General features: G+C 42.7%; 3 protein-coding genes and 1 long non-coding RNA gene across 7 annotated transcripts in view; 2 read left to right on the top strand and 2 right to left on the bottom strand.

The window, feature by feature from the left end:
• Nucleotides 1-8,828, top strand: part of acoxl (acyl-CoA oxidase-like) — a 25,857-nt gene extending 17,029 nt beyond the window's left edge. The window contains exons 18-19 of the mRNA XM_012829842.3: nucleotides 3,188-3,289; nucleotides 7,570-8,828. Coding sequence (XP_012685296.1) covers nucleotides 3,188-3,289; nucleotides 7,570-7,746 — 279 coding nt within the window. The 3' untranslated portion in view covers nucleotides 7,747-8,828. The remainder of the gene's footprint in view (nucleotides 1-3,187; nucleotides 3,290-7,569) is intronic.
• Nucleotides 8,829-10,495: 1,667 nt separating this feature from the next.
• Nucleotides 10,496-22,441, top strand: bcl2l11 (BCL2 like 11). The gene is made up of 4 exons (XM_031579118.2): nucleotides 10,496-10,780; nucleotides 12,668-13,011; nucleotides 14,573-14,706; nucleotides 19,838-22,441. The coding sequence occupies exons 1-4, from the start codon at nucleotides 10,764-10,766 to the stop codon at nucleotides 19,967-19,969; spliced, it is 627 nt and encodes a 208-aa protein (XP_031434978.1). The 5' UTR covers nucleotides 10,496-10,763; the 3' UTR covers nucleotides 19,970-22,441.
• Nucleotides 22,442-32,356: 9,915 nt separating this feature from the next.
• Nucleotides 32,357-66,008, bottom strand: LOC116223090. The gene is made up of 2 exons (XR_004164913.2): nucleotides 64,751-66,008; nucleotides 32,357-37,360 (listed from the first exon to the last, which is right to left on the bottom strand). It is a non-coding gene; the product is annotated as an uncharacterized LOC116223090 (long non-coding RNA).
• Nucleotides 66,009-66,858: 850 nt separating this feature from the next.
• Nucleotides 66,859-109,928, bottom strand: anapc1 (anaphase promoting complex subunit 1). Of its 4 annotated transcripts, none has more exons than XM_031578835.1 (48): nucleotides 109,856-109,928; nucleotides 108,905-109,141; nucleotides 108,631-108,792; nucleotides 108,467-108,509; nucleotides 108,250-108,350; nucleotides 106,612-106,694; nucleotides 106,070-106,143; nucleotides 105,415-105,560; nucleotides 104,912-105,123; nucleotides 104,361-104,570; nucleotides 103,792-103,887; nucleotides 102,835-102,925; nucleotides 101,745-101,810; nucleotides 101,450-101,587; nucleotides 100,517-100,663; nucleotides 99,919-99,979; nucleotides 97,346-97,533; nucleotides 96,935-97,009; nucleotides 94,730-94,995; nucleotides 93,622-93,713; nucleotides 92,102-92,250; nucleotides 90,411-90,489; nucleotides 89,971-90,013; nucleotides 89,507-89,580; nucleotides 89,184-89,362; nucleotides 88,462-88,691; nucleotides 86,943-87,061; nucleotides 85,505-85,776; nucleotides 82,374-82,608; nucleotides 81,044-81,135; nucleotides 79,601-79,735; nucleotides 78,980-79,062; nucleotides 78,470-78,548; nucleotides 78,181-78,255; nucleotides 77,977-78,047; nucleotides 77,505-77,595; nucleotides 77,296-77,349; nucleotides 76,735-76,928; nucleotides 74,825-74,911; nucleotides 74,462-74,579; nucleotides 73,554-73,631; nucleotides 70,861-70,928; nucleotides 70,224-70,347; nucleotides 69,822-69,914; nucleotides 69,248-69,334; nucleotides 68,483-68,690; nucleotides 67,620-67,754; nucleotides 66,859-67,142 (listed from the first exon to the last, which is right to left on the bottom strand). In XM_031578835.1, exons 2-48 carry the CDS (start codon nucleotides 109,115-109,117, stop codon nucleotides 67,021-67,023), a joined length of 5,838 nt encoding a protein of 1,945 aa, XP_031434695.1. In that variant the 5' UTR covers nucleotides 109,118-109,141; nucleotides 109,856-109,928; the 3' UTR covers nucleotides 66,859-67,020. The 4 variants fall into 4 exon arrangements, with proteins under 4 accessions (XP_031434695.1, XP_031434693.1, XP_031434697.1 ...); XM_031578833.1 differs by having other exon boundaries at nucleotides 109,715-109,904; XM_031578837.1 differs by having other exon boundaries at nucleotides 69,248-69,331; nucleotides 109,715-109,904.
• Nucleotides 109,929-112,500: the final 2,572 nt, after the last annotated feature.

Below are 112,500 nucleotides of genomic sequence, written 5' to 3'. Positions count from 1 at the left end.
CACACCCATCAGTACCCCCTGTCCGCTCAGTGCAGCTGGAGGGGGAGGTAGGCCGCTTGGTGGTGGTGGGGGTGTGAGGCGGAGAGATAAGCACATGCGTGTGGTGTTGCAGAGAGGACGCTCCCCCTGTATCTTAGCAGCATGCCTGCTACAGGGCGGGACATCCACTGTTGCCTTTTTGAGAAGAGGTGGGAGACACCTACATTGCTGTTGTAGTGGTTGTTGACATCCTGTGTTGGTCGATTGTTTTTTTTGGCACAAGTCTCTGATGTGTGCAGTCTATTGCTATGACCCTTGGCTTTTTGGAACGGCTGCTCCAAGTAATCAACCAAGGAGCAGTATGGGGCTTTATCTAGCCCCTGTCATCATAATCTTTCCATTCTCTCACTTTCCTCCTACTCGCACATTCACTCACATACACACACATACACACACACACACACATACACACACACACATACACATACACATTCACACACACACACACACATGCACAAGCAGATTAGGGCCTCCTAAGCAGAGTCTGATAGATGAACAGCAAGATATTATGATCCCAGGGCTATCTTAAAAATCAAGATAATCACAAGCTTGGTTGTGCCAGGATATCCCCACTCTTGGAATGCCTCTTGTCCAGTCAGAAAATGAATACATTGTTCGACTGTTGCATAATGCAGTCATAGCACTGAATGAAACATCCAACCACAGGTTAAATGTTACTGTTACAGCTGCTGAGAGTTCCCCCTAGTTCAGCCTTGTTCTGGTTGGCTGGTTCACAGTCACCTTCCTGTAGCCTCCTGACTCTGAGGGTGAGGAAGAGCTGTGGGACAGGGAGGAGCGTCACATGCTCTCCTGTCATCTGAGAGTCAGTGGAGAAGTAACACCTCACTGCAGCTGGGCTCGGCGGAGCGGAACTGGGACCGGACCCGTCACGGTGACTGCAGAGCAGATCGCACACCTGTGGGGCCAGCCCGGGCCCCGGGAGAGCAGCCGCCCACACTGGGGCTCACGTGAAGCCGCCCAGGAACACGAGTCGTCACGAGATGAAGTGGATCCCTCACCAAATCATGTGACTGACCCTGAGGCTCGAGCACTGTGTGGTTTCAAGGGGTCTGACTTTTTTTTCTTTTTTTTTATTTGTTCTTGTTTTGTTCTGTTTTCGTTGTTTCTGTTTCTGATGCTCACCTGTCTCTGCCTCACGCAGGGGGATTTAGGAAGTCAGAGAAAAACGTGACTTTAATTCAGCAATATAAAGTTCACATGGTGAAAAAAACAGCATGCTATAAAAGCTGTAAACGTATTGTCTCCTTGTATCGTTCAGACCTGTTAATATATATCTCTATTTATACATCCTTATCCACAGTCTGTGCGATTCTCCTTGTGCTTAGTGGGCTGCTCAGTGCATTTGATTGTGGCTCTCCCCTTCCCACCCTGAATCTTCCAGCATTTTCAGCGCTCAGCTGTGTTAAATCAGGGCAGTGGAATAAATTCTCGTCAAATGTACCGTTAGCCTCTAAAGCCCTGGCCTCAGAATGAAGCGTGTCGTCCCTCTTTGGGCCGTCCCTCCTCGGTGTGACCCACTGAATGGTTAACCAGAGCTACACGCAGCTCTGGCTATTTTTCGCTGCAGACTCATTTAATGTCTGTCAACGAGGTTGCCAGGCCATGGTCATTATCTTTGGATTCAGCGCCCAGTCCAGTCCAGCCGCCAGTGAAACTGGCCCGTGTCCACGTTAATGTGTGTCTCTCACAATCTGAGTCGTAGCATTTAACAGCCTGATGCACCCAGTCCTCAGTGAGTTCAGTTACCTCTGTGCTTTTATCTGGCAGTGGCCGTTTCCCTTTTGCGTGCGATGGTTGGTAGTTTCAGTACGTGTTGTGCAGAGGTATGTGTTACTCAATCACTTCTAGGCTTCCTTCCACAGCAGGTTGACAGGAGCATACCGAAGGGCGTCAGCCTTCAAAGACCATTCTGGGATGCCACCCAGGTGATAAGGGACTTAATAGTGCGGTGATAATTCTTTGCTAAGCTTTACTCTCTTCCCCAGATTCCCTCGTTTGCATACAAGGAAGAGGGCGAGAGAGTGAACAGGTTGAAAAGAAAGTTTGGCTTTCTGTGTGGCAGGCTTGGCTGTGGCCAAACCTCTAAATACCAAGAACCGTGTCGGACACATGCACACAAATACATACACACACAGAAGCTTACACACTCACATGCACACACTGACATAAGACATGCGCACACACACACACACACACACACACACACACACACACACACACACACACACACACACACAGACACACACATAGACACAAATATTTGAATAAACATAGAATATACATTAATTTGCACAGATCAATACTCATACTCACTCATATATAACCACACATGCACACACCGACATAAGACACACACACACAAATATAAACACAAAGATATTAATAGACATAGAATACACATGAACATGCCCTCATTAATACACATTCATAACCAATACACACACACACACACACACATGCATACATGTACAAACTTTATGCTTAAACATAGACATTAATAAACACAGAACAGACATGGACACATGCACATGAATACATGAGTACTCACTAATACATATATATATACACATATACATGCACACATGTGTGTTCGCACACACACATACACACTTATTTTCCATTTGCTAATTGGCTGCAGCTCAGGATACAAGCACAACTCAAGGGTCGTGTAAGCCGAGCTGATGGCTGTCCGTGATGGGTAGTTTGGTCAAGCGGAGAGTTCAGAGGTCACGTTGTCTCTTTCAGTTGAGCCTCGTGTCCACACTGCAGAGCTGAAGACACAGCAGCCCCTCTGTCTTTTTCCTGTCCAGCTCTTTGATGTGCGCTGGTGGTTGTACTTTCTCACCCTCACCTTGAACGAGTCGAGATATTAGCTCGCTTGCCACTTGTTGTTTTTTCCACTGCCTTTCTTTTTGCTTAAAGCACATCCTGCAAGGCTCGATGTTTTTACCCCCACCGAGTGTCAAAAACCACATTTAAGGTCCTGAACACAAACACACGCTTTGTACTTTTTCCAGGAAATGCCAGGAGTGGAAAAAATGTGTGTGTGTTTTTTTATTTATAGCTTAATTATTTTGCCCTTCTTTGTGTAAGCTGTTCTGTTTGTCTGTTATTTGTGTCCCTCCAGTTCTGCCTCTTGCATGGCACTAGTTTGGTGTACCAGGAGAGAGCTTGGTACCTGGAGCATAAGTACCTGACTCCAAGCACTAGCCGACAGATTCGCACCCAGGTAAGTTTAACAGTATGCTTTTACACAAGAGAGAGTGTCTGTTAAGATCACCAGTGTTGTCTCTGCACATTTTCCTCCCAGATTGGTATGACTTGATGATACTCTCAGAGTTGGGTCATTAGTCACATGTTCATAATGCATTAACTAGGTATGAGCCTCTTTATGTAAATATCACATAACCACATATGCATAGACCATAACCACTGACTGATTTGACCCAGAACTTCACAGGAATGCTGATTTAAGCAGGCTTGACTCATAGCAATAGTTCTGTCGACAAACGAGAACTGAAAACAGGTGCTGTGAGCAGAGATGTACTGACCACTGACTACCTGTTTTTTTATTTATTTCTTCTCTTTCTTCTTCTCTTTTTTGCAAAGTGCCTCTCAGCTGACCCTGCTGTTGTGACGCTTGTCTCTTGTAATGATTCACCATGGGTATTTACTAGCTGTGAGGGAATGCCAGCTGCAGCTGTAGTATTGATCAGGGAATCCAATCCCCCCTCCCTCCATATTTCTCTGGGTTTTAACAGTTGTTCACAGTTGGCTGCGATCAAATAGCTGGTTGTCCCACGAGAGCTGTCCTCTCACCTTTTAGCATTCTGGAGCAGGGCCGAGAGGACAATGGAGCTGGCTCTGGCACTGTCCAATCACAGGCCACTGAAGTGACTTGTTTGCTCTAGGCCATAAACCAACATGGCCTCTCACTGTCCAAACAGCACCCCGTGCAGGTTTCACTTTTACACCACAACCTGTTTTGGGAAAATTCCTAAATGGAATAACCAAATGCCCAAATTGGATTCCATGCCATTCAATTCTATTCCATGCCTGTGGTTGAGTCGAGTCGGGTAACTCGGGTAACTGCCCTAAACACAGGCTTGTGTAGAGGTGGAAAGTGATGAGGCAGAAACACAGAGATGTGTTGTTGTGATGTAACATACAGGCCTGTTGCACCAGGGCAGAGAAAGAGTGGATGAAAATGCATCAGGCGAGATAAGGGCAGCCATCTTTGCTTATCACCGCCTCATGTCGTGCTATGAAACAAACCATGCAAACGAGCCGGCCCACCGGCCTCATTATCCCGGCTGTGCGATAGTCCGTCATGCTTACACTGCGTGATCGTCCCCAGAGATAGGCCCCACTGGCACACATGCACTCATTCTCTTCTGTCCACTGATAGTGGTCACAGTCAGACGTACTGAAGGCTATCAGGCAGCGTAAACAATCTGTGGTGCCATTATCAAGGGTTATCAGTGTATGAATTTAATTGAACTGAAAGGTTTTAGGTGCTGGGTTTGATTGTGATGGGATTAAATGTAATGGTCATAACTCTTATGCGAATATATTTACATTGTAAAATGAAGCAATTGAAAAAATTTAAGATTTTTTTTTTTTATAATTTTTGATAAGGGGAGGGAAAAAAGGAGCTTGGTCTCCTGAAAATGATTACCTTCTCTGAGAGTCATTGGTGTTCTCCCTTTGGAATTATGACATTTTCTGTCGTCACATCAGACATGGCTGTGGTACAGCACACACACACAGAAAGAGAGAGAGGGAGAAGAGTGTGTGTGTGTGTGTGTGTGTGTGTGTGTGTGTGTGTGTGTGTGTGTGTGTGTGTGTGTGTGTGTGTGTGTGTGTGTGTGTGTGTGTGTGTGTGTGTGTGTGTGTGTGTGTGTGTGTGTGTGTGTAATTTACTCATGCCTAATCCCCAGGGAGCCCAGTCATATGGTGGACAAAGGGAGGTCCTCCGTGGTGACACGCTGGTGTGACTTTTCTCAGCGTGTCTCGAAACCTTCAGAATGCCAGTGTCATTAGGCGGCGAGCTCTCTTATTACGCCAGTCAATAATGAGCCGCGGGGGGGCTGTCACAGCTGGCTGCATGGGAAACAGATCTTGGTGTACAGAGCTGAGTCAAACACACACACACACACACACACACACAGACACACACACGTTAACATATACCTTCACACATATGGATGCTCAGTCACTTGGGGACAAGTCGACAAGTAAGGGCATACATACATACACATACTATATACACGAACATACACTTATCTATATTTTGTACATCTTATAGACACACAGCAAACACTAGTGGGGATCTCCAGATAAGGGAGTTATTCCAACACCCCAGCTTTGCTTTTTCTTTATCTCATCATTGCTGTTTTTGTTTGTTCAAAAGTGGCACTCCTTGTCTTTACACAACAGTCTTAGGACCGAGGTCCTTTCATCTCAGGAAAGGGAAAAAGAGGGAACCCAGCAACCAGCGCAGTGGCTGCCACACCTGAGGCCATTTTACAGGACAGAGGACTATTGAGGCAGACATGTCCAAACATATTTTAGCCCTTTATGTTTCTGAGATAAGCAAGGTTACACAAATAGAGCAACCATGAGTGTTCTTTTGTCAAGGTAAGGCTATAAATGTCAGAAAATGAGCTGAGCAGAGCCCAAGTGCTAATTTACTGCGATCCTCCCACCTTTTATCTCTATAGTTAGTGTAAATACCCAGTCGTTGAGTAGCCTCATTCCAAGAAGGCTGTGGGCTGTAGGCTGTAGACATCTCGGTTAGTTATTAAGGGAAATCAATATGAAACATGACGGGTTTTCTTTTTTTTTTTTTTTTTTTTAAAGCAGATAACATGGTGAGATCAGCCTGTATCACATAATGATTTTTAACACTTTAGAAATACAGACTAGTTGTTTTCAAGATTTAAAACCGTTTTAAACTTGGAACTGAGCAAAATTATTTGGTTGGATGCCTTGCAACCCATTTATATTTTCACGCTCCTGTTGGCATCTCATTTTATCGTAATTTTTATACATTTGAGCTGTTTTAAAATATCCAGTGTGCTTCATGTGAGCAGACTTAAGTTTTAAGATTAAGTGTGTTTGGTTCTGTATCATAACTACCCAGATCATGTGTTTGTGTTTCCATTCACTTCTGGGGATTTTGTCACTGCACTAATTTAATAGTCATGAGATTCTGATTAATCAGTGGGACATTTGTTGTATTTTTCTCCACATCCTCAAGACTGGCCACTAGAGGGCAGAGTAGTAAGGTTTTTAAGTGTAGCTGGATGGGAAGAATAAACTTTATTTGGGTTAGGTACATTAGGGGGTAGGGTAGGGTAGGATTGAAACTGATAATGAAGAAATGCAAAGTGACTTATAGTACTATACTTATAGTGTGGTAGATGCTACATTTCAAGCCCTATGCATGTCCCCTGGGTATTAAACCCATGACGTCAGTATTGCTAGGAACGTGATCTACAAGTTGGTCCACAGAGGCAAAAGGGTGTGATTATACATTTGAACACTGTTGCAGAAACGACACTGCCATTGCTCCATAGTTCTGGAGCTTTTTAACGATATCTCTCCTTTATGTCCCATCAAAGCAGTGAGAGAGCCGGTACTTTATAGTAACAGTCACTGTCTTTCAGGAACTATATGACTTCTGTCAATTCTTAAGGCCTTATAGGCCTTACTGTAACACTAATCTCTAGAGACAGTTTCCATGGAAAATCTGTATTGGGTGTCAGCAGTCTAGGTTGTTGTGGACTTTTCCCCAGTGTGTATTTGACGGCCTCTTACGTATGTCCTGCACCCTCACTGTTGGAAGTTTCCTGGGTCTTTGACAGTTCTGTTTTCCTCCACTCCATGTTAAACAGTGGAGTTACTAATTGCTGTGACTCATATGAAGTCACTTCACATGTAGGGCGGAGGGCATGTACCACAGCAGTTCCTCTATCTGGATCATTTACAAGCCGTGTCCTTGGCCAGCTGAGAAACTACATTAAAATGGACCCAAAAAGACAAGTGTTGAATCAGCAAATGGCGGTCACATATTCTCTTCACAATGAGAATACGTCACTGTTTTTAAGGAAATAACAGTTTGGTTAAACAAAACAATGTTTGGATATGAGGAGGTCTGATTTCATCAAAGATTATTTTGACAATGTTGCATACCCTCCTGTTTGCTTTTGAATGCATAAAAACATGTAATGAATACATTCATAATGAATTGGTGAATACATTTACATCAGTTACTCAATCATCTGTGCAAAAAAATGTCAGGTCAAGTTCACCTCATCAATGAAATGCTCATCGACTCAAACAGTTCTTTCATGAACGTCCCAATACTGTTCTTTTATTTGTTTGTTCTGTCATTCTTCACAACTGTCTCTTATCATTAAAACCTGCTTTGCTGTAAGGTCCTATTGTGTGACAAGATATTATGACACAGCACTCACATCTCCTGTCATTCCCTGTGTCATATAGCTGCTGGAGCTCTGTAAGTCGGTCAAGGATGCGGCCTTGAAGGTGGTCTCCGACTTCAACATCCCGGCTTGCTGCATTCAAGCTCCTATTGCTGGAGTGGCCAACCCAAGGGCCGAATGGGCTTTCTACTCCCAACCTCAGATCCCGTCAGCACAGGGGACACTATCTAAGCTCTGAGCCCTGTCAGGCTTTCAAAACAAGGGAAACCTAACCACTGATGTATGACTGTCCAAAGGAACTCGTCCACATATGTGGAGTTTTAACACCTCTCAAGATAGACTTTGTATTGTGCCACCATTACTTGTGAAACATTAGCTTATGGAGCTAATCATGAATGAAGTCGAGATTCATTTCATTTTTTAAATTTTCGTTTTGTGTTTGTTTTGCTGCATATGCCTTATGTAGTGTCTTCATCGCTATGGGATACACAGGGATGCCAATGAAGTGCTAAAACATGATCCATATAGCCTACTTCTACAGGCTGTCAGATGCTTTGTTCTGTGTGAAATGGCTTCTTTGACTTGAAAGGACAGTTTAGACCCTCGCCATTGCACACTTCTTGTAAGACTTTTAAACTGTTTTCCCTGATAACTGCTAAGACTCTGCTTTTAGTCATATTTCCAGATTGAGCCAGTTAGTGGTTCATTTTATATCAACATTCAACTAATTTAACCTGGGTCATAGCACATGAGTAAAGGGTCTTTAACCACAGGAAATGGTGAAGTAAATGGTTGCTAAATGTTTATGGTTTGGACAGCAATCGAGGGTCTTGTCATATCACAGGTATGGGTGAGAGACAATATGTCTGCTGCAGTATCCCATTCACAGCTTCAACCATAGCTCTTTAAAAGTATTTGGAGTACTTCTGTTTGAACAGCTTGAAGTGTAGTTTCAGTTGTAAAAGGTGCAGGGAAGAATATCATTCCAAATGTTTTGTATATGCGATGATGTGTCTTCTACACCCTATTTTCATAAAGTCTGTAACTGACGGTGGCCTGTCTGGATGTTCCTTGTTTGTTTCTTTTCTTGTCTCCAGTCAGCGTGACAGAGAATCACTGACTTTTTTCCATTATGTTATTATATTGTAATAATGAATTTCCCTGAATTATTTCTGAAAATATTTACATAAGTTTTCATGATCCAAATGTTATTCTTACATTTGCCATTGTCTGCCAGGGCATGCAATGTATTTTAGGTTTGTAAAGTTAACAAACTTTTTACTGGTCATAATTAAGATCAATAAATACAACCCATCATGACCGGTTTATGTTGTAGATCAGTTGTTGCACAAATCACTGGCCAACATGTGCTTTTAGAAATCCTATGAAAATATGTGGGCGAAGGTGTGAAACATAATTCAAACAAGTGAGCAATAGATTTTAAAATGTGTGAACGAGAATTGCAGATGGATCTTACTGCTAATGTTAGTAGTCAAGGCCCAAAAGTGTTAACAACTTGAAAGGGCGATGACACTATCTGTAAGAACTGAGTTCATACTGAAATGACTGACTGCTCTAGACGTCTATAAAAAAACAGAAAACACATACACCTCAGCCTGGACCTCATTTTCAAACTGATTGAAAATGAAATAAATAAACAACTTATAGCACTAGACACTAGACTAGAAAGATCTGTAAAAACATGGGAATCACACATTTCATACTAAAACAACATAATGCCCTTCAACATGCAAGGTAAGTCATACATAAAACATAGTTTTCTGTTATTGTCAACACACTGTTATACTACATAAAAATTAACATACATGAATTTTACAGACTTCTTCCTTATGGGTTGAGAACAAGTCTGTCAATATTTGAATTCCTTCACCTGACCATATCCTAAAACCGAAATGGTTGTGAAAAGAACCATGGGATATTGTTCTGACATCCATGAGATGTTCTGAAAGCTCATGGACCTTCAACAGCAAACTTCGTGGGGACATATTCCCAAGTGTCGTGTCTGATTTGTAGGTTTGTAATAGAGAAAACACTCATCTTTTCTGATCTAAATAAAACTCTTAGTTCTTGGTTTGTTGGTTCGTCAAAAATGTCAGGCGGAGCGTGGAGCAAAAAAGGTTTATTTTGTCAGTGCAATACCAACAGCATAAACCTGAGCAGGTTGCGAGATAGTACTGGCATTACAGAGTCTTCCATTCTCTTTTATACATCTGAAGAGACCCTCTTGCCGCTATAAATCACTTATGGCCCTCCCCGTGGGATATATGTGGGCTGGAGTATTGAGGGCCCGGAAATGGTTGGTGTCATCACTGCCCCCACACTCCTCCCCCCCTATGGCTGAGCCACCAGCATCAAATGTACTCACCCCTGGTTTGGAACTGTGCCCAGTTCAGGACAAGAAAGTGCGGGGGGGGGATATAGGCCAGCATATAGAGCGTTCTCACAGCCTTCTGTGTAGTTACTCCCCACACATTGTGCCTAGACTTGACATGTATTTAAACATAGAATGCACATAATGTAATTCATATCAATAGTGTAATTCCTTTTGTAGTAGTATAGTAGTTTTGATAGCTTGTTATCATGAATATCCTAGTGGTCATACTGATTGTTAATGTTCTAACCACACTGGTTATTATACTGATGGTTAGTAGTCTACACATTGGTTATTGAGTTTTTCATTCACATATTTTACACCACACTAGCCACAACCTGAAGAAGCTGTAACAACTAATGAAGATCACCCACCTGCAACGATTCTTCAATGCTTTGCTTTGCGCAATGAAATTGCCTGACGGTTACTTTTTGCCCTGTAAAAAGTTACTTTCATACATAACTGCATTCACTTATTAATTTGAGTTATTGTCATGTAGTTTTCAGGATGATGCAGCCCAACAGTACACTCCACCCAGAATGTAGGCGGGACATAAAGTGGTAGACGCCTCAAGACACAGGGACGGGCACGCTCAGCAGAGCAGAAGCGGTGAATCTATCGTGTGGACTACTCCGGCAGCACAACAATAGACTTGTGATACGATGTACTTAAGATGATTTGTTTCACAGAGAACGTAGAATAAGAACATTTCTTTCGTTTTTGAACAGCGCTTAGAACTTTTTGGAGATAGCGCTTGTAGAGTTTTTGCCTCTCACACTTTTCGGTCAGACGGAGTTAAAACGGCGGAAAAAAACGTTGTCTTGTCCATTTCACAGCTGTCATGATCCCTTAAAACTTTTGCCATGGCACATTTGCATAGGTAAGTGCATAAAACTTTAAGCTTTCTCGATTTGTTTGCACTTAAAAACAATGTCAGCCTAGACTATAACGTTGCTTACCGAAATGCCGATACGCACTCTGAAGATATCCCAATAATATTCACCGGTAGGCTACTTTTCCCACCCTGTGATTCTAACAGAAATCGTACTGGTCGCATAAGGCATTTTGCACAGAACATACATAGGCTGTAGCCTACACTTGGTAAACAAGCACACCAAGATGAATTCAGTGACCAGTGGAAACCTCATGAATCTGTGGAATACTGAAATAAACTGTAAACTGTTTCGTGTGGCGCACAAGCAGACTACACACATAAACGTTTCATTTTAAATCATATTTAAATGCGTTTCGGTCTCCGTGATGTTACTCCTGCTCCATCGCTCTGCCGTCGCAGTAGACGACAACTGCTGAGAGAGCGCAGTTACGGCAGTGGTCTCGGCAATATTAGTCACCAAGTGGGCTTATTTCGGAAACTCAGTTTGAACTGACATATCTAAACGAGCGCTAATATATATTTGAAAGGCAAGTCGGTAGACTCCAATCTCTAGAATAGAGATGTCAACATATGCAAAGTGTCGAATAGGATAAGCTACTATAGTATCGTTTTCGGCAAGCAACTCGCACCCGCGTGCGTAAATGTGAAGCCCAGCTTTACCAATTTGCAAGAAGAGTTGGTGGTGATGGTGTTTGATTGTGTCAGTTGCTGGCATATCAGTAGCGTAAGATTTAGCGGCAAAAAAACACAAATCGTCCCTCGCGCGCACGGCTTGGAGAGACTATAACTATTTCCCTTTATTCCTTTTGGTGTTATCTTTTTTCTTATTATGTAGTCTACAGTCTGTCACTGCAGGGGGCAGCACGGTGTCCTTAGACGAGCTAGAGGGAATTTCTTTGGAAACATTTCGTTTGGCTTTCGCGCTGCCACTCACCGAATTGGCGATCCAATCACATCAGACACCTTTCTCTGTGGCTCTATGAATATTCTGACGCAGCTGTGAAGTTTTTCATAACAAAGCGGCGTTAACACACGAGCCTCTGAAACCAATATTGTCACAGCCCGCACCCTACTCTTGCTTTTAAAATGACTCCTTGGCTACCTCACGTTACGATCGGCTATCCGCTTCCTGCAGTTTAAGCAGCACGTATTTGAGAGAGTAAGTAGTCTATCTGACATTTCAGTTACAGCTTTATGCATTCATCTTACAAAGTAGGTCGGCCCATATACGTAGGTCTTGAAGGCTTAAACAACGTACGAGTGATATTTGCCTTCCTCGCGCGTCCAAATTTCTTTGCGTAATTTGTTTTGAATATAATTTCCAGTATTGCGTATGGCATAGCTGTCACTTTCCATGGACGAGGCGTATAGACAGCTATAACTAAGGTATTTAGTTGAGAGGAGTGGAAAGGAACAACAATGTTTCACGTCGAAGGGAGAATTAGGAAGTAAACTTGGTTTAAAGTTGAGTTTATTTGTGACGCAGTTTACAAGGCTACGACTCAGCTATTCAGTTTTTTTTTTTTAACAAGCTGCAATCAGCTCTGCTGAACAATGAGAGCCGGGGAACGGACTTCGTAAATGCGCTAAGGAAAGAACTTAGAGTAACTCACTTGGACCTCTACATCAATATCACATGGATATCTTGTGTTTGAACGCGTTAACTGCTCAGTTTATGACTCGCAAAAAATCAAATAAATCAGAGATCTGTGTGGATCTCCACTTTTGAAATCGTATCGATTATCAGGTTTGATTCAGACGTCCATGAGATGGTTTAGTCTGTTTGATGATTAATGGGAACAGGAATGTAAAAATCAAAAGCCAGGCGCATTTAAAGTAAAATGCGTAATATACACTTTATGTATCCTGCAGACGACAGAACCCGTCAAATGGCCCAACCGCCGTAGTTGAGCCAGAGGGCAGCGGAGAGACTCATCCGGTTGACGAAGCTGACTCCAAACCCCGGCATTTTGACAATCCCCAGCTGAGCAGAGGGGAGCAGACCCGATCTGGATTAACCATGTCACATACTCCCAATGATTACCGAACGGTGTCCAGCTCTTCCAGTGGATATGTTTCGTCTGATTCTGTGCCAAGCTCTCCACTAACACCGTTCAGTAGGCCTAACAGATCGACACAAACGCCAAGTCCTTCTAGTCAAGTCATTACCCATGCTTTGCAGCGCTTGTCTCAAACTCAACATGGTCGGAGTCATGGTAAGCACCCGCTGACTGATGGTTGTCTTGCAGGTGTAACTGTACTGTGCCTCGTCAAGTCCACTAACTCACATTTGAGTATCTGGTATCTCCCATGAGATGAGCTGGTGTGAACAGTTTAGTTAAGTGTCAGTTAGTTGCACTTCATTTCTTCGTCTCCTTCTCACGCGTTTTCTCTAAGCACTTTGCATGCGCGCTGCGTGACTATATGCTTCCCCTTACTGTTTATTATCCTGCGCATTAAACGCATTTGTTGTGCATGCAAAGTCTTGTGAAGCTACTCACCCTCAGTTCAACACAGACTGGGTTCATCTGGATGTCACGCCTGAATCATCACACAGTATCATGCTAAAGTGTGTCACTAATATTTTTCAACGCCTACTTTTATCTCATAAAATTACTGTATATTACTGTAAAGGACAATACGTCGCGATATGTTGAAACTTTCACAAGCGTCTAGAAAACACGTGTGTCTCTTACGTTGGCATGTGCAGATGTTGTCTATTTGTGTGTGGGTGGGAGGTGGGGGGTTAAAACATTTTAACCATTCTAGACCGATTCCTCCAAGACCAACATGAGAGTGTAGCAGCGCTCGATGGGCGTGGTAGAGGGGACCGATTTGTTGTTTAATTTATGCAGTCTGTTGCATGGGGCCCTTAAGCAGGGGGTCTCAGTGGAAGCTACCACTGCAGTCAAAATAGAGGGCTGTGGCTTTTGTGTGCCCTAGACAGAGTTCCAGCTCTGGCCATTTTCCTAAGGAGAGCCAAAGAGATAGGAGGGAGAGATCTCCCTGCTATCTCCTCCACAAATCTCCTGCTATAGTGTTTCCCGTGCATCATGCCACAAAGGCTTTTCTTAATGGAAAAAAAACAACAATAACTTATCTGATCTCAGCCAGGTTGGTTGGTTGCCCAACTGAGGTTGTGTGTATTCGGGAGTGTTTCAGATTTCAGAACACACAAGACATACACATACATTTTAAATCCTTTAAAAAAGAGATTAGTTGCTGCATTAGATAGCTTCATGTATTACTAGTGTTGTGCAACAATCAGCAATATATTGTTGTTGTAAGAAGAAGAAAAGTACAAAATTGTAAGAGTCATTCCGTCAGTTGTTTTTTTTAAGTCTGTGACAAATAAGTTAGTCATATACATTTGTAGTAATTGCAGTATTATAAAGATTTATTACATAATGTGGTTGGCACAAACTAATAATAATTTGTGAATTGCCTTAGTGTTTGAGTAATAATGAGAATGAAATTGGTAATATACTATTCTAGAGTCCAGGAGGCAATCTGCCTTGTGGTCGTATTATGATTTGGTATGAGAAAGAGCAGAACACATTGAGTCATTGCAAGAGATAAGCACAAGTTCAGCCAGACTGGCTTTTTGCTATTAGCTAAAAACCAAAATGTGTTCACTGAATGATTCAAATTCCGTCCCACACTCTGAATGCTCTCTAGTTAATGTAGCAGGAATGTGGACTTTCATATCCAATTCAGTGTGATGATATTTATTGTGCCTGTGTGTTTGTCTGCCCTCCATCCTCCCTCTCTCCTCAGAGCCATGGTCTGTTCCCCTACCCCCCAATAGTGCACACCCGGAAGCAACACCTGGGGGGGACATGCAACCAGAGGAGTGGATGGCTCGAGAGCTGCGGCGCATCGGCGATGAATTCAATCACCTGTATTTTCAAGTGAGTAACGTGTGAGAGACACGAGCAATGAGTGTCGACATCCAGGCAGGGAAACCAGAGGATTAAATCAAGACAGTGGTGATGAAATCTTTCACTGTATGGAGCAACATTTGCTTATGACCAAGGGAATATCTTTTTCCCCCCCCTTTTTTTTTTGAAAGAAACTGTCACAAATATATGCAGTTTTCAGCTAGGTGCTATCGCGTCTTTGATGTGCAGGTTATTATTTACATGTTTGCCTCATTATGCGGGCACAAGAGGAGAAGATGTCAGCTTCTTACTTGCTAGTTGCAAAACTGTTTGCGTATTTTCTATGATGGAAAGTTACTTAACACTGTAATGGATGTATGCGCTGTTAAAACAGGAGGAAAGATTTTTTTTCTTGGATTATTTTTTGTCAGTTTCCTTATGTTGCATCACTTTATTTACAGTCAGGATTAAAGACTACTCCCTATCAACATACTAAAGATAGGTAGCCCTGTGTACTATGGCATGCACTCTTCTGTGCACCAGAGTTTTCCTTTTGCATTCCCTGTTGCTTGCGCCACTGCCTGACAGTGGCATCATGGTTAATTATGCTACCATTACCATTCAGAAGGCAGCTGGCTTGTCATTGCTCCAGTTAAGCATAAGGCTGTCTTCAGATCAGGTAGTGTAGGAGTTGTCACCGACCCCACCCACCCCCCACTGCACCAAACAGAAATGTGGTCTGCATGGTCTGGTTCAACCCTTTGTGTTGCATGGTGTGCAGTTAGCTCGTAGTGTTCTAGGAGGAATGACATGAAAATGAACCATGGACATAGGAATGGAGTTTTGGAGTTTGGACCATCAAATGCCAATAAGGACTCTCAGTAGACCTTCCTCAAATGCCTTCAGTCTGAAGTCATATACTGTTGTTTATCTTTGGTATACTCACATCAACACACACAAACATACACACACTCACACTCACACTCACACACACACACACACACACACACACACACACACACACACACACACACACACACACACACACAAAAGTATTTCTTAGTAAGAGTTGTGCACCACCAGTGAGCTGCCTCTGTCCAGCAGTTTCCCCTCTGTTGTCCACATGTGACTGTGGCGAGGCCCTGTAGTCATGCCCAGGGGCAGTGCCACACAGCTGGGGGAGACTCTCTCACAGACTCCCTTCAGCTATTCACTCCAACTCAGACCAGAGGGTTGCAGTTCGTCAAAGACTGAAATAAAGAGGTGACAGACAGACAGAGAGAGAGAGAGAGAGAGAGAGAGAGAGAGAGAGAGAGAGACTGAGGAAGACTAAACTGGATAGGCAGTGGGATAGCATGAGTGAGATGCAGGACAGAAGGGAGGGGATGGGTGGAATGGAGTGTGTGTGGGCTGTCAGCCTGTGAGCACCACAGGAAGCGAGTCACCAAAGAGAGCCTACATACACACACGCACACAAGGCCCAGTGTCCGTTTCCTCTATTCTGTGTCACTGCTAACAAGCACTACCACACATGGGGAGGCAGGGTAAGGGGGCAGCCAGGACGTCAGAGTAGATGTTTGGAGGTTGGGGGGGGGGGGGGGGTAGCGCCCGGCCTGCGACAGACGTCTGCCAGGCTACGTGACCGTGACTGGCTTCATGGCGGCTTCATTATGTTTACCCTGTGGTTAGACTGGGCTTTAATTATCCAACTGGCCCGCCTCTCCAGCGCCATGGAGACACACTCTGGCCCCAGCAGACCTGCTCTTTGTCATTATCTCCAAGGGTCAGCCTGCACACAGGTTCCAAAGGGCGCTTCTGCTGCTGTAGCTACTGCTACCACTGCTACTGCTACCACTGCTACTGCTTCTGCTACTGCTACCACTGCTACTGCTACTGCTACTGCTACTGCTACCACTGCTACTGCTACTGCGACCACTACTGCTACTGCTACCACTGTTACGGCTACCACTACTGCTGCTACCACTGCTACTACTACTGCTACCACTACTTCTTCACTGTAAACACTGCGGCTGCCTCTCTTGGCAGAAACAGTTCCTCAGGATGCCCTGCTCCACTTCTTTTCCGGCAAGTTCCAAGGGGCTTTGCTGTCACCGCTGCTGATACTACCACTGCTGCTTCTTTTTAGCGGGAAGAAGCGCTCAGGATTCCCTGCTATATTTCTTTTTGGCTTTTTAGTATAGTAACATCGTTCACTGCTCACTCGAAATTGTGTTTAGTTTATGCACTCTGGGCCTTCTGTGACGCTCGCAGGTGCACAATGGATTTGAACATGGGCGGCTGGCATACTTGGCTTCCAATTTTACCAGCGTGGATTTGTGTGTGTATTATTCATCCCTTCCCTTCCCTTCCCTTCCTCCTCCTCCTCCCCCCCCCCGTTTCACTTGTGACTGTATCAGAGGAAATTCCCTCTGTGGGCTCTGGTAGCGGGAATTAGTGGACAGCACCTCGTGAGATGCTAATGCAGAGCAGATGTGTGGCTTCATGGAGAGAGGTTCTTATTCTAAAGGAGCCAATGTCTCCACTTTGTCATTGAGGTGAGCCCATAATGCACCAGCATACAAACACGACTGCCACCTCACTGTTTACCACTAATGCTAATAAGGAACCTGTAATATAATGCAAAAGGAGACTTGCCATCAATTGCTCCAAGGAGACAGAAATACACTGCAGCATTTAGGTCACTACTCTCATTAACCCTAGATCACAGTAATAGTACTCTCTGAACATATCCAGTTGAATCATTTTTATGGGCTTTTGTTTGTTTATATCACAGATTTATGTCTAATATTAGCCGTTAAGGTCAAGATTTCAATACCGTGCAGTACAGGCAATAATTACGTCCTCCTTCCTGACATATTGAAGATTTAAGATTGTGCAGGTAGCACTCAGCAGCCTCATTTCCATCTGTGTCAGTTGACTCATGGTCTCCCTGAGTACCTGCCAGTGCACATGAATCCCCCTTATAGGCCCATCACTTGTGATTTGTGTTACTACTACAGTACTTAATAGAACACATTATTCCACCCGGTTTAAAAGATGACAGAGAAACAACTGAAATTCCCACAAGAAACGATCTGTGTATGTTGGGAGGTATGCTAGTGTGAGTGTTACCTTGCACACCCAAGCCATGACTGTGTGTGTGTGTGTGTTTGAGAGTCTGTGTGTGTATGTTTTCATGAGTGAACCTAGCCTCACAGCTGCCTAACTCTTTTAGGTAAAGTGAGAGCATAAGCTCACGGGTTGTATTGCTTTAGTCTTCCTTCTTTGGCAACTCCACACAGACATCTGCAAACATATTAGCGAGTTAGTGAAATTGCATGTCATCTATGCCAAATTGTGGGCTGCTCTCCCAGTTTGCGAGGATTGTTTTTCAGCGCCCTGGCCTTGTAAGTTGTGGCTTTCTGTTTGTCTTGCATGTGGTCTTGCAGATTTTCACTGTTCTCACACACACACACACACACACACACTCACAGGCAGAGTAAATGTTCCATTGAGATGACTCAGGCACTATCTGACGTCCTGGTGTAACACCTTAGAAGACAGACATTCAGAAGGGGGAAAAAGAGAAGTATTTGACTAATTTCTCAATGCATTGTAGATAATACTGCGGTAGCCTTTGCGTATGCGAACACAGATGGCAGTAAGCCCAGGATTGGTACAGGTCACGAACACAAAAGAGCTCCAGCTACTCAGGAACTACATGGGCTAAAACTAATCGCATTTGATTAAAGGGATCATTTCCCCCTGTCTTTTTCCTCTTTTTTCTCTATCGAAACATCTCATATTGTAAGAGCACTGTGTTAAAGGGCATGTTGGTGTGCATCAACCACGTACAGTAGCTCTCATCTTAGTTTGAATTCCAACTAATATCATCACTCATGTTCTCATTAGCAACGTGGGGCTGCCATCCCGTGTCACTCTCACTGGAGTGGTCAAGCTCTTCCTGTAAAAATCCTACTTCCTGCTCACCTGTTTCCTCCGACTGGCTAGCAACACAATTGCCTGCTTCGATGGGGCGCGTTGTGATTTTTGGCACGGACTTTCACCATTCATACCGAGAGTTGTTGCCCTTCCCTCTAAATTTGTTTAGAGAAAAGTGTCCAGCTCGTCCAAGGGCTAATTCGTGCCATGTGCTCCCCAGATTGACATCCTTATTATTTTGCTCGAGACCACTTACAAATCCTCACACCTGCCAACATGCTGTCTTCATCGGTTTTGGAGAGGTGGAAGTAGCGAGGGGCAGGCAACCTGCTATTTTTGTTGACTCATTTTGTTCTTTATTGTGTTTCTTTTTGTCTATCTCCTAAGTAGAGCCAGCTTAAGCCTGGCAGTCAGAGATTGTAATCAAGTGGTGGGGGAGGGGGTGGTTAACTCTCCCCAGGAGTGCACTGTGTTGTGTTTTCTCTCTCTCTTTCTCTCTCTCTCTTGCTCTCTTGCTCTCTCTCTCTATCTCTCTCTCCCTCCCTACTCTTTTTATTTCCTGAAGGGGGAAGTGGGTTTTGGAGTGGGTTTCCTCGCGCACCACTTGGCAAGAGCCCCCACAGGGGAAATGCCCTGCGCTTATCGCAGTTGCTGTTGTTGTGCCAAAGCAGCGAATGCATCGACGCGGACGCAGTGCGGCGAGCCAAAACAGACACCTGCTCCAGTCTCGCGGGCTGCCAAGTCTGTCGAGGCCCCAGCTCTTAAGTCACCACCACCTTATTTGCCCACCTCCTCCCAGACCACGCTGACCTATACAAGGCTAACTCCCCCACATAAAAAGAGGGAATTCATAAAAGACTAATTCCTTTCACGTAGCTTTTTGCGAGACAATACACAGTCCATTTCACTGGATCTATCCTTTGTGTCCTCAGTGAAAAACTTTACTCACTAAAGACTTACAAATGTTATAATTCCTTGCGGGATCTAGTTTGTGTGCAGGGTTTACGTTTGGGCCCATTGAAGCACTTAGTGAAAGTTATCTTGTCAGAAATTTAGCATGAGTAATTTCAAGCCCAGCAGGGATTTGCTTTCTCCACTCCCTACTTTCACACGAGTACAGCTGCCTCTGTAAAAATGTTTAAAAAATGAACCCTTATGTTAGCCTGTGGCTTATGTTTATCTCATCATTAATCCAACCCCTCTGTGTTTCCTCCACTAGGCTCCTGCAGGTGGGAACGGCCAGGCAGTCCTTGTACGTCTGCGGCAGCAGCTCCCCAACAGCCCCGGCCTAATGCTCTTCCTGGGCCTGCTGATTGGACGACTGTTTCAGTATATCAGGAGGAGGAGATGACTGATTGGACAGATGGAAAACCCAGCAGACCTGTAGCCCCTGAACTTAATGTACATGATGTAAATACGACCTGCATGCTTTCGAGCAGTTGCAGTTGCAGTTGCAGTTGCAGTTGCAGTTGCAGTCTCTCCGTTGGTTACCCCATGCTGGTGGAACTCCAGTGCAATGGGACTTGCTGTTTGGTTCTGGTGTGATGGCAACTTCACCAGATCAGAGATTGAAGATTGGAATGTTGGCAAGGGGAGCAATTTTTTTTGTTTGTTTGTTTGTTTGTTCCAGTAAATCTGCAGCACGTGGATATTTTTCATCTTATTTTTTGAAATAATGAGTTTCCTGCATGATATTGGAAAGCTGAGCCAAACATGCTGTGGATTGCCTGGACTGAGCAAGCAGCCCTCTGTCCGAGCAGAGCATGGCGGAAACAAACATTCCTCTTTTTTGGTCCTCTTCTTTGGTTTCTTCCTCTGTCTTTTTTTGTTTGACTTTTGCGTCTATTTATTTCACCTTTTTTGTATTTAATTTGTACATTTGTGTATAGATATCATTTCTGTTGTTGACGTGGTCATTAGGCAGCGTAGCAGAATCTCTGATGTTCCTGCAAAAGCAGCGCTGTCTCTCCAGTATGGTCTCCTTGGTCTAAAATTTGGCACTTCCATTTTTGTGTGTTGATATTGCAGAATTATATTAAGTCTTTTCATGTTTTTAAAACCCCTTATTACTCAATTTTACAGTTGATAGCTATGTTGAATAATGTCCAGATTTTAGAGTGAAAACCTTTATGATTTGTGAAGAAAAAAAAAGAAAAAGTGACATCTGATTGGCTGAGAAAAATATGAACTGATACTGGTGTTACACTTTCCAACATCAATCATCTCACTGTTGTAACCTTTGGCAGGCCCATCCTTCAGATGCGTGCCAATTTGCCAGCACAACATAACTGTTGGCGTGGGTATGTCCACCACTGAAGTGTCAGGTCATTTAAAGATCATCTAACACCAGACTCCGCCACAGGGGAGAGCAGCTTCATCAATGAAAACCACTGAATGAACTGGATCCAGGGTAACAGGGTTTCAAAAGTTTTACACAGGGTTTTACACAGGCTCTATCACAACACTGAGGTACATGCATATCCAATGTAAGGGCTATAACCACCTGACCTGTCTGCTTGAGGTTTTTGCTTAAAGGTGCAGTTTGCAATTCTAAACCAATATACTTTTTGTCAAAATCAGCAAATTGCTCACGGTCCCCTAGCTGTCTGTTCAGTGTTTGCGCTCAAAAAAAACTCCAGTGTTCCTACACAGTCCTGGCTCTGTAAATGGGAAACAAACACAGTGGCTCGACCAAGCCATAAACATTCCCAGCCCCAAAAAATGAACAACCTTTTGCAAAACCGAATCGCAGACTGCATCTTTAAGTACTTTTTTGTGTAGTCATGATTAATAAGTATGTGTGTTAATGGAGGAAGGCAATAGAGTACTGGAGGGCATTGTGCTTACTACTTTGTGTGTGTGTGCCATCCTTTGGAGGCTTCATCCAATTTATATAGTTCAATCGAGCAGTCATGCTTCCCATAATGCAATCTGTCCTTTTAAACAGTAAGCTTTTGTCAGCAGTTGGTCTAAGGCAAAGCACACTTTTGTGTTTTGTTGGACAGTAAAAATCTTGGAGCTAAAATGAATAGTACTAGAGAATTTAAAGCAGAAAAGTAATCGCTTACAGAGTCGAGCTCTGTGAGCAAGAAGCCAAGAGTAACAGATAGACGTTGTTATCTGATTATGACTCCTTTTTATCTTCTCCTGGTCACACCCAGGGGCGAGGGTGAGAAAGTAACAACAGCCGACACAACCTCATTTTTACACCTCTTTGAAAACAACCAAAAAACTGCGTATTTCTCAGTGCCAAAAGACTACCGCTGAGCCTTTTGTACCTTTCTTATGGTGAGTCAGTGAATGAGACCAAAGATCCTCTTTTGTACTGTAACTAAGCAAGACTTAACGTTGTGAAAGAGAACCTGTAAGCAGATTTTTTTGACACACGAGTGAATTTGAGATCTTGTTTGTGTCATTTGTAACTCCTATGCATTGCGTGTTCATAACGGTATGTTATTTCCCCTTACAGTTGGCAAGTTACGCCAGCTGCTCCAGTATTTTACCTGTAATTTTATTTCGTTAGCATTGTTGTACACACCATAACTGTGTAGCCTTTTATTTCAGAACAACTATTCTCGCATTGAACATTAGCGGCAGTGGGAGGCCATCTTTTAGACAGACTCTATATGACAGCATGTTCAGGACGTTTGCACTGAGGGCCTGGAGAAGCTGACCTAAGACCACCTCATGGGACCCAGTTCATATGTAGCAAAAATGTTTTCAGTTTTTTTTTTTAAACGTATTTTGTATTTTGCACTGAAATTTTGCTATGCTTTCATAATAAATGTGCAATACTGCTGTAAATAAACATGGCTGTCAGCTACTCTCTTCTTAAACATGAATGGAAAAGTCAGACTGTAATTTTACCCACAGAACTACAAGGTCACTTTAAGCTGAAATTAGCTTTTTGCGAAATATATGAATGGTCATTGTTAGAGAATTAGTAATTATTAGATAATTTTTAAAATAACAATAATGACACTGACAGAGTGATACAGTGACTCCTTGTAGATTGCAGTTGCAGATTTTCGTCTCATGTCTGAGTCCCAAGGATATTTAATAAATGGGAATCATCTTTAAACACGTAGAATGATGATTTAGGGGAGATGCTTTATACTTTTCACTAATCCATACCATGTTATCAACGTTCTTCGTAAAGACAAATGGAAAGCTGTCAGTTTATCAAAGCCAGACCCCAAGCTTACTTAACAGAATTCCAAGTCCTTCCCAAAACTCACTTTTTGACAGACATAGATAGAAGGGAAGGGAATATTACAAAAAAAAACACACCCACTTTTAAATGCAAAAAATAATACAATGTGTCAAATATAACCAAGCAAAGTGGAGATCTTGCATGGGTCTTGTGAAGGAGATGCCAAACGTATTCTATAGTAAATATACTGTATGCATGCAAAGTAGAGACCTTGTATGGGTCTTGTGCAGAACATGGGTTCTCTCCCGCTCTCAGTGCTGGCATTTGAATATCTGTTCACTCTCTCTTCCTCCTAATGGCCAGGCGATCTGGGTGCATCTGCAGGACACGGAAAGTACGGTACCTTCCACAACTTGGCACAAACATGCTTACATAATTACATACCCTCACTTAAACCACTCACAGCTACGCGCCTGTCCCAGTGACTTCATCATCTGAGAGTAAACATTTTAACTCTTTACAGGGTCACACTCTGACAGACTGACACAGTGGCTCTTTGTGGATGCCATTTGTTACAAAAGTTGCTAATTCACAAACACTTTCGTAATTATATATCTACACTTGAACCACACACAACTTTGGGCTTGCCCCAGTGACATTTGAACTCTTAACTCGTAGACGACACAGTGACTCCTTGTAGATTGCAGTTGTTACAAATTGTGCTAAGTCATGGAGCATGCCTGTGCGTCATCATAGTCATGAACAAACATAGATGTATGTGTAGTCACTTGTTATCCCTTCTATCCCATTGTCAGTAATATGGCTGCAATGCTGTTACTTAGCATGACCACTTAAAGCAACAGGCTGAATCTTGTCCCGTAGAAGTTAAACTTTGGCCAAATATCCCTCTGCTAAAGTATATGGCGTACAGGTACTAAATAGTAGTTGCATTCAATTTGAAATAATGACTTTTATTTGGATTGTACATACAGTATATTTAGACACTGACCCGCATTTTTTGGTTTTAGGTGGAGTGTATGAGTCTCAAGGATCTTTGAACAAAAGGGATTCATCTCAAAATGCTGAACGATGATTGGTAATGTGAGATGCCTCATGCTTATCACTAGTCCATACCTCTGGGTGTTATTCAGGCGCCTGGCAGTGCAAGTCAGTCTACACCTGACTTCTAGTCGCTTTGCTGACCAAGGAAGAAAAGAAAACCACAGCACACGGTATTTGTGCTGTACGGCTCTGCGTTATGACTTCTCACTTGCAGCTGTGTGGCGATGATACATGAGCTCGATTGACACCAGTCCTCACAAGCTCACAGAAGGGCCTAATAAACTTTAATTTCACATGACAGCTCATGTTACCAGATGGCATTTATCCAGTATTAGGAGATGTGCGCTTGTCACCATTTTCAATGCTGAGCTGTCAGAGACTCTTTGTACGACTGAGTCAATTGAGCCTGTTCGTGATAAATCCCTTTGTCCAGATCAACTAAATTACTTATTAGTGTTTTTTTTAAGATTTATTTTTGGGGTTTTTGGCCTTTAATCGATAGTCTTAGTGAAGAGTGGGACAGGAAATGAGAGGGAGAAGAGGAGGGGAGTGGACAGGAGAAATGACATCAGGCCGGAATCGAACCCCTTATTAGTGTTTTTGACAGGTACTGGGATTATCTGTATTGTTAATCTAAACAACTGCAGGATCACTTGATTGTTCCCTACTGCTAGCCGGCGTCTCTGTCTACATCAACCATCGTGGCTCAGACCTCTGCAGGGTCTGGGGCAATATGCTCAGGATACTGTGGTTAAAGACCCCAGACAAATGTCTTCCTCTATTGAGCTCATTCAAAAAAGCACGTCTCCATACAGTACCTTGCATCTGGTGTTTATCTCTCCGTGTGTCAGCATTTAAAAAATGGTGTTTCCTTCCGTTTCTCTTTTTACCATGGCCCATGCCCCCTTGTGATTTTTTTTGACGACGCTCCACTGATCCACCTGCTGTTGTTGTTATTGCCCCAGGGTTACATTTACGTGAAACCCTCAGTCAGAGATGCAGTGAAACATGGCGTGTGAGGGGCAGGATCTCTGGGGAGGAACTGTACGTGAGAGAGCATGTGTGAATGAGGAGAGGAGAGGTACGTGTGGTTGGGTGGGGAGGAAGGTGTGTCTGTCAACTGAGGACAGGAGCTGCTTCTCCCCAGGGCTGCTGTGGTGACATTCACTCACAGGAGAAAAGCTAGGTTAGGCTGAGAAGTTGTATGTGTGTGTGTGTGTGTGTGTGTGTGTGTGTGTGTGTGTGTGTGTGTGTGTGTGTGTGTGTGTGTGTGTGTGTGTGTGTGTGTGTGTGTGTGTGTGTGTGTGTGTGTGTGTATGTGTGTATTTTGGGGAGGTGAGGGGCGCTGGTGCTGTATATACCTCTCCCACCCCCGCAGCGTTGTTGTCTTAACTGTGTGTCACATGTGTCCCACATTCACACACGCTAGTGTCTGTGTCTGTGTGTGTGCGTGAGGGGGGGGGGGGGGCGGGCAGGGGCCGTGCAGCTCTGGAAACACTGAGGTGAAATGCGCTGCTTCTCAGCCTTTCATCTGACGGCACGTTTGAAGTGGGGCTCTGGAGCAGTTTCCATAGCAAGCACACAGAGAGCAGTGGCATAATGTTTGCTCATGTGTGTGAGAGCGAATCGGGGCACAGGGGGGGGGGGGGGGGGGGAGGAGGAGGAAGAAGAGGAAGAGAGAGAAGGAGGTTTCAACAGAAGTAGAGCAGAACCCAGGTTGTGAAAACACAACCAGCCATTCCAGCAACCATCACCTTGGCAAGAAAGCACTCTGATTCTGATCACCAGATGGGCAGTTGGACACGCACGCTCTTATAAAATTTCCATTTCCATGTCAGCTAACGCGAGTCAGCCAAACCTGGCAGAGCACAACTGCGTCTATTGTTGAGCACACTTGTATTTATTTAGCATCATTTTTTATTTAGCGCCGCTATTTATTGATCTGTCAACATTAACAATGAACATTATCTCAGCTAAAAACAAACACAAACCCCCCCGAGGCCTAATGTGTCAGTGGAGTTCTGCTAGATATCAACTTCCACATTATGAGCATTCAAATTACACCCAAGAAATGTGCCAATATTTTCTTGATTTTTTAAATTGCCTTTTGTGTGTATGACTCTGGTTACTGACATGATGATGGTAATTTAGTTGCTCCATAGCTCCATTTCAGCTGACTAATGAAGAAAGCAGACTGCTTGTGTTGGAGAGAGCGCTGAACTCTGTCTCCAGTCAGCTCCCTGGAGACATCAGTTGAAGTATATCCTCATAAGTCTTTTTTTTTTCATGTTTATTTTGTGTGAATAATTGCTGGCAGGCATAGATTTGTCCAAATACATTCGACGATTGAAAAGCCAACACACGTTCAAGCAGTGGTTTTATAGGGATCTCAGGTGGGCCAGAGAACCATGACCAGTCTGATGCTAAACCCCTAGCCGGTCATAAACCACAGGAACACGACCAGTGAGTTCAAAAACAGAGTACTCCAGCCGTCACTTGATGGCTCGATGGTGACATGTGACTATCTGGCTCTCAGTGCAGTTAAAATTGTGCTTCAATTGCTCCTAAAGGGAAACTTGCACTTTCCCTCTCAACCATGAGATCAACACAGTCTAAAAAGATGTTCATACTTGTCACGTGGTCTTCATTTCCTGTTTTTAATTAGTCCGCCATTTCCATTGTAGGGTGTGAATGCATGAGATAAACCTCTGCTCTCCATTTTGAATGACAGCTCCAGCCAAGCCCTCAGAGCATTGCCCAGGATGCGAGCATCTCTTTCTCTCTGTCTGTACCGCACCTTACGACGATTGCATCACATTTGCATCAGCTCTGTGAGGGCTAGGTTTTTTGATGCATGAAACTCTGCTCCATGCATCCGATTAGACTTTAGGGGGATGCTGTGGCAGTCCTGTGTGCTACCGCAGCATGAAAGGAGCTTGAGGAGGATAGTGTGACAGGTAAACTACAAAGAATACCCCCAGTATGAAGATGTGTGATGGTTTACAAAAAGAAAATCCACTGCTAAAGTGAAAAAAAGTTCAGTAAATTATGGCTGGCATGACAACATAGAAGTTTTAAGCCTCTTCTGAATGACAAAAAAAATTTAAAAGTAAAATCACAAGACTCCAAAATAGAATTTAATCTTAATTTTATTTGACCAACACTCCAAATATAGCTGCGAGTTTCACTGTGCTGAGGGCCCCTTTACTGTAATTACACTGTTCCGTGTCCTCGTTTACTATTACCCACAGTTGTGCTCCTGGTTTGGCAAATAAAGCAGGTTGTGATTCAGTGCTGCAAAACACAGTGGCCATACACACACACACACACACACACACACACACACACACACACACACACACACACACACAAACCTTCTTCATGAGTATTTTTCAGGGGTTAGAGTGGCACTTGGCAGAGGTGCACAGAGCAAATCACCAACTCGCCAACTTCTCGTTCCCAAGGCAACCTGGCAACGTGACGCTCGTCAGTCATCAGTGATGGATGGTTCTTCCAAAGGAGCTGTAGCTGAAGGTGCAGGACACGACTGCTCTCTAGGTAACAAGGTAAGTCCCATTAGAAAAACAGAAAAAAAATAACTGTCCTTTAACATAACATAACTGCTTTGAATTGTTCCACTACCCACACACTGGTGTGTGATCCCACAGCTGTAGAGCTGGAGCGCATAGTGTGGAGCAGTGCAGCCTGTAATGTGGCCAAAGAGTCCTGGATCTGACGTGATGTTGCCCTGTGCGAAGTCACTGGAACAGCAGTTGTTTGTTTGAACAGTGGTTTCATACTCAGCCCACGAATTCCCAGGGAAATGTCCACAAACCCCAAATGATTCATGAGGTAAAAAGGAGAATGAGGATTAGAGTTTTTTCCTCACCTCTCCTCATCCTGTATTTAATTACTAACAGGACAACACTAATACTGCTGGCTTAGTTGTTCAGATCGTAAATATAAATATATGCAACTAATTCGGTATTACACTGTAAACTATATTATAACTACAGAGAGAGAAGGAGAGAGAGAGAGAGAGAGAGAGAGGGAGAGAAAGAGAAAGAGATGGTTTCTTTGTTTCTTGTTTCCTGTCTTTAAGCAACCATCACAAGCAAGGCTCAAGTAGATTGTCACAGGCATGGCTCAAGGATGAAAACAACTGTTATCAACAACATGGCTAACCTCAGATGACATGACAAACTCAAACATCAGAGAGGCTCACCGGTGGCTGTGCAGGAAGAGAAACCATACCCTACTGGTAATCCTGACCAATAACAAACAAACCCTTCCAGCCGTCTGGTTTATTGCCTTTCTTTTTTCCTCTCCTTCTCCTTCTCCTTCTCCTTCTCCTTCGGCTCACAGCTGTTTCCAGGAAGGGTGCAGGGGCTGCAGGCCCATTCGGGGCAGAGCCTGAGACGCGCCAAAGAGGACAACCACATCAGCTGGTCCTCACGCTCATGGAAAATGTGTGTCACAGTCCCTCGGCTCGTGCAGAGCAAATACTGCCCATATCTCAGCCATCGCTCATCGTGGGGTGGCCAGCGTGTCAGGGGGTATGGTGGCTGTTGCTTATTGAGCCCTTCACGCTGTTTGGAAGTGACCTCACACACACACACACACACACACACACACACACACACACACACACACACACACACACACACACACAGACACACACACACACAGCCAAAAGGTCTGACTTGTATTTAAGACCAGGAAAAGTGTAAACATCAATGACAAAACAGTCAGAAAAACAATATTAAAGAGGATTTAAGCAGATTTTGTTTAATGTATATTTATATTCAAATCTACATTATTATTATTACAAATATATAATCATTTAGATTTAAATATAAATATAAATTAAACAAAATATATTTTATAAATACAAACATATATATATATTTATACAAATAAAATGCATAATTTGTATTTAAAATATATTAGTCACAAAATGTGTGATGTTGGCTGCTTAACATACAGTGTTGCCGCATGTCATGGTAAATAGTGCAGTATCTTAATATTAGGAAGCACCCAGAGTTCAGCTGTATGAGAGAAACCTGTTGGATTAGAGTGCAGGGCCATAAAGCTGTCACTCAGACTGCTCTGAGGAACAGAGTTCACCTGGCTGCCTGGGTGGGGCCTGAGGGCCCACTGTACCTGCAACCCTGCCTCCAACAAGTCCAGCTCCATTCACCTGAGCCAGGGCCCCAGTCCTGCCCCCTGGGGCTCAGTCACAGGACACAAGGTACTTTCCTGCTCTCTTAGTCTCTTAGTCATCCGGCAGAACGGCCCACAGCGTCAGCCCACGGCACCATCTACCATCTCCCTATGAAAAAAAGCCTCCCCCACCAGGAAGCCGGAGGAGCACTGTGCCTGGGGGCTGAGGGCAGGAACTTTAGGGGCTAACCACCACCACCAACAACACAGCGCTTGTGTCTGAGGTGTCTCACGTGGCCTTACTTTAAGACATAAAGACTATATGTCATATGTGGTAATGTCCCTGTCTGCTGACGTTACACAACAAATCACGAGCGCTCTTGTGTCTTTCCTGTGTCTCCTGTGAGTGGTTAGTCACTGGTCCTGCCATTCCTCAAGGGGTGGGGCTAAGGCTGGGGGGCGGGGGGGGGGGGGGTTGAGCTATTTTTGGAGCAGGTATATCTCTAGGTCTAGTTTGGGAGATGGTTTGGACTTTTACCTCCCAACCCCCAACCCCCCAACCCCCAACACACACACACACACACCTCTGTCCTCACTGAGTCTCAGTGTGTTTGAGTGCTCTGTTATCTTTAGTCAGGAGCACAATTGCTCTCCTCTCAGTAGGCCGATGAGTCAGTGTCCCTCCCAAGCCGGTTTATAGAGGTGATGGGCTGGGCTATTTTTTGAGCAGGTATAAAAACTGGCCAGGTGAGCCGCTGAGTCCCACAGACTCAGGCAGAGTCAGCCTCATGTCTCAATGACATCCTGTATGATTCAGTTAGGCTACTTGTCTCATGTCCAATTTTAGTAATATTAAAACACATGTTACAGTAAGCCTCGATTTCTTTTGAAAGGAAAGCTGTTCTTCTCCTTTTTAGAAGAACTTTCTCAGTTGCCATGAAAAGGGAAGAGGTCTCAGAGTGTGAGGTGTTCAATCATCAAACACAACAGGAAGTGCTATAACCCACTCTGAGCGGTAAGTCTTGTGAAGGATCACAGAATCAGCTCAGCAACTTGCTCCATGGTGAAACAAACAACAAAAACGTAACATCAGATCAGTTCATGGTGTGTTCATTTCATTGTTGCGGAAACGGCTCTGACTTTTGGCGAGTCCAGCGGCGGATACATGATCAAAGGGAAGTCTGCTTCCTTCTGCCTTCTCCATGAACAGGACTGCCTGTGCGCTACCCATGAGTCATCAGAATCAGTTACCAAAGGGCCGGTTTCACTGGGGCCACCATCTTTCAACACTGTCATATTTGCTTCTGCTTTTAAGCTCAGCCGGTAATTAACCCCTCTTCCTCCACTCATCTGGCGCCCCACAGAGTAGCATCAACAAGACTGTACTTCACTAAATAACTTTCTTTTGCTTAATATCTGTGGCTCCAGCTTAAACCAGTGTAGATGTTTCAGCTCACTGTACTCTTTTAACTCAGGGTTGGACTGATAGACCAATTCCTGATGTTTAAAGGCCTATTCCTATTGCTGCTATGGTTATTTGCCATTGGGAGCATTCCATGTGCACGTGTGATATCCATGGCATTTCTTACCAGCAATGAATTACAATCAGAAACCAAAACATGTTTTGTAGTCAACGCGAAAGCGTTGAACGCGTGCCGGTCCATTGCTAATCACAGCACAGGGGAGAGGAGCCTTGCAGGGAACTTGAACTCCCAGACCGGACGATATCTGATCTGAGCGTGCCAGAGCCTAGGCGCGGGAGAGCAGCCTGGCAAAACACCAGCGCCCCTGAACAAAAGGCTCCACTCAGCACTCTCCCGTCCGTTCTCATCTGCCTGCCGGCACCGGTGAGGGCAGCCCCTCAGCCTTTATGCCTGGAACGCGACTGAACCGCGACGCCACACAGACAGCCGCCTCGGCTCTTATCAGCACGCCTCATGCCCGAGACACGGGCTTCCCCAGGAATATTTGCAGAGGCTCAATAATTACCATTGTATTGTTTTTACTCTTTTACAAACTACTATTTTTTTGTTTTTAAAAACTATGACTTATCAAACTTGAAAACTACAAAGAAAATGGTACATGGTGTATCATGTATATATGCCGCATGTATGCTAATAGGTTTTATCCTGATATTTTATCCTGACATGAATTCATGTGCTTGCTTCTGATTCTCTCTTCCGCCTCCCCTATTCTCTTTTTTATCTCTCTACCCGGCCGACCCTAGGCAGATGGTTCCTTCCTTATGAGCTGGGTTCTGCTCAATGTTTCCTCCTATTAAAAGAGAGTTTTGCCTTGCAATCGTCGCCTTAGTGCTTGCTCTTGGGGATTCAGGCTCTGGGCTCTGTAAAGCACCTTGAGACAATTTCAATTGTTATTGATGCTACATAAATCAAATCAAATTTTTGTTTTTATTATTATTTGAGAGATAACGCCGCCACCACGCGTCACGGCACGGGACAGCACAGGGTAAAGGTGTACATGCCATCCGGCATGCAGTGTTTGTGCTGACTGTCTAACAGCCCTCGGTTTCTAATGGCACCATAATGACGGGTCATAAATGAGGCAGAGGTCATGGGTCATGTTCACTGGAATGGTGCTATACTCAGCAGGTGACCATCCGTAAGGAAAGGTGGGAGTTGCTCAGACACTCAAACAGCTCCAGAGGATGAGACTGAGTGGGGGGTTATCAGAGGGATGGGGGACATGCATGCAGATCAGCTGCCATCTTAATAAACCCAGGACACATTTACTCAGCCCTGGAGACAGAGGGAGAAATGTGAAACAGGGAGCCATGTGTGGGCTCATGCTAAAAGTCCTTTGATGAAGTGGGCCTGTGAATCATTGTAGCATGGATGAGGAAAAACATACAAAACGTCTGTTTTCTCGGAAAAGCTCTGCTTGCCGGCCATTGATGTGGGCAAAGCAACGTGCTCTTTCTTCCATCTCTCATTTAGACAGCAAGGTAAACACAATTGAGTGCATCGTGATGAAAAGTGATGTGGCGTCATCTGTGCCCTTCCAAGGTCAGTGAAGTACAGTTATCCCAGAGATGCCTGTGACCTCGAGAGGTCCCCAGATGGCCAACTGCAAACGTGTCTGCCCTGTGGAGCCAGCATCCTTTTCAGTTGTGAATTACACCTCTGACCCCATTTTATTGTTGGGCTTTTCCGTTTTTATAATGCCTTGGGTTTGTTATACTTAAAAGTATGAGTATTTATTTTTGCCTAATAGTTTAACATCAGTCTTAATCAATGTCATTTAAAAGTATTAAAACAACTTGGATACCTAAAATATTTGTAAGATATTCATTGCATACCCCAAAGATGGGAAAATGCAGTGCTAATGATTCTTTTTTTACAGGAGTAATTTCATTTGAGTCATTTTTTACTTCATATTGGACAGCTTGTAGGCATCATTGGGCAAGCCTTTCTAAAGCGGGTTCATCTCAATTTTGCCAACAAGAATATGTGGTAGAAAATATGTGAATGAAAACTCAATAACCACTGTGTAGACTTCTAACTATCAGTATAATAACCAGTGTGGGTAGAACATTTTTTTTTTTTTATATATATATATTTATTGAATGAAGGGTACATTGGGGTTGTACAGAATAAGATTACAAAGGTATCCTTCATATTTTCTGTGATTTTACAACAACATAAACAACAAAAGCCAACAATCCCCAACCTCCCTTCAGCCCCCCACCCACCCACCACCCTCAGGAAAATAAATAAATACGTGTGGGTAGAACATTAACGATCCATATAACCACTAGGATATTCATAATAACAAGCTATCAAAACTACTATACTACTACAAAATGAGTTACACTATTGATATGGATTACATTATGTGCATTCTATGTTTAAATACGTGCCAAATCTAGGCATAGTGTGTAGGGAGTAACTACACAGAAGGCTGTGAGAACCCTCTATACGCCGGCCTGAAGGCCTGGTAACCCCTGGTAACCCCCGTCCCCCCTTTTCTTATACTGAACTGGGCACAGTTCCAAACCAGGGGTGATTCAGAGTGTGTTTGATGCAGGTGGCTAAGGCTCAGACATAAGGGGGAGGGTAGGGGAGGGGAGGGGAGGCAGTGAACTGACCAAAAGATGACACCAAGCATTTCCAGGCCCTCAATACTCCAGCTACATATATCCCACGGGGAGGGCCATAAGTGATTTATAGTGACAAGAGGGTCTCTTCAGATGTCTAAAAGAGAATGGAAGACTCTGTAACGCCAGTATAGTCTCGCGACTTGCTCAGGTTTATGCCGTTGGTATTGCAATGGCAAAATAAACCTTTTTTGCTCCACACTCTGCATGACTCCTGAAGTTTTTGAAGAACCAAAGAACCATAAAATTAGAGTTTTATTCAGATCAGAAAAGATGAGTGTTTTCCAAATCACAAACCTACAAATCAGACACGACAAATACCATGATCAACTGTGTCAATAGCATGATCAAGTGTTTTCTGTGCAGGGTAGTTAAGGTAAGAAAAACTTCCATTTCCATAAATTTGATTATAGACACATTTGATAGTTGATAAAGTTCTATGTTTCTTTTTTCCTCCTTGTGCTCCAATAATCAAGAGGGGCAGGTGTAGCCCAGTTTGCAGGGGGCATGTCCACAGATGTGGTTTAAAAAAGTTAATAAAACAGCAAATTGTCACATCACACACAGTTGGGAGAGTAAAGTGTGAGTATGATGTGAGTGTGAGAAAACAAGTGTGTATGTTGAAGAGTAGTCAGCAAAGCAACCTGCAGCCGAGTCAGGCATTGCCCCAAGCAGCTGGCACAGATTGCATGACCATGTTTACACTGCAATGTCCAAAGAGCAGAGAGAGAGGGATAGAGGGAGAGAGAGGGAGAGGGAGAGGGAGAGGGAGAGAGAGATAGAGAGAGTGCGAGGGAGAGGGAGAGAGAGAGAGAGAGCGAGGGAGAGAGAGAGAGGGAGAGCGAGAGAGAGGGAGAGCTGCTATGAGACATGTCTGGGCGTGTCCCAGTCTGATCGCCGGAGGCACTGTGAGCGCTAGCCCAGACACTGCTCAGACACACTCTCTCCCTCCCTCTCTGGATGTGTGTGCTCTCTCTCTCGCGCGCGCGCGCTCTCGCTCTCTCTCTCCCTTTTCTCTTTGTGTGCCCCTCTCTTTCTCTGTCTCTTTCTCTCTTTCACTGCTGCAAAGAATGCCAGTACGGACAAGAAAAAGCAAAAAGGCAGGCGACAGTCTCAGAATAATGACCCACCTCAGACCAATAAAATGAAGAGGGCTGTGGAAAATAATTGGGAGCAGTTGCAGTTTTCATGGGGGGAAGAATAAATGTCCTTTTGTCAGGTACATGTTAAGACTGAAAGATATATTTCTCAGAATGTGCCCATTTTTATTTTGGTCACCCTTTAAAGGAACAAAGGGAAAATAAATATGATAACTATAATATGTTTAGAATGGGTGATTTATTCATTTTCAGGCAAACATGTCAAGATTGATTCCTTCATAATTAAATTGCCACCATATCCCTTTTCATTTAACACATTTTTAGAGCCATGACAACTCCCATGAAGGGGTTAACACCACAGAAACTCAGTGTCCCAGCACCATGAGTCACTTCAGCTTTTGTGTGAAGGCTGTCAGTGGATGTATGCAGATATTAATCATATCTCCATCGCACTTTTTTACTCCAACTTGTTTTTGTTACAAATGACCACTAGTAGTTTCCCTCTACAACAATCTTTTGTCAAGTACAACCCAGACCAAGATATTGTTGACATTGGGATGCACGACACAGGGTTGGACTGTCATCCATTTTGTGGCAGCCCTTGAATAAGCACATATACAGTACTACAAAGAGGGAGGACTTCAGTGTAAATCTCCACAGCCAAGGGGCCTGGGAATGTAAAGAACACGACTCTGAGCAGAGAGAAAGACGTGACCCTGGATGTTTAAACAACTTCCTGTGTTTTGGCTGAGTCACGAGAGGCATATGAGGGAGCGGCCAGGAACAGCCAAGCGACCACATACTGAAAGACCAGTGCAAAGAGGTGTCATGCTTTGTTCTGAAATGTAGAAGTTCCCCGCTGACAGTATATGCTGAAAATGACAGTTACCAGAACGTAAAACATCAACTAAATGCTAATACATAACAGTAAACAATCGATCTATTAATTATACTGGACTGTAAATTAAAATGAAAAGAACAAAAACATAGTGTTATGTTTCTGACTTTTTTTTTTTTCGTCTTTGACCGTCAGAGGCAGGGCCTGGCTGATTTCAGGAAAAATACATGTTTCCTGTAAAGACTATTAATAAAGGGCGGCAAGAAACACCTTTCAAAACACTGCCACAGAACTGAAGGTACTTCCTAATTCTTTTTTAGGTTTCCATCAAACAGTGTATTTCTCACATGACACATCTGTAGTGAAACCTGTGGACAGACTTTTGTGAAATTATATTTCTCATATTATGAATTCTTCATTTTTTTCTTGCGTTTAGCTTTTTCTTGGTTAAGGCGTGACAGTGCTCTGTCTTTTCTCAGTGTCTTTCCTCAGTGTTTGACTAGCACAACGTGTTCTTTTAAGTCCCGTACAATGTGTAAATCACAAGTGCTGATTATCCACAGCAATTAAACGGGATGGTTAAATAGTTCATCTATAGCTTAAGGTTACTCTCATAAACGTCTGGATTTCTATAAAACTCCCCGGAGTGACACGTTCAGCGCCATGTCAGAGCACGGCTGCTAGGCTCCCGCCGCGATGGCTCTGATTCAGACAGGCATCACAACAGGATGTGTCCCCCCCCCCCATACAGGGTGCAATTAGACGTTAGCAGTCTGAATCAAGTAATTACTGTCGTGATTGGGCTAATAAAGCTCTGCTGCTGTCAGTCTTGAGAGGCCGGTGTTTACGGGGCTGGAGACAGTGATGCAGACCACACTCGCATGAAGGGCGCGTCGTCCAGAGTAATCTTTTGGTGATAAATTAGCCACCTGTGCCATTTGATATACTATAATTAGTATCGCCGTTGATGTGATGGACGTGAGCTGTAAAGCATCACTAACCAAAAGCAAATGCAGGCGTTTGGAGACACCTTCTTGAGCAGTTGTTGCAGAGATAAGGACCTTGTTGCATGGGATGTGTAGATAACTATTACATGACCCAGATTTCACTCCAGCCAGAAATGCATGACCCGAACTAACCTGACATTTGGCCCCGACCTGGAACAACCCTAGGGGCTCATGCTCATGACCTCAGGCCACCCTCTATTCGAGTGGAGGTACTACAGAAGAGCTTTATGGGTAGTTATTCCTTCTTGCCGTGAGTGTGGCGGTTAAATGGGGCAGATGAACACACCAATGTTATTTTCTTCCAAATTGCCTCTCTGTCAATAAAATGTGATACATGTCTCTGCTCCTGCTGTACACTGTATCTGACAGTGATGGCTGTTATTCCATGTGCACTCATATGTTATACACATGGCTTCAGTCATTTCCTACATCGACACTGGCCGTATATGGTCAGACCGGGGCTGGCAACAACCAATGGCCACTGGTCTCTGGACTATCTAATTATTCCAGTCAGTAAACAAGTTCAGGAATACTGTAAACACTGGACTAATCGTTTAATGAAGGTTTAATGAAATCTGATATTACATAACTATATTTAAATTGTAATATAACCGTATATATCCTATAGTAGTCTTACCAGTCTCATCAGTCTATCTAGCCCAAAACCAGAATGATGGGCCCAACACACAGGTGAAAATCTCCCACACATAAGGAGTAACATTTTACACCACCTTTTGCATGAGTCTAGATTAAAAGTGTGATTGAGGGACGCAATAGAGTTCTGAGTATCTATGAAACCACCCTGGGGGTTTCAGGGAAGAGCTGCAGGCAAGAATACATCACATGCTCACTAACCACAGGTGAAAGATTCAGCTGCCGGCTTGTATTCAGGTGCCCACAGACCCAGTACCACTAACTTTAATCACAAGGAAAAAACAACTCCTGTTCATGTTAGACATATTATGCTGCGAGAAACTTCACACCATTCACTGTTTGTGTTTAAATGTGTTTATTGTCAATAAATGAAGATTACAAGGTTTTTTTTACTTGGAAATTAAATTTGGTGAAATATTTTTCATCATATTTTAAGCATAATCAATTATGATTTATTTGTTTATTTTTTACATTTTTAAAAGTTCTAAATTGGATGTAAAAGTATCTCTGGTTGAAAACTGATTAAAAAACAAACAACCCAAACCCGACCATGAGTCCAGGCATGATGTCTGACCTGAGGCTGAAGTTTGACCTCATCCATGTCTGGGTAGGCTTGTTGTCTGTGCAGCGACATCCCTCTGGCGTGACCTGCGCATAAGGACACACTTTTAGACGACGGGCCCCCACCAGTAGAAACACAGTCATTAGGAGAGCAAACGCTGCCATGCCTGTCCAGGGCTCAGCACGCAGCCCACATCTCCTGCCATTTCCTCATGTGCCAGGAGACGTGGCGATTAAAGGTACAGTCCGCAACTAATCCAATGCACAGTCCGCAACTAATCCAATGCACTTTTTGTCAAATTCACGGAATTATTCCTTTCCAGCTGTTCATTGTGTGTGCTAAAAAAACCTCCAATGTTTGTACGCAGTCCTGGTGCTCTAAATGGAAAACAAACATAGGAGCTCATACTGAGCCATAAACAATACCAGCCAATCAACAGGGAGGGGTGTCATTTCAGTGGTACGTGAGCTCAAATATCATCAGAATCATGGACCTTTCACCAGAATCACGGACTCTACCTTTAACAGCTTTAGCGACCTTCACAAGAACCACCTGAGCTGACCACCCTCACTCACACAACCAACCCCAGATAAACACTGTGCAACCTGTTGTGTCAGATTTGTAGGTTTGAGATAAGGAAAAAACTCTGTTTTCTGACCCGATTAAAATTCATTGTTCTTGTTGGTTTCGGAAGACGTCTTCAATAATTTCAGCAAACTGGCAGAGTGTGGAGCAAAAAAGGTTTATTTTGCCAGTGGAATACCAACATCATAAACCTGAGCAAGCCGCAAGACTATACTGCTATTACAATGGTTTGAACATCCTTTTATACATTACTTTGGCCTTGGTGCTTATCCTGTCACCATATATCACTTAATATTAATTGGGCCTGTACGACCGCGGCTATAGCTATGGCATGACAGTGAAACTTTTGAAAAACTCTGACCCTTTGGAAACTCAAAACAGGCCTTGAGGGATGGGTCTTGGGTCACCTGCACCAAGATGTACTCTAAGTAACCTCTAGGTTGGAATCATGCACTGTCCCTAGATGAACTCTGAGTTGAATCTATGCCAAGTTTAGAAGTTTTGCCCAGTAACAGGGTTGAGTTATCTGGTCTTCAGACCTTCCGGCCTGTATGTAGCGGATCTCTATAGTCCTTGATGTACTGATTCCTTACTCTCACTGTGCCCAGCCCTATATTTGAGCACAGATTGGGCATTCTAACTTATTTTATAATAGCACAATAATTTTGACAATGATGTTTTTGTGTATATCCCAGTGATTATGTTGATTTGCTCGTGTTCCATTTATAATGACCTTTTATACTGAGTGTTAATAATCTACACACTGGTTAATATACATGAGTACATGAAATGTACTTATACTGATTATTACATGAGTTAATAATCTACACACTGGTTAATATACATTGATTAATGAGTTTACATTTTTTCCACCAGAAACCCAGGCCCTACTCCTGGAGGATGCCCATATGGAAAAGTCTATAAAATTCATATATGCTCAATTTTATATTGTATATACAATAACAGTGTGTTAACACATATAATTATGGCCCCTTTCATATGCAGAAACAAATAACACATATGTTTTATATATGACCTACCTAGCATGCTGAAGGTCATTGATAGTATGAAATCTATATGCAAGCTCTTTACCACAGATTTATCATGGAAGTACTGCACATGACAAGTGTGATTCCCAGGTTTTACAGACCATTTCCATCTGGGGGGGGTATGTGTGAAGGTGAGTCAGGAGCTCTTATCCATAGCCTGGAGGGTTCACACACTAAATCACGTCTGTGACTCGGCCCCAGATGTGACTACGCCGAATGCCCGGCGAACACAGATACAAGCTCGGAGGACTTCTCAGTCAGTCTCCGTCGCGCATAATAGAGCGCTTCATTCGGACACTTTAATTTATGTCGGAACTGTGATTCATGGTTTGAAGAGAAGGAAAAAAAATAGGTTGATGATGGCATGACTCTGAACAAGGAAAACAAAGACCCTGCTTTGACATGGCTGCTCAGAGGTTTTGCTTATGTTTTCGACTTTGATGGCTGCTAGTTTTCATGTGATTCCTTTTGTGGAACTCATTAGATCACAAAATATCTTCCGGTTTCTGAGTCAACTCGTCCCTTTTAATCTCCCCTCAACACATTCCCCCCCAGTGCAAAGACATGCATGTCAGTGTTTCCCTGAGAGTTAAGAGCTTTATGCCACAGTAGTTCATATTTCTTTGTTCTATTTTGCAGAACATGACTAGAACACAACAAGTGCTGTCAAAGCCACGAAAAAAAAAAGTTTCATTTTTGTCTAACATGTCAATTTTCATATTCGCGTTCTTCTGGTCTCAGGCAATTTGGTTATGACTTTGTTCTCTTTGTACTTCAACCACAGTGTTTTGTTTCTTAACCCCCATCACTTTTTGCTGTCACCAAAAAGACACCGGGTATCGCCAGTCAAAGGCCCAACATTCTCAGCTTCGTCTCGGCAAACACAGTGACAGACAAAAAGCACACAGTTGTAGTTGCAGTTACCGTTACAAAGCTGGATATTGTGTTGCAAAAAAAACAACCACAACACAGGAGACATGTAATTTAAAACTGTGAGTGCAATTCACATGGGTTCGCTCTCCGATGCACCCATGCTTCAGAATGTTTTTAGAAATGGTACGTCTGTGCATGCAAAGGTTTCCCTCATATCTATAATTAACAGTGCCTGCTTTCATTACTTTTTCACTGTATACATGCACATACTTAACCATATATTTTTCTAAAGGAAAGGGAAAAGGCATATTTTGAAGGCATGATTAAAAATACACGCGGAGCGGATTCCCATTTTGGAGAGAAAGTCTTATTTTGAGTTATTATGGTTTGACTGCAGTGGCTCAGGCGGGGTGGGTTCCTACAGGACTTTGTCGCGGCTCAGGCGCGGTGGGTTCCTACAGGACTTTGCAGTGGCTCAGGCGCGGTGGGTTCCTACAGGACTTTGCTGCATGGATGGTTGGACTGAGAGCACGGGCAGTGTGGAAGATACAAGAAGTTAAATGCTGCAGGACCTGAGAAGGCTTGTCTTCATGGATGAAATCTGAGACCTCTATTAAAAGAGCTGGCATTTCAGTAAACTAGATAGACAGGGAGACACAAAACACACACACACACACACACACACACAGACACATAAGAAAGAGAGCAGCCTCTCTGACTAACTTCCCACAAAACAAATGTCTATACATGGTCACACTTAAGCACACACACACACATTCACACAAACACACACACACAGAGAAGCCCCTTTGTCTCCCACAACCCACACAAAACCATCCTCACACACACACATGCATGCACACACATGCATGCACACACAGCAGCACAGCTAAATACAATCAAATAAAATCTACACCACACATAACCATGCATACTCACACACAAACACACACACACATTCCAAGGTGCCATAAACAGTATTATCTTGAGCAATTCCTGTCCTTCCCATAAACCAACAAAAAGAAACATTTAACCATCCCGTATTATTTCAGATCACAAGTGTTAAAACTGTAATAGCTCTCAAATAACACCCCATTCATGCGCCCCATAAACTGAAACACAATTAATACATTGACCACATCGTCTGAGTCAGCACCTCCATTCTGTAATTTCTCCCTCTTATGAACAGGGCTGACAGATCCTGCTTGAGGGAGCATTTAACTCAACGCCGACATCCTGGCATGACGTGATGATTAAGGAGGCCCTAAGAAGCACCTGATAAAGAAGCACCTGAGAAGCACTACTTCTGCAGCTCTGCCATTGTGCCTTGCCTAGCCTCGCCGCCATTTCAGGAGAGAGACGACGGCCGTGGCTTTAACCCCCCCATAAATCCCAACATTAATCAGGTCTTAAAAACAAGGGCTCAGAGGGGTTTTAAAAAAATCCTTTTAAAAAACAAACATGGGGGAAAGACAACAGAAAGGCATTACTCACAGCACGGCCATTAATTAATCTGTCACAGACGCATTCTCCTGTCACAGGAAAAGTGTCATGAATTATTAATGGCGGCTTGTGAGAACAGAGAGGACAGGGCATTCATCTGTGTTTCGCCTGAGCTCTCATGGTCAGCTGCCACACAGAGTGATCCTTGTCAAAGATCAGAACAAGAGATGTATAACATTACAGTAGCGAAGAGTGTAGACTTCCCCAAAATCCTTCTGTTATGCCAGTTGACACTGTCAACAGGAAAACCAGAGCCACTTCTCAGAAGAGTCCAATAACACCTAGGCATTGCCCACTACTATTACTGGCAACACTGGGTAGCTTTTTTAAACTGATTGTTGTGTCCACTATGAAACACAACGTTCCTCTAAATGTTGAAAAAAAGATTATATTTTACACTTTCTGTGTGTTCTCCAGTAAGTGATCTACTCACTCAAATTTTTCTTTAAACTGCTTAACGTTTAATTCTTTATCCACACATGTTTAACTGTTAAAATAGACAGTTTATGGTGTTTTATTATTAATGTTGTATTGTTTTCTTTAGTAATTAAGTGGAAAATGTTCACTCTAAAAGGGGGAAGTCAGTTGTTATGATCCTTAAAAAAAATCTGCACTTAATACCGTCCCTATAAATAATACTTAAATAATATTTAAAAAGAATGAAGGGACTGTGTTTTGCGTTATGGTATGTGGGACCAGATGAAAAGCTACTGGTAGACACAGCTCATGTAGTTACTAAGTACATGAGAAGCATATGTTCCTCTATAAATATGACCGCTCACAAAATAGTTTGGAAGAAGATAACATTTACACAATGATTCACAGTTACAGAGTTGTGCTAACTGTTCTCCAGAAAACCCACAAGGCAGTGAAAGCACAGCAAAATTGCTAGGACAACAAAGCATGTTTGACAGTTAGCAACCTGTGCAAAAAGGCATTCCATGCTGTCTTGTTGCACAAGTTAACAGTTATGGTGTTGTACTGGATGATCTTCAAACCACACAAAACTGCTCAACGGAAAAGGTGAAAAAAGTCACTGTATCTGTAACTGCTAACAACAAGGCATTCCATACCACCGAGGACAAGGAAGTGTGGCCAAAGTGTACATGGCAGAATAAGCGGGTAACAGAAAAACATTTTCTTCAACTTTGTCATTCCAATGTCGCCACACATCGTGACCATCCAACTGGTCTTTCTGGTGGTACAACTGGTTTAAAAGCTAGGCGTGGTGAATGACTAACTGCCATTTTTCTAGTGACTGCATGGAGACTGGAGCCCTAATAACAATCAAGCTCATCACCAACTCTCATTTCTCTTCTGGTAATGTGTTGGAGGTGTGACACCTGCCCGAGCTGCAGCACTTTATCCACGGTGGAGTGTATTAATCACCTGCTCTAAATGGATGGGCTCCAATTTAGAAATGGAAGTGGGAAAAAAACACGACAGGCGCGCAGAAGCGCGACTCATTATGTGGTGGAGAAATGGTGGGAGAGGGTGAGAGGATGAGTGAACACCTCAACACTGGAGAGAGATGGAGGCCGAGACCCCCAGGGGTGGGAGGTGAGGAGCGAGAGGCATCCGTCACCCAGAGCGTGAGGGGAGTGATGTGTGAGCCCTGCCGGCTGGCGGGGTTCAGGGAGGAATGCAGACGCACTTAAAGGTCCAGTCCGTGATTCTAATCCGGTACAGATTCAAGTGCCAAATTCAGCTAATTGCCCGTCACTGTGTGTGCGCTCCAAAAACTCCGGTGAGCGCACACTGTCCTGGCTCTGTAAATGGGAAACAAACAGAGTGGTTTGGACCGGGCCTTAAACAAATCCAGCCAATTAACACGTTGCATCAGGGGCATGAAAGGGAAGACTGTTGAGCTCAGATAGCAAATATTTTTGCCAGAATCACAGATCCTATCTTTAATGCCCAAAAGTATTAGGGTCTGGGCAGCTCTCAAGCAGAAACAGATGGACAGAAGGGGAGATTGAGGCACTGTCCACTCAGAGTCTTCAGCTTGGAGTCTGAAATAGTCAGGAAATGTAACAGTTTTAATATTTCAACATTGAATCATCCAAATCAGTGAAGCAGTCTTTCATAAAAATCCGGTTTCTTCTCGAGGTAAACATTTACATTTACATTTAGTCATTTAGCAGACGCTTTTGTCTAAAGCGACGTACAAGGGAGAGAACAGTCAAGCTAGGAGCAATAAAAACCTGGTGTAACAATAAATACTACTTTACATAAGAAATAGAAAAACGACATAGAAAGAAAAAGAAGTGCAGGAATGTAACTGCTGAAGTGCAAGTTAAGTACTAGTCAAGGTGCCGGTTAGGAAGGGAGGTGCTCTCTGAAGAGTTGGTTCTTCAAAAGCTTCTTGAAGGTAGAGAGGGACGCCCCTGCTCTGGTAGTACTAGGCAGTTCGTTCCACCAACGTGGAACTACAAATGAGAATACTCTGGTAAACACAGAGAAAAATCTTGAAGCCAAAGTCCTACATCTAAGAGATTATCATTTGTTTGTGAAAGTTTTGCTATGACTGTGTGTGTACAACAGTACGATTGATTCATCTTTCACAAGTCCTCATGGGCCACCCTCAGCCTCTGCACACACACACACACACACACACACACACACACACACACACACACACACACACACACACACACACACACACACACACACACACATACACACAAACCCTATTGTCCATGTTTTATTCAAAACGCGAATATGGTGGAGAGAAGAGAAGAGAAGAAAAAAAACACATGAGAAAACAAGCTGCCGGCAAAAGATGTTTTAAAAATAGCACCTCATGGTAAATGGTAAACAAAGTAGCTCAAACAGGAAGTGAGGCGTTAATATGTGCAGGTACCGCTCTGCCAAGAGAAAGAGAGAAAAGTTAAACAGCAAGAACTTCACTAAATGTCACTAAACTTTTGACCTAAATGTCACTAATATACAGGGAGTGATGCCTCTGATTGTGTACTCATAGTCTTACACTTTTGTGAAGACACTATAACCAGAATGTAAGATGTTAATATGACATATAAGAAGACTGGAGTTCTGCTTCTATGGTGAGATTAAAGTCAAAGTTTTCTTTTGAAAAATGATTTGAAAGTACAGTAGAAACCCCTGTAGATTGATATTCAATTAATGTCTTCCAAAGAGCACCGCTCCATTGGCCACAAGCTAATATATATGCAAAGAGTAAAGATTTTCTCATTTGAATTGCAAAATCGGAGGCTGGATATAAGATGGAATTTTTCATTCGATCAGTTTAATTTTTCGCAATGCATTATATGTAAAGGGCGATCATGTGAATATTCCTGATATTAACTTGAATAAGGAACTATGGCTTGGACATCAATGGCCTTAGTTATTTACAAAGTATACTGCAACTTAAATAATCTGATTCACCAAATTAAGCTAAGGTACTTCAAGCCTAACTTCAAATACAATCATATTAGAAACCCAATGAGACAAAGTGTAATATCTGGGGTACTAGATCAAACAAATGAAGTTTAAACTTTGAAAAGTGCATTGAAGATTGACCCCAACTTCTCCCAGCTTCAGAGGCACTCTGTCTTATACTTAACAAATTCTGTGAGATAAAACAGTACTATTAATCACAAGCATATGACCTGTCAAATGTCGGCAATCCCACACACCTCAGAGTCACATTGCATACTACTGCAACTGATACCGATGCAGCAATGCCCATGTAATTCAATTTTAAATAAGCCATAAACTAAATTACACACAGTCCAAAGCAAACTCTCATTTGTTAGCAATGCACAGTTACAGTAAAGTGTTATTCAGTTCTAAGGTGCTCTCACACAGGAATGTTTATGCACCAGAGGAGTATACCTCGCAACACAAATGTATGTCTTGGAAGAAAAAGAGCACTGTTTTTTGATGGGCATTTGTTGTTGCTGAAAAGGTTAAAGATTTTTCCTATCGAAACTTGAGTGGGTTGTGAAAGAACATTTTCAAAAGGCAAATTTCCCCTCAGTGTCTGTAATATCACCCCAGCCATCAGTTTCAAAATGACTTCAGGATTTATTTATATAAAAACAACTACAAGACAAAAATGCATTATACTTTTCGATGTGGACAGTATTTTGCAATTATTATTTCTTTTTTTCAGGGCATGTAAAACATATACACAGACCTACAGTGTACATGCTGTATATATTAGTTTTGCCAAAGTAAGCCAAACTGTGAGATTCAATGCAAATAAATCGTTTTGTTTACAATCAAATATGTAAACAGATAAAGGTTTTAAAATTGTTTAGAAATCATGCAGATTTTGTCACTTCGTAAGCCAGCACCATACACTGGAATTACAGTGAGATGTAAACAATTCTGTCTGTGTCACTTTGATGTTCAGAGAATGTTATTTCTGTTGCGGTGCTAAAAATGAAAAGATGACAATGCTTGTAGACCAACCCAAAAAGCGAGGTTTACAGAGCATATCTTCTTTATCAAAATTAGTCATACGACACAGAAGTGGAGGTGCGAAGGCCCTTTGATGGGTCCCAGTGGTTGACTCAAGAGTTGAATGCCGTGGGTAGTAACAGTCTATCCACTCTTTCCTGCTCTCAGAGAGACGGAGAGATAGAGAGAAAGACAAGACATAAGGCCTCTCAGAGCCAGGTGAAAATGTGACAATAATAATAGCATGATTTCTTTGGTTTAAAATAGTACGTGTTTCTTGCCTGTGTAGGAAATGAGCTCCTCTCTGTGTTAAACTCAATGGGCCTAGCAGTTGAGAGAGAATGCATTGACATAATCAGCCTGGATATGGTCTACCTGACCAAGACAATTTCTGTTCATTTCTGCAGACATACCATTCTTACTTTTGTAAGATATGGATACAAAATGAAAATAAAAACACTCTCACGTCAGTTGCTATTGATATCTGTTATGGGTTTTGAAGGAAGTCAGTTTGACCTCGAACAAAAAGTATAACTTCCTTCTCATAATTTGTTATAAACAATGTGACAAGTAGATATATAAAACTGCACTTTATGAAACAAAGTTTGTAAAACTCAGTGTCCAAGACATTGTCATAAATACACTTACTCAAGTAACAGACTCAGACTCAACCCCTGAGAGTTATTCAAACACACAATTGTTTTACACCAATTAAATTTCTAAATGTCAAATTAAATAAAAACCAAACTATATTTAAAAATGTCAAATACCATATTATTAACGAAACAGCCACACACAGCTACACTAACCACTCAGTCACTGTTGTGTAGTTATTTGTTTCTGTGTGTGTATGTATATGTGTGTGAGTGCATGTATGAAAGAGAGACAGCCGTTAAAAGACTGCAATCATCCCACTGTGTGCACGCACAACCATGCACAGAACTCAGAACCACAAGTGGGAGTGCTGATACCAACACACACACACACACACACACACACACACACACACACACACATACATACATACACACAAATACATACACACATTCATATACAAGAAAGGTCAAATCAGATCGACAAATGCAAAGAGGCAAGATAAAAACATACAAATTAAAGCATGCATCCACCCAAAACATAACTCCTCAATATGTCCTTAATTGCTCATAGCTTCTTTCTGTGAACCATGTCCTAATTTCATGTTTATGGTTTGGGTGCTGAAAATGACAGATGTTTTTTTCAGATGAACCATCCGCCCACCTCGAGGTTTTAAAGTTGAACTCGTATTACTAAGCTGATAACCTGCTTGTTTCTCTACATGAGAAGAACAAGAACAAGCACACTCTAATTCACAGGTTTTCATTCAAACTAACATTTTAAGTACTTCAATATTTGGATTATTTATTTTGATACTAATGCATATATGGCATATATAAAAGTCCATGGTCTCTGTTCTGATCTGCTTGCAAGAATACAAATTATGACAGAAAGCAAAACTGAGATCTGGTGTTTGTAGATGACATTTAAACATCCTATGCTTTTGGCTGGTGCCATCTGTGCATTCAAAACCAGCCCCCACACACACACACACACCCCAACCCATCTCTCACATCAGTCCCCACATCCTCACAAAAAGGATTCAGACGATTGTTAAATATCACACCACTAATCAGGTTCTCAAAGGGCTCCTGTTGTTCTCTTTCAGTTCTAACACTACAAGCTGCCACAAAAACATTCAAAGTTTCTCTCTCAATAGTTTCTTAATATTTTACACAACCCAACTGGGATGTGCAGTATAAGAACCTACACATATCTCACTGCAAACTAAGCCGAAGTTGACAATACTGATAACCTTTGTCTTGAAATAGGATTGGTATAGTGAGTATCGTGTGAATGATCCGCATGTAAACGGTATGAAAGGGTTGGAGCCATTTGTGTTATTTTACAAGTGGTCTCAAACACACAGCCGACAGCCGGGCAACACTGATCCTGACAGAGACCAGCTCTAATTGTAGGGTTAGAAGCACCTTGTAGGCCTACAACTGTGCTCTGAAACAGGACGGCACAGCAATGAAACATTCTCAAAGAAAAGAAACAGGTTTGCCAGGAAATCACAAAAATAAGGATAAGATGCTTTCAGCAATGACAGAACCTTTGTGATCTGAAGTCCCCCAGCTATTCTGCCACACAGGCAACATTGTCATGGACGCATTTATACCTCACAGGCCCAAATATTGTGCCCTTGCACAATTTCCTCGTTCAAAGCAGAACAATCACATCATCAGGGCCGCTTTCAAATCATTCTGTTGTGGAAGTCCACTACAGTTTCAGTTTGTCTCAGCTTGTTGTCGTTCACAATGCCGTTCGTCTGAGCTTTAGGTTTCACAGGGGTAATCACCTTGCATCTTTGATTATGTCATCCTTTGGTTTTCTCTTGTTGTCACAATGTATACTTTCACACGACTGAGCTTCATATTATGTTACAGCACGTCCCAGGGTGACACTAAGGTGTATTATTCAGATGAGGGCATTTAAGGCATGTGCATATTTGATATGTTCCGTGTTTCTAACATGGCAGCATACTACAGTATGTGCAGAGGTACCAATCACTGAGTTGTTATCAACTCAAAAGTTGAATCAAATGTAAATGCAAATAAAACTCTTGCAATGCTGCTAAAAATATGCTACTGTCTGGTAAGGTGCTATCATATAGTAACAACTGTATTCACAATTTTTAATGATACTGCTGTCATTATTGGTAAATATATGTGCCTGTCCGGAAAACAGATTAAAATGGCTCAGACATAAAACACTTAAGAGTCATGTGGCTGAGTGAAATGAGGGTAAATAAGCTCCTTGGTGATAAGCAATGACTAAACAAATGGTAAACAATGGTCTGTCTTTATAGACTGGTTCCCTCCATATCAATGTAGCCTATTTTCCCCACAGCCACGTCTGTGGAGACCCATCAAGCTGAATCTCTTGTGTCAGTCCCTCTTCAGGCTGCCTCTCAACTGGCCTTGTTTTGACAATAATTTTTTGCAGCTAAGATGCCTGTCACAACAAAGCTGCCAGGTACAGCTCTCCCTGCGCACAGACAAACAGAGACACACACACACACACACACACACACACACACACACACACACACACACAAACACACGCATATGGACACAGAAACACAGACAGACACACACACACACACACACACAAACACACATAGGGACACAGAAACACAGACACATGTGTGTGCACACGTGCAGGCGCACGCACACACACACACAAAAACGCACACACACAGTCAGATCCTTCTCCTACATACGTTACAAGTTCCCCTTTGCATCTTAGTACACACCTCAGCTCAGTCAGTTCACTTTACATGAGAAAAACATCTTTACCAGTGTTCCTAGTTGGTCAATAGCAAATTCTAACTGAAATATATTTCCTATTTCATGTCTAAAATGTCTAAAAAGGCATATGTATCTTATATATGTGTCCAATGTACTTTCAGATATCCCCAACAATTCTGCCTCGGTGCTAGAGGTGCAATGCCATAGCTATCGAGAGAGAACATTTAACAGAGGCATGTTAACACATTTATTTACCATTTATGCAGTAGCCCAAGACAGCCGTAAGCATCAGGTAGAATCAGAGAGAAGAATGAGAAGCCAACACCTGAAGACTATCACTTCCAAACACCATGTCTGAGGCGTGCTGACGGCTTTAAAGCCCAAATGCCATCTCGTCAATCTTTCCACTGACTAATAGTGAAAAAGGCATGAAAAGATATGACAACTTTTTTTTTGTTGTTGTGTGCTGTAACCACACAAGGGAAGATGTGCGTGTGTGAATCTTACTGCCTAAAAAAAAGAAGATGGATCGACCATTAGAACATCTAAAGTCGCCTCCACAGTTTATGACTCATTAGGTGATTAAGTTCAGCTCTGTATAATCTCCAGGCACATCTTGGGTCCTAACCTTTGACTTTAAAGCTACATTCTCAAATTTGAGAAACCATGACCAGCCACTTTGCACCGCAGTAACCTGGACTTAACTCGTTAGTAAAACAGGAGTATATGATTCATAAGTCTTAACCACAGAAACTGAAAATAGCTGGAAGAGAAAAAGCGTGTGCTTTTGCGGTACGTATTAGCCAAACAAAAACATTTACAACTACGAGTGGCTGAGTTACTGAAAGAAAATTACAGTTTTGTTAAATTGCCTTCAATAATACAATATGTGACATGCCCTTATATTCATGTGCCCACAGGTGTTGAACAAATGGTTTGAGTAATCAGGAAATGGCAAGTACAACATTTTTCTTCTGTCTCCGATGTTTGTTTCATGGTGCAGAGTGAATAACTTTGTGAGGTGAATGAGGAATATTATGACAACCATGACATTGGTTTTCACAATCAAAATGTTTTATTAGATTAATATATTCTGAGCGAGTAAAGCATAATTGTGATGTGTGATCTGTTTGAGTTGTATGGTTTTTACTTCTAAACATGTTCAATCTTAATTTAATGTTAACTTGTGAAAGTCATAGTATGATTAAATTATTTATGTTAAATCTGACGCTGGTTTATATTAAAAATCTTCACTTTTATTGTCATTTCACTATTTTAGTTGTTGCTCACCCATTATGTCTACTATCAGAAATCAATGATTAAATATATGCTAGGCTTTTAAATGTTGTGCTTTGCCTCTCACAAGTGCAAGGGCATTATGTTGTGTTTGTCCAAACCTAGCATGTGTTATTTCAAAATTTGCCTGGATATGAAAGCAATGTGGTAATGACAAACATTGCTGACACCACCTCCATACAGTAATAACACGACGCTCTCCAAAAGCCACAAATGTCACTGACGGTCCCTCCTTATCTCTGCAGAAGCCCAACAACTACCCAATGACATTTAGTAGATTGTTTGTTCAAAAAGCCGTATTCAGAGATAGCATCACACTGGGCTGTTGATTAAGTACCGTTACTGTATCAGATTATTGACAATATCAGACAAGACCAAAAACCATTCTATCGCATACCCATATCACATGGAACAAACGTTTACAGACTGAAATGTTTTAATATTGCAACTGAACTGAACTCGGAGAAATTCAGTTCAGCGATCAGAGACGAGACAAACGTTATTACAGGTTGGTTGTCGAAAACAATACAAATTTCACAATACACTTTTGCAACTTATTACAAAAGAAACGAGGTACATATGTGGCACGTACATTAATTCTCCTCAGTTTTCAAAATAGAATTGAGGTTGGATATTTCAAATGATGAATTGGTAAAATTGGTAGGTTTTAGATAGGTAGGCTAGTTTACATACCAAACAGGAGGTCGTCGGACGAAAGCAAATTATCTCGATGTGGACAAATAATTATTGGGGGGGGGGGGAACCCAGCAAGATAAGTATTACTTACTATTGTCTGTCCTTAAAAAGGCAAGATTACATTTCAGTCTTAAATATAAAGTGTTTTATAAACATCATCTATAGTGAGCAATCTAAACTGATTTAAATATTAAAGGAACTTAAAAAATAAAAGGGTAGTCTAAGGTGCAGGCCTATAAGTAAAACATTGTTTGTAAAATGAATCCAGGTAGGCTACGTACCCAAGGTTAATGCATGGTACAGAAATGAGCAATCTAAACTGATTTAAATATTAAAGGAACTTAAAAAATAAAAGGCTAGTCTAAGGTGCAGGCCTATAAGTAAAACATTGTTTGTAAAATGAATCCAGGTAGGCTACGTACCCAAGGTTAATGCATGGTACAGAAATATTTTTACATTTGGATTAATATCACTTTGTGCCTTGTTTGTCGGCACTTCTGACGAACAATACAAAATAATTACTCTTAAAATCATGCATGTAGGCTGGCCTATGTTTAAGGAGCACAGGGTAAAACTACTTCAATCTGAGATTATTTTTAAATGCATCTGCTCTTGATTCCAAATATATTGTCATAAAAGTCTGACTGAAAGGTTTTTCAACCTTCAAATCAGTAACATAAAAACTAAGCAACAAGTTTTCTCTCATCAGATAGGCTAGGCCCGCAAAAGTCCACAATTATGGCCTTAAAATTTAGCCCAAACGAGATTATTTGAAAGTTGATTAGACATTTAACCTATTTCATTTTATTTCGAGATATGGTTAAAATCAAAAAGCGCCATGCGCTCAGGAAAATGTGCAATCGATCCAGAGGTCCTTCTTCAAAACAATACCCAGACCAATTTATGTCGACCTGCACTGCCCCTGTGTGCCCATTTAGTAGTACTGCAATAGAAGTACATGAAGTGTGTGAACGTTGTCATTGTTTACCTTCCTTACAACACTGCCCTTTTCACTTAAACTATTCGAACTAGTCAATGAATGCAAATTGAGAGAAACAGTAATACGCCTTCATAAAAACAATTGGACAATTGTTTCCTGGTTGACTATGGGGATTAAACAGTTAGCAGAGCAACAGGTAAAGGTCCGGTATTTAGCAGACACGTATAAGGACATCCTAAAGTTACCAGGACTCAAACTCGGTTCAACCGTTTACAGAGCGGCGATGCTAACCACGTACCACCGACCCCCTTCAGACTTCTCAAAAGCCCTGATAGCAAAAGGCCAGTGGAGCAATGTCGGCCCACTGGGGGCAGAGCTGGCCTTTCGCTTATCAGTTTTTCACCGCTGGTGAGTTACAGACACCGTTACATCCCACCGTTTTGCCTCATCAAAACATGTTTTCTTTACTCATTCATATACATAGGCATTTTCACCAACCCGTTACATTTTTATAAACGTTACCAGTGCATAACGTAAGTCTGTAATTGGACAAATCATTTTACACATTAAGAGCCTTCTAGTACCATGGACTTCCTTTGGTTAGCAGCTGATTTTATAAATAGACAATACCTATGATATAATTTAGAAATTCCAGGAATTGTTAACATTTTATGTTATTTTCTTAATATCCACGCCCAGCTACACTTAAGACCATGGTTGTCCGAGAGTGGACATGAAGTGGCCTATAAAGTGGTCCAACGGTGGACCGATATATGCTTGCTATCTCGGTGTGTGTGTCTTTTGGCAGGTTGGAGGTTAATTAATTCGCCGAAATGCAACGTTGGTGTAGGCTATGAAATGTCATTTTTGGTTTCAGTCTACACAACAGGTCATTTCTCAGTCGACATGTTTTCCTTTAAGTAATTGAAACCTGACATTAAATGAGCAACCACAACATATTCATATTGAGAGCTCTGTGTTCACTACAGAATTGTTTTTGAAGATGTGGCACGGGCCTGTGACAAGGGGGTTTCGGTAAGTGTAGCAGGCTACACCTGTGAGTTCCAGTTACTGAGACCCTTGAAAACAACACATTCTTGTCACTAACTAATTCCCAGCTGATATCAGATCGGAGGACCTCGGAGGCGGTCAACTGACTTCTGCATTTAGTTGTGGGATTCTTAGCTATAGCTGTATATGCTATATATGTTTGTAGACTAATCGTGCATCTCAAAAATAAGTATCAAATATGTATGTTTACTTTCTATATGCACTACCACCACATTCGTTTCACTACAGTATATACAATTCACATCTAACGTGTGCTATACAAATGGCCATAGGGTACGTTTTTTTTTGTCACTAAGAGCTGTATTTCACCTCCACAAAAAAAGAAAATGCTGAGTCTTACTACGCCCAACACATAGCCTATCTTGTCATATGGCTCACTGAGAGAAAAATAATCTTGCAGGTTCTATATGACTGTTTTGGCAACTGAAACCTATTACAATCACACACCGTTAAGAAACATTTGAAAGTAGATTCAAACCGTGATTCTGATAGTCATCTTTAACCTGTGACATAAACTTGACATTTTTAAATTACATGTCTGACATAATTATGACTCCCCCCTCACCCTCTACCCCTTGATTTCTGGAAGATGGTTTCTAAAAAAAATGTATTAAGCAAATCTGACCAATGATCCTGCATTGAAGCTACGTATTTCCAATGCATTTTAATTAACCAATTTGTGCAGTGTTATAGTACTTTTATTTCCAATTCATTTTAATTAACTAATTTGCGCAGTGTTATAGTACTTTTCATGAGACATTGTTTTCCACCTCTACTCAATATATTGGCACCTTTCAGTACCCAAGCTATTGACTACTAAACCTTACAAGCTCAGTTTGTCATCAAAACACACAACATACTGGTATGCATTGTAAGTTAATTTCCTACCTTAATCAATAATTACATTATTTGTAAAATTACTACCAATAATACTAATTGTTACATTTAAATCATTTAACTAGCCTTCTGTGTGAAATATTACAGTCAAAAGGAAAGAGTATCTTCCTAATCACTTTTACCCCTTTGTAATTACAGTGTCACAGTTATATTAAAGATGACTTCTGATCACTTCTTACCTTTTACCTCTGACTTTCTGACTGTTCGTCCACTTTTGTCATTTTATCTAATTAACAGGATGAACCATCCATGCTGTCATGCTGCTGCATGTCTTGCTTTCTTATTGACAGCAAGCAATAAGACATCCCCTATGATCGGGTCTAATGCAGTAGCAGCATATCACTTTATGCAGCAAAATGCTTAGTCATCTCTGACATGGCAGCCCACACATCCCACACTGCTTTGCTACAGAAAACCTGCCTGTGCTGCGTGCTCACGATAGCAAAGCTGCCAACGGTTTAGGAGAAACCACTCTGATGATAGTCACTTACAGTAAAAGGGTAAGGTGGAGATCAGCGTGGGGTACTCTGTCTCACCATGACCAAAGAACTAGTGGCAGACACTAGATTGTTATACCTGCCATACCATTCACTACACACTATGTGACAAAAATCAAGGCAGAAGCCCCGCTGGCTTTGGATTGCCTTTGTGTCCTGATGCCTTCTGTGAGCTTGACTAATGAGAACCAAGAACCGAGAACCAAGAACCAAGAACCAAGAGCCTCCTCATTCAGCTCAAGCAGCATTTTCTCCTTAGCTGTGGTGTGTGTGTGTGTGTGTGTGTGTGTGTGTTTGTGGATACTTCTTGTGCTGAAGGGGCCCTGCGTTTGTCTAATCTCATCGTCATCTTCATCTCTCTAATCTCAGAGACATGTCACAGCCCCAGCTCTCCAGCAGCTCACACTGTGCTGTGGCTCACTCCGCATACAACTTATAGTTACTTCACATACCCTCCAAAAACATCTGACATTTCTTCCGTCTATACAATGTTCTAAAATCGTATTTCATAGCTAATAAATAAACTAGTAGTATAGCTAGAAGTCAGTGGCATAAATAGCTACTACAAAGATAAAGCCAAACCTGTGTAAAGTATGTAAATTGTGTAAATTCTACAGAGCTACAAATTTGACAAACTGTATGAGCCTGGGCATTACTGGAGGTCAGCTCTCTCTCTCTCTCTCTCTCTCTCTCTCTCTCTCTCTCTCTCTCTCTCAATGGCCCTGTGTTGTCATTGGGTCATCTAAAATTATGCAGAGGGAGGAGACAGATCTTTTTTTCCCACAGTGTTTTGGAATGGGTCCGTGAGAAAGACACCAGTAATAGATATCAACCAAACAGTCAGCCATTACGCAGCAGTATTAGTAGTTTCCATGGCGCATGTCATGCACTCTGGCAGTGAAATGAGAATAAAGCTTGATATTTTAAACATTTTCATATGACACAATCATTCCAACCTAAATGTGTACATTTACTATATTGTGAGTTCATCATGTTTATCGTGTCATCAGAAATGCTGCTGCATTTTCTAACTGGCTGATAAGTCCTCAAATCATCAAATAACTCAGGTAACTTTCTACTTATATATACGTCTGTAAGGATTATAACGTTGATGACAAAAGACAGTATAGAGCTGTAGTTTATTTAAAAATGTGAAACTATTCCTACTGAACTCAAAATGTAAGATTTTCCTTAATCATGACTTTTCATACTGAAATTGACCATATATTTACACTTACCAAAATCTTCCAGAAAGTAAAGGTAACAAAAAATCCACAAACTGGTTCACAGCTGTTGTTAACTACATGAATCAATACATCAGGTCATGTTCATGTCTACAATGACAGAGGTCAGACATACCAACTGCTTCCATCCATGCAGTTACAAATGCAACTCCTCAGCAATGTTCTCAAAGCCTACATCAGACCTATCTGTGAGCCAAACCCTCACACAACGCAACACAACACAACATGAAAACAAGGACTTAGAGGAACGATTCTGCATTAACTTACCAACAACTCTCAACTCTCCAGACTTCTCACAGCCTTTAATACTTCCAAAGCAAAACTGGTCGTACTTGAAATGGGTTTGTTTTCAGACCAGTGAATTCAAACAGCACAAACTGACCACCCCCGCATGTTGATAAATGTCCCACAAACACACACACACACACACACACACACACACACACACACACACACAACCCCTTTGGAGGAACACAGGGATCTAGATGACTCAGAGCTAAGCAGTACCAAAGGCTTACGGAACAGAATGGCTTGTGATGCGCTGACTCACTTAATCACTTCCTCTACCCACATGCCGCTCATAACTTCACAGATGAATGGTCAAGTTCCCACACTCCAACATGGGAGGTCTATTTAGACAGGACAAGGGCGGGGGATGATGACCTCTGACAAACACGACCATTGGTGAGTATTTCAAATGTTTTGACGTGTTATTTTTTAATACCATGGTAACGATCATACTAACTTAATGTGGCGCGGTAACTTACGTACAGTATTCACTCGACTGCTTATAATCAAAGACTCACAGACTCACTGAGCTGCCGAACCCTCAGTGGCATGTAGAGTGTTCTGTCACATCCAGTGGTTGTATGGTCACAGCATAGACAACCGGACAACTCAACACTAAATCTACTTTGTGTAGACTTCATCTCTATACCAGGACTAAAATCAGTCTTTGCCACTGTTCTTTACAGAGTTACACTAAAAACAAAGCCCACACAACTGAATTACACATGCTTCATTTAAATCAGTCTAACCAGATCCTTGTTCCGTACCTTTGATGGCTGTGAAGGATGTTGCCTTGGAAGTTGTCACTCAAACTCTTTGTGGCAGGATTGTAAAAACTTTGCTACAGCATTTACACATATGTGTGACATTAAGATGCGGAGGCAGTGGTAGTGTTTCAATGTGCATGAAATTCAGAAGAAAAGTCTCAGGGGAACTATCTACACAACAGCTTCAGGCACGGTGATAAGCATCCTGTGACAGCTGCAAAACATGGGCTTATCAGGGTAAACATGCTTCAACAAGGTCTTTCAGTTTGTAAGCATGTACTGTACTTACTTCAGGAGGAGGGCTAGAAGGCAGTGCTGGACTGTAATTTGTATGGTGAGTACAGATCATCACACGGTATTGTAATGTGTGTATGCTAGTGTGTTCTGTACAACAGGTTCATGCTAAGGTAAAATAGAAATCTCTAAAAGGTGACACACATTGGTCTTGTGAGTGATTACTCATAACGGGGCAGTTTCTACTCCCACCTCTTTCTCGTTTGCCTTCCCTCAGAGAATTTCTACACATAATGATCCCTGTCTAATCTGTTTCACTTTCAGACAGAAATCACATAACACAACCTGGGTCATTCTGGGTGAACATAAACGCTCTAAACTCAGACACAGAATACTGAACGTAGAAGCTTAACATATCGTGTTAAGTAGGAAAATGGATGCACAAGATTTCCATATTAGTTTGTGCAAAGGAAAGTGTTGGAAAGTTATGTGTTACGCGCACTACACAATACCTTCTGCTGTACCATTGACAAACAGACTTTGCACGATATGAGTAGATAATATCAAAATGAAATTTTTCATTTTTTGGAGTAGACTATCCCTTTAAGGCTATGGGTGTTGGCAGCACGTGATAGCTAGTTGAAAATAGATGCTAAAGGTAAAATAGGCTCTGAGTTCATAACCAGTGACTAAAATTTCAAAACATTCCAACATGATAGAGCAAGCTGAAAACTTCAAATGAGATAGGCATACCTGCCCACCACTTATGTGCGTGTGTGTGTGTGTGTGTGTGTGCGCGCGTGTGTGTGTGTGTGTGTGGGTGTGTGTGTGTGTGTGTGAAGCAAGGGGGTGGACTCCTGTGTGACTTCATAGTCTCCCCCCAATAAATGTTAATACCCATAGACACCAGCTTGTGCATATGGCATAAGTCAAGTCACCAAGTTATCTTTATTGTTCCATTAAAAATATAAATTGTTCCATTTTTTGCAATGTTCACGTGGGGTTAAGCATTTTGCCCATGGACTCAAGACTGGTTATGCTCTAGCAAACCCCCCTGTCCAGGCCAAGCCCAAGAAAGTGCAGACAGTCATCAAAACCATGGAGCACTGTACCCACCCACCACCAGGACAGACATATTTAGCATCTAGAATCTTATACATTTCTGGTTAATTTCTGGATGGAAGACAACACAAGTTTGAATGAAAGGCTTTTTTTCTTTGACAGTCATTTATTGCTGCACTTCATAGCAAAGACTAAGTGATACTGTCACTATGGACGTGGAACATGGAATGTCATGTCAAAAATCATGACATCATCAACAGGATGCCTGAGATCCTTTTAGAGGATTTGAGACAGAGTAATGTTCTTACAGATGTCTTGAGTTACTTTTTCATTTTCATGACACTGTCCAGAAAGCAAAGGCAGAGAAGAACAGTAGAGAAGCTGGATTGGTGGCGGGGGGGTTGGGGGTGGGGGTATAGGGGTCTGTGGGGAGTCAAAAGGAAATGAGTCACTATCACATGACCATTCCTGCTCAGAGGTTCCCACGCCTTGTCCGTGGGTCTGAGAACTTCCTGTCCTGCAGATGGTATTCTGAGCAGCTTCATCTCCCCAGCATCTTCCCCCCTTGAGGAGATCTGGCAGGAGCCATGAGTCACATCAGTAGAAGGAGCTGAGTCACAGCTCAGGAGGAAAAGAGCGATAAAGGCTGTCTTTGTCTTCTGGACAAGGTAGCTGGTCCACACACAAGGCCCCCAGGATATGCCATATCCATCTCTGTCAGGCAGGCAGCTAAGCTAACAGAAGCAAGACTCTCGCTTCATGCCCCAGCAACCACTATCTAATCCTCTCTGTCTCAATGAAAGGGAGGAACCTCATTAACGCAGTGACTCAGCCTGTGTGGTGGACGAGATACAGCCGATAAATCAAAACCCTATGCTAGAACACAGTCAGCTGAGGTGTTGGATGTAGGTAGTGGATGGTGACCGGAAGACCCATCTGCTCCTTCTAGTCAGAATGAAACTGTTTACCACTACAGAATAAACGAGGTCACCACAGCTGTTCACAGACACACACACACACATTCAGCTATTTATCACTGAAAAAACTGACCTGATGTAAAGATCTACAAGAAAGATATACCAAGGAAATAACATTTTAACTTGATAACCATGTTTCTCTTTCTGTATGACAGTGGAGGAATTGCTATGAAACTGGTCTGAGTAAAACAGAAAACAGTAGCACTACCTGTACATTCGCCGTGTAAGCTTTTATAAATCATATATTGAGCAGAACTTGAACTGAATTAAATTTTTTAAATCCTGAAAGCCATGAAAGTAGAGGAAAAAAACTGTGAATAATTACCTGAAGGAAATGCAAATTACAGTGTATGTGTGTCCACAGAGTATTCAGACTCATTGGATAGCCTGGGCGGTAGGAAAAAGAGGCTCAGGGAAGTATAGGCCTCTCTAGGATGTCAGGCAAACCACAGGACATTAAATTGGGTTTTCTGTTTGATTTGAAAAAATGCAGAGGAAAAATTCACTGCGACCTCGGCCTGCGTGTGTGTGTCCTGTGTCGCCACCTATATATGCACGTGTGTTGCTGTGTGTCTTTTGTGCCACAATAAACTGACTGGTCAGCCTTGTTTGTTTGTTTTGTTTGATTAAGTACATGATAGTGTCCATTGGAACTTCTGCCCTGAGGTGAATCTGTTCTGTGGCAGAGAAACTTTATGACATATAGAGATAATGCTCTTACGTGTCTCCTAAGCATAATACCAATATAGCTAAATTTAGACCTGCAACCGACAAGGCAAATCTAGTTGGACTAGCATCTGGTTAATGCTAATGCTAAGATTGGTCTATGCTATTTTTATTGATTGATTGATTAAAAGAAAATTCTTGCTGGCTCACTTACAGAAGCTTGAAAAAAGTCAGATGACTTTAAGCAGATTCCAGCAGCGGTAGAAAACAACATAATTTTCAGTATAAGGTTGGGGTTTGCTAGTTTGCTTCACTAGTTTATTGATGCTCATTTTCCCTGAAATATCAGGGAGTTTGGCCCTACCTTTTGCATTTTGATTCAGATGGGTTCACTGGTTCATGAACCTTCTTCAACTACTGGGTCACATTTTTCTGCCACTGATGGATCAGAAAGGTTAGGTTTAAAATAAAAAAAGTGAAATAATAATAATAATTCATTTTATTTGTAATGCACTCTTCATTCAGAAGAATCTCAGAGTGCCAACATGACCTAGAAATGAACCATTAGCTAAGGAGTTTAGCCATTGATATAACCGACTAAAATATCTGGTGTTTTTTCAACATGAGGCGAATAACACAAGGTTATTTCACAAATAAATGGTTAGAAGTGTGAGAATAAAATAGAATGTCTTGGCATCTTTGTGCAGACTTTGTGCTTTAGCCAGAGAGAGGAAGAGGTAAAACAGAAGTATTGAAAAAAGCTGTATCAGTTTGACTGGGGCAGCATGCTGTGACTCTGATATGGTTTACTGCTCTCTATAGAGTGCTTGGTCAAAAGGTGTCTGTGCTGCAATGCTGTTTGATGACTAAATCTAAGAACTTACACCACAAATGTGTCCTCACATGCTTTTGCTCTCTGTCTCTCACACACACAGAGACACACACACAGAGACACACACACACACACACACACACACAGACAGACACACACACACAGACACACACACACACACGGATCCTGTGAGAACGTAGCATCAGTGCATTCTCACCAGTATTTCTACAATAAGAGATTCAATATACGGAACCACCAATCAATAGCCTGCCTTTGACAAACCACAAGGGACGGGGTAACTCTAGAAATGCCCACTGGAGCCTGTGTCTCCCACAGCCCTGATCAAATCATCCTGAAACAATAAGGTCTCCACCATGAGGTCTTCTCCAAGAAGAGGATCAATATCTCTTTACTGGGGCCCATATATGTGACACCTGTCCCTCTCCCCCATCCATAGGAATGAGTATGCCTCACACTCAAAGCAGAAATTGATTTGAACGCCCTCTGGGTTTAACACTTTACATCACTATATCTTTTTTTTGGTGACTAAGCAGTTTTAGCTTGGTTAAGTGCTGTGACACTCGTCAGGCTTTCAAAAGAAAGGCTTAATGCAAATGGCATTTCAGCTTCACCCACACATTGACAAGTGTAGTTATTCTTACAGCACAAGGCCAGCAAAACACACCAATGCTGCATAGAAAAAGAACATTTCAAGAGTTATGCACCATACTGCCAGGACTCTGGGGCCATGAACACAGTGCAGAATGCAGTCATTTCAGTAAGACTGGCAAACTGTCTGCTGTGTCTGGGCAAATACATCAAAACACTATTAAACTGGGGGTTATAAAAGCTGGTAGGGAACTCTGCTATTTGATGCTATTGGTTTTGGAAAAATAATAGCAGTCCTTCATGCCAACTCATGAGCTACGACTCATGAGATCCCAGCATGACAACTCACTTGTGCCATCGTTCTCTGATCACACTCGTTTTGATCTGCACTGTACTGCATGTTATCATCCTGGTCAGTCTGCAGAATTGCCTTGTTACCTCAAATAAATTAACAGAGAGGGGTATGGTTATTGTCTTTGACTGATTTTGTCAAATCGATTTAAAATAAAAAAACAAAACCATTTTGTGGAGTGTGATATTACATCTCTGCAGTCCTAAAAACTTCGGCAGGGCTGTTACCACGTGAAAATGCGTGTGTGCAGTTGATAAAGTAGTTTAATAATTTATGACATGTTTGTTTCAGTATCAATGGACTTGTTTCCAATGTATCACAATCACAATCACTATCAGCTGTATTCCATGTGGGACTTATCCAGGCTGTTTCAAAATGCTTTCTTTTGGTGAGGTGGGAAAGTGATATTTCTTACTCTTCAACACAAGAAATTAACATTTAATTGCATTTGTCCTCTTTGCTTTTCTTTCCCAGAGAGCCAGTCTTGTTCTGGTTGGATGTGTTGGATTGTTGTCCCACCATGCAGCACAGTGCAGCTGGAAATTAATACTAAATGTGTCTAAGGGTCTCATATGTGTCACTGCTAGATGACAAAATGAATTAAGCTAGATTCATGTAGAACTCTTATCTGTTAATACTAGTTGAAATACAGCAATACACTGTTTTGAAACTCTGAGAAACAAAACAATGACTAAATGAATACACAGAACTGGCTAAACAACCTCTACAATATTCAGTGCTAGGGACCTCTAGTTTACCAGCACAGTTGAAATGTCTACACTGCCCCCTAACGTTCTGAATGTGGTATTACGTCCTCAGAAGAGCAGTCCAATTATGCAGCGTTCACTGCAGACGGAGATCGGGTATTTGTGACATTTCTTTCCTCCCAAACTTTCTACAGTTGTAGAATACCATACAGACTGAAATGTGACTCAAGTCATTCCGAAGAAATAAGTCACTCTAAAAGTACCACACTGAAAATGAGGTATTCCTGCCAATGACTAATACGCTTGGTCACTGTATACCCACTAGGTGGAGCTGTATTCCAACAATTTGCAAGAAGGCGCGGTGTCAAGAGTTAACGCAAGATTTAATATATAATATACACCCTGCTGAACAAACACAGCCAAGGAAACACCATTTGGCAAATATATAAAAAGACCAAAAGCTAGCCATGCACATAAACTAAGGGCCCTCACACAGCCCTAAATGACATACATGAAATATGAAAGGCTAATCACACCAGACAAATGGTCATAATGACAGTCCAGCAAATACATACATCCTGTTCTGTCCTGTCTTGTCTTGTCTTTTCTTTTCCAAGTACATTTTGTGTAGGGCATAGTCAATGTAATACACACCGCAGATGATAATGTTCATTGTAGGTGTTGTAAAACAATGAGTGGGCATGTTTGTGTATGTACCACACAATGACTGTGTATAGAGTCTAAATAGTACCACTTCATTCCTATATATGTTCAGCCAACTAGAACAAAGGCTGAATCCATATGTTTATTCACCATATCTAACAGGAAATTATATATTTGAGTGCTTTCTACAGATGACTCTACCAGAACAGAGCATGCCAGGCTTCCTCAAAATGTGCATCTGCTGTGCAACCTCATGGTCACCACTACATAATGGACAAATGCTCTGCTGGCATTATCTTATCACTCTCTGTGTCTTAGAAAAAAAAGTAACTAAACGAAGGTACCATGAATCCTGCCATTGAATTATGGCATTTTATGAATATTGGTTTCACTGCCACCACTTCCGTTGCACTAAGGCCACTGTGGCAGGTTTTACTGGAAACCAGTCATGTGACTAAAAGTGAACGTGTGTGAGCAGTATTTAGTTGGAATGGTTACCCATGCGAAGCCCCCAGAGAGCGTAGGTGTCTGCTGAAGATTCTCTGAGCAGGTTCAAACTGAGCACAGCCACCTGCGCACAATCACTCCTCTGAATCACCATTTGCTATCGAGGGTACTGTTTAGGGAATGGATTGAGTTTATAAAGGGGAAACATACTTGTGTGCCTTGGCTTGCCAGTGTAGAGGGAAGCATTTTTTTGTATTTCTATTCAATTCAAAATAATGCAAAGGTCTTTGGCAAAGTCAAACGTGCTCTTTGATTTAGGTCATGCTTCTGCTGGTTGTTGGGGCCTTGGAAATCACCGCGCTATTCACAGATTCAAAAGCATTGCCCGCTCTCAACATAAACCACATGAATGACTGAGTAAGAGGAAGCCCCCAAAACTATAAAAAAAAAACATACTGAAACCTTCAAAAGGCAGATCATACAAGAGACATACTGTAGGCTTATTTAACTTTAGCTGGTAAAAGTGAGACAGCATTCAGACCAGAGAGCTCATATTTAGAATAGTTTGAGGAAGACATGTTTTTTTTTTTTTTTTTTTTTTTTTTACAAAGGGTTGCTTTTATGTACAGGGTTTTGATTCACACTGGGTTTATTTCGCAAGAAATTCACTGTTCAACAACCCACGCCTTCTCCCTAGATCCTGCGTTGATAAGTTGGACTGGACACACCCCCAGCTCTGAGACCAATGCCTGACGTAGGGAAATGAAAGTACGTGACTCGACAGCCTGACCACACGGCGGGGCCCTCGCTGTCAAAACCAACTGAAGGCTTCAGCTATTTCACAATCATATCTCAGTCTGGCAGAAGTATGTAATTTAAGGCTCGCTCGGAATTCATACAGCGGCTTATTCTTTAAGGAGTTATACTGCAGCATTAATGCATTTATGACATTGATCGTACTGTAAATGGGGCCAATGCATCTCTTGTATCTTTTTGAAATTCTAAAGAGGAACAGGAAGTTTGAGTCACTATCTATCTATACCGCATACTTCCTCTTATCTCCATCAACCGTCCAATGAGCAAAGAGACTTTTATGGCTATTTCTCATGGCTGCTTGAAGTGTGACATTTCTGCTTCATTTGTATAGTTATGTAGTAGCACTGGGTTTAGCGATGTCAAAAATGTTTAATTTGAATTGGTACATGTCGTTTAACTCTCCATGAAGATGAGGATAACTTTAAGACAGGTCAATAAACAGTTTACTACATTGCTTGAAACGAATGTATTTAACTGTGCTTTCCTACTGGCCTTCTGGTTTGTATTTGCCTTGTAAACTTAACACGAAAAGGACAAAACCCATTTACGTTTGTGCTCCGAAAATGCGTCTTAAACTACACGCAGTCTGGTAACAGTTTACATTTCTATTCCAACGCGATGTCTACTCACCGTTTATTCTGAGAGCGTTGCAGAAGTCGCGGGCCAAACTTTCAGCAGTCGTTAGTCTTGTAAAGTTCTGTTCGTGATGGAACATTTAGAAAAGATTTCAATGGCAGGTGCTATGGTCTTCGGGTTTCTCATTTCTCTTGTCTTTATCTTTTTTCCCCCTTGAAATCGTTGTTTCTTTTTCTTTGACCTACCCTGGACATGAGTCATTCATAGCATGAAGGGCTGTGGACCGCGACTTTCCCTTTACGCAGTTGGTCACACCCACTTCATGTTCAACACTGACAACTTGCAGCAACGGCCCATATCTGAAATGATTGTGAATGAAAAACTGTGAGGTGAAACCGTTCGCGATGTGACAACAAGCCCTTCCCATTCCAGACCATTGAATACATACCGCAACCGTCTTCCTTACACTGCAAGGGAGGAAATCCTTAACGAAGTATGTAGAAACTTTTCAAAAGTTTTTATCCAACAGGGAGAATGTCACTACAGCAAAGATCTTCAGAATGGAAACGTTATATTTTCACCTCTCTTTCCCAGTAAACTGCAAAAGCTGATTCCCCTTGTGAACTTTCTCAAGGCAGACTTGTTTTGAATAAGGGCGTGGTAACATTTCTTAGTCAGGGTGTGTAAGTGACATACATACAATATTTGTATGGTGACAACAATCCTTTCAGGGGCAGACTTGACACCACATGCTCAGTCAGAGCTGTTTTACTGGCTTTCAAGAGCACACCCATTCCTATCAATAACGCAGGCCTTTTTCGCCATTTAGTCTGAATACCTACCAAAGGGTAAGAGATGATTGATGTCAAACTCATTTTTTATCCTTAGTCTTCATTAAACTACGCACATTTTCATTTCAGCTTCTCCCCCTCTTACAGACTAGATTAAACCATAACCAATGGATAAACGGAAACTTATTGTGGCTTGGTGACATCTGCATAAAGTTTCTAAACGTCTGGAAAACAAATGGGTCCGCCTGTTCCTATGAGCTGTTTATGCTCTCCCACTGCTGTTGCTCAATCTAATTTTTCAGATTCCACAGAGCTTAAGTGCTTCCTGGATCATGCCAAAGATTCCTCCCTTGATCTGATGAAGCAAAAAGCCAGTCTCTCAGCTCCGTCTCTGCCTTGGCCAAAGCTGAATCAAGGAGATAAGCAGTCATCTCAATGGTACACTTTGCATGTAGACAGGCTGTTAGGTACATCAAAGGCCAATTTGTTTACTCACAAAGAACACGGGCCACATTAAGGCTTGCAAAGCTGTTGAGTGTCCTGTGTGTTGATTACAGCCAGTGCTAGCCTAGTTTACTGTGGCATGTGAGGAGTCAGTGGGAACTGTGCCACAGGACACTGGGAGCCTGTGGGGCTGCTAGATGCCGCAGTGTCCTCTTTCATCTCTGCACTGAGGAAACCAGACTGCAATTAAGTGCTCAGACACACTACACGTGTGAGACTACACTACACTACACTACACACACACACACACACACGTAAGTGAGAACACGCCAATCTCCTAGCAATAAAACTAGTGAACTCTTTACCACATCCGGCAAGGCCATTTTGACATCTCAAGAGATTTGCCGGTGTGGGCTTCCTGATTGAGCCATGGGTGTTCTGCCCCTGCCAACACACACACACACACACACACACACACACACACACACACACCTCAGAGGTGACACTTGTAACCCACCACAGAGCAAGCTGCACTATGGAAGAGAATGTCAGAGTTCTCCGTTGCAGCAGGGAGCAGGAGACCTGCCTGAGATTCCATTTTCCATTTCCTCAAGTGCTACATTACAGGACTGACCAAAGAAAGTGTCAAGGTCACCATAAACCTGAGAACTAACCAACAGGAGTGAATGGAGACGTCCTTGGGTGGAACCAAGAAAAAAAGAAAGGACAGAATATTTCAGAAAGGGAGTGTTGAGCTTGTTATTCAGCATAGCGTGGGAAGAGGCTTATTTGCTGAGGGATGTTTCTCATTTGAACAGGAATGCGCCTGTGAAGGTTCTATGCTGAACAACAGTTAGCTAAGCAACACGTACACAACACTGGCATCAGGTGACTCAGAACCAGTACAGAAAAGGCTGAGGTCTGGAATATTTAGAAAAAGATGGATTGCTCTTTATTTCTTAGTATCCCCATTATAACTATAAGTACAAATATTATACATGCTGCAAGGATGCAACGTTGATTTGTGTTTCATCCTCCGTGTGGGTGTGAGGCGTGGGCCGGGAAGGGAAAGGTAGGTACGGGTATGGGTCAGTGCACCGGCTGGGGGATCCCAGCTGTCCCCAGCAGCAGAGGAGTCAGACTGAGCACGGCCCGTACAGACACTCCCAGCTGACTGCACTTCACCAGCAACTCCGGGAACGACGCACTTCCTGCAAGAACACACACAAGGACAAGAGTACAGCTCACACAGTATAATGATCTCAAGCATGGAGAGGCTACCAGTTAATTGTGGATAGGTTTAATTTGAACAATGACTATTTAAGTCGACTATATATCAGTGACTTTAACTTTACGTTAACTTTACTCTTATAAATGGTCAAGGTGAGAAGCTGTGCAGATTTATCACCGAATGAGAGGCAGTCATTATTATTTTAAAAGACTTTAAAACGTGGTTAGGTCTTCTGCTGCAGCTTTAGTTTATACTAAAGTAGAATAAGCAGCAAAGCTCAACCGAGCCATAAACTATTCCTGCCGAAGAGCCAATCAACACATTGCTTCGAGAGCACTGAAGGGGGGGGATGCAATTTGATTGGCTGTTCAGCTCAAATATCAATAACATTTCGCCAGAATCATGGAGTGGACCTTCAGTATTGGTTGTCAATGGTATCAAATTCAATGGTGTTTACCTTCTAGGTCGGCAGCAGCCATTTTCTTGAGGCTGGGGAGGGAGTGGTAGATCAGGAAGCAAGCCAGCATGTTGGTCTCTGTGTCCTCATTAAGAGGCTGGCCACTCATGTATCCACAAAGCACATGGCTGTTACCTGCCCAGAGGAAACCATCATCACATTTACACATCACTTAGCAGCAACAAGTCATACAAACTATACACAATTAGTGATATTCATTCAGAACCTTTGCTGAAATACTTACAGGTATAATGCTTTTACTGTACTACAGTAACAAATTAAGAAAAAAATCTCACAGAAATGATGCTATCCACTAAAATCAACACAATCAGGACTAGGACATATCTGTCCTTGCTAAGGCAACATGCCTTGGGAGAGAATTTTTGCATGGAATACAAATCATCCCCCAAAACACAGTCTAAACCACTCTGTGGTAAGGGTACCTTTCAAATATCCCTCAAGGGGTCTGTCAATTAGCCTTACACCAGTGTCAATGAGGAACTTCTTCCAGTGCTCTCTTTGAAGAACCTCTTCCTAACATACGTGGTTAAGAGCTCTGAGCACACTCAGCGAGTTGTGTGGATTCTCATGTTTGCCTGTAAAGCATTATGTGGCACCACACATAAAACTCCCCTCTCACAAAGGCATTCATGTGACTGATGGTGGCCACCGCCATGACAACCCACTGGCTGTGGAGGAGCCAGGGGTGTGGCCAGGGCCTGGCAGTCCCTAGTACCACAGATCGAAGCCTGCTATGTATTACTTGCACTGTACTTCAAGCCACCAATTTATGGCAATCCCCAAGGGCTACCCTGACTACCCTTCTTGGGGGGGCGTTTTCTCTGTAGGCGTGGCAAGCTCACCAGACAACCAGCGGTCGAAAGCGGAGTCAGCGGCGCTCTTCATGACCGGCAGGAACTCGGAGGTGAGGAGCAGGCCCCGCCCCTTCCTGTGATGTGGCGTGGTGAGGCGTCTCTGCAGCCCGCGGCTCTCACACAGCTCCAGAACCAGCTTCATCTGGCCCAGGGCGAACGTCTCGCTCGCATCCCCCCGCTCCACCGCACGCACCGCCTGCACGGACACACAATCAATCAATCAATTTGTTTATTTGATCAAGAGGGACAGTGTACATTCATGAACATTAAAATGTAAATGCACCCAATTATAGCCAAAAGGCTAGTTTCCATTGGCAGTCCCCCTGCCAGAGTGAAAAAGGCTATACAGACACACACATTCCAAAATACCGCAATATCATACATGGAAACGTGTGTGCATGCATGCAGACACACACACACACACACATGTAAATGTAAAAGCATACATACATGAACATCATAGTACGCATGGTTAACTGGTCTGGTTACAACTGACACAGCTATAGAAAAATACCTTCTTGCATTAGTGGTACATTTTCAGTGAGTATTTTCCTAAAATGACTACCACACCAATGATTAAATGGAACAAAATGGCAAATTACGGTTCATGGAGACAATAACATGCACCAAAACAACTTTGGGTGCCTCAACTACAGCATCAATCACTACACAAAGCAAGAAAATGAACACACTTCACTAAGCATGCAGTGTTTGAAAGGATGCTGGGATTGGTTTGATGAAGTGCACACTCACCTGATCAATGGCCATGTATGTGGGCAGCATCTCAGGGTTCTCCTGAGTTACACATTCGTAGAGGATGGCAGAGAATAAGGCCTGCTTCTGTGATGGACATGAAGGACACACACACACACACACACACACACACACACACACACACACACACACACACACACACACCCTTGTAAGTCGCTTTGGATAAAAGCGTCTGCTAAATGACTAAATGTAAATGTAACACACACACAAGCAATGAACGTCTCTTAGGAACTACTGAGGAAAACCTGGCTGACCGATATGCCGCCTTGGAAACTATTAGTTGTGTGGGGGGAAAACAGTCTAGGGGAAAGAAGGGCCTAATGGAAAAACAGCTCACAGGCTGTCTGGCCTCCCTCAGTCTGCATTACACAGTGCATATTTGAACACCCCGACACTCCATGTTTTTTTTTGGTGCTATACTGTTATACACTTTGGTTAAAAGCGTGTGCTTAATGAATACAGCTAAATGTGAATGTAAATGTATGCATTCATTCTGTTGGAAAGCGAGACTGAAGTTGAGTCTCGAGTGCGGAGTTGAGAGACTCCTACTCACGTGTTTGGCAACGCTGTCGGAGGAGGCTTGGCAGAAGTACTCGGCGAAGGAGAGCAAGGCACCGTCGGAGGTGAAGGCCGAGATGGCTTGGGGCTGCGTGGGAGAGGAGGAGAGGAGAGAAAAAGCGTCAGCACAGCAGCACAGTGTCTCTCTCACTGCTCATGCTAAACGAATGTTTGATGTTGATTAAAAAGCAATCGTGTCACAAATTCAAGTATCTAAAACAAACCCATTTTTTCTAACAGGTGCTGCTGTAAACTGCCCTGTATGCAGTGGTCGATTTGTTTTTAAAAAGGGAAAAAAATGGTAGATTTACAAGAGGGAAGGTTTCTGTCCAATTTTTTTCATGGGGGGGTGGCCTCCTACTGGCTGTATGTATGAAGGTGCTGAAGGGTAACCCACCTTAAATGAGCTCACGTCGGGGTTGGGTGCCAGACGACTGTTCAGGCCCAGTGGGTCGTCTTTATATGGCAGCTGGCCCGCCCGTAGCTTCACATACAAAACCCCATCTCTGGAGAGAATAGACCTACAGAACACAGAGCTGTGAGTCTAGAGAAACCCTCGTATGACGAGACAAACATGGCAGAGAGTCAAACAAAGACCATCACAAACATGAAAGCACACCACACACACACACACACACACACACACACACACACACACAGGCACGCAAGACAAGTCAAACAAAACCCATCACACACTCAGACACACTGGAGAAACAAGTCAAACAAAAAACATGCACATGAACACAGATAACGATCACCGTACAGACAAAACAAATCCTCCAACAACAAATCATTAATGGGAACAAACATCCCGTAAATAAACGAGCAAAAACCAAACATTATGTAACAAGCAGACATACCAGATAGTTAGACAAAACGAACGCAACTCATGCCTCTACTTTGACACACTACAGATACGGCTCTACATCTCAAGAGTGCCTGTCTTGTTGTGGTTTCTGATCTCTGGCCGTCTGCATACAGACTTAAAACAGTCATCACAAATCACATGACAAAGATTACTGAGCAGGCCTTACTGTAGATGCTGAACTCCTTTGCTCATATCTATGGTAAGCTCCCAGTAGCGAGGACCTTTGACTCGGACCTGCACACAGGGGACATCGATCCGTTTATATTAAATATATTCTGGAAGGAGGTGTACACTGCAAAGTGCTTTCATGTTGTTTTGATTTCATTTTTCATAAACATATACATGTAAACTCTCAAAAAGTGCAGTTCATCATTTTCCTGAACACTCCATATAACATCTTCCTTCTTTATTTAAGGAGTCTTTTGTGTATTTATCATCTCATTGGCAGAGCTGTTGTAACCCTAGAAGCCTTTCTGGGTTTTTTTTCTTTCCACACAACATTTGACCTCGTCTTGTTACTCAGTGTTATTATACAGCCCCTAAGAATGTTTCAAAAAGTTCCATTGATTTTTATGGGCCACCCCAATGTTTGGAGGTCTGATATTTCTTTATTTCTTTACCTCTGCAAAAAATGAATGACCGCTGCCACTGGCAACAGGTTTTGTGCTTCTAATTCATATCATTCTGCAAGTAGTCCATTCACTTAACATAACGGAAATTCAACGTAACTTAAAGTCAGCAAGTAATAGGTTTAAAATTATATTTGTGTTAACGGCAACACAATCATTAAAAAGAGGTATTTTGGAAGAACGCCTTGTATCGTTTTCCCGCAAACGTCGAATAACATATAGTCCGCCGGTCAGTTTTGGAAAATAAATCCCATAAAACATCCCGTCTGTATTTATTTCCCCACACTGACCAGCGGACTATACATTATCCCTTACCTATATGGGCCATTCTACCTTATTGGTGCAAAGTGTGGTCCCACTACAAGAAAAACTATTTACAAAACAATTAAGTATTCAGACATAGATATTTACTAAGAATATGTTATGGTCTATTTAAACCCAAGACATTAAATGAGATAGGGATAAGCTAAATATATACAAAATCATCATTTATAGGGTACTTTCTATTGGGAAGTAGCTGTCCCCAACCCTGGCATCTAAATTTCAATGTCTGTAAATAACACTTTTTACATTTTTTTGATTTTTTTCAATGATCTAATTTCAAAGATCTTTATGATTAAGTTTGAACAGAACTTGGAAGATTTAGATTTATTGTGGGTTTAATTTAAAAAAAAATAAACTGTACTCAAAAAATCATGTCCATAGTTTTCATGTCACTACCGAAACACAGGAGTTTTAGTCCATTGGCTGAGCCTGTTTTTTAGCCACACCCCTGCATTTATAACCAGGCAGTGATACTGCATCCCTGTCCCTCATGGCTGAATGGTAAGTAGCTAGATCCCATACTTTTATATAAATGTGTTCCAAAGTCTGAAAATCAGTGTGTAACCTTAAGAATTGTCACTACCGAACACCCTTTTTTCTTCAATTAAGTAAACTTTTTGGGGTTTTATGCAAAGGATTATGTTTGTTTGTGTGTACACCTCTTCAAAGATGTGTTTGCTAGCCATGTGCTTGCTAGAATTATTTATTTATGCTCAAATTGAGCTAGAATTGTCACTACCGAAACAGTCACTACCGAAACAGGTACTACCAAAACATATGGTAAAGTTTCGGTAGTGACATGATCGTTTCGGTAGTGACAAAATGGAATGGTAAGTAGTTCAATCCCATCATTTTGAAATAAATGTGTTATGTGGACTAAATGGTAAAGATGTAGATAATGCTGATTTCTATCTGAAATTGTTCAGGAGAGAAAGAATCATTAGACACCAAAATGCCAAAAGGAAAAAGTGGAGCAGAGAGGCTGAGAGAATACCGACAAAGAGTGAGGGATGACCCAGTGAAACACCAAGAATATTTAAGGAAGGAAAGAGAAAGAAATAAGAAACGAAAGGAAGAAGGAAAGTTGAAATATATCAGTGATTTATCCAACAGGGAGAAAAAGAAGGTCAGAAAATCATGGAGGAAAAGACAGCAAAAGCACAAAACATTTGTGTTTTTAATATTCCCAACCAAAAGCATGGTATGAGTTAAGATTAAGCAATAAGGTTGAGGAAATATGATACAACCTTGCAAACAAAATACTGTGGTCACTACCGAAACAGTGCTGTCACTACCGAAACAGTGCAGTCACTACCAAAACACTGGATGTTTTGTAAAAAATAAAGTATATTGAGTTATCAACTAAAATGTTATGATACTGATTGGTTTAATGTATGTTCATTTTCATCAATCATCAACTCTGGAATCAATATGATCAGTATTTTGCATTTTACAAAGAAATATTGCACTTAGATTTTGATGAATTGTATAAATTGAACTTTGAAATTGGGTAAAAATGTAATTTAATAATGTAATAATTGATTTCATTGAAAACCTTCAAGAAATATTTGTAAAAATACTCTTCAGAGAAGGGAAGGAAACACAATCTGAACAGGTTAATAATAATACGTTTTTACTATAGTTTATTACTATGTTTCGGTAGTGACAATTTTTGGGAGAGGAAAAACATTCCAACACATTCTGAAAATACAATATAAAAATTTACGGTTCATTTACTAGATATGTGTACTTTAGATATGGTACAATATATATAGGGACAAAGTTTTGGGAATAAAACATACAAATTTTCAAAATATTTCCAACCTGACTTTGCACCAATTCGGTAGAATGGCCCATATACTCACTGTCCTCAGGCAATAAGTAGCGTTACCTTACAACAACCTACCTCTTTAAGAAGGTGTAGCTCTGGCAACAAGGTAGGAGCCATCAACTCAACAGTCACCTCACCATACCATTTAGTCTCCTGAAAGGGATGAGCACAGACATTTTGTTAATGCTATAAAAATAATTAAATGCGCAGATCAACTAATCAGCTTTATGTCATGCTGAGAGTGTGTGTGTGTGTGTGTGTGTACACAGGGGAGGTTGTGCTTCGCAAACAACTGTGAACAGTGTGTCGCCCTGTGTTTGCATTTTCAGTTAATTGAAAAAATCAGCGTCTGCCCGTGCAGGCTGGGCAGTGGACAGGACTCCATTGCCGACCTTCAGCAGTCCTTCAAGGGGACGGCACTCTGGCCACACTGAAGCACCACACCAGGCAAAGACGCTCAGCACCCCCAGGGTTAGGCCAGGAGGGCCTAGCAGCAGGAGCGTGTCTGCACTGCAGCGTGTCTCATGCGGAAATGACAATGGCAGATTTGTCCTGTCTCTTTACCTGCGTCATTATGCATTTAACACCACAGGTGCTTGTGCCAACTGTGCCGAGTGGGGGAAATAAAAGAGATTCTATCTGCCAATCGGGAAAGCACCCCTAGCTTGTCTGTGTACAAACGTAAATTAAAACCTTTCAGCCTATGATGACATACTAAGTCAACACAGGGAGGGATTGTGTCAAACTAGGGGGTATAGTTACAGCCTTCATATGGGCCACCACAAAATGATTCCATACACATTATACAACACGTGCACCTCCTGTGCTCACACACACACACACATATTAGACCATTAGAAAATGGAAAAGTCTATGTGAAAGTTATTAGAAGTTGAAGACCAACATTTGCATTCCCAAACACAAAAGGTTGGTCAGTTGGCCTTGCAGCAGCCATTATGGGTGTGGGAGGTGGGTGGTTTTACCTTGTAGGTGACGTCCAATAAGGCATGGCAGGGCTTGAGAGTGTCCACATCCACTGGCACAAGGAGACGAGGCTCTGCTGCCAGGACCCCGAGGTGCCTCAGAGCCTGTAGGTGGTATCTATCACACACACACACACACACACACACACACACACACACACACACGCACACACGCACACGCACAGACAACCAAGTTACTAACATATTCATGGACACACGAAGACACACACAGATACAGATGTACATACATGCAGAAACCAATATGTACAAAACAAACTTAACACACATTCTCTCTTTCTGTCGGACACACACAGATATGTATTTAAGTGTGTATCTTATGCGGTGTCCTAGGTGTGAGCTTACCGGTTGTCCGTGCTGTGAACAGGGAAGTGGGGGTAGAGCGCACACAGCAACGCGGCGATGGCCGAGTTGGACGTGCTAAGTGTGTACCTGAGAATGTCACAATAGCGCAAGGTTAGAAACACGCCATGTGGGAACACACACACACACACACACACACACACACACAGAAAGTGAAATAAAATGACAAGATGAAAGTGTTGACAGAAAGTGACACCTGAGGTAGAGAGGTAGAGGAATAAAAAAGAGACGAGAGCATGTATGAACTAGTACATCCGTTTAGAGCAGTTTGCACAGCACTTAGAATAGATGCATCAGACATGAAAAAAACAAATCAGAAGCAAAAATGTTAGCACACTTAGCAGTCAGGACGTACAATAGCTGTGTGTCTGAGGGGAAATTATCCGCCCATTGTTTAATGACATCAGCGCTGGTCTTAAATCGGTCACTTAAAAATAATGGAGTTGAAGTGGCTACTGGAGGGAGTTCAACCTGTGGCACTGGTTTTGAAGAGGAGCACTTGTCAGGGAGGTTGACAGGAGTCAGAGCCTCCCCTCAGCAGCCTTTTAAAAAACGTCAGCTCAAGAGCTCCCATCTCTGCCTACCACCTGCCACTCAAAACAGTCACCGTGACAACCGTGATGAGGATTCTTTTCAGAAGAATGCAGCTCACCTTGTTTTCCCTTCCATCAACACACACCGACTCTCTTGTGTTACGGCAGAGGTGTTAAAATAACCTCGCCCGCAGGGTGTTTTGAACACAAAGCTCTCATAAAACACTAGGAGGCCGCTTGTTTAGGTTTGGTGACGCACCAGATACAGTAAATATGATACAGATTTCCAAGGAAAGGACAGGAGTAGAGCACGTGTGTACACGCTCGGGGAAAAATGGAAAAAGAGGGGGAGCAGAAACGAGAGGAGGGAAGAGAAAAAGGAACAAGAGAACAAGTGAGAGATAAAGAGTACAGCACTACCATGTTCAGACATACCCAAGGGCATGTAAACACAATCTAAACTGTACAATAAGGCACTCATACAGCAGCTAATATATGTGCAGCTGCTGGGATGAGGGAACCAGTATGAAATTACACAGTGGCTTGTCTGTCAGAGGGTTGAGGTAAGGACAGCTGGAGCAGAGAGTGGCGTCTCGTTTGGCAAAGGGAAATGCCCGCCCTGTGGGCTCCACCTGGCACAATATTACCCCCAACACATTCCTGTGAGGCAGGGTGGTGGGGTGGGGGGTTGCAGCCTGGTTACTGTGGTTTATCAATGTTCAAGGCTTTAGTAAGGTCATAAGACTGAATAACAGGTACATGCATGGTGTTTGATGAGAGAGGCCGTACTTACATTAGCATATACATACAGGTTCAGTCACATGGCCAAAACCTTTACATGAAGCTACACTGAAGAAGTACGTCAAAATATGTCCTCCCAAGCAATGATTAACGGCCCAGAGCACTTGGGCTACATGCTCTCACTGTGAGTAAATGTTTGTGTGTGTGTGCAGTAAAATGTGCCTGGAAGCAGGCTGGCGGATCCCTTTGAGTAAACACACTTCTCTGTATATCCAGTTCTACACAAATCTGCACTTGAAAAAAAGATGTGGCTGTTTAGTCCCTGGGGCTCACCAATAAAATACAGGGGACATAAAAAGCTCACTTAACCTTCCCAAAATCAGCTCAATACACTGATAATATACTCAATACACTTTTTATATATGTCATCACCGAAATGTCTATCTACACAGATTTTCACTAATCCTCTGGAATAGTGAAGTAACAAAATGTGTATTAGTCTGTCAGATATAAGCGTGTATGTGCGTGTGTGTGTGTGTGTGTGTGTGTGTGTGTGTGTGTGTGTGTGTGTGCACGTGCGCCAGCAGCCACACAGAGCCCCTCCCTGCCAGCACTCACCTCCCTCCCCCGAGCAGCAGCAGGCCCAGGGCCATGTGGTGGGCCATGTGGAAGCCGTAGTTCATCTCTCCGCCCACGCGCTTGTGCAGGAAGCGACACAGCTGCAGCACCTTCAGGTCCCCAGACCCCGCCATCACCATGGACAGGGCCAGCAGCACCATGCTCAGGCACGTCTGCACATTGTAGTGGCCCGTCTGGGGAAACACACACACACACGGACGCACACGCACACAGACAAACAAAAGTGCACGTTTACATGTACGTCACAACAATCACCACATGTGAAAGTCTTAAAATCATTAGTGATGTTACCAATTTCCCATTTATCCATTTAGTTTACTAAGAAGTCAGTTATATTTAAACCATGTGATTACTGTAAGGCAACATAAAGTTCTTTATCTGTCAGTGGAGCACATGAGGTCAGATACACACTGAGGTGATGCACAGCTTTTCATTACGGTTTCTCAGCTGACCTCAGCCACAGCTGGGCCATGATTAAGTCAACAATGCAAAGTGATGATTCCCCATATTACTGCATTCTTCAGGAGGAGAGACACTTACAATTGTGGCAGCTGAGGCCGTTAGGGACTGCATAAACATCCTGGCAAACTTGTACTGAGAGAGAGAGGGGGAGAGAGAAAGAGAAAGAGAGAGAGAGAGAGAGAGAGAGAAGAAGGAGAAGAAGAAGAAAACACCAATTAGCATACAGAAACGAATTAAGATTTTCAAACTATTTTTCCATACCAAAAAGCTCACAGCAGTTGTCTCACCAGGCAGTCAAAAGCATCAGAGTTGGCAGAGCCGGCGAATCTGAACCCAACAGCCATGCAGGCTCCAGCAATGATGTAGTCATGGGCTTGACTGCGAGTGAAACAAAGAGTTTGTTTGTTCATTAATTTCTCATGAATATTCATAAAATCATACTTATTTTTTATTGTGCATCCCAGGTAATATCAATCAATCAGTTGGATGGTTTGATTAAGTAAAAAATAATGAATAAAAAATGATTTAAAATGATTCATTCATTATCCATATTTAAAATGAATAATTGTATGAAAAGTCATAAAAAAGGCAGATAAAGTTTTTTGCTAATAAACTCTTCAACAAGGTGGTCATCTCAAGGCTACATTCACCATGGCAGTGCCACACATGATCAAAGACACTCCTGCCACAGTGATGCAGCCATTTTTAGTTTCTTTGTGTCCATTTGCACAAAACTGCTGTGTTGAGGTTTGTACTCACGCCAAAGTCTCCATGTTCAAGTCCTGTGAGATTTGCACTTCCTCACAGGTCCCAATGTTTTCCTGAATAATCTGGTGACAAGATAATGGTCAGTCATTCTTCAGAAGTTAGACAGCAGCTCTCGTAATGACAAAGCCAAATTATTACTATTGACATCACATGAAAGAGTAAGACAAACAAACAATACTTGGCAGCGACTGTTACCTGGGGCACATTACTGCTAATCCACTCCGCATTGGGCAAGATCTCATCCCACATGATGATGCACCTGGCCAACGTCTGCGAATGAGCGGGGCACAGAAAAGATGTCTAATGTCAACTAGCAGCAAACTCATTATGCTGAACAGGACAGTCCCCACCAGTGGCAGAGTAACATAGATTTACTTAGCTCCGCTCTGCTGTGTGTGTGTGTGTGTGTGTGTGTGTGTGTGTGTGAGAGAGACAGTATGTGTGTGTGAGAGACAGTATGTGTGTGATTTCTACTCTCACTCACCCTCAGGAGCAGGAACTCTGGCTTGATGAAGTCCAGCAGGAACATGGTGTCTGGGGCCTTAAGCCAATCTGCAATAGACCTGGCGGGGGAGGTGTGAATGTCATTCCCCTTCAGAAATCAACCACCATAGGCCATCATTAAGAGTCACACAGTCACACACACACACACACACACACACACACACACACACACACACACACACACACACACACACACACACACACACACACACACACACACACACACACACACAGCTCTGTGCAGCAGCAGGAAAACTAGAACAGGGTACCCTGGAGGGGTACAGCAGCTCTCAAGGATACAAAAATCCTTGTCCCCGATAATAGAGACTGAACAAGGCAGTGGCATGGCAGCCAAAGCCCATCAGTGTAAGAAAGGAAAAGGGCTTCTGGGTTACCAGGTGATGATTACAAGATGGGTAGGAAAGGGGGGTGAAGTGTGTGTGTGTGTGTGTGTGTGTGTGTGTGGGGGGGGGGGGGGGGTGAGACTCACCTGTTGTTTGTTTTCAAGTAGATCATGGCCAAAGCTAGAGTAGCACCAGGACAGGTCACATCCACGTTGATCGTGTCGCCTTCCTATGGGACCGCCGTAACATAACATAACGTAAGTATTTCTGAAGTGCTACACCCTGAATTTAATTTTATATGTAGCCTAGGAGTTTACACATAGTTAAGATTTGAGCATTCAAATTAGCTCAGCATTCTCATAAGAGGAAGGAGAGAGAGAGAAGGAAAGGTTTAAGGTGACTGTGAGGAAGTCAATACCCAATACCTGCATACGTGCATAATCACATTACATGGTATGAACAGTTCAAACAGAGTTTACTGTTGGACAACTGTAAACCTACAGACTGTACTGCAGATGCCGAAAATTAGCTTTGCTCATTACTGATTGATTGATTGATTTTATTTGACTGTTTTATTTTATTTTATACATAGCTTGACAAGCTATAGGTAACCCTTTAAAAAATGAGTCAAAGTAAAGTCAAAGCTGTTTTCCCCTGCGGCTTTAATCATCACCACCAGTGACAGGGCCAAGTCACTGATTGGCTGGTAGGACCTGACCGACTGTGGTGGGAACCTGGCAGCAGTGTTTCTGGTGGCGTGGCGTTACCTTGATCTGGTAGCTGGGGGACTTGTGCTTCTCCCTGTTGATGCCGACGTGGGTGCGGCGGTGCCCTCCCACCATGTACTGGTAGAGCTGCTCGGGCACGTTCAGGTCAGTCATGCCGATCAGGTTACTGCCGTGCTGGAGAGAGAAGGAGGGGGGAGAGGCAGGTTGGGCCTTAGTCGTTGATCAGGGCGTGGGAGTCATTCCTGTTTCCGCTCACACAGACACCGAGTCTCCATGCAGCATGCGGAGTGCACCACAATGACTCTAGGTCAGAGGGAAGCTCTAAAGGGCTTTTTCGTACACTTCCTGTCTGTACAACAGAGCTATTATTTCCAGTCGCTCTAAAAGGTGCTCTTTGACACACTAAGGCCAAAATAACTCCTGCAGTATTTCATGGTAGAGCAGCTGATGCTGGGCCTAAAAGGAGCCTCATGACTTCATTTGAATCTAGATTCTGTTCTTCCTAATGGGTTAGGATGGTGGCTTTTCACTTGAATTGCTCTTTGTTAAGTGCTGTCTATCTGTCTATCTGGTTTCACACTCAATCCCAGATCAAGGCAAGAAAAAAAATTACTCAGAACTAGTGCTGAGTTTAACGCGTTATTAACGGCGTTAACGCAAACCCATTTTAACGCCGTAAAAAATTTTATCGCGAGATTAACGCGATTTTTTTATTTTTTATTTTTTTGATTAACATTCTTTTTGGCCTCGCAAACTGTGTCGTAGGCTAACGTTACGGTTTGAGTGAATGGTGAGCGCGATACGGTGAAATGGATGATAAAAAGCTTCTGAATGGAAAGTTTACTTTTAAAAGTTGTGTTGTGCAAAAGAAGCCAGCTTCACTGTTGTCTGAAAATGTCAACAGGCAGCTGGCTGAAAGCAAAGAAGTAGGCTTACCTTTTATTGGTAACCTAACTGTTACGGTTCATTGTTTCTGAAATAAGAGGCCTGACTGCTATGTTCCCAGCAAACTTGAAAAAAAGAAAATATTAAGCCATGGTTTAACTGCACTATAGTCGGAGTCCTTGTTTACCTGAAATGTGCACTTTATAATTTTATTTTGTACCGCCCTGTTTGGCAATGTTGGTTTTCAATAAAATAAAACATTTGCATAAAGCAAGCCAATCCACTTTCCCATGTTGATAAGGGCATTAAAATAAAAATAAAATGATGCAAAAAAAAAATAAACGAAGGGACATTTAGAATAGATAAAAATTTGCGATTAATCGCGATTAATTTTGAGTTAACTATGACATAAATGCGATTAATCGCGATTAAATATTGTAATCGTTTGACAGCACTACTCAGAACAAGAAAGGAAGACCAAAAGCCACAGTTCAAAGGATTTTGGCCTGGGTGAGAATGAGACAGACGATCAGACATAAGCGCACACACAGAGAGAGTCAGTCGTCCATTTTGTGGGTCAGGCTGCAACAAACTCACCCCGAGGCACACCATGCCGAGAGCCAGACCAGCAGCAAGGGAGTAGGACTCTCGGTCTGTGCAATACTCCATTTCTGGACCAGGAGGCCGACCTGTAGGAGGTAAACAAAAACACCACTTAACCCAGTCAGTATAATCGCCTAATACTCCAATCGCACTCTTACGACAGGGTATAAAAACACTGCAAATTGTTAAACTAAATTAAACATGCTAGTTACATTGTGAAGTTGAGCATTATTCTTCTGGTATTTTGAATAAGATGAATAAGCATGGCTGCTGCCAACAGGTGTAAAATAAGTCGAGTCAGCTTGTTATCAGGGCTGGTTCGATGTAACCAAATGAGTATGCAAAATACTTTCAGTTCCCTCTCGCAGAGGCATGCTCTTGCATTACAATACAATCTTCCATTTCGACCATTAACCCTAGTGTCCTAAACAGTCACAAAGCCTCAATCTCTCCTGCTAGCATCATCAAATTAAATAAACCAACTAATCTCTCTCCGTCCTGTCCTGTCCAGACCAACCTGGTGTATGGGTAACATTACTGACCTACCTCAGTAGGCAGCACTTCTGCATTGTGGTGGATAATGCTGTATTAAATTCAATTGTATTGATATATATAGCACCTAATTGCATTGACTGGCAACTGGAAACGAGCAAAGTTTGCCACACATGAACTAAAGTTATTTTAAAGGAAAACTTTGGGATTTTTCAACCTGGGCCCTATTTTTTAGATCTTTTTAGATCAATTAAGGACAATTAACAATCGAAATCGGTCCAGTATTGAGTTAGAATGCTATAACCAGCAACCGCAAAGTGGCTATACGTTGTAATCCCATGGAGCAAGCATCTGCGCCAAAGTAAACTGCTTGTTTTCGCCCCCGTCAGGCTCATAATGTTATTATAAGTGTGGAAAAAGGGTTTTACTCTGACGTAGATGCATTCCCCATGGGATAACATTGTATAGCCATTTTGTGGTGGCTGGTTATAGCGTTCTAACTGGACTGATTTTGATCATTTTTTCCCTAGTAAAAATTTGGACCCAAAACATTCCCTTTAATAACTTGGCAAAAACGTTTAGCTAATTCCATGCCAAGAGCAACATTCTAAATGCAAACATGGGTGGGTCAGTGCAGTGCTCTCACATACACACACCACACAATAGCCTTAGTTGTGCGGCAGACTTTGCTCGTTGCTCGTCAATGAACTAGGGCCCATTGTCTCAAGGCTGTATGTGCAAGGAAATGCTGTTTCTAGAAAGGCTCACCTCAGCCACTGAGAGAAACCCTGTTTGAAGAGATGCCTGACAGGGACGCGGGTGTGTTACTGACCTATCTCAGCGAGGAGCACTTCTGCGTTGTGGCGGTGCCCGGTGCCCTGGTAGACGAGGCCGATGCCAACCACGGCGGCCACCTGGACGCTGTGCGGCACGTCCAGTTCAGTGGAGGTGGGCGGCAGCAGTGCAGGGATATGGATGCTGAGCAGCCGCGTGATGGACATGTCCATGGTGCCCAGCTTGGCGGCAGACACACCCAGCAGCAGGCCGATGCTGGTCATCTCGTGCCCCTGTGAAGGACGTGTATTAGAACTGATATGCAAGTGTAATCAAAAACCGGTCAAAAAAACTAAAACTAGTTCATAGGTGTGCAAATATAAAAAGTTAATTGACATTCTAAAGAACGCGTCACAACCAGGCCATGGTATAATGGTTAACAGCACACACAATACAAAAAAAATTGAAAGAGAGAGAGAGAGAGAGAGAGAGAGAAAAAGAGACGTAAGACCACAAACATTTGAATGACACTGTACATCAGCAGTAGATACAACTCAGTGTAATGGCACAGTTCCAGTAAATGGACTAGATTTGTATTAAAGTTGTCAGCTTGCACAGACCAAAAAAACGCAGAAGCACCACAATGTATTTTGGTGCTGGACCTGTACTGTGAAAAAAACAGCTTCTAGAAATAGAAACAGAAACAGAGCTGCCTTGCTGGCCACCATGAAGCTCTATAAAAACAGACTCCCTCCTGTACTTAGGCCCAGCAAAAACACACAATTCTTGTTCCTCTGTATATATAGACCTTGACAGTGCTGAGAAATGACACTGCGCCGTGCGGCCTGAGGCTGTCTACCTTACGCAGTTCTCCGTCTGTTAATGAGGAAGAGAGAGCTTGGGCACTTTTGAGGTTTTACTGTGGAAAAAAAAGAAGAAAGCCGGAGCCTGATGCTGCGAACTTATCGGCCCGAGGGTTGTGCCGGTGGCTGAGGTGATGCAGAGGAGAGATACTGCTGGAGACCACAGACAGGCCCGGCAACTCGGGCCCTGACTGGAAATGAGAAAGTGGTGCACACGTCACAGCCCTGGAAAAGTCATAGTGAAACTCCACACGCCGGTCGGGGGCCTTTCATGTGAGAAAAACAACAGGATGAAGGCAGCAAGATGTAGGCAGGCTAACTGCACATTGCACACGAGATCCAACGCTGAGAAAGACTTCACAGAGATAATCCGTAAGAAGAAAGACGGAGAGAGCGAGAGAGAGAAAAAGCGAGGAAAGGGCGTGTGGGGGCTACATTTTATTTATGAATGACTTTTAGCGATGCTCCAATTGTTTCTCTTAGAGAGACAAATGAGTGGCAAAAAGAATGCAATGTGTGTGTGTGTGCGGGTGTGTGTGTGTGTGTGTGTGTGTGTGTGTGTGTATGTCCTGTTGCAGTGACTGAGTAGATGTGAAACGCATGACAAATAGGTTTACTGAAAGGAGGGAAGACTGGTATATGCTTGTGCTTCTAGTGATTCAGTCTGGAGTGCGTGGGTGTGCTTGGTTAAAGTAAATAGCTGCACTCGGTTAAGGTGACTCAAACTGATAAGGCTGCATGTGTGAGGACTGGCTGTTTATGGAAAGGCTCATCTCAATCATTGACAGAAACCGTGTGTTTCAGGAGAAGTCTGACATAGGGCTGAACGATTAATTGCATTTGCGATTTAATCGCGATATGATGGAATGCGATTTTCTAACGGCAACGTTCGCGATTAAAATATATTTTTTTTTTAATTTATTTTTTTTATAAGATGGTACATTTTGCACACAGTGTTTAAAAAGTGCATGCCTAGTGTTTATACTTAAAATTACTTTTTTTAAATTACTTAAATGCACAGTGGCAAAGCCACCGATTTGTTGTTCTTGTTTCTGTAATGAGCAGTTAAATAAAAATGTAAAATGTGGGAAAGAATATTTTACACTAAATGTATCTAATATTGTGTTGGTCATATTTAAATCATTCATTACGTTTTGTTGGGAAAAAAAGAGGATAAAAAAAAAAAAAATCGCATATCGAATCGCAATCGCAATATTTTGGTAAAAAATCGCAATTAGATTATTTTCCCAAATCGTTCAGCCCTAGTCTGACAGAGAGGCAGGTGTGATCTTCAGTTCCAACTTACTACTGTGGGGCAGCACGCTTGCTTGTGAGAGAAATCATCTCAGTGCAGAAGTAGTAGTAGTAGGCTCTGTGTCTTTGTTTTGGCCACGGAGCTGATAGGCCACAGTTTGCCACAGAAAACTGCCTTAAATGTGGGTACATATAGTGTATACAAGCACTTATGCATAACTTACCCTATGTTTGTGTATATGTGTGTGATGGTTATACCATGTTCATGCTCTTGACCTGTGACTGGTAACCTGTACAAATGTTTAAAAGCAAATAAAAATTGCCAATCACAAAAAAAAAGAAAACTGCCTTAAAGTTCATGTCATAATATAATACTGGTGGTTAATGCAATTCAGTTCAGCAACTTAATAGTAAAGTTCATGTCATGCATGCTAACTTGGTGTATATGTTCGTATGGGAGGTTCACCTCACTGAGGTAGCCATGGATGGTAAAGCTGGCACAGGCGTATGTATTTGTGTTGTGAGGTCACCTTGGCGAGGTAGTGTCATGGATGCTAAATTTGGGAAGGCATGTGTCTGTGCTGTGAGCTCACTTTGGCTAGGTGTCGTGGATGCTAATGTTGGAAGGGCATGTGTATTTGTGTTGTGAGCTCATCTTACTGAGGTAGTCATGGATGTTAAAGCTGGCCAGTTGACTGGCTCGGGTGTATACATTGGTCATGATGTTGAGGGTGGCCAGGTGTGTGTTTCGTACTGTGAGCTGACCTTGGTGAGGTTGTCATGGATGTTGAGCGTGTATTTGTGTTTAATATGTGTGTTTTGAGCTGCCCTTGGTGAGGTAGTCATGGATGTTTGTGTAGGTAGTCATGTATATGTTTGTGAGCTCACCTTGGTGGGGCAGTCGTGGATGTTGAGTGAGGCCAGGCATATGTATCTATGTGTGCCGTGAACTCACCTTGGTGAGGTAGTCATGGATATTGAGCATGACCAGGCAAGTGTGTGTGTGTGTGTGTGTGTGTGTGTGTGTGTGTGTGTGTGTGTGTGTGTGTGTGTGGGTGTACCATGAACTCACCTTGGTGAGGTAATCGTGGATGTTGAGCGTGGCCAGCTTGGTGAGGTGTCCGTTGAGACCCAGGGCCATAAGGAATCCTGCATACTCGTTGGCCAGCTCAGCGCTCTTGGGCTTGTTGTAGGCGATCCAGGCCGACTCCACCTGTGATGCGGGGGCGATCTTCAGGCCGGCCGCAACGCCGTTGTGGAAGCTGGCCCAGCTGGTCATGTTGGGCGGCACGTCGATGTTGCCGCTGCTCAGGTCCACCATGGTGTTGCGAGGAGGGGCACGGCCTGGGGGGGGGGGGGGGTTGTCCACAGAGGGTCAAATGTGAGAGGTGCTAGACAAATACAGCAACATTTTCAATGGGATCAAAGTACAGATAAAAGATGATAACAGGAAAACCCTGGCAGTGAAGAACTTATTTTGCCAAACAAACATACCTAAATATCCAAGTGAAAATTGTATAAACTCGTGTAAATTGAATAAGAAATCAAGGGGGGCTGGATTAACTACCGGTTCTCATAGGGTAAAATGCGACTAAGGCTGATGGATTCGCATTTGTTGTTATTTTACAACATATTTCTGTTAGAGGTCCCCTGACAACCTCAACCTTTGAACCTACAGCTGTTCACAACTCCTCTCCTGATTAGGAGATTGTTAATTTGTAATTCCCATAACACAGCTGATAGAAACATGCACACATTTCTTTCGCCGAATTTTCCTCAATGCATACAAATATGCAAATGGCTCGAATGGAAACCCAGCTAATAGGCAAACCCTGGTAGAGGGCCAATAAAACATAACTAAATATCCAATGGAACATTTCAGGCAAGTCCAACCCTCTGGCTCAGTGGATTGCAGAACATGCAAGTCATGCTTTGTTGTTCCTTTGTTTTCTTGTCTGGTTTCCTTTATGTTAATGGTGAGGCCTTCATGTGGCAACCAGAGAGGAGTGTGGATGAGCTCATGAAAGCTGTGGTTTTCTCTGAGCCACAAGTCCACATTTTGTCCTCTCTGGACAGAAACGCTTCTGCCATAATTACAGGCTGGGCCCCTCACATGTGGAATGCAGAGCGGACTTTTAGGTGCTTCTCATGTGGCACTTCTGAAGCATGGCCCGGGGGGGGGGGGGGGGGGGGGGGGGGGGTGTTGACACGTCACAAAAGGCAACAAAATCAGACAACAAATGCAGGGGTCTCTCGAGGTAAGTTGGAATGATTTTTTTCTTTCTTTTTGCAGGGAAAATGTTTCTTCAAGGTTAAATGGATTATTAGCAAGGCCCTGGGGAGGAAGCCTTATTTGTCACGACCACATACAGCAGCATCTTCCCCAATAATGGCCGAGAGCATTATTCAACACAGAGATGTCGCAAAGAGAAGAGAAATGTGATCCTGCATTTACAGTGGAAAAACGAGAGTGTGCACACATGGCGTCAGCCATAAGAGGAGTACCATACCCGTGAGGTTGAGCTTTGGCACGGGCAAGGGCTCGGTAGGCACGGGCCGATAGGAAAAGAGTGTGAAGAGCCCTCTGCCAACGGGCAGTGCCATGGTACGTTGGCACAACAGCAGGAGCCTATTAAAGACAGAACAGATCATATGGACATAATGCATCATATATATCATTTCACAGCATGTACAAGACCATCACCACATTGTCTATGAGCATGTGTTTACATTTTTTCAATTCAAATAAATGTATATACATTTATATCCAAATACATTCAAACCCATTTATAAGGGTCAGATAAGAAAATAAGATGGAGCATTAACAGAAGAGGGAGTAATCATTCAGGTGGGACTCCTTTGTATATTTATAAATATATTAACTCACTGTACCCTACAAATCTATAATATTACAGTTGGATTCATTCAACGTTGAGGGAGTTATGAGAGTCAAGTGATGATATGAGCCGACTCATTACAAAGGTGGTGGCTCACTACCGGGGAACTGTATCAACCATCCGAATCTGCATATCTGCAAAACTCTTACCAGAAGATATGACTTCTGACTGTGCATGACTTGGCTAACCCTAGCAGCACTTTTACTTTCTCGACCTGTGCACTGAAAATTGCAGTGAACACACGGTGCGGTAGATTCAGTGAGTGTGGGAAAGTGTGTGCATGTGTGAATGAATGCATGCATAGCTAATTGTGCATGCACTTCTGCTTGTGTGCGTGTTTATGTGTGTGCATGCGTTTATGTATGTGAGTGTGTGTATGTAAGCATGTGTGTATGTGAGAGTGTGTATATGTATGTATGTGTGTGTATCTATGTGTGTGTGTGTATGTGCGTATGTTTGTATGTATGTGCGTATGCGTGTATGAGTGTGTATGAGTGTGTATGTATGCGTGTGTATGTGATGGTGTGTGTGTGTATTTATCAGGGTTTAAAGCAAGGAAAAGTTCTGTGCCTGAAGTTATCAAATTGATTTTAAAATGTTGAAACGTTTGTCAGTTAAAAGGCAATCAAATCGGCAGCAAAGCCACCAAACAGGAAGTAAGTTCAAATCCCGCCGAATTTGTTGCTGTGAGTACTAACAGCCATGCCCTTGACATAATGGCATCAAGTTTCCATGGCAACTATGTCCTGCTGGGCTGCTTGGCCCCCTCATTGCGGTTTCCAGCTATATTAATTTCCATTCTTCACCAAAACACATTACATCTTGTGCGTGACTTGAAATGTTGATGACGACAGACCGTGATTGGATACCTAGGTTACAGTTCCACGCTAAAATCGTAGAAAAATATACGAGCACAAACAAAACACATATGGAATATATGTTTGTGGTATAACAGCTAAAAACATGATGGATTTTTGAGCTGACACTTCACTGAGCCACAGTGTCATTTTCTGAATAAAAAATGGCCCCACGCCGGAATTCCAGAACAATGGCGGAGATCCATGGTGTGTGTGTGTGTGTGTGTCTGTGTGAGAAAGTGTGTGTGTGTGTGTGTGTGTGTGCGCGTGCTCACTTGTTCTCCTTCTCCTCGATGTACTCGTGATCGCTGACCTCAGGCAGCTGTGGCACGTTGACACGGACGGGCCGGGAGCTCTGCAGCAGACGCTGCACCTCCTGCACGCGCAGGTCCTGACTCCAGATCAGCCCTGTCACCTCGGGGTCCAGGTCTGCCATGCCGTCCTCCTCCTCGTCAGCCTCGCTGGGCACGGGCGGCTCCAGCATAACCCCCCCAAGGCCCACAGTCTGTACACACACACACACACACACACACACACACACACACACACACACACACACACACACACACACACACACACACACACACACACACACACACACACACACACACACACAGGTGTGATAGGTACGGTCACAAAGTCATAGAAAGATTGAAAACAAAAACCCCCGTATATATACATAACACGTACATACACACACAAAAATACCCATTCATATACATAAGACATACATACACACTAATACATACATGTTTCATCATAAAAATATCAACATTTTTTCCCATACACTCATTTCATCTAGGAACATTAACATTATTGAAGTCCTAAAGACTGAAAGATCTGAATAAATGTACACTTTCGATGTGTTACAAAGCAAGTCACTTTGGATGTAAAGCAACTTCTCAAAGATAAAAATGTCAAGCACAGACATTCAAACACTAGTATTTCAATCCTCCGACACATGGCCAGTACTGCCTTCCAAACTTGTCACACTTACTGATTTGCCTTTGGTAAGAGTCACTTTGTGTGCCTGCTTGGTCAGGTCCTGCCGCCCAATCAGTGCGCAGACCTCTTCGGACCAATCAGAGCACGGGTGCTCTCGGCACTGGTAGATGGCGTCTCTGATTGGCAGGGCTGCCCCAAAAGGCACCGACTCCAGGTCCTTCAGTGTGAACCCTGGGTGCACAGACACCACAGAGCATTTAACAAAGCTCTTAAAAACATGGATCAACTTCAGCTACTGGATGTGATGTATTGTTAGGGACTTTGAGGACCTATTTTCCAAGGATGATGATGATAATTACAGGTGTGGGGCCTCACCTGCAGATGTCAGCCACTCCATCAGTTTCTCGGCCAGGTTTCCCTGCGGAGCCGCAAACTTCACGCAGCTCTCCCTGTGAAGTTTCACATGAAGGCAATGAGTCAGGTGTTAGTCAGATCTTACTCATGGTCAAATGCTCTCTGATTCTAGAGTGGTTAAGGCAGTGTGCCACAAATGATACGAGGGGCAGATGAACAGCAGATTACAGGCAACCCTTCAGATAGTTCTGCGGTCATACTGAAGAAATCTATGACTGCGATAAGACAGAATGATGATTTTATTGCTTCTTAAATATAGAAGTCTTCTGAATGCAAGCAATAAACTCAAGAGTGAGAGAAAACCCTACATCGAGAAAGATAATATGAATAATAATAATGACACGAGATGGCCAGTGGCCAATTCTACACAAAACGTTCTCCCTGATCCACGGTTTCAGTGACTGTGCATGAAGCTCGAACTTTACCTCCTGATTTCAGGGATTGGATCAAAGATGGTTTTCTTCTGACCTGTGAGGAAGAAAAAGTATATAAAACACACGACTGTGTGGTTACAAGTCATCTGTGAGTAGACAGACAAAACAAACAAACACTGAGTCCTCTCTAAGCCTTCGCAATACCTGAAGCATATTAAATGAGGAACACTTTATGTACAATATATGCAATTTAATTCATTTCTCAAGCATAACAGTATGGAAAGTCTTCATTTGTGCTATGTAAATCACATTATACGCCTTCAGCACTGTTTATTCATCCAATTACTGTTTCCATATTCCTGCGTCTACCCCACCACCCCCACCCCTGCCCATGGGAGAGGCTAGTCAGCGGGGAACTGCTGCTGGGCAGGGACCCCTGACTGCGTGCTAATCTCAGACACACACAATGGGCCCAGCGTCTGACAGCTCACCAGCAGCGATCTTGGCCAGGTATTTAAAGACATCGTCCGACACTGCATTCACATCTCCAGCCACGTAAAGGGCGTAGCTCTAGATAGAAAGAAAGAGAGAGAGAGAGAGAGAGAGAGAGAGAGAGAGAGATCAGGAAGGGAGTGGGAGCAAAAGGGCCAAAAGAGAAAGAGAGAGAGAGAGAGAGAGAAAGAAAGAAAGATAGAAAGAAAGAGAGAGAGAGAGAGAGAGAGAAAAAGAGAGAGAGAGCAGGGGTGGAGGGAAGGAGAGGAGCTGAGTGAGTATCAACAGTGGGACAGCACCGTTGTGGTTTTAGTGGCAGTGACTAAACCTGTCTGCTTTAGAAAATAATGCAAAGGCATTCAGACTTCCAGGCATGTCTCCATTCATCACATTCCGGTGCGCGACCGACCGCAGAAGCAGGACCAAGCCATTTTTAGCATGCTTAGAATATCTTCAGCACGATGGGCTAAACACAGGCTGATTTTGCAACCCATCAGAACAGCAGCAGGAATCTAAAGGGAGAGAAACAGCTCTGTTCTGGCTGACACAGGAAACTGTGTGAGAGAGAGATGGGGAAGTTAAGCAGTGTCAGTAATGTTCTGTCCAGTAATCAGGTAGACGGTAGAGAAGGGGAGGTAGGGGTGTGTGTGTTTGTGCGTTAGTGTCTGTGTGAGTAGGTGTGTGTGTGTGTGTGTGTAGGTGTGTGTGGGAGACTGAAGTAAATACAGGCTATAATTGCATGACATGTCGCTAGTGTCTCTCTGTCCGTTGTGCGTCACAGTGCTTGGCATGATGGGAGGACAGTCAAACCATCCCCTTCCCCCTCTTCTGTCACACACACACACACACACACACACACACACACACACACTCAGCGTCACCCCTCCATCAGCCTCCCACCATCACTCATGATTCAGACCTCAATGGCTTAATTAAGGTTAGACAGCCTTTATCCAACACACACACACACACACACACACACACACACACACACACAAACACACAAACACACAAACACACAGAGAGAGAGAGAGAGAGAGAGCGAGAGAGGGAGAGAGGGAGCGAGAGAGAGAAGGACCAATGCCTTTGGAGGAGCTCAAAACAAACAGAGTAAATAAATGAAAAATGTCACTGTGATTAGCTGGGAGCAAAACGCCAACTAACTAGCTGACATTTCCATTGAGCATGCGAGTGTGACCGCATGTTGTGACCCACATTACACCTCTATTATGAAGACATTTGGTGACCTCCTGTAACCACTGTTGGAACTCGCCGAGGGCAAAGGGATCACTTTCAAGTGGCCACGTAGCTCTTCACGTAGGTGTGTTAATTACTGGTCCCACCGGGATGCTTAGGAATGCTGCCCCCTACTGGGCGCACGTCACTAAGGACTCATTACTGCCTAAACTCTGTCAATTCTTTCTCAGGTTCCTGCTCCAGGGTGCCAGTGGCACTCTCTGCTGCAGGTCTGAATCATTCTGCTCTGCACCTGATCCAACGAATGAAGGACATTGTAAGGAATACTTTCTCCTCTTCCTCAGTAGGTAGAGAACAAAGAGATCAGACTCAAGCATGTGCTTTGGAGTAGTCTGCCTCATTAAAGCTGTAAGTAAGTGGGGTGAATTAGGTTTCAAAACATCACTTTCAAAATGGCGAGTCAATGCTTAGGCAGTTTTTAGTTGACACTTACGAGCACCAGTAGTTTGGTCCTCTCACAGATGCCAGGCATGTAGGGGAATGGCGTCACATCCTCTCCTCTCAGGCAGTTGCTGAGCCAGCCGAAAACAGAGGGCGGCTCGGGTGTCAGGAATGAGGGCCTGATCATCTGCTCCAGCTGAGCTAAGGTGGGAAAGAGGGAACGAGGGGGGATTACTGTCATTTAAGCCATTAGAGAGCAGAACAGACACGCCAGTCAGCCAATCAGTTACGCGCACATAAACATAAACACACACACACACACACACACACACACACATAGCATAATACAGCCTCTATTATCTCTGTCGATCTTAAATTAATTAAAACTAGAGCAGCACAATTTAGTAAAAGTCATCCTGTGATTGTTGTGGACAATATTGCGATTTGCGATGCAATATAATAAACAGATGGTATCACTACATCCCTTTTTTAACTGGGCAAAACTGGTACCATATTACCCTGTACATAAATGGTGGACACTGAGCTGCCACCAGGGTCAGAACTGACTCCCCCCTGGACCTCCTCAATTGTGGGCCTTCCTATTTTTACAAGTTTTCAAAAGCTCAGTCTTTTTAAGCTCCTTACTGTGAACATATGATTAGGTTATTATAAGTGTGGGCAACACACTTCATCTGTACTCAGCATAAATGAGAACTATTAATGCACAGCCTACCCACTTGATATAAAAATATTCTATTTAATCCTGTCTTGTTGCAGGTGTAGGGGTTGCAGCTAAAATGATTGAAACAAAAAATAGCATTATATTCATATATTTAGCCAAGGGGATAGATTTCATGAACAAAATCCCTTTGTGGCCTTTAAATTGCTTGGGTGTGACTGCAAATACTAAATGAGGCAAATGTGTAGAGTCGAAGTACTGTTTAAGAGCAATTCAGGCTTTCCTTGACTATCCTTGATAACCCCAAGTTAAATCTGAGCAGGTTAAACTCCCTTCCCAGCCCTCTGGTCTACCCACTGGATAGTCATGTGACCATACACACACGCTTCACTGCCTGAACAGAGACTGATGGGTCATCTCTTTATTATGGGAGTAGATAATGAGCTGACTGCACACAGAGGTCGTCAGATTCAAACACGCACATTTTTCATTTAACTAAATGGCAGGTGTTTGCTGTTATGTAATCGTGATTGCAATTAGATGAATCGTGCAGCAGTAATTTAGGCTGATCCAGAGAGAGCAATACTGGGGCAAATAATGATAGTGAATGAAGAGAGATGGGAAGAGAGAACATAAACCGATAAAAAAAAAAGAGGGGGGAAAAACTAAATAAAAAAACTCAAGCAAGTGGGAAAGAGGAGAGATGGCAATAGAAGAAGAAAAAACAAAGAAACTAAAGAAAGACAGAAAGGGAAAGAAAAAGACAGAGAGAAAGAAGTTGTGGGACACTGGGAGAGGGTCAGTCAGAAAGAAAGGAAAAAACAAAGCAAGAGAGCACTTGCTATTCTAATGAGAGGTCCTATGACGGGAGTCTTCATTGATCCGCCACTTACCCTGGTCTATCACGCACGACTCGCTGAACGTTTTGATGAATGAGGGGTAATCGCGCCAGTACAGATCAATGTACTCCTCCAGCTGCAGGTCTCTGATGAGAGCGGGGAGAAAACAATTAGAACCGGCTGTCACCACCACCACCACCACCACCACCACAACTCCACTGCACCCAACCCCACTCCACCGGGGTTCTACATCACAGTTCCGTCAGCTAATCGATACTTACACTAATACTAATATCAGCGCTAACCTGCCCATGAATCACCAGTAGCGCTGCGCCACAGGCATCAGTAGAGTCCTGAGTAAAACACGGACTGATCGATAAGACCAGGGGAAAGTCAACGCAGGAGTGAATTAATGAGGCCTTTCTGCAAAGCTATATTTAGACCAGGACAAAATGCCTTTTCATTCTGAATTTAGATTAAAAGGTAGTTGTTAAAAAATGCTCCTGGAACCACAATTACAGCAATTCTGACAGAATGATATTATGTCTCCATATTTACCTCTAATCTATGCTTCATATTTCAGTTATGTTATTACATTTCTTATATCAAGAAATACAAAAGATGTGTAGGATGTACAGGAATACTAGGACACATAATCTATCTACCATTCCTATTACACCATTCATTTTGATGCAGCGGAGTTCTTTAGGCACAGAATGAGTGCTGAATTGGCAAACAAGTGGCTGTGTGCCAAAGAGCTGAGTGTGTGAAGCTCTGTTAATATAAATGATTAATTATAAATATAAATATAAATATAAATTGACTCAATGTAATTACAAATGATGACAGTCTATGAACTCTATGAAAGCTGCACCAATTGTCTGTCCCTGTTGGTCTTTCTTCTGTGAAAACACTGTTCACACTATGATATCTTGATATGACCAAAGTCAAGTTGGTGGCAAAATAGGTGCAGTACCAGACATTCATATTTACAATATCATCTGATAGAAAAGCATTGATATGACTATAAGTGACCTTCATAATTAAAACTGAATAGATTTGTGATTGTGCAAACATTGCCGGACAGACAGACACAAAAGTATCCCATAACTGGCCAGCAACCACACCGTGTGATTGTGTTTGATGGATGTCAGTGGGCTACCTGGCCATCTGCTGCAGGAGCCCAACCAGGGCCCGCGCTCCACTGCGCTGCAGCTCATCCAGCTTCAGGTCCTCATAGAGGAGGTGCAGCACAGAGAACAGGGAGGGGATGTGCTGGAACAGAGGGGCGGAGGAGTCCACGCTCAGCACAGACACCTGCTCCTCCCTAACACCAGAGGGAGCCGGAGAGCCCAGCCCCGGCACACCCGCCACATGCTGCATGGACAGCTGCCAATTATAGTCCGAGCAGCACAGGTAGTCCCAGTCCTACACAAAATAAGCAAATATTGACACAACTAAGCAGCTACATAACATGAATGTGACTGTGATGTTACCAGACAAACGTCTTAGACTCGGACAAATATAGTTTCGCTCTTTGTCTTGGTCCCAATCACTGATGGTCTTGATCGTTTAAAAGCCTCAGTCTTGATTGGTATAGATCTCGGGCATCATGGCCTCTTCACTACAACACTACTATGCAAACAATCACTAGTCTATATGTGCCCTGACACTCTCAGGGAGAACATCAGTAATGCCATGTTAAGGGTTAAATTGGCACTTAACGTAGAATATAACGATGATAATCTAACAGGCACTCAAACAAATAACAACCCACAAATCCCAATCAACCATCTGCCCGGCCCTGACATTAGAATGCCCGTGACCTTTTGCTCCAGTCATCTCTCAATGCTCACATGCCCACTACTGGTCAAGCTAACATCCCTGATGAGGTCTATCCACTATTACTAAGTGTCTGTAGAGTTTTGTTATACTTAAGAAAATATCATAAGAAAAAAAAATTACATTGAATAAATAGATCATTTGAGTGCATCTTTTTACGAAAAAGAATGGAGTCAACTACATATAAAAACATCAGAAACAAAAAGCTCTTTAACTACGACTGTGCCATGAATTATTGCTCTACTTGCTTACATCATACTAGAAATCTTTGTTTCTCGTCTCACAGAGGTTTGTGCTCACAATTCCATAACACACTCTTTTTAGGTGGGAATGAAGGAGCTGTGCTGTAATTGAAGTGAGAATGGCAAATCATTTTCAATTATGGATAGCTTTCAATCTGACATTGTTGTGGATTTCATAGGGGAAAGAGACGCCAGTTTGAATTGATTTCACCTTAACCATTTGTGATCACAAAAGCTTATGTTTGATTGGTCACATAACAATTGGTAAGATCAAAGAAGAACTCTGATGTTTGATATACGTAGCCCATGTTACAGCCTAAGATGCTAGCTACCTTCAGTCAGGCTAAAGTCGCCTGTTATTTGTGATGGATGGCAATAGCGCATAGACTGCCTGAAGATACTGAGTTCATCCACTATAATGCAATAGACAAGTGTTACGACACACACACACGCACGCAGTGCAGTGGGTCTTAAACGATGTTTGGATGCCACTGAGAATTTTATTTTGAATATAATAAAAAGACAGTGAGAATGCGGTTGCAACTGGGGGCAACTAGGAGTAATAAAATGGTTGCCACTTGTCTCAATTACCGTAATTTCCGGACTATAAGCCGCTACTTTTTTCCCACGCTTTGAACCTCGCGGCTTAAACAACGACGCGGCTAATTTATGGATTATGATACCTGTGACTGTATACGGTGGCTTTGTGTTTACAGTGGCTTTGTGGAGCTAGGATGCTAGCATGGATGCAGCCGCATGGATGCTTAGCTCCACGCGATTTCTCAGTATCTCAATAACTTAACTAATGTCAAAATAACCACAGTCTACCGGCGTAGACAGAACACAACTCAAAACAGTTTACAACAATACAAATCCAGTCTTTTCAAGTTCTTTAGCTCATTGGTTTCAAACTTAGCGTCTTTCTTCTATCTCACTGTCTTCAATCTAAATTCTAGCTTCTGATTGACTCTTGCAACTGTGCTCTCTTAAAGCAACAGTGCACTTATCGTAACTGGCTAAACTAATAATATGCATCACTATTGTATTACTTTTGATATTCATTTTAGCCTGTGTAAAGTTAATTTGTTTCAATGTACCGGTAGGCACCTGCGGCTTATAGACATGTGCGGCTTATTTATGTTAAAAATAATTATATTTAAAAAATTCAGTGGGTGAGGCTTATATTCAGGTGCGCTCAATAGTCCGGAAATTACGGTAGGTTGCCGAGGGCAACCGTTAATGTCGACCACAAACATTGCCCCACTAAAACAGGTCACTCTTACCTCGTCGGAGCCTGTGTCGGCAGGTCTAGCCTTCTTCGGAGCGATTACTGGGGAGAGGGGCACTTCAAAGTGGAGCTGTGGAGTGGCAAAGGAGGGCAAAGGTCACATAAAAGTACATCTCAGAGACCGGAGTGGCCTAGTCGCTCTCTATAAGCAAGGAGAAGAGGCAATTTTAACCACCACCACCACCACACTTTAAAAAACAGTCAGCACTGTGTATGATGCCGGAGTTAATTTTAGAAGTGAAGAGGCAGCCTTTGTTATGCATGCGACTGGAAAAATAGCGGTTCGCTTCTCATTCTCAATCCCCTCATCCTGTTATCACATAGCACACATTTAACCGGTTACTGATGCAGTAATGTTGTTGTTGCTGTTGTTGTTGCTGTTGCTGTTGTTTTGGACGTCACTCACATTCCGGGTCCACGTCAGCCGGTCAGTGTTGTAGCCCATCAGTGTCATGAAGCAGGTGACAAAGAGGTTCCACTCCAGGTGCATGCTGGGACCGCCTGGGGCGTTGTAGATGTTGTACCACTTGACAAGCACCTTCATTGCCGTGTCCTTGGGCAGAATGAAGCGGATGGCCTGAAGGCATCGCATCACTGGAACAGTCATAGAGAGAAGAGTCAAATACTAACTGATAACTACATAAGCAACGATTAAATAACGCTACAAATCTCTGTTTTTACAGTACTATAAACTGTTAACTCCATTATACATTACACAAACACGTCTTATTACTGATAACTACAACATAAGAACAATTAAATATTACTTCAAATTTTTATTTTATATTAACTATTTAAACTACTACACATTACAAAACACACTAATTTACCAATGGCCTCATGGAAGAATACAACAGAGCTTACTGGATTTGTGTTGCACAATCCTTGAACTACGTCAAGTAGTTTATACACAATGTTACACCCATCTGCCCTTATAAACCATCCAAAGTCTGATACTAATGGTAGAAGCCATTATGCAGATTATAGCTTTGTTATTTCTGAAATATAAATATCTATCCGTTAGTGTGTAAATTTGATATGTATCTAAATCATTACCTGTACTATCGAATTCAGTCAACACTGTACATGCCGTTTATAAGCAGCACATAATCAAGCCACTAATGAACTCTTGTCAGTTTCTTCATTGTTCAACCAGCTTCAAAGGTCACAGCATAGCTGGATGAAATGTCATTTTATTAGTCGCAGAACCCTCTGCTTTTAGACTACATGACTCAGACATGGTGGTGAAAGAGTTATGAATCAGAATCATTATTCATAAGTATCTTGTGTTCAAGTCTCTTATAGCTAGACTTAAGAGGTAAATATGAATCAATATGTTCTCCCAAATCTGTGCTCTTTTTTTAGGACTGGCAGGAATGTGTACTCTGATTGTTATGCTTTTACGTCGTTTGTGAAGATATGTCTGTCTCCTGGTACAGAAAATTGAGATATCTAAGATGCCCAAGATACTTCCTTTAGGATACTTAAACTTAAGACTCTTCCTTGTCTAACTAGATAAGTTGGTGGATCTACATGTGGAACCTTCCTCTTTCAGTTGATGAGCATCATGGTAAAGAATAAAACCTTGTTCCTGATTGAATACCATTCTCTGAATGAGTCTCCATTAATCTGTGGGCAGGCAAACATTAATTGCTGGGGGGATGGAGATATAAAGACCAAGCGGAGATATCACAGACGATGACGTCAAACGAAAATAAAACAGACCTATTAGTGCTGCACCCAGACCGAGCTCCACCCAAAACCCAGGGCTCTGATACAGTGAAGGTCCGATATGCATATTTCAAACGTGTACACACACGCGCACACACACACACACACACACACACACACACACACAAACAGAATCTCTTCTTTAACACTGGGCCCTCATTTCATTGATGGGCAACAAGCAAAGCAACAAGTAACAAGCAATGTCCGCCGAGCATAAACTAAAGCTATTGTGTGACGTGCGGTTGGGAAGCACTGCGCTCACCCACCCATGTTTGTGCTCAGGATCTAGCTCATGGCATTAAATTAGCAAAATGATTTAGCCAACTTATTAAATTATCTTTAGTTCATGCGCTGCGGACTTCGCTCATTGCTTGGGGCTTTGCTTGTTGCCAGTTGCCCTCCAATTAAATTAGGGCCCACCGAGTCCACTTCTTGAACACAGCACATGTAAAAGGTCAGCCCCGACACAAAATGGAGGTCAAATTCCAGGAAATCACAGTGTGAGCTTCTGCAATTTAATGAGATCTCATTGGGTGCTGCTCTGGCGGAGTGTCATTAGGCTCGCTCGTCATAACTCTGCATCAAGTAACCCAAAGCCAGACGCTCCCACACGCTCCCCCAGAACCACCTCTTCACTGGTATTACCTCACACCATTCCACTAAGCCCTGACCCCTGATGACAGCTTGTGTATGTAAATTAAAGGTACAGTCCACGATTCTAATCCTATCCCTTTTTTTTAAATCAAATTCATCAAATTGCTCCTCGCGGGCCCCTCTAGCTCTTTGTTTAGCGCTCCATAAAATGACGTGTTTGTAAACCATCCGGGCTCTGTAAATGGGAAACAAACATAGTAGCTCAGACTGAGCCATTAACAATTCCAGCCGATCCACATGTTGCATCAGGAGCACGGGAGGGAGGGGTGTCATTTCATTGGCTGTTGAGCTCAAATATAAACAATCTTTTACCAGAATAGCGTACTGCATCAAACTCAAAGAGGACTTCTCTCGTTCACCGAATAGAAAGTGCAGCGGCATGGCCATGCTTGGGCAGGAAAGACGGTTGAGAGCGATGCAGTTTTACGTCACCTCTCTGCAGCCACTCAGGCTCTCGTCAGAGGCCATAAGGGCTAAACTGGCAGCAGTGACTCAACGCTTTCGTCACTAATGACGGAGTAGAAGTAGAGCGAGGTGGCAAGGTGGGCTTTGAGGCCGCGTGATGATATGGTCTCGTGTCTGCCATCTACTCACCGAGCTCTGAAGTCGCTATCTCAGGGATGGTTATCCTCAGCATCGAGCCGCTGCGCAGCTCCTGAGCAGACAGGGAAGAGACTGATCAAATGGTGCACTCAAGCATTTACAAACAGAGAAAACAACAGTGATCCAAAGCATTAAGGACTCAAAACAAAACATGTCGCCAGACATTCAACCTAAACCAGAGAGCCTTTTACCAGTAGCTCTATCAGTGTACAAAATGATTTAGACAGGTGTGAGATTGAAAGTTCTCTCAGTAGGAAAACATGTGTTAGTGATGTTGACACATGCGTGCCTAAGGGAGGGCATGTCAGCCCAGAGACCAGGAGCCTTATTGAACCTCGTCAGCATACTGACAGACTTTCATGCTGCTTTCTGATGAGAAATCGGCCCTGTATTTCTGTTTGATCTCCTCAAAAATGTCAACCTTCAAGTACTAACGATTTAACACACTACAGGGAAAATTGCCAGCAGTGGTCTGGGAAAGTATACACGATGCCTCCAGCCACACACACACACGAGCAAGCAAACACACACACACACACACACACACACACGTCTTCCCCCTTTCTTTACACACATACACCAGGCTCACCAGAGTAACTCTGCTGCTGACAGAGTCTCGAAGAGTGTGAATGTGGGGCACGGCTTGCTGGAAGGTGCAATCCTCCACCCAGGACGTCTCGTGGTGGTGCTTGGCTTGGCCCAGACCCTCCATCACAGGAGAGGGCATCACGCCAATCTGAACCCAGACAGAGGGCAGAACAGAACAGGGGCAAAGTCACAGACCCATTAACGTTACTAACACACTGATCTGAAAAAGAAACACATTTTTCTACAGAAGCCAGAGCCCTATAACATACCCAAATGCATGCGTTCATGGTTCAGACATTGTAATGGTTATGACATTTCTATTAAAGGTTAATAGTACATTTCCATTTGAGTACACAATGCCAATGTAAAAGCATCCATTAAAACCTACCCTTTAAAGGGATTTTTAAATCTCTCTCCAGCATCCTGCTGTCTTATGACTTCATTTAATATTTCAGAATTTTTTTTAGATCAATGACTCATTTCAGCTACAGCCTTTACTTTATTACATTCTGTGGTTAAACATCACTTTGACTAAACCCATTGGCCGAGGCACATTCATTTAATTCATAAGTAATAGCAAGACCTAATGTTATTATTGATCCAGCTTTTGCAATTACTGTCTGTACCTTTCTAGTCTGTGCCATTCCTACTCCACTGTCTGTTCTACTCCTAGATGAGCCTTCTGAGGACAGACAAACTCAGACAAGGCTGTCCAAACTACCTGACTTACTCATTCTGAAATGTCGCCATTGTACATAGTTTAACTGGTTTTGATCTTAATGTCTGAGGCTTGAAGGGAGCAGTTTTCAAGTCTTTCAAACACTGATCATTTCAGACCCTTTCATCCTACAGTAACACTCTCCCTGATGTTTGGATACACCCACTCCCGCCATCACACAAACCCCCCCCCGTTAACCCCCTAATAAGTCTGCACCTCCTCCAGGTTGCTCAGGTGCCTGACGGTGGGCTTGGCGGGGGTGCTGACGCTGTCCATGGAGCTGCAGCGGTGTGGCAGGCAGCTGGGGACGCCGAGGGACGGGGACAGAAGGCCCGGCACAAACACCTTACTGACCTTTAGACACAACAAAGGGAAAATCAATCATTAGCAATCAAATCAATAGCATTGATTCAAAATTCAGAATTCACTACGTTCCAGCCCTAGGAAACAGGCTCATCGACTGGTGAAAGTGTCAATCCCAGTAATAGCTGTTGATGAAGTGATTATTTACCCGTGTTACTCCTGTGTACAAGACCAGGCTGCCGTTGACCTCCAGGACAAGCATGCAGTCTCTGTCCTGGGGAGAGGAGACGAGCTCATTACCGTGACGACAAGTGAGGGGGAAGCAGCCAGAGAGAATGAGTTGAATAAGTGCGGGATTCAACCATTGACCATTTTGTGGCAGATAAAACAGGAGAATTAAAGGATTACAAAACCTGTTTGCATGACAAACGTAAATCCATCCAAACGCTTACCGCCCCTGTTTATGACATGAAAAGCTATTCATGACCTGAGTGGTGATGGAATTACAGTGGAGAAATATCAATCGCATGACACATGGGATTCCTTTTAAATGTATGGGACACCTAATATGTGTGTTTTGGCAGACTGAATGCATATGTTTATGTCAACAAATAAAATCACAAGATTGAGGGAAAGGTTTGATGTGAATATATTCATCTGAAAGGTGGAATTGGCTACTGGGTCTACAGGGTATCGGTCATAATTTTAAAGGTCTTCACAGATTGACTGACTTTAAATACTAATTTTTCAAACGTAAAAATGCAATATTTTTCGTCAAGGCTTTTCGTTTGGATCCACTACAGGTCTCCTGTGCCTAAACCTAAGCACTTTAAGCCACGTATACTTGGCAGTTAAGCAACGTACGGTGGAAAAAAAGGAATGAAGCCGAGCGAAAGACAGATATGTTAAATGGTGAGATGAGTCATCCCTCAGCCTGTTCACTGCAGGCAGGCTAGCGCACACGAGGAGGAGAGCCACAGCACACTGCTGCATGAACACATCCAACAGAAAAATATTCTGGAACTGCCATAGTGGTAGGTGTGTGTGTACGCTTGAAGGAGTGTAGCATGGAAAGCAGTGTGGAAAGAAGTTTAATAACTTTGCGAATGTTTTTTTGTTTTGGTGCAAATTGTTGCAGAAATGCAATTAGAAATACAAGGTACCTCTAACCAAAAAACAAAACAAAAAAATAGGTACGGTTTAACTTACAAATTGGATTACCTAACATTCCCAATTCTATATGCAATATCTCTCAAAATGGTGTTTACAATACATGCAGATTCTTCAGTTATCTTTACCTGTAATGGGGCGGCGTCCTTGGCTGGGATTGTGGACATGGACACAAAGAGCAGCTGAGATGGGTGGTTACTATCCAGGAACTTCACACATCTACAAGAAAACATGGCATCACAAATTACACAGATATAAAACACACACACACACACACACACACATACAATTTCATATATCTACAAGAAAACATGGCATCACAAATTACACAGATATAAAACACACACACACACATACAATTTCATATATCTACAAGAAAACATGGCATCACAAATTACACAGATATAAAACACACACACACACACAAAATTTCATATATCTACAAGAAAACATGGCATCAGAAATGAAACAGATATAAAACACACAAACACACATTTTCACGCACACTTTCACACACAATGTCACATATCTACAAGAAAACATTGCATCAGAAATGACACAGTGACACACAGCAAACATGGTGGTCTATGTCCAAGAAGTAGAAGCAGCCCTGCCACCTTTCTAGCCAGAGAGTTAATTGTGCAAATGACCTTTAGAGGGAGGACCATTCACTGGGTATAGTGGTCACCGAAGGAAGGATAAAAAGTGGGGGAAAAAATCTTATTTGAATTTCTAATACCCTTCAGGGTCATAGCAGATGAGGACAGAATGTTGTATTAAGCTCCATTACAGCATTGCTAGCAACACATCAATGTCTTAATTTATCAGGAAGTTGGCATGTGGTTTTGAATGCCTCATTTTAAACACTGGAAATGAATATATGAATGTCTAATAATAAAATATAAAATTACACTGTGATGCAGAGTCTGTGTCATTTCAAACACTGGAAAATAAACATGAATGTCTAATGAGCTCTTCATAGACTTTGGCACAGGTCATCATTTTTCACTGCAGTGAAGAGGTGCTTACAGATGGAGGGAGTACTGAGATGGAGGGACAGTTGTGATTGGCGGAGAGCTGCTCACCTGAGCTCCTGGTGCGACTCCACAAGAAAACACAGATATCTGTTTTCACACAGGTCTGACGTGATGAACACTTTGGAGGTCTGGCAGCTCGTGTCCCTTTAAAAGAAAAAACACACCAAAATCAAGAAGTGTCCCTAACTCACCTCGCTTCCCAATAAAAACACAACTTGGTGAAGCAATGACTAAGCTATACCTTCAATGTTATCTGACTGCCAAGTGCACGCAATCAACTTCATGTTTTATTTGTTGACTCTTATTTGTACTCTTATCTAAAGTAGCATATGGTTGCTTTGGGAAAATGCATGTTTTATCAGTTTCAGTGTATTCAACAAAAGCTCTCAGTTCTAAAAAATAATATAAAATAATAATAATAGTGAGATTATCACAAAGCCTGAGTAGAGTGATGAAGGAGTGTGTTTGTAACATAAAGAGAAGGTGCACATTTGACAGTAATGGTTCTCCATTACACAAACCCTTTTCACCATTTTGTAATCCGTTACAAAGGCCTGAGTGCAGTAAGGATGACGTGCGCCTGTGCGTCTGTGCGTCTGTGCGTCTGTGAAATATACCTATGATCGGAGGTGGTCTCAGTCCACAGCTGCTCGATGCACAGGTCCGGGATGATGGGCTCCTTCTCGGGCAGCAGAGCCGACTCGTTCATCGTGCTGTTGGGTGAGGCCAGCAAGCTGTGTCCGCGGGGTGAAGGGGAGTGGCAAGAGATGTTGAAGCGCTGGGCACCACTGAAGGACGGTGCCGCTATGCCTGGATTGTGGGAACGGCTTAAGACCAAAGAGAGCATGTTTGAACAATACATTCTGTACAGCACAAAAATATGGTACGGAGTGTTATTATCTTGGCAATGAATTGTAACAACTTCAAAGAATGACTTTCACTCTGACTGTTGAATCTTTGCCAAAAGGGCTTTTGAGGTGAAAGCATAGTATTTTTCTATATTTTCTATATATCGACTAACTCAGAGTGACGACCTGCGTCTGAGCGCTCAGCGATCTCACTCAATGAGCTGCTCTTTGCACTTCAGTAACCTGTGTGTAACATTGTTGAAACACCACTAAACGATATTTAACAGAATGTGTTTCTGATGCCGTCCCCATCACTTCACCTGAGGGCTGCCATGTTGGAGATGCCAGGGGAGTGGGCGCGGGAGTGTAGATTTGGGGAGGGCGCCAGGCGGCTCTGGTTGTGCAGGGCGTGGCAGTGGAGAGGTGAGGCGGGAGAGTCCAGTCGCGAGACGTTGCGCAGGTGTGTGCCCAGGAAGCTGGCAGCACCTGTTCCAGGCCCGGGCTCCGGGCACTTCAGCAGAACCGACTGCTCCTGCCGCGACAAGGGTCAGAGGGGAATGATTAGAGTGACAGTGACGACAACACAAACTTCTCCCAGACGCACAATCAATAATGTAGATATAACTCTGTATGTACTGTCTTATAATTGTCAAATAATGAGGAAAAGGAAGGGGGGAGGGAGGGGGAGAGAGAGAGAGAGAGAGAGAGAGAGAGAGAGAGAGACAGTACTAGAAGGGAGAAAGTGAGGGCAGAGCAGCTAGAGACAGGTACATGGAGAGTACAACAGAGAGGCAGCTAGACAAAGACTCGGACTTCGGCATACCTCGACTGTCACTTTGCGCAACAACCACACCGTGTGCGTGCACTGCACTGTGTCGTAGGTCATGATAACAGAGGGATCACAGGAGGAGAACACCACCCTCATCGTGTTGTCTGACACATACTGGATGCGGGGGATATCAAACAGGGCTGCGAACACAGGGAGCAAGTCCTCAGGCGCTCAAGATCACCTGCCACAGTCTGTGTCAGAAGCCTTGGCAGGAGCTATTAATACCACGCCATCAAGCACACACACCTAACAACAACATGCCCAAGTCCTTAAGTATGGGAAGCATGACCTAAAATACAAAATAACTTCACAGATTTACCTTGGTGACTACTTCTTTGGGGATTGGCAAATGTCAAAGTACCACTTTAATAAATTACTGTGAAATATCATCTGTTTAAAGGACATATTAATATTATATATAAAGGACATATTATTAGGCAAAAATATTATGAAATAGGTAACGTTCTATTTCTATGCGTTTTTCATAACTTAACATAAAGTCCAATCACAATCAATAACAAAATGGCATTTTGGCTTCACTACCCTACCCTCTAATCAGGTACATCTATGCCAGTAAGGTAAGGCCCTGTGCCTTCCCCTGGCTTCCATGTAAATGTGAGCAGCTGTAAGAGCTTCATTGCAGTCATACCTGTGGACCTGCACACCAGAGGAGCTATTTCATCCAGAGGGTGCAGCATGCTGAAGAGGGTGGGGAGAGGCTCTCTGGAAGAAGAAGAGATGGAAAATCACCAACAGGTCTACATCACACATCATCCATCTTCCATAGATCTCCTGAAATCACCTGCGCCCAGATTTTTTTTTTTCTATTACAGCATAAATAAGTTGGGTTTTTATATTGAATTAGAAGGGGGGGGGGGGTGGATGTAAGCAATGTACTTCTGTGTACAGAACTTCCTGCTTTACTGGTGACTTGAAGCAGCCATTATCAAACAACACTGCATCACCACCACCCTCCTCAGGCCCCAGTTCATCAGTTCATTTTCTTCCTACTCCGGGTTTAACACGGAACATAGCATCATTATGAACAAGGGTGGACATTCTACCGTTTCTAAATCTATGGGATTTCCTATGCTATAGCACTTTCAGTATCATTAGCTAAAGGAGAAGGCCTGTTGGGAACTGTCCTGCTAGAGCACATCAGTGTGAGGCCAGGCTGTTTAGGTGTACTACCTTGGAGGACTCATGGGAACATCAGTGGTCAGATGTTTGCGCTCAAGCAGCAGGCCAAACATGGTGGGCCACAGTGTGGAGACCTGAAAGCAGAAGAGGGGACCCAATGAGGACCAGTTTTTAAATGAAATGGTAGCGTACCTATGTCAGTTATCGGACAGTGTCAAACATCGGCCATTCTGTTAAATTATCAAAATGCTAAGTTTAATAAAGGATTAACAATCTATAACTTCAGTTTAATAATGGCTTCACATGACAATGCGAACGTTTGCCGATAACACACGCCGTCCGATAATTAACACCGTTACGATAAATGGTAAATTGACAGCATTTATGTAGCGCTTTTCTACTCATAGACCACTTAAAGCGCTTTATAGTTGAATGCCTCAGACATCTACCCATTCAAAATACTGCCCTACCTCTGCCAGGCTGTACATGAGACACGTTCCACTTTCACATAGAACACAATGAAAATACACTTGCTTAAATTAATAAATGTACATCCCTGAGTGCACCAAACCAAAGTAGAAATGTTACAAGTGGAATAAGAAATCTGACAACTGAAGCACAAAAAACAGTATGCTTGGGAAGGTAGCTATACGATAAGTGTTTTTGCACTTAACTCGCTACGCAAAGTTGTTTTTTACCTAAATTTAGCAACTGGCAATGAAAAAGAATCACGTCAGAGCATGTTTACGTGGAAAACACATTATGCGTGCCAGGATATCTAATTATTCTGTCCGCACTACACTGCCCCTTATTCTCAGGGATCCCCTTCCTCAGTTGTAAGCAAGCCAAATTACCCATTACAACTGCTCGTAAATGAAATGGACTGGTCCTGGGGAATATCAACCATGTAGCAAAACAGGCACATTATGATTCATTCCCCATAATAAGGCCTCACTGTGGAATACAGAAACTCTGCCAACAGATTGACAACCAAGAGAATTCCACATTAGTGATATACACAAGAGATATAAACAGTGCAATCAAATTTCTACAACTTTTTTTAAGAAACACAGTACATACATGCTTGCTTATTGTTGCTTTTAGGTTAAAAAGCCCAGGATTCAACTAAAAGTAAAGGGAAGCACCACCATGTAACCAGCTTTGGTACACATGCTAAAAAAATACATACCGTATATATATTTAACTACAGCAAAAGTCAGCATACCATGGGAAATCTTATAGGTGAATTACTTTTTATCTCACACCTGCATTTCCCACTCCCTTCTCTCTCTCTCCCACTCATCTCTTGTACCTCAAATTCACATGAAATCTCATAGGGGCTAGAACATGACCGCATTACAAAACAACAGAATTGAAGCATGGAAGAATATGCTTCTCTGTCCTATTCTCATAACAGGCATAATCAAACCAAAAGATTTCAGACACAGACTTCTCATACAGCTTTAATTCATGGCTTAACCTGTACCCACTTCTTCAGTAATTACAGATGAACGTAAAATATAGATACGAATGTATCTGAGTGTGCAATGCATTTCACAGTTGCACATAACTGTAAAGCCATTTCACTGTTCCCATTACTGCATTTTATCAGTTTCATCGCCATCAACAAAAAACAGCATTTCAATTATGGAAGCAAAATTGACTTCACATGATCAGATGGTGACTCACCTGAAAAGGGAGAGGAGCAATGAAGTCTTTTCCACTCACGCTGTGGACGTTCACACATGTGCTCTGTGCGATGCAAACTGTATGTTCCACAATCTCTTTTGCTGGAAGCGATTAAGAAATCAACACATGAGCAGTTGTTAAGGCAAATCTTTTGGGGACTGAAATTATTAAAAGCGAGAAAACTCATGAGGGGAAAACAAAAAAAAACAACACTTACAGCACTTTTTACTTTGTGGAACTCTGAAGTTGCACCACAAGGCCTAAAGAGACAACAAATAAAACCAGGAGAAGCTGATCAGTAACCGATCATCATTATCAAACAAACGCAAGTCTGCAGCCAGTGAACAGTTAATGAACTGAACAGTTTATGAGGATAAATACCTGTTGCACTGTGCTATCCACAGTAAAGGCCTTGTAGACATAGGAGGATTGGCCTTTGGTTCCACGGCTCCAGATAACCATGTTACCAGCCACATAAAGTTCCTCCTCATACTCAACCTCCTCAGTAGCGCCATCTGAACCCTTTCTAAGTTGCCAGGATTCCTTCCAAACAAAAACAAAACAGGATTCAATCTGACATGTCAGCACAGGTTATGATTGTTTTGATCAAAGTGTTAAGTGTTGATCATGTGATTTAGTTATGAGAAGGTCATACCGTATCTCTCTCATGAAGAGTGACCTCTTGAAGGGACCCCACGAGCCCGGCCGCGCCATCTGAGGACCACAACTCAGACGCAGGCTGCAGCTGTCGCAGCTGGATGTTAACGGCGTTCGGGTGATTTTTGCAGTGCTCACGACCGAACGGGACAAACGACTGCAGTTCCCCAGCGGCTATCATTGTGGCTCTCTCTTCATAGATGTTCGACATGAGTTCCCGATATCAGCATTATTTCTGCAAAAGTTCATATCGAACGTCAACAGCTTAACCTTGTATCAATATCCATGCCAATGCCACAGGGCGCTGTTATTTACATTTACAACTCCACATTCAGTTATTTTTTGACGACAAGCTAAACACACTTTTAACTCAAGACTTAGCTACCGACTTCACATTAAATTAACAAAGTAATGTTATGTCAAACAAGCTAACTAGTCACATTACCGACATTAGCTAGCTAGCAAGCAGACTGACTAATCCAGTTTGTTCTAATGCTAATGCAAGTCATTCTAAATGCTGGCAAGCCCGCATGTTACATGCTTGTGCTTCAGTTTACCATTCTTCCTCAAACACATGTTCACAGACAACTCTGCAGAACGCAGTTGATAAAAGCCAGGAACCTGTCACTTCGCGCATGAATCTAGCAAGTTAGCTAGCTAGCATATTAGCAAACCTAGCTCCATGCGCGGGCGCATTCATTTTCACATGTTTGCGCTGATTGGGCATTAAGAAACATGCTAACTAGCTAGCTAACAAGTAGCAGTGAAGCTAACGCTGTGTTAGCTATTGGTGGGTTGGCAGTCTAACCTGTTAATAACAAATTGTCTGGCTCTTGGCTCGGAGTCCTCGTCTTATCTTTATATGATTCCGGTTTCTTGTATCTGTTGCATTTAAAAAATTCGACATACGAACACATAGAAAGGGGCAACTCATCGATAATAAACACACTTTTTCAAATGAACGCGGACATCTTGCTATCCCGTGAATCTCCTCCTGAGTTTATAACCAATCACGAAGTATCACTGCACAGGGGAGGCGGGTGAGGGCTGGGCTAAAATCAGCATACATCAGATGATATTCTGCAGATTGGTGAAATGTAAAATTAGTGAAATGTTCAGTACCGCGAATAACCCGTTCATAATCTGACATTTATTTGCTACTAGAAATGTATTTTGGTAGCCTTCATGAATATTATCTGTATATGCGGGGGTAAAATGAATTATTGTCTGCAAGTAGTTTCTTGTATGCGTGTGGCACGGGCTACAGATAGCCTACAGCGAGGGAGACAGGAGCATTTTGGGGGCACAGTAATGAATGCACCCAAATGGAAAAGCAGGCTAATATTTAGATGTCAGACTAAGAAATGGGTGAAACTGTTTGGGGGTATGCAATAACGTTAAGAACCTTTGAAAAAAAACTCTTATAAAAAGTGATTCTCGCCTATCCTTACAAAGTCCCTTCCCTTCGTGCCCCTAAATTAAATAGGTAATCTCACCCATTGTTGGTCTTGTTGTGGAAAAAGAGTTTGCATGGGAGATTTCAAAACATTCTAGGCATCATTGGGTATGGATTTGTTCTAGTTGACTGGCTCTGGTCTGGCATAGATTCTGCTGCATTATTTAAGATGTCATTTAAGATCTTGCAATGTCAAAAAGCTAAAAAAAAAAAAAACCGTTGTAACAATGTAACAGTCCATGCAAGAAAGAATAATGTACACTTTGTCATAGTGAAATGGTGACAATCTATAAAAGGATGCCCGGTTATGGGTCTGTGCATTTAATATGCGTGTTGGATCCTAAACTTGAACCTCACCTTTTATACACTGATGACAAATTCCTTGCTCTTTAGCCTATAATATGTGCTGTCTGGTCTTTGGAGAAATTTAAGCAACATAGACCTCACATTTTGCATTATATGAAATGCATGTTTTGATTCTTGAAAATGCTGGGATGAACACATTGGAGACCGTTATTTAAAAAATATGAAAAGTGAGGTCTTCTAAGGTGAACATGACATGCTAATGGAAACCTGCAGCCGTACCTTCTCTGTTCCAATGAACTCCTCCAGAGGCGGCTGACATATAGTATGAGATGAGATGGATGTGTCAAGTCAATATGAATCCAATAGAGTCTGTGAAGAATCTCCTCTGCCACCAGTACGTGCTCTAAACTAGTTTTTTTGTCTGCCAATATTCTTGTTGGGTCCCATGGTACACAGCGTTGAGAGGAATGTGAATCCACACCTGGTCTCATACTTGATTATTTTCCAATACTGCCGGCCTCTCTGGCACACATGGATGTCATAACAGAGCCCCAGTTTTCTGTAGAGTTTTATATTATTTCTATATTGCTTGATTCATGCATGCCTGTCACAAACAAATTACGACCACTTGAACTAGATAGATGTAATGTTGTGAAGGTGACAGAACCAACTATTGTTGCATTGCATAGCTGTACCACACTGGATTACAGATGAATGTTGAAAGACAGTGGTGCGCTGGGGATGTGGACAAAAGTGGTATATACATTTTTACATTTCTAACAATTTAGAGGCCTGGATACCCAAGGGAAATTTCCTGTGGGACAACAAAGCCCTGTTGTGCGGAACATTACTTTACTTTTCCATTATTTTTCAAATGTGGACTTGGACACCAAAAATGCACAACGAACTGATCCTGAACTGAACATCCCAGAGACGCACCTAAACCAACACAATAACAGTATCAACTCGGGGGGGGGGGGGGGGGGGGGGGGTTGCATCGAAGGAAATGAATAACTCCATGAGAGGCCAGGGAAACCATAATTTGATTGGTCCTGATGACTGGTGGTCTCAGGAGTGTTGCCCTGCAGTCGGTGGCTTTGATTAGCAGACTAATGATGTACTGAAAGCATTATTGAACATTAGGCCTTCCATGTGGCCTGAATTACAGATGTTTTTGCAGCACTAGTTAGGACGCAATGAAAAGTTGTCTGTTTAATTGATCCATTGCATTGGTTTTCTGGCTATTACAGGGTCACAGTCCCATGATGTAAGATTTCCATTTCAACAGTGTCTCTTATTAGTTTGATTCTGATCTGAATTCCATCAAATTCAGTGGAATTCATCTCATTATTCCTGTCACATCTCGTATCTGATCAAACCAAGTATGTGGTCAAAAACATGGATATGAATTTAAGGGACCATTAAGGTACATCCAAATGTCAATGTGAGAGTACTGCACAGAGCAGTTCAACTATATATTTTCTGTAGGAGTAAGCATCAGGCAGGATTATCCTGTCCCAAATATCTAAAACGAATGAATGAAGATTGTCTAGACAGTAACCACCTCATAGGGTTTGCAAGTCCAATATGCAGTTACCCTTTCGATCACCTCCATAGGTGAAGATATAAATTCGCTCACAGCCCCAACCCTGGCAAGCTTCCACCTCTCTGAGCTGATTTATTGGACCGCATCCTGCGCTGTAATTCATCCATTAATCACATCATTCACGTGGATCTTACCACTGGAAATAGTGGAGCAGATGAAATCATTAAAATGACGTTAAGGTCACACTAGTAGTGGTGGCTTCCTGCAGAGAAATGCATAAAAACTG

This window comes from Clupea harengus, chromosome 13, assembly GCF_900700415.2.
Source record: "Clupea harengus chromosome 13, Ch_v2.0.2, whole genome shotgun sequence".
Lineage (NCBI taxonomy): Eukaryota > Metazoa > Chordata > Actinopteri > Clupeiformes > Clupeidae > Clupea > Clupea harengus.
Note: the sequence above shows the minus strand (reverse complement) of the source record. Positions and strands in the feature narration are given on the sequence as shown.

Coding starts and splice junctions, on each gene's coding strand:
- bcl2l11 (XM_031579118.2), top strand. Junction 13,012..14,572: donor TCAACATGGTCGGAGTCATG/GTAAGCACCCGC, acceptor CTCTCTCCTCAG/AGCCATGGTCTGTTCCCCTA. Junction 14,707..19,837: donor TCAATCACCTGTATTTTCAA/GTGAGTAACGTG, acceptor TTCCTCCACTAG/GCTCCTGCAGGTGGGAACGG.
- anapc1 (XM_031578835.1), bottom strand. CDS start 109,117: ATGTCGAACATCTATGAAGAGAGAGCCACAATGATAGCCGCTGGGGAA. Junction 108,510..108,630: donor TGGATAGCACAGTGCAACAG/GTATTTATCCTC, acceptor TTGTCTCTTTAG/GCCTTGTGGTGCAACTTCAG. Junction 97,010..97,345: donor GGCTGACGTGGACCCGGAAT/GTGAGTGACGTC, acceptor GCCACTCCACAG/CTCCACTTTGAAGTGCCCCT.